Consider the following 144,179-nt stretch of genomic DNA (forward strand, 5'->3'; position numbering starts at 1 on the left):
ATTCTATTTCTAATTTTTTACAAGGAAAGTTACGACTTTGGTGCTTTCCGAAAGAGATCATCATGGCTGTTAAATGAGTGTGAACTTTGTTTACTTCTGTTTGGTTCAATGACCTCTGGAGGCTGCTGATGTTAACTATGGATTGTTTATTGATAAATAATGAAGCACATCTGTACTCAATAACTTTCACTAACATACAATTCTTCATGCTCTGTAGATGCATTTTGCAAAAGGGTTTATTCACAGAAACTGAGAATCTTTGGTGTCACATGGGTCTCCTACAAATCGAGGTCAAACCTGCTAATGTAAAGTTCTGGTTAAATATTGTCTCACAGTTTGCGTTATGCCTTCTGTTGCTTTTACACTAAAGGCTGTGCAATTGTTAAAACCAGTATTTACTCAGCAATTAAACTTTCTTAGCTTCAGGATTTTGCACTCATTACACTTAAAACCATCTGTTCCAGTTTGATGACTGCTATTTTTTTCTGCAATTGGCTGATAAGCAACTGTCCCAGAATACCTTTCCGTCAGTGATTCGGTCAAGGTGATCCTTATTTTCTAAAATTTTACACATTACTGGTTGACAAATATTTTGCTTACAAATGTGAGACTAGTAGTTTAGTTTGTGCAGGATAAGTTGTGAAAAATTCATCCAGCAGCATTTGAAAATTATACTTCCCTTAATAAAAACAACATTCAATTGATTATTTATTAAAACATTTTATTAGGCACGCATTAATGGCTCTTGGACAACTTGGGCTTGGTTAACTCAGTTGATTGGATAGTTGGTTTATAATACAGAGAGATGCTAACAGCACATGTACAATTCCCATTCTGGTTGAGGTTTCCTATGAAGGACCAAATTTCTAATCCTCTCCCTTTGCCTGAAGCACGGTGACCTTCAGGTCAAACCACCACCAGTCATCTCTCTCCAGTGAGATATCAGCCCTCTTAGGATATGGCTACTTTACCATGGATGACTATTTTGAATAGAATTTGAATTAAGTTGCCTGTTCAGCGCACATGCTAGTCAAACAAAAGGCCCCCTTAAATATCGAAGAAATAAATGTTCAAATAAAGAAATATTTAGAAGGGGAAAATCCTCAGATAGTGCCAAGCAGAAGGCAAATTCTTCCTCCACCTCTCGTCTTCAACATTTTTGTAGTGGTGGGATTGGAATAGACCAGACAATGGGAAAGGAGATTATGGCAATTAATTAAATTTATTTGAGTCCTCATTAAGTAGATTTGAAGGATGTGAAGTGGAGTTTTCAAGTGTGTCTCCAGATTCCCACATCAAGCCGAATTTAATTTAGATGCCTGTGCCTGGAGGATTGCATATAGTGCTATTTAGAGGCCCAGTGCTCAAAATAGGCCTAGAGACCTTCCCTGACTGCCTGAGTGAGATGGTAGCCACGGACGGTCCCTGTAGAGAGAGGGAAAGAGAGAGGTCCCCCTCCCCATTCTGCAATGGTATCCTGCTGCTGAAACTCTTTAATGGAGATTGTTAATCAGCCTATTCAGATGTGTTATGACAGACTCTGAAGCAGATGGCACTTGAACCTGGGCCTTCTGGCTCAGAGGTAAAGACACTACCACTGTGCTACATACCCTAAATGCCTCCTGTACCTGGTATTCCCAGGCGGTTTTCCATCCCATGTTACCTAGGCCTGAGTTTGTTTAGTTTCCATAATCAAATTAAAGGATTTTTTAAAAAAATCAGACAGCAAGTGCCTCCCTGCCAAAAACCCTGTCTCCCTTTTTTATCCTTCATTGTGGCTTGCTGCTTCCCTCAGACTGGAAAAGTTTCTGACTCACCCTCCAGTTTTTGAGAGTCTGCCCAGTTCTGTCCCTTAGACAGAGGATCTGCCTCCAACAACTAAGTAGAGCTGACATGAAAATCACAATGTGTGACTGTTTCCTCCTGATGCTATTTGACCCACAGAAACTTGCATCTGCGAAAAGAAAAATGACCAGCCCTTGCACTGAAGATGAAGAGCAATGTGCTACAAAGTAAAGAAAAATTTAAACCACTTGGTCTAACTCTACAGTTTCTGAATGCTACTTCTCCTGAGAAAATCTAGCCCCTTTTCTGCGGATAGCCTTTTGTTCTCCGGTTCTTTAGTTGGAGATGAGGTGAGGTGAATGAATAGACTGAGATGTCTGTGCTCTAATAATTCCTCTTTCCTTCAAAATTAGATATGGCTTATTTTTGTCTGGCCCCAGCAAAGACCTAAAATCTAGCACAATAAAGGATCAACTTCCACATTAATTCTGATTATCTTCAAATTGCTTTCATGTGAACTACCACTAAGTTTTGGATGAGCAGAAAACTGTATCCAGAAAACATTAGCAGCGGTCATTACCATAAACTCCACTCTAACTGCTATTATCTCATGGTAATCTGTGTTAATCAGATTGTTTGAATACAGATCCTGCCCACCTCTACACCTTTGTATCATCTGCTGTTGACATTCATAATTTGTGCCTTTATTATCTCTGGACTTGACTATTTCAATGCATTCATGGTCAGACTCCCATTTTTCATGTTCTACAGGTATCATGCACCAAATGATGCACTGCTCACATTCTAAGCAGTTCAATAAAAGCCAATTACTGCAGATGCAAGAAATCTGGAACAAAGAGACTACTGGAAAATCTCAGCAGATATGACAGTATCTGTGGTTAACAATGTATTTCAGACAAACTCATGGAAGGGTCTAAGGCCTTGAATAATGCCCAATCTACCTGAGGTTTCCCCAGTAGGGTAAGGTGTCTTAAATATTTGAGCCATCATCACACATTGTTATTTTGCAGTAATCAAGAGTGGTGCTCTCCACTAATAGAAAGCTGCCATCAAGCCAAAAAGACTTTCTATCAACCAGACAAATGAATTATACGGTATAATAATATGGATTTCAGCAATGATGTGATTCCATGTGAGTCAGTCATACATTTCAACAGCTAGTGGATTGTATCAAACAATGTGAGGTGATGACCTAGCGGTATTATCACTGAACTGTTAATCCAGAGATCCAGCTAATATTGTGGGGATCTAGGTTTGAATCCCACCAAGGAAGATGGTGTAACTTGAATCTGATTTTTTTTTTAAAGTCTGGAATTAAGAGTCCAATGACCATGAATCCATTGTCGCTTGTTGGAAAAACCCATCTGGTTCACTAATATCCTTTAGGGAAAGAAACTGCCATTCTTATGTGGTCTGGCCTACATGTCATTCCAGACTTACAGCAATGTGGTTGACTCTGGGTAATTAGGGATTGGCTATAAATGCTAACCTGGTCAGTGATGCCCTCATCCAGTGAATGAAATTAAAAAGAAAATTTTCTTTTGACACTCTGCAGCTTAGAAGCTTGGTGGCTATGCTCAACCAGCCCATGCATGCACAATCAGAATAGTGTCCAATATTATGTATGATTCAGCTGGAAGACTTATTAAATTGCCCCGACTGTGCTGAAAATTGAACTAATTTAACATGAAGATTGCATTGTGATTCACTTGTGCAAACTAGAAGCTATATTCACTCTGATCTGCCCTGTCCTTCACAGTGCAAATTTTTCATGAAGAAAAGGGTTGTGGAGACTACTAATCCATACTGTTTTCCTATCATAACATCTTGATCATAGTCATCTTGTCTATATTGAATTTAATTAGCTAACAGTTCCTGTTGTATCAATTTACCAACTGTAGTCCAACCACTTAATTTACTTCTAAAAATTCTTTACTTTCTACAGATGGTTTTCTTGCATATCAGTCCTGATAAAAAAGAATAATTTGATGTCTCTTTATAGAAGTATTGAAGTTCTGTACAACACAGCACTTACTTAAACTTATTGTTCATTTTATTGTGCCTTCTTCCTTCAGCTCACTCTAGGTGATCATGAACTCAGCAACCCAGGCTTCACACTCAGCATTCTAAATGCCAACATCCAATCTTCCTTTAAGACTGCATTTTAAATTCATCTTTTTGATCATACTTACAGTCAGCTCTTAATATTTCCTCCTGTGGTACTGTCTCCATTTTTAAAAAATCTAATTCAGTTTGTGACATATCATGAAACCTTTTGTGTGTTAGCCATTATGTAAACTTAAATTATTGCTGAAATGTCAATAGTAGTGACGCTGTACTCCCTGCTCCAGAGTAACATGTATTTTCTTCCCGGATATGCAAAAGAAATTCTGAAACCAAAAGGTCAATCCAAGTATTAATTAATTTCGGCACAGTTCCTGTCTGAGATTTATGGAACATCTGGTTCTCAGAGTACTAAACACTTCACATCTCTTTGCTTTTGTGACTAGTGGATTGTACATTAACTGTCTATTTATTCAGTGATATCACTCTAACATTGTCCAATACAGAAACCAAATAATTACTATCATAGCACAAAGGAGATAAAACTAGAATATTAGATAAGATGCACAGTTCCGATTTATCAGCAGGTCTTGCTTGTTTCACTTTAATCACATAATGTCATAGACTTTTCATGAGCCTTTGATCCATTACTTCGGTCAATTTGTTCATTTATTAGATATAACTAAAATAATGTCCTTATAATCTTCTAAGTAACAAGTTATCAATGTTAGCAATCAATCACAATTATTTTATGTTTTAAAAATTTAACAAGTAAATTGAGAAATTGAGGTGTCTGGACTCGTTCTCTAGATTTAACAGAAATTACATCTAATCTCATTGAAGCATGCAAAAGTCCTGCAGGGCTTGACAGGACTGATGCAGGAAGGAATTTTCTTGAACCAAGGGACACTGTGTGTGAATAAAAGGTGGGCCATTTAAGACTGAGTTGAAGACAATAGTCTTGATTCAGAGGAATTCTCTCACCTCAGAAGGCTATCGTGGGATATGGGAACAGTATTAGAAAATGACATTTATTTCAAAGCTCAATCAATTTAATGTTGGTGCAGACAAATGGCCCGCTCATGCTCCTAAATTGATGGACTCTTCCATGAGTTTTCTTAGTTGTATGCTGTGATTGCAGAAATAGCTGGCACTAGGGATAATAATAAAATTAAAAATACCTATGTCATATTGTTAATGACACTCAAGGAAGGAAAGCTTGCCAGGATGTTCAAAAACCAAGATAAGTCACTTAGCTGCATCAATCAGAATACAGCTTACATTTATGTACTCACCTTGCAAATGCAACTTATAATGATCAGAGCATATATTCATTTCAGAAGTTGGGATAGCAGGGTGACATATATAGATTGGGCCATCTGCTGCAAGGATAGCAGCAGTACCGCAGCTATGATATGACCCATGGCTGATAAATTCTGCAAACCCTGGTGTGCAACTGCTGTCGGAAATGGAACTCCACTTTCTTGAAAGGCTGCTGGAAAACCTACCCAGGGTCGTGTGGTGTGGAGTAGTAAACCTACCATACTTGTTACCACCCATTTCCACCTTGGCTACATAAAACAGTAGAACCATAGAATCCCTACAGTCTGGAAACAGGCCCTTTGGCCCACCAACCCTCTAAAGAGTAACCCTCCCAGACCCATTCCCCCTACTTAATGCACCTAACCTAGGCATCCCTGAACAATTTAGCATGGCTAATTTACCTAACCTGCACATCATTGGACTATGGGAGGAATCCAGAGTACCCAGTGGAAACCCACAGAGACACAAGCAGAATGTGCAAACTCCATACAGATAGCCACCCAAGGCTGGAATCGAACCCAGGTCCCTGCTACTGTGAGGTAGCAGATCTATCCACTGTGCCAACCACAAAGTAGTCAAGCGCTATCACATCACTCATACTTGATTTTTAGATTTTCTTTTCTGAAATTACATGTGTCTTCTTTATTCTTCAGTTCTTCAGCCATAAAAAAGCTGATTGCACGATTAAATAGCATAAAATCGTAAAATTCCTACATTGCAAATGGAGGCCATTCATAGAGTCATAGAGATGTACAGCACAGAAACAGACCCTTCGGTCCAACTTGTCCATGCCAACCAGATATCCCAACCCAATCTAGTCCCACCTTCCAGCACCCAGTTCATATCTCTCCAAACCCTTCCTATTCATATACCCATCCAAATGCCTTTTACATGTTGCAATTGTACCAGCCTCCACCACTTCCTGTGGCAGCTCATTCTATACACGTACCACCCTCTGAGTGAAAAGGTTGCCCCTTAGATCTCTTGCGTATCTTTCCCGTCTCACCCTAAATCTATGCCCTCTAGTTCTGGACTCCCCCACCCCAGGGAAGAGACTTGGTCTGTTTATTTTATCCATAAACCCCCATGATTTTATAAACTCTATAAGATCACCCCTCAGCCACCGATGTCCCAGGGTAAACAACCTTGGCCTATTCAACCTCTCCCGATAGCTCAAATCCTCCAACCCGCGCAATATCCTTGTAAACCTTTTCTGAACCCTTTCAAGTTTCACAACATCTTTCTGATAGGATGGAGACCAGAATTGCACACAATATTCCAACAGTGGCCTAACCAATGTCCACAACATGATCTCCCAACTGCTGTACTCAATACTCTGACCAATAAAGGAAAGCATACCAAATGCCTTCTTCACTATCCTATCTACCTGCGACTCCACTTTCAAGGAGCTATGAACTTGCACTCCAAGGTCTCTTTGTTCACCAAAACTCCCTAGAACCTTGCCATTAAGTGTATAAGTCCCGCTAAGATTTGCTTTCCCAAAATGCAGCAACTCACATTTATCTAATTTAAACTCCATCTGCCACTCCTCAGCCCATTGGCCCATCTGGTCAAGATCCTGTTGTAATCTGAGGTAACCCTCTTCGCTGTCCACCACACCTCCAATTTTGGTGTCATCAGTAAACTTAATAGCTGTACCTTTTATGCTCACATTCAAATCATTCCCAAACTCAACACACAGATGAGAATGGGGATTAATGTTGTAATCTCACCTAAAGGAATAGCACACTTTATCACCGAGGAATGAAGATCATGAAGGGAAATCATTTTGAACAATCCAGTTTCTAGAATCAGAACAGTAATACCATAAAAGACCAAAGAGCAAAGGTAGGAACTATCTCTGGGTTAAAATTGTGGATCTCTATCCCTAATCGCAAAGTGGGTACACCTACAGCAAATGGACTGCAGCAGTTCAAACCCCACTCACTACCACCTTCTCAAGGGCAGCTAAGGATGGGCAATAAATGCTGGCCCAGCATCAATATCCTGTGAGTGAATGAAAAAAAATTCAGACTGATCTGTACATATTTTTATTTAAAACATTAATCTGTTTGAACTCACCTCTTATCTCAGAATCTGCGAGTTTGTGATAGATAACAATTTCATTTTGTGTTTACTAGTTAATAAACTCACTGCTTTGGTAATTCAAGAAAACCTAGTTAAACTAGCCCCTTTTAAAGCATAATTTCATTTAGATTGCAATAAGGGTATCTACAAGAGAAGGATTCTTTGTAAATTAACTTTGTTGAGACCAACCAAAGGAGTGGGTGAACAAAGAAGGGGAGTCAGTTCATTCTTCCTCAGCTGGGAGCTCAATAGTTTGGGGTACTCTGTCAGAAACCTAACAAATTAGGAAAACTCACCCAGGATCTAGTGATAACACTAATCAAAGTTAAAAGTTTCAACTAACATTTAAAAATCTGATAACCTATAATTGTCAATGACTTCTGTGCAATTCAGCAAGTTATAAATATAAATATCATGCTGAACATTGTTCTAGTACACCTGCTGTATACAAATGACGGAATCCACATGTGTAGTTTCAATCATGGTTTAGAAGGAACTGAGCAGTCAGTGCTCTAGAAAGATCTTGGATTGGGGTGGAATGGTGGCTCAGTGGTTCGCACTGCTACTTCACAGCACCATGGACCTGGGCTCGAATCCAGCCTCAAACGAATGTCTGTGTGGAGTTTGCACATTCTTCCTGTGTCTGTGTGAGTTTCCTTTGGTTTCCTCCCACCATCCAAAGATGTGCACATTAGATGAATTGGTCATGCTAAATTGCCCATAGTGTGTAGGTTAGGTGCATTAGTCAGGGGACTTGTAGGATAAGGGAATTGGTCCAGGTGAGTTACTCCTCAGAGGATTGGTGTGGACTTGTTGGGCCAAGTGGCCTGTTTCCACACTGTTGGGATTGATATCTTAAAATGGGCAGCAGAATTGGCTGGGCATCTAAACAAGGGGTTAAAGTTGATTACAACTACAAAAAGATCCCAAGATAGAAGCTATTATTCAGGTAAACAAAACAGTTAAAAAAGAGAATTCAAATATTTTTAAATTCCTGAGACTCGTGGAAGGTTCTGAAAGATTGGAAAATAATAAATGTGACATTTACATTCAAAGAGTGAGAGAGACAGAAAGTAGGAAAGTTGGATCAGTTAGCCTAACAGCTGTCACAGAGACTATGTTAGAAGCTATTATTGAATGATCCAAGAAAATCAGACACTGTCAACATGGCTTTGTGAAAGGGAAATTATGTTTATCCAATTAATTGTTGTTCTTTGGGGAAAGTAAATTGCTGTGAATAAAGGAGAACTACTGGAAGCACCACTACTTTTACCCATATATCGAGGAAATGCCTGTGTTTCCAAACTCCTCTGGAGATTCATGTTTATTATTGAAGGCAGTGTGTGGTGAAACCAGGTGACCCTACTATCTATGCATGTGCAAGCCTGTGGGATTGCCATGGAGTTTTTTGACTCACTGAAGTGTGCTTTGATACTGAAAAGATTGAGAGCTGCTGGTGTTGGGCCTAACATATTGGCATGGATAGAAGATGGTTTTCTGTTATCTAACAAGACAGTAGGCATGAATGGGTCATTTTATGTTTCAATAAGGTCGTTTCTCATTCTTCTAATCTTCAATACATAAAAGCTCAATTTATGCACATAGATTCCTCAGTCCCTCTATGCTATATCTTTCTGCAGTCTTTCTCCATTTAAATAATATTCAGCACCTTCATTGGTCCTACCATGATGAATAAACATTCCACATTGTATTTTATCTGTCAAGTTTTTGCCCACCTGCTTAATAGTCCTTTGCAGAATCTATGTCATCTTCATCACTTCCTTCACATTTATTTTGTGCCATCTGCAAGCTTGGCAAAACTACATTCACTTCCTCCATCCAAGCCATTAATAAATATTGGAAATAATTATGGTCCCAGCATTGATTCCTGTGGAATTCCACTGATTATAGGTATCCATTAAAATGCTTCCAATCCCCTATCCATGTTTATACACTCCCTCCTACACTATGGGCTCTAAATTATTGAATAGCCTACCTTGTGGTACCTTGTCAAACACCTTCTGGAAATTCAAATATATTATAGCTACTAATTACTATTTATCTATTCTGTTTGTTACCTTCTCAAAGAATTCTAATAACTTTGTCGGGCATGATAGTCCCCGCATGAAATCATGCAGACTCTGCATTTCTAAATGCTGTGCTAATACAGCCATTCTAAAAGATTCTAAAATGTTTCCAGCAACAGAGGATAAGCTTACTAGCCTATGGTTGCATGTCTCAATGTCTTCTTCCTTATTTGAATAAATGTTTGACATTCAGTTTTCAAATCTCTTCAAAAATCTACACCTTCTTGGTAATTACTATCAGTGCACCAATTATCTTATAGCTTTTTAAAAATATCCTAGGATACATTTCATCAGGTCCAGTGGGATTTATCTGTATTTGGACCCATTAGTTTCTCTAGTAATTTTGTTTTAAATGATAGTTGTTGTATGTATTTCCTTCCTATGTTTGCACCAAAGTTAATCAAACATGATCTGGAATACTTGACTTCAACAAAAGATAAGTTTCAATTACCAGCTGGAAATTTCTCTTAAAGGATTGGCCTTCTCCTTCAGAAATTTAAAGGTGCGATTGAAGTGAATTCTGTGATGACATTTGTTACTATAGCTTCTACTTGACTGTGTCTTAGTTGCTTATCAAAGGCTATGATGAACACCGTATGCATGCATATATGCAGACCACTTTACTCTGAGCAAATGGGAAATAGAACTGGAGTGACAGATGCAACCAGCAGGGTACTGACTCCATACTCTCGTCAGCTTCTTACATTTAAAGAATTTTCGGATTGGTATTGATTAAACAAACTTCATAAAATTATAATTGTTTTACGCAAATTTATGTTGTGAATATTTTACATGTTATACTTATATATATTCAAATAACATGAAGAATATTTGCTTTTTCTTTGATTTATAGATAACACAGGGCAAAACTTAGTTACCTTTGTGCTTCTGGCATGGAGTCCAGTACATCAGTTAAATTAAGTATATTGTTGGGATGTGCATTATGAATCACTAGAACAATGGATGGAATTGTGTGCTCACTATGTAACTGAACCATGACAGACACTGCCAATTAACCTTTGCACACTGCAACGCACAAGACACCTAATAACATTCGTCACAGCCTGTGAACTGATCTGAACTGCTACCACCTACTATCGTGACAATTTAAACAAATGTCTTTCCTTTCCTTTTTTGCAAAATGAAATTACATTTACTGGTGAGAGGAAAACCTCTCAAAATGAACAGTCTTTGATGTCAGCCTCATGAATAGGTGAGGCTTTGAGGAAATCATTCTGCAGATGGTTGTGCAGTAGAAGATGAAAGTACAATAGTTTAGGGCTTATTCTGCAGCAAGATATAACTTAAGGGCTATCATGATAGTGCTATTATAATCCTATACTTGTCTTTTCTCATTTTGCCATAGAAAATTGTGAGTGTGGTGAATGGCATAATAGCCTGAGCATCTCACTACGGAAAGTGTCAACCACTGTTAAACATACAATCTCCAACTCAGTTACATTCGAGACAAGGGATGTCAGTTGTGAGGTGGGGAAATTGCACCAGGGGATGAACCTGAGTATAGCTAAGAGTGATTGGTGGTTCAGGACCACCTGCACATCCGTTCTCACCCATGAGACTCAAGAAGGTGGACCTTAAAGGCCTTGCATTATAAAATGTGCTGCAATGATCAGAAGCTACTCTATATATGGATGGCTTCTAATCAATCTATTCAGAGATATTAAACACCCCTCTGGAATAGGTGAGGCTTGAACTTAAGCCTTCTAGCTCAGAGGTAAGAACACTGCCACTACACCCAAGAATGCTTGGCTACGTTGTAGGACTTTCATTCGAGTATTAATACCACTTGTGGCTCTGTTTATAAAATCTTGGATCTGAGTCCTAATGTTCTGGGTTAAACTACCACTTAGACATTGAGGGAATACAGCACTGCTACAACTGTTATCTTTCAGATGGGAGTGCTCATGTGGCACAATAGTATTGTCCCTACCTCTGGCCTGTGGAGGCCTGGATTCAAGTCTCACTTGCTCTAGAGGTACATAATGGAATCTCTGAACAGTCTGATTTGGAAAGAAACTGAAATACCGGTATGGATTTTACATAGGGTGAGGTTTTGAAAGACTTTATATCAATGTAAGTCTCCTTTTTCTTTTAGAAGATTGACCATAAGTAGTTTCAGTCACGTGTGGGTATGACTTATTGTTGCTGAAAACACTTGAAGGGTTAGGGACAGAGCCAAAAAACGTGCACAAGCAAAACAGCCACACTGGCTAATGCCAGCAAACCTAACTGGGACAGAGCTGTATGACTGAACTTAAAAAGAAGGCTCAACTCAGAAGGTCATCTTTTGTGGTTATGATCTTGACCCATGCATATAGGCCTTTGGTGAAAAAGGATATATAGACATTTTCCAAGTTGTGTTAAAAGGTCCGTTACCGAGCTGTTGAATGTTTGTTACTACTTTTATATTTTATTGGTGAACACTGATAGATGTGCAAGAGAGAAATAACATTGTTGTGCCAGTAGTGTTAGACACTATCTGTCACATCATTGCAGATTCCATTAATTTTACAAGAGGTATCTGACTGAGATGCTTGGCCTGCACAACCTACTAGGACCCAACCTTACAATGCTAAATTACACTCACTGGAGCCTGCAGCAGTGAGTGGGCAGTCGCACATATCCTGACAGAACACAGTAAGTCACTTACACTCTTGGTTCTAGGGTCAACTTCTCTGGAACTTCTCATGGGTGCTGACCTCAGCGGCTACCTCTATCCAAGTTGCTTTTGCCATTTGAGTTGGCCTCTTGTTGCCATCCACAGTGAAAAGAATTTAGCTTCACTTCTAGACAGCATGGTCCCAAGTTTTTCAGGTCTCAAACATCTCTAGATGGGATTAATGAACAGAGGTTAAGTGATGTTCCTGGGTTGCAGACAGGCAAATGCTGTATGAATGTCTTTTAAATATGGCATCTGAATGTTGGAGCCAGGAAGATCCCATCAAGATTTGAAACTTCTGCTTCATAGAATTTGTTGTCCTACATGTGTATGCACATGCAATGAGCTGAGAAGAATACAATTGTGAAAGAAAACCCACCTCACATTCAAATGAAAGTCCCTCCTGCTTTCCAATCCAACTGTGACAGTCTCAGAAATGAGGATCCCATCCCACGAATGTGAATTCCAACAATGAGCAGAATTTACTCTCTTCCCAATTTTGAGATGGAGGGTAAAAATTGGGCAGTTCTCTGCTCTGATCTCATCCATCACTAATGAGGATCTCAAATACTGATTATTGTCCACTTAAGGGCTTCATTCCACTGCCACTAGTATTCACCTAGTGGGGGAGCTTATTATACAGGATGCCTGAAAGGAAACGTTTTGAGTTACTTGTGGGATTTTGGAGGGAGGGTGGAGGAAAGGGGTGGCGTTCCCACATTGTTAGATGGTCATTTCCTGATTAATAGACCCAAGATTTGCAGTTGATCACACTCAGGCTCAAGCCCTCCCCACTCCATTCATTGTGTCTCCTATCCCACAATCTGCCATTATCAGCATTAACCCTTGGTCTGGGTTATTTAGTGATTCTGAGCCTTGTTTACATGCTTTACCGGCAGTACCCAATGCCGAGCAATGAAAAGCTGCCAGCCTCTGATTGGCCTGCATATCTCAGTAGGCAGTGCTTCACCCGTGAGGCCATAATCCTGATTGGCAATTAATCTGGTGGATCTTCCTGAAAAGAGATGACCCAAAGTTCTCACTTCCTCTCCAGTAGACAATCAAGACCCAGGTTACTGTTAGTGTCAGCTGCAATTGTTTCAACTTGTGCTTTTTGCCTAGCAGTGCATCAGTGATGTAATCTTTTATTTTGTCTAGAATTGCTTTTGGAAAAGACCATTTCTATAAATCTTTCGCACCTGATCAACTCTGACTCTCTAGCATCTGCAGTCCTCACTTTCTCCTAGTGATGATGAAGGAATAGCAATGTATTTTGAAATTAAGATGGTGGGTCACTTAGAGGGGAACTTGTAGATGGTGAGTTTTTCACCCACCTACTGCCCTCGTTCTTCTAGGAAATACAGGTCACGTGTTTGGGGAGAAGCCTTGATGTGTTGTGACAGTGCATCTTGTAGATAGTACACAATGTAGCAACAATGCACTAGCATTAAATAAAGTGAATGTCAGATGCTGGGTAGAGTGCTGATCAAATCAGCAGAAATATCATAGATGGAGATGGACTTCTGTAGTATTGTCAGGGTGGCACACCTCCAGGCAGGTGGATCACATATCGTGATTGTGCTGAGCTCCTTGGTCATCCTACCCTTGTTGATACTTTGATATCTTTCAATATTTTCTGATTGGAAGACAACCCCCAGAATTTATCTATGTTTCCACATCACGCAAGGGCCTTTGTTAACCTTTGCTTAACAGGTCCTGACATTTCAAAGACAGCCGTACTCCTCTGCCACACTTTCAAACAGTATCTGGACATATTAATATGATTCTTTACAGCTTGTCATCTATGTTTAAACATATTAAAGTTATTTTTGTATTTTCTCTGCTTTCTCTGCTAGCGCAGGACTTTAAATCAAAATGTTAAATGAAAGTCAAACAGCACAGGCACATTAACAAAAACAGAGGTTCCTTTGAACCAAGAAAGACTGCCGCATTAAAACAGATGGTAAATGTTTGTGTGAAGGTGTCCATATGTCTTTGCCTGTATTAAAATTATTTTAATATGTGGCAATATTGTTTATTCACCTCATTACTATCCCAACATGTTTGTTAGAGTTGTTTAATTATTGCCTCCTGAAGAACGGTAAAGCCACCATTCTAGCAAAATGAAATGTATGTTTTTTTCTTGGCCACAAGTGCAAGCTCTGATTATGAAGGTGAAACTGTCATCGTTCAACATTAGTTGGGGTCTTAAGAGTATGTGCCATTATGTAACTTCACTGAATCTGGCAGTTGTTCAAACATTCACTCTGATTTTAGTACTTTCCTAAGGTAAACCCAATCCAGCTGGCGGAGGTTTAAAATTACTCATTTGCAATGTTTGTTTTTCATAAATCTCTGTTTACTTGTAGAGAGTGTCACACGATATTTCAGAAATGCACGTTAATGATCAAGTCGCAGCTTTTTACTTCACAAACTTTCTTAGTCTTTGACCTTGGTAAACTAATGTTAGATAATGCTATGACATATATCCTACAAGAACAAATTAAAACAAAGATTAATGATGGTTAAAAGATAAACAGGATGTCCAACTTCTTTTTTTTATTTTGCTTCTGTGCATTTCAGTTCTGTGACTACTGTAAAAATAGCAGGTTTCAGAAATCAGAATTTATGCTAAACTACCAGGTTGGGAATGCCAATAATGTTGCAGACATCTAGTTTACAATACATACATTTTAGTTTTAAAGAATGTAGGCTTAGAACCCACAATCTAAAAGGTCAGAGTTGAAGAGAGGGAGGGCTGTGAAACAGCAAATGAGACGCTTAGGGTAAAGAGGTACATATATGATGTCTGCTGTACTTGTAATTATGGCATCCCAACGAGATATTTATTTTGATAACTAGGACTAAATTAGTTATTTAAACCCTGAAAAGGTTTTAAAACTCATTTATGCCATAATGAAAAAAACTGAAATGAAGGATAATTACATTTCAGATTAAGGATAACCTAGAACAGGTTACATTATCTTGGAGATGGATGGATCTTAGGAAGGTAAAAACAATGACTGCAGATGCTGGAAATCAGATTCTGGATTAGTGCTCTTCCAGCACCACTAATCCAGGATCTTAGGAAGGTTCTACTGTTTCAATGAAATGGATGATTGCTGGGAAAGCTTTGGGCTTTGTGAGGTTTGTGGCTGAGTGAGAGAAGCTAGCCAAAACAAATGATGTTTAATAGATCTGTTTTGTAACTTGTGTATATATCACTGATTTCAAAACTGACCACTTAATAGATGGGTGAAACGTAATCTCAGTTTTATCCTGTGAAGAACAGAAAAATAATGGTTGGCAAATTTGAAAATATTTGGAGACAAATTTTATTTAAATTTAAATAAGGCAGGTTGTCTCTGGTTGATCAAAATGTGGAGGTGCTGGTGTTGGACTAGAGTAGACAAAGTTAAAAATCACACAACTCCTGGTTATGTTGTAACTATTAGAATCATTACAGTGAGGCAACAGGCTCTTCAGCCCAACAAATCCACGCCAACCCTCCAAAAAGTATCCCACCCAAAACAATTGCTCTACGTTTACCCCTGACTAATGCACTTAAGCACACATCCCTGAACACTATGGGCAATTTAGAATGGCCAATTCACCTAATCTGCACATCTTTGGATTGTGGGAGGAAACCAGAGCACCCGGTGGATACCACTGCAGACACGGAGAGAATGTAAAAACTCCACACAGAAAGTTACCTGAGGCTGGAATTGAATCTGGGTGCCTAGCACTGTGAGGCAACAGTGCCAACCACTGAGCCACCATGCCAGTGAAACTTACCATCAACTACTCTTTAGTATCTGTCTCAATCTTGGACACATGCATCTCCATCAAGGACAGGCACCTCAGTACCTCACAGTACCGCAAACCCACGGATAAGTTCATGATGCTGCACTTCTGTAGCTTCCACCCCAAACATAGTAATACAGCCCTCCCCTATGGACAAGCCCGACACATACACAGGATCTGTTCAGATGAGGAGGAACACGACGGACACCTTAAGGTGCTCGAGGATGCCCTCATAAGAACAGGGTACGATGCTCAACTCATCAATCGCCAGTTCTGACATGCCACAGCGAGAAACCATAATGCCCTCCTCAGGAGACAGACATGGGATGCAACAATAGGGTACTCTTCATTGTCAAGTACTTCCTGGGAGCAGAGAAACTATGCCATGTTCTTCGCAGCCTGCAACACATTATTGATGAAGATAAGCACCTCACCAAAACCTTCCCTAGACCTCCACTTCTCGCCTTTAAACAACCATCAAACCTTAAACAGACCATCATTCACAGCAAGCTTCAGGACAACATCGACCACTATACTGTGCAACCCTGTCATGGCAACCACTGCAAGACGTGTCAGAGTGTGGACATGGATATCACCATTACACATGGGGACACCACCATGTATGTGGCAGGTACTCATGTGACTTGCCCAACATAGTCTATCTCATAAGCTGCAGGCAAGGATGCCCCAAGGCATGGTCCATTGGCGAGACCAAGTAAATATTATGAAAATGGATTAATGGACACTGCAAAACAATCGCCAGACAGGGGTGTTCCTCCCATTCGGCGAAGACTTCAGCGGTCAGGGACACTCTGCCTCGAATCTTCGGGTGACCATCTTCCAAGGTGGACTTCAGGATACGCAATAATGCAGAGTGGCCGAGCTGAGGCTGATAGCCAAGTTTGGAACCCATTAGGATGGCCTCAACTGGGATCTTGGGTTCATGTCACACTACAGGTGACCCGACTACACTATACGCTCTCTCTCTCACACACGCACACACACAAGCACACATGCACACACTCTTACATATTCACAGACTCACGCAGACCCTCTCTTATGCACACCTCACACTCTCACTCATGCACACACCCTCTCACAGGCATATATTCCATCACACTCACACACATTTTACCAAGAATGCATACACACAAACACACAGTCTCACACATGCACTCACACACACACACTCGCATTCTCTCATGGATGCACACACAGGTAAGACTATTGGGTGAATTTGCATTTGAGGAATTAAATTTGCTGATACATTCTATTTTGCTGAAAAAGCACACAATCTGCTGGCAGTCAATGCAGGCAGTCAATGCAGGCAGTCAATCCATGTAATATTTTATAAATTTCTACTTTGGAAATAGAACCAGTCTGACTCAAGACTGGGTTACAGACAGACTCTAACCTTACACTTTTAATGCATTGTTTGAGCTGAGATGTCACCTTTTTTTAAAATAAAATCTTAAGTTATCTTAAGAATGTGATCTAAAAGAAGTTCTGGGATTTACTTTTAATGAACTGAAACCTGCAACCCATTCTAAAAGATGAAAGACTTAACAGCAATCTAGGTTTTTTCAATATATCATTTCAGTTGCATGACATGTAAAATTTTGCTATAAATTCTGTATCTTATGATCCTCTTCCAAAGCTACTTGTTGAAGGAGTAGCACTCTGAAATCTAATGCTTCCAAATAAACGTATTGGACTATAACCTGGTATTGTGTGATTATTTTAACTCTGATTGATCAAGGTATTGCCCTGTGGATTGACCAGAGAATGATTGTTACCTATTTTGTTTTATTGAATGCCTTGCCCAGAATTCCAAAGAAGACATTTTGGACTTAAAATACTATCTCTGTTTCTTTCTCCACAGCTGTTGATAGACCAACTAAGTATCTCCAACATATTCTATTTTCAGTTTAAGTTCCTAGAATCCTAGAATGCCTGCAGTTTGGAAACATGCCATTCGGCCCACAGGTCCACATCGACTCTCCAGAAAGCATCCCAGACTCACCCCCTACCTTACAACTCTACATTTCTCACCTGTTAATCCAACTAACCTACACATCCCTGGGTGCTATGGGAAATTTAGCATGGTCAATCCACCTAACCTGATCATCTTTTTGACTGTGGGAGAAAACCAGAGCACCCGGAGGAAACACATGCAGACACAGGGAGAACGTGCAAACTCCACACAGACAGTAGCCTGAAAATGGAATCTGTGGTGCTGTGAGGCAGCAGTGCTAACATTTTGCTTTTATTTCTGCATATATGTTATTTTCCCTTTACTTTTGCACTTATATAAATTGTCTTGTTTAGTGCAAGATGAAAAGCTTTGACAAAATGTGTAATTTTTCAACAATACTTAGGCAAAATAATGTATGAATTCCCTAGAGGATAGTGTATGTCCGTATTTAATTAGGTATTTGCTTGAAACTCAAAGCTATGTTGAGATCAAAATGCTAAAGATCATATGATTTGAAGTTTAATATCTACTTATGTCCAAATTTGAAAAGCAATGATATACTAAAACATGATAAATGTATTAAGGAATATAGAACAAAGCTGAACGCATTGAGTTATGACAAAAAACATCAGTCATAATCTCATTGAAGGATGGAACAGGTTTAGAGGTTGCTTATTACTAATGTTACTTTGATTCTTTTGGCACAGCCAAAGATTTTCCAAGCAGCTTGACTCTTGCTTCTAATGAATAACAAATGTATCTGTTGTCTAGTGTGCAAGACACTAGTCTGCTTTTCCAGACCAGATAGGGAATCTTATGGAAAACATGTTAAAAGAAAGTAATTATGTGATATTGTAAAAATAGTGTTAATACCAAGTATAGCTTTTCAGTTTTGCTCAGAAATCTTTAAGACTAGAAAATGAAAGGTTATTTGTCAAGTACAATATTAATTTTCCAGCATCTGCTAAGTCCAGGTGAGGCACCGAACTTCCTTGGTGATAAAGTAATTTACATTGTTGCACACTTTGAGCTCATGGGTCTCTATAAGAAAAAGTGTATTCCTTTAAACAGAATTCTGTCAATGAGACTGAATGCACGAACTCCCCTTGGTAATGTTGCATTTGGGTGAAGTAAATTACCTTACAAAAGCACCATCTGTTTGAGCATAGGTAATAAATACTGTAATAACCATTGTCAGAATTAGCTAGAGATAAAGCTGTTACCTCTCACTGTCAATGCATGATAAGAAAGAAGATTTACAATTCATCTGGCTCCAGGCACATGTGGCACACCTGACCCAAAATCTACATGGCAGCCCAAATCAGTTCAGTAAACACTGTTTCACATACTTGAGACAAGGAGAGATGTTTGCAAAGGATTTGATGCAAATACCGAGACTACAATGTATCTTCTTTGCTTGAGAAGAATTAAACACATTCACATAGTTGTGCAGCAAAAAGGATCTCATGATTAATTTAACTAGCTGTTCCAATAGCCATGATTTTCCATGTCTGACTTCTTCATTTTAATTCTGAATTCAAAGTATTCTAATGGTACTTTTACAATTGGACTTTACTTACAATGGATGCAGTTATCCTCAAATCTTTAACAACTGGATCTTTAGCATACATGCAAATAAAGTAATAGAAATTTGCAAATGTCTGCTGATCTCTAAGCTATGAAAATATGAACTTTAGCTATTATATTTCAAATATTAAAGACTAATACATTTCAAATACTTAAATGCAGTAAAGAATATTTACTCAGGTATTTAACTTATGACACACTGAAAAGTGAATGTTTAATTCAGTGATTCTGCACTTTCAGTTGGGAACATTACTTATAAGGAGAGTGGCTCATATTGTGTGTTAAAGTGTTGAAGTGTTATCTCTAATAATCTCATGTTTCATTGACAAAACTCACCTGGGTATACAGAAATAGTCTTGTGAATTTACTCATATTTACTGTCCCTCCACCACACACACATTGGTCATAGGTCGAAACACTGTAATAAACACCACCAACATAAAATGAAGTATAAATTTCCAGACAAAAATGTGTGTCAGTAAAAAGTGACCAATAATTATATACTAGGACATGAAATAAAAGTACTTAAGATTCTGTAATTCCAATTTATTTGATGAATACCATTATGTTTCATAATGTACAATAAATAATATTGTGGTGAACTGAATATTGCAGTCTGACAAGTTACTGTACTTGGAGCAGATGCTGGAATCTGTACTGAAAGCAAGAAATGCTGGAGATCACAGCACGTCAGACAGCATCCATAGAGAGAGAACAAGCAATTGAAGAGTCATCTAGACTCAAAGCGTTAGCTTGCTCTCTCACTGTGGATGCTGATTGACTCGTTGTGTTCTGTAGCATTTGTTGTTTTAAGTACTCTCTTCTTGTTTGTTAGCACAAGATTGTAGTTAGCATTAGTTTCTAATAGCAAGAGTTTAAAAAAAGAAAAACTGAGCAGTTCGTCTCATCTTTCAAGTTCATCCAAAAGAAACTGACAATGTATCTCTTTTTCTCCTTAAGTTACTGGCTGATGTACACATTAACAACAAAAAACACCATTAAACTTGATATTCTTTGGTACTTGGGACTTTTTTTTCTTTATTCGTTCACAGGATGAGGGTGTCATTGGCCAGGTAGCATTCATTGCCCAGAGGCAATGAGTCAAGAGTCAACCACATTACTCTGGGTCTGGAGTCACATGTAGGCCAGACCAGGTAAGGATGGCCGTTTCCTTCCCTAAAAGATATTAGTGAACTAGATGGGTTTTTCCCAACAATTGATTCATGGACATCATTAGATTCTTGAATCCAGATATTTAACTGAATTCAAATTCCATCATCTACCCTGGGGGGATTCAACCCTGGGACCACAGCACATTATCTGGATCAATAATCCACTGATAATTTCATTAGGTCATTGCCTCCCCTCAATTGTCACTTGAGCCAAAACAAATGCAACCCTGTTCTCAGAAAGCATCCACAATTTTGGACAGAGCCTTGTCTTTGAGATTTTTTTTTCTATTAAGATTAGAGTTGTCCACTCTTTGGCCAGATTAATGGTGGTCTGGAACTCCTTTGTGGGCACAATTTAATATTCATCCTTATTCTATCAGTTTGTTATGGTTGCACTTCCTGTAAATCAAATCAGAAAATGCCTGAACTTAAAATGAATGTAAATTAACATAAACAGCTGGGGCTTTAGAAAAGCATTGAATTCACAAAAAGCATAATTTCTCATTTAATATGGACATCATACCAACATCTCTATGGAAGATAAAGGTATCCACCTTAGAGACTTCAGCATCAGGGCTGGAAAGAATGCTCAGCTCTGGAAGAGTAGCATCAGAGAAGAAGGAGTCGAGAGTTGCAACAATACAATTCTCCCGCACAGCAAATGTGCAGAACACCAGCTGGCCATCAACACACACTGTTTCATCAAAAAAAAAGTTCAAGATTTCTTGGAGGCATCCATGATCAAAACACTGGCACATGATTGGCTTTGTCTTCATTTGAACCCCAATTCCAAAGAGGGTCCTCATTACTGAAGCAATCACCAGTACAGAAGACTGCTCGATAGACCACTGGCTCATCTGCTCCTCAATGTCCATCAAACACTACCAGAAGTAGCTGCAGACAAACAAAAAGCCTAGAAAAAGCTCAACATTGAGTTGCTTCAAGTGTCAAGCAGACTGGCAAACTTCCACTAATGTCTTCACCAAAACTTCAAAAAGTTAATTGTAATGGACAGGGAGAAATCTGGAAAGAACTGAAGATAGCCATCACCTCATTCTGTGAAGAAGTTACAAGACCAGGAAACACCAAAACTGTTTTGCAGCGAATTGCCACAACATTCAAGACTTCATCAACAAGAAGAGGAAAAGTATCTGTGCCTGGCAAAACAGCATCATCAGTGAGGCAACAAGGAAACCTTAAGACATAGCAAAGGTGAAGTTACAAAGAAGACCTAAGGAAATCAAGAAGCAATATTGTACTGAGAAAGCTACGGAGCTGCAACTTCTTACTAACAAGCATGACACTCAGGGTTTTGTCAATGCCACCAAGGCAATGTATAGACCCCTCAGCCTCAAGCCAGTGTCGATTCAGGTTGACATCCTTTTAGCAGACTGAGGAAACATCAAATTCCAATGGAGAGAACAGTTCAAAGAACCAAAATGCAATACAAGTGCGACCAAGATATATTTGAGAAAATCCCCCAACTCCCCATCAAAAATGATCTTAGACTCCCCTGTGACTGTTGCAGATGTTGAAGCATCCAATAGACACATGAAGAATGAAGAAGTCCCAGGAATAGAGGGGATTCCAGTGGAGCTTTGCAAACCTGGTGGAACAGAGCTTACTCATCATTTCCATCAACTGTTCCTGAAAACCTGAGACTAAAAGAAATCTCTGATAATCTCAGGGATGCTGCTATCACTATTGTCTTCAAGAAAGGAGACAAAATGGACTGTGGGAGCTACTGAGGTTCTCCCTATTTTCCATCACTGGGAAGATCATCTCCCAAACCCTCACTAAGTGCCTCCTGTTCCCGCCTCAGAGGAACTCCCTCCCAAAAGGTAGTGTGGCTCCTGACCAATTCATGGATCTATGGATATGAGTTGGACTGCTTGGCAACTCCAAGAGAAATGCCAGGAACAATACCAACCATATGGCCCTCATTGATCTGACCAACACCTTTGACTCAGTCACTCAGGAGGTGCTTTGGAAGACACTGCCAAACGGTTGGCTGTTGAGTGCGATTCATCAACATCATCCAATTTCTCCACAAGCTGCTGGCAACAGTCCTCACCAATAGTAATATGACAGAATCCTTTGAGGCCAAGATAGAGGTCAAATGGGGATATGTCATCATCCACCCTTTTCTCCATCTTCATTGCAACCATTCTTCATCTTATCAAGAACATGCTTCCCATTGGAAATTTGTAACAGGGCGTTTTTGCAGGGGTCAGTGCTGAGTCCCATGTCATTTGTAAAATAAATGGAGGAAAATATAGTAGGCCTGATTAGTAGGTTTGTGGATGACACAAAGATTGGGGAGCTATCGATAGTGACGAGGATTGCCAGAGGACACAGCCAGATGGGCTGAAAACTTGGGCAGAAAAATGGCAGATGTAACTTAATCTGGACAATTGCAAGATGATGCAGTGGGCACAACCCTTAGTGGCATCAACTTACAGAGGGATCTAGGCATACAGGTCCACAATGGCAACAATGAAAGTGGCAACACAAGTGGATAAGGTAGTCAAGAAGGCATACAGCATGCTTTCCTTCATCAATCAGAGTATACATTTTGCAGCTTAAAGAACTTTAGTTAGTCCACATTTGGACTATCATGTACAGTTCTGGTCGCCACATTACCAAAAGGCTGACGAGGCTTTGGAAAGGTTACGGAAACAGTTTACCAGGACGTTGCCTGGTTTGGAGGGTATTAGCTGTGAGGAAAAATTGGACAAACCTGGTTTGTTTTCACTTGAATGTCAAAGAGTGAGAGGGGCGACCTGATGGTTTACAAAATTATGAGAGTCATGGATAGAATGGATAGTCTTTTTTTCTCGGATAGAAATATCAATTACTCAGGGACATAGGTTTCATGTAAAAGGGGGCAAGTTTAAAGGAGATGTGAGAGTCAAGTATTTTACACAGATGGTGGTAGGTGCTTGGAATGCGCTGCCAGAGGAGATTGTGGAGCTGAACAAAATAACAATGTTTAAGAGGCATCTTGACAGACATATGAGTAGGCAGGGAATGGAAGAATATGGTCCACATAGAAGCAATAGGTCATACAGTCACAGAGTCCTTGTTTTAAAAAATTCTCAAGGTCAAGGACCAGGCTCGCAGGAAAGTAGTCTGACACAGAACAAACTGCCAAGAGGCGAGTCTGCTAGAATATAAGTGTTTTATTCCCCGCAGCGTCGCCACAACCAGGTCTCGTACTTACAACGGGTCTGGTTTATACTCACTCTACGTGTTACCGGAACTGGGAGCCGTCAGTTCTCGTAGAGCGGTTGCCAACAACCCACGCTCGGCGGTTAAACGCAACCCCGGAGCAGACTCTACCGAACTGGAGACTTTTCCAGCTGATATACTCTTTTCGAGATCTAAACATTCATGTGAACAGCAGAGCAAGGCTGATTAACACATTCCATTCTGGTCACATACAGATAAGAAGATTCACACGGGAAGGTGTGTAATAAGATTCACACGGGACTAAGCGACACCTTCCATTTTCGGTTAGATTCACACATGTATTGGGACACAATTTTAACCCTTTCACCACATTCCACTGCTTGGCCCAATACATGTGTTACATTATGATTCACACATGTATTGGGACATAATTTTACACCACAGTCCTACAGCACAGAAGCAGGCCTTTCAGCCCAACTCATCCATGCTGACCAGATATCCTAAACTGAAGTAGTCCGATTTGCCTTAGTTTGGCCCATGTTGCTCTACACCTTTCCTATCCATGTTCCTATCCAAATGTCTTTTAAATGTGGTAATTGTACAAACCTCTATCACTTCCTGTGAAGCTCATTCCATATATGTATCACCCTCCTAACTTTAAGATAAAGGAAGGTTATTGATGAAACAGATAAAGATGGTTGAGCCAAGGACACTACACTGCATCATTGTGCAGTAATATCCTACGACCTGAGTGATTGGTTCACAAACATCATCCTTTATGCTAGGTGTGACTGCAGGCATGGAAAGTTCTCTCACTGATTCCAATTGATTTTATTTATGTCAGATCTAGTCAAATGCTGCTTTGATGTTTTGGGTATTAACTATCATCTCAATGCACGAATTCAACTATTTGTACAAGTTTGAACCAAGGTTACAATTAGGTCAGGAGCTAACCTCCAAGGCAGAACCCAAATTGAGCATCAAAGGGCAGGTTATTGTTGTTTAAGTGCAGCTTGATAGCACTTTTGATAACACTTTCCACGGCTCCACTCACGATCAAGTGTTGACTGATTATGCCTTAAATTGCCGGATTGGATTTGTCTTGCTTCTTTTGATGTTGGTTCTGATGAGGGGTCCAGATTTGACCCTTAGGAGGACACTAAGTCTGCCACTCCACCCTTTCTGGTAGCAGGGATGTTTTTGGAGTGGACAAAAATTATGCCTGCCTACATATTTTTGCAAAAAGGCTGCAGATAGGAATTGAAGTGATGACTCAGTATTCTTTGTCCGTATTAGAAATCACATCTCTGCTAGTGTTTTTTTGACCACTTGAGGTTAATTACAGCCGTAAGATTTTGGTCCCAGTCAGACTGGTGATGTGAGGTGTCACAGCATGCTGTGACGAATCATCCAAGTTTCAGACTTTGTTATATGTTGATAAATTATTGCTTGTTACTTATTCATGTGCTTTTTGTGTTTAATTAATACTCAAATTACACTAAATACATCAAATATAAACATAAGCATTTAATTTAAAAATTACACATCAATAACATAAACTACCCTTATTACATGTTTTCTTTTGGGTAAGTTATTGTCATTTGGCACACTTTTCTTCAGCACACTTCTTTTTAGGAACACATTAGGCTGAGGGACAGCTGTGAAGCAATTTGGATCTCACAAAAGATGCTAAATAAACACACAATTTTCTTAGCAGCTTTTTTAACCTGCAGAGAAAACACTTGATTGAGTTTTGTCACTCAGCTTAGACAATCTATAACATTTTACACTTCTGATATTTTTGTACATATTGATTCTGTCTTTACTATATTGCTGTGACTATCTGAGGCAGCACTCCTTAACTGCTCAGGTGGCCTTCTGCAGAAATGAAGGATAACAGGGACATTGCATGTATAATGAAATATTGTCAGGCATTTCAATAGCTCTGACAATAAACTAAATAAAGGGACATTGGGTTGAGATGCCATGGGACAACAAATGAATTTGGGCTTAAGGATTTGTGAGAAGTTACTGCAACAATCTCTCATCACAAAAAAATGGACAAGCGCAATCGTGTAACTACTAGGTAATTGTTTGACACTGGCTGGAAGCAAAATCAAACTGAGTGCATTAAAAATTAGTTGTGCCTTGTTTCCTGGCAGAGGATTTTGATGTATGATGACTACATGCTGATTTGGGCTGATGCAGGCAGCCTGTAGACTTCAGATCACTTACTTGTGTGCAGAGAAGTGCTACCAACTGGTTGCACATTCAGAAAGAAGCCCATTGTGTTCATGGCCAGCTCATGTTAGCCAGTACTTCTTAAATGCAGCCCACAGTCCTGGAGAGTAAATGCATTCACTTTGCAGTAGCTGATAGTACTGTAACCGAAGATGTTTGGGACTTGGGATGAGAACATTCAGTAGAGAAGCAGGCCAGAGATCCTAGGTTTTGTGATACAGCACTGGAGCCCCTGATCCAGCATGTAAAAAAGAGATCATGGTGGGAATTTCAAAGCTTCCACATGCCCAGCCAGCATATTTGCTGTCCAGGAAGAGGAAACATGTAAAGTTGAATGCGTATCACCTTCCTGTTCATCTCCAAACTGTCCTCCTTAATACAGTGGTTGGCAAATGCGGCGGTTAGCCCACCTCTAGATTTATTGATGCCCTTAACTGGTCAATTAATGGCCAGTTAAATATTGGTCTGCCCTTCTGCCACAATAATATGTGACTGAAGAAAGCAGAATGAAAGAGGGCAGCCCCCACTTCACCATTGCAGGTGAAAAGGTGAGATGGGTGTTTCTTCGTTGTCAGTACCTTATGTTGATAGGGGGTACTTCCGTCAAGATATTACCCCACCTCCTTTTGCAATTCCATTTTGGCCTCCAAAGTTTGAGTATCCTGCCCAAAGTTTCCCGATTGTTCCTGAACTGAGTAGCCAAGCTTGCCTCTAAGTCTGGTCACTAAGGAGTTTCTCCTCAGCAATGTTTGTAGTCCTAGCCATGACCACTCTTGAATTCTGGTGCTACTTGACAACATAGATACCAGCCAGTCAAATTGGACAGCTGCAGCTCTCAAGAGTGGGACTTTCCTTCCCTGGAAATGTATTAAGGTTTTAAACAGTGTTAAGGCTGCATTGCACCACCCCGAGAATATGCAGTCGAATATTTTAACAGGGAACCATCAGGCTCTCCAAGAACACACAGGAAAAGGAATGAACGCTTGCACTAATCCAGACCAACTAAAGGAATGTAACTTGAAGAATCTGGTTATGGCACTGCTATGCATTTGGTGATGTTACATGCATTGTGAAGATAACTCATCTGCAAAATACAATTTCTTTTCCATTGTACTACCAGTGTATACACTGCTGAATGCATCATAACCCTGTCACTCATGCATAACCAATCTTGAGCAGTCAGGACTCATGGTTAAAATCAGCTGTTTTGCCAAACGTCACACGCTTAGTCAGTGCTCGCTCCAATATCTAGCACTTTCCACATATTTTCAGGAAAACCAGGAAATTTTGGATCTGAACAACAATGAGATTGTAAGTGTTCTTGTTTGACATGACACTATGCATCATTGATACTCCATGTGCAGGTGGTTCTGCCCCAATGAAAATATCCTCAGTGGCAAATTATTTTGTTGAGATTTGCTGTGTACTAATATGCAAAAAGAAGTCAAATCAATGAAACAAAACAGCTAGGCATAAATGAACTTTAGAGAAAAACAATAAATTCCACAAAAAATAAATAGAAAATACACAATAGCAAATGAATCTCAGGTTACAAGTGGCATTGCATCATTAACTGATTATTAAACACAAAAGTATTGTAGCATATTACAGATAATTATAAATAATCATTGTAAACTCCATGTTACAATCTGACTGTCTCAAAATTAATACCTGCTATGTTTTATCTCAGAAGTAAACATTAAGTTATCACTCTGAAGCAACATTCTTCATTTTTGACATTGGTAGACTCTATCATAGGTATTTTCCATGTTTTGGTGCCATTTTCTGTTTGGCAAATGGTAAAGTTTGCAATTAAGACATCCACATGGTTCTTGGATTCACTGACTGCTGCAAAACTCCTGGAATATTGTTCAGATGATCCCATTAATGTGTTTTTGAGATACATTGCATATTTGATAGTGTTTCATTAAAACTTCAAAGCCTATGTTCCTCCTGCTGTGGCCCCCATGAACACCGTGTTGATTGGGGGTAGAGACGATACCATATTTGTCACCTCTCCAGGCTGTCTGTGTACATCAACTGCATCCTGAGAATCATATTGACTTGAGTTGTTGCTGTACATGCATTGGGAAGAAGATGAAGAAATCACACTTTGCATATGTGAAGCTGTGAAAATAAAAGAAAAAGACTATAATTCAAGAGCAAACTGTGGCACAAATCCTAGAAAGTAGTTCCTTTTCAAATGCAATCGTTTTTTTCCTTAAACTGCAAGAATCAGATTGAAAATGTTATGAATTTCTTTGAAAAGTTGTTTACAGAGCACTTTCAATTATGACACTTTTTTTCCTTAAATTTAAGCAACATTCTTGCTTAGTGTCATTATTTACAATATTGAATAATACCATTTTTATTACAGAAAATGACAATTACCAGTTGGAGAACATCAAGCAAGTTTACTGGAAGTACAATAGATTGATTTTTGGTTTTCTTAATATTTCAACTATAAAGATTAATAGCTCTACATCTATTTGATCTTCAGACCTGTAACAAACAATAAAATATGGCACTTAAAGATTCATGTATATATCTTATTAATAACATTCAGCGACAGTAAGTATTTATTTCTATGCATCCTTTCATTTTTATTGGTACAGAAAATCTGAGCTAGGCTTGGAAATGAGTTTATAGTGGAATTTTTCAGAATGATAATTGGCAAGTGAGAGTGAGTCACCAAAACAAAAGAAAGGTAAAATACAAATTATAAGGTTTTTGGTGTTAATAAAACATATCAATGATAATTAGAAACAACTGCTAACTTGTTACAAGTTCATGAGTTGCATACAGGTTGTCTTTAACAAGAAACGACTTAACTAGCATTATTGCTTCCATGAAATACAGCCCTATACGGAGTTTTTTTCCTGTGAAATTAATTGCATGGTATGCTCTCATTGTTTGGCCGTTAATTAAGGTAACTATAAAAGTAAATTATTTCGAGTCAATAGCTAAAATCACATGTATTATCATAAATCATTCATAACACGAGGAAGGCAAAATGAAGAGGAATAGTTTCTAGGTTTACTGGGGCAACTATCTTTTTGTTTAGAGCATTTAACTAAGGAGAAGGGAAGAAGTCAGAGGTTCTGCTTCCTACTGCTATCTTGTAACCACTTCTGGAAAATGTATTTGTGGAGATGGGCCAGAACAAACCATTGTTGTGCTATAATCGGATGATCTCTTTAAAATTCCTGTGTGGATTCATGGAAAATCATCATTTGGGCAACATACCAGAGGATAGTCATGACATGATAGCTAGGAAAAATTATTTGATATTTCCTCTCAAAAATTTCATAAATGAATACTTTGAAAACTCAAGTGTTCATGGACTATTACATAAATTATACTTAGTTGAGTTTACAATGCAAAATAATTACACGAGGAAAATTTTGTGTTTCCTTAAATTAATTTCAGTTAAGATTCAATGACTAATGTTATTCTTCACTGAAGTCAGAGTTTAGGACTGTAATACATATCAAAATGTGGACTGCTCTTACCTATCCAAGGTCCCACAAATTAAAGTATGCTAAAATAATATGATAATTGGGAAGATAATGAAATAGAACAGCAATGACAAACAGAAGTAAAATGTATCTAAGATAACTAACAAAAATGAAAGAATACAGATGCTGTAAATTAGAAACAAAAACAGAAATTGCTGGAAAAGTTCAGCAGAGCTGGCGGCATCTGTGAAATCAAAGTTAGCATTTCGGGTCCATTTCGAGTTCTGAGGAAGGGTCACCAGACCCGAAATGTTCTCTGTTTCACCAATAACTCTGGCAATATAAACTCAATATTCATTTGTTTCAGAGAACTTCATATTACCTAATTTCATTTGAAGCATAACTTTTTTTACACCATTTTTTTTGGCAGAAAACACTTCTTAATCACTAGCTCTGTATGGCTCATTGTGAATGAATTTTATCGGTAAAATTAAAAAATAATACCACAATTCAAGATATCCAATGTCAAAATGTGACATAACTGCTGCATTATGTGGTTCAGAAAATGCCACAAAGTGCACCAAGCTTATCAATGTTGTTTGCATTTAACTAGTGGTCTTTAAATGGAAAATAACTGAAAAAACTGCAGGTATTGGAAATCAAAAACAAAAACAGAAGTTTCTGGAAAAGCTCAGTAGGTCTGACAGCATCTGTGAAGAGACATTAGAGTTAACATTTCAGGTCCAGTGACTCTTCCTCAGTTCTAGGTTTTTGTTTCTGATTTACAGCATTTGTTTTTTTTTCTCATTGGCTCATTATGGAGTTTTGCAAGAATGCCTAGCCATATGGTAATGTTAATGTGAAACAGCATTAACGCAATGTGAATGCAGGGTATTAATTTTAGATCCACATTAATGCAAATTGATGCTGTCTTGAATGACATTAAGTGAAGACTTCCTGTACTTACAAATACATGTAAGTGAAGATGGAGTGCTTATTTCCACCACAATATGTTAATTCAATGTCATTACGGTTAGGCAGCTCTTCCTTAAGGCTTTCCTATGATTGGTTGATGCTTTGCAATCACAAAGCTAAAAATTAAAGTATCTTTGTAATGAACACCCATCTCTCAGTGAAAGTTTGAGGCCAATCCACAGTCAACAAACTGATTTGAAAAATCTTGACTTTCTGACAGCTAACAAGAAAAAAATCAGGATCTGGGTTTGCTTCTTCCTTGAGCTATACCCTACCTGCATATCATTGAAAACTGCCAGTTGTTTTGGATATAACAAAAATAGAAATTGCTGGAAAAACTCAGCAGGTCTGGCAGCATCTGTGGAGAGAAAGCAGAGTTAACGTTTCCGGTCCAATGACCCTTCTTCTGAACTGGAATAATTCTGGAACACTTCAGAATAGTTCGGAAGTAAGATCATTAGACTCAAAATGTTAACTCTGCTTTCTCTGCACAGATGCTGTCAGACCTGCTGAGTTTTTCTCGTAATTTCTGTTTTTGTTTCAGATTTCCAGCATCCACAGTTCTTTGTCTTCTTTTGGATGTATATTGTTTGCAGATAAATAGCTGTACAAACAGGAGAAAACATTGTAACTTTTGCCAGTGAAGGTAAGTGGAGGTAATGATTTATGTTGTCTTTTGTCTATTTAGTAATTCAAATGTGATTTAATAGATTTACTTTTGACCAAAATGAGAGAATCAAGAGAATAGCGTTTGGGTTTATTTATTTCCTAAAGTGAAAACAACAATGCTAAAAATGGTAATTAAAAATAACTGCCTTCACAGTTAGGATAAACACAATCCACCAGCTAACAACCAAATTTTGTTCATGAAGTTCAATAAAATGATGAAATGGAGGGACCAGTAACACAAAGTGATAGTGCCTTAGATATCCACTTGCCATAATACTGAGCATGGAAGCTTGAGGCCATCAATTTTCCTAATGAGGTCAAAATAACATAACTCATTCATCTCAATTAGTGCACGGCTCATTACGATGATATCAAATGTCAAAACTACAAAGCTTTTCCAGATACTATTGAAGTACTATGCCTACACTACACTCATGCTGTGTCCATTTCGAATTGGTGTTTAGCAGAATTACCTAGTAACCAATTAAAATAGTTGTTCTGGATTTCCTTTGGCATCTGCCACCGCTCTGTCCATCAACTTGCTTCCCCCACCCTCCCCATTTTATTCAACCTTTGCCCAATTTTCTTTTACCACATTTCACTGCTTTTTTGTTCGCTCTCCTTCTGCTTCACTACCACTATCCCATAACAACAACTGATAAGACTATTATTTGCAGGATGAATCAAATTCATCTAATTAAAAAAGGTGAAGTAATCAAGCTTTCTCTTTTATTGTTCTTCTCCAAAATATAATAGATCTCATTTTGTTTGACATTAAACATTGATAAATATCTTTATCTTTACATTGATTGTATCTGAATTATAAAATGCCAACTTAATTTCCTGAAACATATTTATTGATTTATAGTCTGTTTTAGAATCTTGTACATTGAGTGTAAAATCAGACAAACATTTGACTTAAAAGCTTAGCATAGTTAGCATGTTAGCTCACTCAGTTAAATAAGCATCATCTTTACAGCACTATTAATATTTTGTAAGGAAGGTGGAAATTCTCGTCTTTTATGGAATGAGGTGGTGAAATATGTCTCAAAGAGGATCTATGAGCATCAAATCAAATCTACCTCTGCCAGTTTTCCACCAGCCTGCCATTCTGGAACTTGGCTAGGGACAGTCCAGGGAATCACAGCAGGTACGCCACTAAACAACTCCAGAAATGCTGATGTCTACAGACAGAAGCGATAAATAACACCTTGATCTGTATTTGGGTTCCCACCAGTCTTAAATCTCCAGTTTTGATTACTGCAATTTAGCCAGGTAAACTGAAAACATCGAAAATTGTGATGTGTTTCACTTTGAAGTCTAGTTATGTAATTTAGGAAGATTTTGATCTTTATTGAGAAACCGCTATCTTTCAGTAGTAACATGTCACTAATCTCTTGCTATAAATTCTGTGTCTTATGATCCTCTTCCAAAGCTACCTGATGAAAGAGCAGAGCTACAAAAGCTAGTGCTTTCAAATAAACCTGTTGGACTAAAACCTGGTGTTGTGTGATTTTAACTTTGTCCACCCCAGCCCAACACCAGCACCTCCACATCTTATCTTCTAGTAGTAATGGGTCTAGGTTTCATTGCTCTACAAGTTTAACAACTGACTGTGGTTTTACTATGTATCTATTAGAGTCATAGAATTATACGGAACAGACCCTTCAGTGTAACTTGTCCATGCTGACCAGATATTCCTGAAGAAGGGCTTATGCCTGATACGTCGATTCTCCTGCTCCTCGGATGCTGCCTGGCCTGCTATGTTTTTCCAGCACCACACTTTTCAACTCTGGTCTCCAGCATCTGCAGTCCTCACTTTCTCCCAGATATTCCATTTGCCAGCATTTGGCCCATATCCCGATAAACTCTTCCAATTCATATACATCCAGATGTTTTTTTAAAATATTGTAATTGTACCAGCCTCTACACTTTCTCTGGCAGCTTTTAGCATACTTCCAACACCTTCTACATGAAGAAGTTGCCCCTCATGTCCCATTTAAATCTTTCTACTCTCACCTTAAACTTATGCCCCTAGTTTTGGACTCCCCTACCCTGGGAAAAAGAGAAGGGCAAAATTTTACCAAATCTTTGAAGTGGCTGGCTAAATGGCACAGGAAGGCATTGGAAGGTGCTAGTTTTCCAGCAGTGAAGGGAGCAGTTCCAATTCCTGCTTGGAGGCCAACTGTGCCACTTAAGCTCCTCCTGCCTCCACATGCATTAAGCCCACATTTACAGAACCCATTGCTTCATGGTAAGACTGCCAGGATTCTCAGGTCAGATAGTCTTTGAGAAAAGAGGAGATTTTGTATTACTTTTTCTAGTGTGCTGACTCAGGCAAGTGTCCAATAAGTACTCACAGTGGAATAATCACTTGCTGCCACAAGAGATCAGGTGAGCCTGCCTAACGGGCAAGCTTTGGAAAGACATTAACATTTTGGACACTTTTGGCCAAGAGAGAAGCCCTTCAACAGCAATGACTGGCACTCATGGCCCTGTCTCACCGGGCACCTCACCCATCTCACTAAGGATCTGCATACCTAGCCTTGACATCTCCACTGCTGAAAATGTGTTGCTGGAACAGCGCAGCAGGTCAGGCAGCATCCAGGGAACAGGAGAATCGACATTTCAGGCATAAGCCCTTCTTCAGGAATCTCCACTCCCATTTAAACTGACTTTGATGGCACACAGTCATCAATGTACCGTCATTCGCTAAATGCTGCCTCAGTAATGGCCACCACTTGTAATAGTACTGTTCAGCTGCTAGCCTCTGGCCTGTTACTCTTGATGGAAGTGGCTGTTGCTAGCTAAATCTGGCCCACCGACCCACCAAATGTTGGAAGCAGTTTTGCCACAAGCTTTCAGACCCAACAGCAGGACTTCTGTTGCCTCTGCGATATTCTGACCGCTATTGGAAATTAAATGTGACACTGCTGGAGCACTAGGTCTCAGACATATGAATCAGGATCATTTGAGTAACATTGTCAGTTCACAAGTGAAGTGTATGATGATGTTCAGCCATCTGATGCCAGTCACCTGGGTAAAGGACATCTATCATATGTTTTTCACCATTCAAACACATGAATGACATTAACTTCACCAGTGGAGACTCAATTATGCTGCTGACCCTAACAAAAAATAATGCTTAGATAGTGTTTGGGGAATGTGCTCAGAAGTTTTAACCTAGTGATTCAAAAAGAAGGTTTCATGTATTACATTTTGTGGGGTGCCTAGTCAGCAAGTATCCAATAAGTACTCATCGTGGAATAAGCACTTGCTGCACAATTTAGATCATGTGACCCTGCCCTGGCACAAGATATTATAACAGGATCTTAAAGGAAGTTAATCAGAGTTTGCACCATTGCACATCTGCAGGCAGTGTGTTTGTTATATTGATGCTCATTAACGTAGGCTAGACATGACCACCTTTATCCATATGGAGAATGGCAGATTGATTAGGAAGAGTGAGCATAGTTTTCTAAAGGGGAAATCATGCTTAAATTGCTGGAGTTAATTGAAGAGGCAATAGAAAGACTTGATGACAGTAATGCTATTGATGTGATGTACATGGACTTCAGAAAAGCATTTGATACAGTGCCACGCAATAGTCTTGTGAAAAAGGTTGTAGGTCATGGTATAAAGAGCCAGTAGCAATATGGAAACAAAAAAAAAATTGGTTGAGTGACAGGAAACAGAGTAATGGTTAATGGGGTATAATGGACTCAGTAGTCAGAGCCTTGCTTTTTTTTTAATGATCTGGAAATTGGTGTGCAGAGGACAATTTAAAGTGTTTGTGGGCGGCACGGTGGCACAGTGGTTAGCACTGCTGCCTCACAGCGCCTGAGACCCGGGTTCAATTCCCGCCTCAGGCGAAAGACTGTGTGGAGTTTGCACGTTCTCCCCGTGTCTGCATGGGTTACCTCCGGGTGCTCCGGTTTCCTCCCACAGTCCAAAAGATGTGCAGGGTCAGGTGAATTGGCCATGCTAAATTGCCCGTAGTGTTAGGTAAGGGGTAAATGTAGGGGTATGGGTGGGTTTCGCTTCGGCGGGTCGGTGTGGACTTGTTGGGCCGAAGGGCCTGTTTCCACATTGTAATGTAATCTAATCTAATGTTGTAGTAAACTTGGAAGAAGTAAACTGTGAGAAGGACAGTGTGAAACTGCAAAAGGGCATTGATAAGTTGGTGGAGTGGGCTGTGGATAGGGGACAGATGAGGTTCAATGCAAAGAAGTATGAGGTGATGTACATTGGTCAAAAGAACATTGAAAGGCAATATAAAACAGAAAGCACAATTCTAAAGGGGGTGCAGGAGCAGAGGGACCCATATGCACAGATCATTGAACATGGCAGAATAAGTGGAAAGAACATGCAAGCAATCAAACAATGTCCTCAGCTTTATTAACAGAGGCATGGCGTAGAAGAGCAGGGAGAAATGTTCAACTTGAAAAAGATACTTGTTAGATTCTTAATTACATTATTATGCACAATTATGAGCGCCACATTACAGGAAAAATGTTTCTAGGAATGAGAAAGCTCAGATATATGGATAGGTTGAAGAAGTTGGGACTGTTCCCCTGAAGAGAAGAAGTCTGGATAGGGTACATAGAACATAGAACATAGAAGAATACAGCGCAGTACAGGCCCTTTGGCCCTCGATGTTGCGCCGATCCAAGCCCACCTAACCTATACTAACCCACTATCCTCCATATACCTATCCAATGCCCGCTTAAATGCCCATAAAGAGGGAGAGTCCACCACTGCTACTGGCAGGGCATTCCATGAACTTACGACTCGCTGAGTGAAGAACCTACCCCTAACTTCAGTCCTATATCTACCCCCCCTTAATTTAAAGCTATGCCCCCTTGTAATACCCGACTCCATACGCGGGAAAAGGTTCACACTGTCAACCCTATCTAACCCCCTAATCATCTTGTACACCTCAATCAAGTCACCCCTAAACCTTCTTTTCTCTAATGAAAACAGCCCCAAGTGTCTCAGTCTATCCTCATACGATCTTCCTTCCATACCAGGCAACATCCTGGTAAACCTCCTCTGCACCCGTTCCAGTGCCTCCACATCCTTCCTATAGTATGGCGACCAAAACTGCACACAATATTCCAGATGCGGTAGATGGATAGAATCTGTTCCTGCTCGTAAAGTAATAAAGAATGAGATGGTTTCGATTTAAAGTGATGTGTAAACAAAACAAAGGCTTTGTGAAAAAATTACTTCTTTGCACAAGCAGTACTTCAGGTCTAGAAAACCTGGAAATGTAGCGGAGGCGGGCTCAACTAATGAAGTCAAGTGGGCATTGGATGTTTATTCAGATTAAAATGGTGTGTAGGAACATGGTGAAAAGGCAGGAGATTGGCACCAGTTACCAGAATCAGTTCAGACAGGATGAGCCGAATTACCTCTTTCTGTGCTGTAACAATTCTGCAATTCTGAAGGAATTCATATGAATCAAAGACAGAGTGGGTCTGGGAAGAGTTGCCCTGTTTAGCTAAGTAGCCTGACCCTCTGAAGAAAAGTATATATTTTAACAAATCACCTGACACAAAGGATTGGTTTGGAGGTCAGAGATTTCAATACATATCTCCTGTGCCCACTGGCGAGCAGGGACTGATTTTCCAGTGAGATCAGCCCAGAGTGCTCTGATGGGTTCAATCTTGCTGTAACAATTAGTTTTGCAATCCATATTGTTTGGGTCAATATGTAGACATAGATAATTATACATGATCACTATGAACTAAAACATAGAAATAGTTTAAGGTGTGATCCTTATTTCATCAACTCACCCACAGGAGCTCGACAAACTAATGATGAAGAATCTGCATAGTATGATCCTGCCTGTTTTCTTCCATTGTCATCCAGAATGTTGAGCGGATCATGGATGTCATTGTAACCAGCTACCGATCGAATGCTGCTTACACTACTAATAACAGATACATGTTGGTCAATCATGGGCCCCAATCTGTGGGATTCTGGGTAGTTGTTGTGACTATAGTAACCTGCAAATGAAAAAGAAAACACATTGAATAAAACTTGACCCTATGGACTTGATTTTCAATTCTGGGTTTTAAATCCCAGAATTTCTAGGCCCAACAGTGCACTTTGCTAATAAGAATATATGAAATAGAAGTAGGAATAGACTAGTTATTCCCTCAAGTCTCCTCTGATATTAAATAAGATCATGACTGATTTAATTTTGGCCTTAACTCCACTCTCCTTTCTGCCCAAATAACAATCAGCTTCCTTGCAGTTCAAACATCTAAGCCATAAAATTTTCATCTCCATTTTAAGTGAAAGACCCTCTACAGGGGAACCTCAATTATCCAAATCTCAATTATCTGAATATCGGATTATCTGAACAAGGTTTCAAGGTCCCGCATCAAAGAGGTAAGTACACTGTATTCGGATTACAAAGAAACACAAGCAGTTCAAGCATCAGCGACTGGATTTTTTTTAGGTAAGGGTTGTTACACAGCCCTTTACAAAAATAAATGTTTTACAGTGTTCCAGTCACTTTACTGGGCTGTTCATTTATAAAAAAGGTTAAGAACATAAACGCATGCGCGAGGTGGGGCTTCTGGCTTTCTATCACGAGACTGAGTTCCCGGAAACTGATGCTGGAAATAGTCTTGCGACTATAGAAACTATTCAGGACCGTGTTTACTGTAGGGATTTCATGGTACGGGTTTAGTTTTTCTCATTTTAACCTATAATTTGCAGACATTAGTTTGTTTAAATGGCAGACTCATTACAATTATAGATTTGAGACAAATTCTCCGGTAGAGCACAGCGTTAGATTAGTATGGCTTCCTCTGTTCAAACTAAAATCGATTATCCAAATAATTAATTATCCGAACAAAATAGTGCCCGCCCATTTCGTTCGGATAATTGAGGTTTCTCTGTATGTTAAAATTGTACCCTATCATATAATATATTCCCTGCTGAGTTCTATAGGGAAGTGGGAGATGCCCAAGTGGAGAAGAGGAGTCAGAGGCAGATAGCAGCCATTATGGGACCTGACATTGCTTGACCAACTAAAGAGTAGGCAGGAATTCAGAGGGCCGGGACCTCCCTGATTACAGAATTTGCCAAACAATACTACTTCCCATCTATGGCTGCAAAACGCTTGGTGGCAAAAGAAAAGTTTCTACTTTTCAATAAAATTGCAACTCTCCACTTTAAACAGATAGTTGCGCATCAACTGACATTACATTATTTGGATTTCAACATGAACAGCTAGTTGGGAGAGGAAGGGGGAGGAGGGGTGGTGAGCAAGATGTAGAAATGTGAACATGAAGATAAGAATTTTAAATGTGAAGTCAGCAAAACGTGGATGACGGGGTGACCAAGACTTGTTATATGACAGGATATGGACCAGTTTTTATTTTATACCCTCCCCCTATTCACAGTAACTATAGCAGAAGATTTGCATGCTCATTTGCTTTGTTTTAATACAGTACATAACTGAATCTCTGGAAGATAAAAGAACAAATAAGTCAAATAACAAATTGACTGGCTGCCCCTGCCTCATCGACAAGCTCCTCAAGGACACTAATGAACTGCTAACTGGAAACAAGATCCTCTGTTCCCTTTGAAGACTGTGTTGTGTTCTGGAAACATTGGGATGCAGTGATAGCTTCCAGAAACAAATTTTCGATGCATGCCTAAACCCCTGTTTGCCCATAACCTTTGAAAATTCAGGCCAAGAGTCCACAATAAATTGGCTGCAGCTCGGGCACTAGGTGAGTGAGGTGAAAATCTGTGCTAAATTCAGTGATACTAAATCTTGGTCATCTTTCAGGGATCAATATTTCTGCCTTTCTTCCACCTGTTTCTTTCAGTATTGTTAACATAATATCATTGACCAAATTTGCCACGAGTCATGGATGAGTTGCTCTTAGGCAATTCAAGCCTGTTTGATTTCCTCTTAATTCCACCCTCAGTTGTCTGGCTGTGTGGAGTTTGCACATTCTCCCCATGTCTGCATGGGTTTCTTCAGGTGCTCCAGTTTCATTGCATAGTCCAAAGATGTGCAGGTTAAGTGGATTGGCCATGATAAATTGCCCATACTGTCAAGGGGTCTGCTGGCTTGGTGGATTAGTCATGAGAAAGGCAGGGTTACCGGGATAGGGTAGGGGGATGGGTCTGGATGGAATGCTCTTCAGAGGGTCAGTGTGGACTCAATGGGCCAAATGACCTGTTCTCACACAGTAGGGATTCTGAGATTCTGTGAATAAAACATCAGGCCACCTATTATTCAGTAGGCAAGCTTGAGCAACCAATTTCTGGTACCAGTCAGGGAACTGTTTTTGAACCTTCTGCTGTCATACCAAGCTCCTAGGGCTATGAAAAAGATCTGCAGCCAGAATTGTCCTTCCTTATCAATAAGTGCAACAAATGAGTGCTGCAAAAGATGCTGCCTCTGTTCCTGCATTAAGTAGCAGCTCAGGGAATGAGATTGCAACAGTGTCCATTTGAGGGTCTAGGTCCGGATAATTAGCTCAGTCCCTGACTGACAGATGACATATTTTTGACTGACAGTTTGTCCTACTTACGAAGGGGATGGAGGAGGATCTGCCCAGACTGGGACAAACGCCCTTCTCCCCACCTCTTCCGATCACTAAACGCCAATAACCAGAATCAGAATCTACAGCTGACTCAATGGATGGTCACCTTGGATGTTCCTGTTAAGGGCATGGGTGTCCAAATTGGTATTCTACTTCCAGCGTTTCCCACAAGGGGCATGAAATCTTCTCCATTTGACCAGGTTGGCTTTTAAAAATGTACAGATCAATTAATGGATTGATCTGAATTCCCTGTTGCCTCTGCATCAGCAAACTTACTAACAGTAATATGTTCCTTTCCTGATGGCATTTTGGATGTACCTACACTAAATGGATTGCAGCATTTCCAAGAAGGCAGCTGACCACCACATTCTCAAGGGCAACTAGGGATGCACTATAAATGCGAGCCTAGCCAATGTCACTTATATCTCAAAATGAAAGAAAAGCTAGGTTCACAATTAAAAATGAGGGAAATTTATCATTTCACTACAAAAATTATGTCATTCCACTTGTTAAGAAGATTGACAGAGAGAAACCAAGGGGAATTACAGAAGAATTAGCCTAACATCTGAGTGAGCAAGATTTTGGCATCTACAATCAAGGATCGAGTAACTGACTACTTCGAAAAAATTCAGTTAAATCAGGGAGAGTCAGCATGGATTCGTGAAGGGTAGGTCATGCCTGACAAACGTCAATTTTCTGAAGAGCTGACAAAGGTGTTGGACAGAGATTAGTCAATGGATGTTGTTTACATGGAATTCCAAAAGCTTTTGATAAAGTCCCACATAAGAGACTTCTAGCTAAGGTGGAAGCCCACAGAATTGAAGGCAAATTACTGACACAGATGGATGGATTTTAAAATATGTTTGAGGTTATCCATTTCGGACAGAAAAAGTGTGAATCTCGGTTTTTTTTGGAAGGCACAAAGTTAAAAGGAATGAATGTTCAGCACAATTTGAGATTCAGGTGCATAGCTCTTTAAAATTCCATGAACAGGTACAGAAAATAGCCAAAAATCGAATCTCGGCCTTCATCACTAAACTGCTGGAGTGTAGGGATGTAGATGCTATGCTGCCATTATACAAAACCCTAACTAGACCCATGTAGAAACTGTGAGCAGATCTGGGCACCATTCCTTAGGAAGAATGTCTGGGCACAGGAGGGAATTCAATATCGATTGATTACCTGGATTTCAAGGGTTAAGTTATGAGGAGAGATTAGACAAATTAGGCCTTTATTCTCTAGGGTTTCTAAGGTCAAGGGATGATTGAATGAAGGTCTTCAGGATATTAACAGTGAAACACAGGGTAGATAAAGATAATTAATTTCCACTGGTTGAAGGTTCTAGAACTAGGCGGAATAGTCTAAGAATTAGGGCCAGGCTACTCAGGAGAGATGTTCGAAAGCATTTCTACATGCAAAGAGTAGTGGAGGTTTGGAACTTTCTTTCTCAAATAGTGGTCAATGCTAATTCAATTGTTAAATTTAAATCTGAAATACACAATTTTTATTGAGCAAGGGTATCAAGGAATATGGAGTTAGGTCATAGATCAGCCATAATCTTATTGAATGGCTGTGTAGACTTGAGGACACAACGGCTTACTTCTGTTCCTGTGTTACTACTTAAATAACCATTTTCTCTGCTCTTGGAGTATTTACAAAATTTGGGACTGTAACAAATTTAAAACTAATACTGTGTTCAATTCTGGTCTCCCTCCTATAGGAAAGATATTGTTAAAATTGAGAGGGTTCAGAAAAGATTTACAAGGATGTTGCCAGGGTTAGAGGGTTTGAGCTCGAGGGAGAGGCTGAGGCTGTTTTCCCTGGAGTGTCGGAGGCTGAAGAGTGACTTTATAGAGGTTTATAAAAACATGAGGGGCATGGATAGGATGAATAGTCAAGGTGTTTTACCCAGGGTAGGAGAATCCAAAAGTAGACAATATAAGTTTAAGGTGAGAGGGGAAAGATTTATAAGGGACCTAAGGAGCAACTTTTTCACACAGAGTGTAGTGCGTGTATGGAATGAACTGCCAGAGGAAGTGATGGAGACTGCTACAATTGCAACATTGGATGGGTATATGAATTGGAAGGATTTAGAGGGATATGAGCCAAATGATGGCAAATGGGACTAGATTAATTTAGGATCAGGTGTCTGTTTCCATGCTGTACATTTCTATGACTCTATGACCAAAATGTGAAATATAAACCTAAGCTTTTAGTTTCTGGTGCCTTAGTTCTTTGTAAAAAGATTGAAAATGGAGAATACCCAGCAATTTGTGCTCCACAGTTGTTAATTTTTCCATTTGGGTATCTGAGCTCAAATTTATTTTTACATGCATTCCCAATCACAGGTTCCCATTGAAAGAAGGAATCTAGCTGTATCCCCAGTGGATGCTATTGATTTAACAGTTAGTAGTTACCATTGGAGCCAGTGGAAGGAAATGATGCTCCTTGACATGCAACTGAATTTCCCAAAAAGTTAAAAGTGCCTCCATTCAGCAACTGCATGTTGTGTGCTTCCTGCGGATTTGAAGATGACCCAAAATTAGATGGAGCTCTGGTGTTATAGGGTGACACAGCACAGCTACTGTTGAAGTAGTCCCTTGAAACTGCTTGCTCATTGAAAGAGGTGAAACGACTGGGATCCGCTCTATGGTGATACACTGCAGGAGAAGCATGTGTCTGATTCCTGAACATGGCTTGATAATTGGAGCTAGTGCCATAGTAGGCTTGATCGGGCTGGGGCAACGTCTGGTAGAGGGAGTCTGAGTACGGGTGACAGTGCGTGTGGACAGGTAATGCAGAGCTGCCATTCTGAGACCTAATAGCCATCGGTCCTTGGTTGATTACACTTCCTCTGTTGCCCAAAGTTGGAGATAGAGGTGGAGTGATCACATGACTGTTACTGTGAGAAAGCTCCATAGAATCTGCAAATGAAAGGACAGAAATATTATTTATACCAAATGTACGTTTTGTGATCCAGCACAGCAAACTGTGTATGCGCGCCTAAAATATTTGACCTTTGAATTTTTCTTTGTCTGACACAACTGGTGCAACCTCAGGGTAATACCTGTTGCTGATAGATTTTCATGCTCATTGTATTTTTTTTCTCATTAGCCAAGCATAAAAAACATTCAGTGGGATGCTAACATTTTAAAAAATGCACATCTCTTCAGTAAACATTCTATTGTGCCAAGTAGGATGCAATAATCCTAGAATCATTTTTTTTTAATTGAATACTACAAAATTGCACATTTGAAATTGCTTTGAAATGATTAATTAAAATTGCCAATGGCTTTTCTCAACAGGAATTATTTTTATGATTTGGTTTTCCATAAGTCTAAAGTATGAATTTGCTGGCTGATTGAAAATGTATTATTTTTGTCAGTTATTTGATTCTTGTGGCCAATTCTGCTGTGAAACATTTCAAATAACTGAAAAATTTTAATTTATTTTGGAAAGAATTTTGCCACAGTCATAAAGCAGATGAAAAACATTCTTATTGTGGGGTTGGTCTAACAACCGTGATCCTCAGACGAAATTGAATGCTGATATTTTCTCAGATTAAACGACATAGTTCTGATGAAACATCAACTCCTTTGTACCTGAGCAGAAATGTATAAGTGTGGTGTGCATATTCCTGCACTTTACCTGAGTCTAGTATCATTTGCTTTAATACACATCGTTTTTTTTTCCCTTGTGATTTGTCATACTTACATTATTTAGTACCTTTCTGTCTTCTCCAGACCTACTCTATCCTTTAGGCACAATGAAACATGCTATTGATTGGAATATGCATTAGCTTGCCACTCTAAATGAAATTAGAGAAAATCTTATCACTCAAAAATGTTAAGAATTTCTATTTCTTTCATTTGACATTGAGTTGCACCTTTGAAAAGGCTATTTTTCTATTCTTTTCAGAACTTATTAATTAACACAATGATAAATAGATCAATGTTAGAAATACAGAGTTACGTGGAGTCAATATGAAGAATCAATGTAAAGAAAAAAAGAAAACATGTAGTTTAAATATCTTATAGAACATTCCGTCCTGTGGACAGCTAGGATGGAAATTAAAGAAATTAAATACAATAAAAGCAAAACACTGCAGATGTTGGAGATCTGAACTGAAAAGAAAATCAGGAGAAACTCAGGAGTTCTGGCACAATCTGTTGAGAGAAAACATCACATTTTGATTACAAAATTATGCAGAATGGACTCAAAATGTTAACCCTTTTTCTCCCCACAGATACTGCCAGGCATACTGAATTTCTCCAGCACTTATTGTTTTGTTTTAAATGGTGGTTCCACTGCATCTTAAACAGAAGAAATGTTTTGCAATCACAAAATTATTTTTGCAAGTGCTAAACCGAGAACCTAATTCACAGGGTATCAAATAGCTACAGTGTCAGTTACCTGAAGCACAGCTTCATGTTGTCACAAGAACTGATAACTGGTGATGACTGTGAAAATAATTGTTTTTGATCCTGAGAAAAAATTTGTAAGTGAGAATAAGAAATTCATTCTAAGGTTATAAATATAATTCTGAGTATAGTTTGTATCATTTCTGTCAAAATAAATCTCCCACTGTTATGTGTACAGTCTGGCAATTTCTACTTCTTAATATGGTAAAATTATGGCTGAAATAAATTTTTAGTCAATGGCTAACAGTTTTATTATATTTAATATATTTGTCAATGCTAACACCCTAAAGAATTGCTATTGTCTTGCTGTTTTTTTAAGATCCAACTAACAGCATGGTTGCTTGAGGCTCAAATATATTCCTGTGACCAACTTGCTTTTCCAGTCACTGATTTGTGTTCACCAATGAGAGCGCAGTACTAGCAGGCAATGCAGCCGCAGTCAATGTTGCAGTACTCTTCATCCCACATCTGCCCTATTTCCCATTTCTTTACTCCCCTTTCCAAGAGCTAATTACCTGCATACTCAATAGTTTATATGTTCTCTGCTTTAATCATTTGTTCTGGAACTATAACCCTTATGTAAAATAAAATTCTGCTGTCCTCCACTTTAACTTTGTTATGCTTGATTTTATGTCAATGACACTTTTTCTAGGCCACTTAAACTCTTAAATTAACTAACGTATCAAATGCTTCCTTTTTAATGTTCCTTATCCTGTTTTTAACCAACTCAATATTTGCAGAAGCAATTTACAAGAATTCATCCTTAAAAGTGAAATTTCAGTTTTGGGGATCCATTGAAGAAATTGGAACTCTTCTGCTTGGGGAGAATCAGGCTGAGAGGAGATTTCATCGAGGTTTTCAAAATCATGAACAGATTAGAGTAGATGGTCAGAAGCTGTTCTTCATTGTAAAAGGAAGAATAAAGACAGGTTTAGAGGGATGTATGAAAGAAACAAGGGTATTGTGAGAAAATATTTTTACTCAGCAAGTAGTTAGGGCATGGAAATGCACTACTTGCCAATGTGGAGGAGGCAGGTTCAACTAAGGCATTCAAGACTGGATGAAGATTTGGATGAAAATAGTGGCAAGTGTGTGGGGAAAAGTCAGGAGATTAGCACTAGGTTATAGAACCAGTGCATGTATGATGAGCCAAATGGCCTCTTTCTGCACCACAACAATCTTATGACCTTCCCCAAAAAGTCAATAACTCCCTTTTTACTGCATCATCTAACTCCCAGCATATTAGCAGGTGTACCATATGGACCTCGGGTTGCCAACTGTGGTTAAGTAGATTCCTGGTGATTTAATCACATGACCTACTCTATGTTCCACCCAGTGGTCAATCAAGACATCACTTGTTGTGTTGCACAGCCTTCCTACCTTTTCCTAAAGGAAGAATATTCACTATCCAGTTGGATATACTTAGGTGCCAGCCTTATTTTGCCATTTTCCATATATTTACATTGGATAAGGCGAAACATTCAAAGAAAATGACAAAACAAAAATTGCACGGCCTAATTTTACCAAAAGCTAAGTGTCATTTTCACAGTGTTTGATGTTTCTCTCCATGAACTCCAGTGAGTTATCTGACACATTACTCTACACTGCTCACCTGAACATGTATGCACCATGCCCCTACGGTGCTGTTCTCATTTTATGGTGTGCTCCCCGGTGGTAGAATTACTCACCATTGCCAGGAATGTCTAGGATTCAAGCCACGCCACTAAATTTAAAGACCAGCCAAGCATCATTCAAGCCCTGACAGAATAGGCCTCACACAGCACACAGAAGCATTTTTACCTGCGTGAGAGCACTAAGTGGTACAGTGACGCCTCAATAGAAATAGAATATCACAACTGTTTTGCCTATTTATCACCTGTCTGATCAACTGTCATAGTAATTAATTGATAAGAATTAAACTGCAGAGGCAACCCACCCTTATCATCATATCATGTTAGAAGCCTGTCTAAATGGAGTGCTAGTCTTTCCCTAACAGAGCATAACAGCCTGTCATCGTTCAATGGTGGAATATTACATGTTGATGAGCCTTCAACTGATTGATAACATTAAATTGTAATTGGACAACAGGCAAAGTGAAGAAAAAACAAAAATAAAAAAGTATCTCCAGTTATTTCTGGGAATAAACAGAGGCCATATATCCATGAAGCAACAAATTTACAGTAACATCACCTGACTTACATCTTTTGGAACTTGGTGTCAATAAGTCCAACAATGTGTGTACACGCACATGGACAAATACACTCCCTCATTTGGGGGAGTTGCAATGACAGAGTCATCAGCCTTGAGGGTAGTTCTTGTCTCACAGCAGCAGCTAGCCTTGTAACGCATTCAGCCCTTGAAATGAAGCAGGAAAATGAGCATTCTCAAGGATGGGGGCATCATGGTGAATCCCAGGGCACACACTGCTAAGATATGCTACTAATGATTACAGATGACTTGCACATTGACTGAATGGAGTCTATTTCACTTGAAGTCTGCTGCATTACAATGTGGCATTCTCAATGCAACCTGAGTACAGTCTATAGAGCCCTGCACGTGGGGGAAGCCAGTTACGTTGCCAAAGTCTACTGCCTGGGCTGCAGTGCCGACCTCGTCATGGGGAAGAGGAATGTGGCATTGAGATCTTGTACAAATGGCTTTGATAACAGCCTTGATACATATATGGGCTGAAGATTGAGAGATCCCACAAAGGTAAATAGTGGATCTTTTGAAGAAGCCAAATTAATGGCCAATACAAGAGGATGGCTACCCATCGCTGCCCTCTCTTCCATCCTAGTTCACAAGTACTGCTCCAGCAGATGATGCCACTCTCTGACAAGGTCCCAGTCTGCAATGGCACTTGTCTGGAGGAAATGGCATTGAGGACAACAGCCTATGGGCCTCCCGTACCTCCTCGTCATCCCAAGTGGGCTTCAGCTGCAGCATCTCCATGTGGAGAGTGTGCAGCAGTTGCAGGAAGTTGTTTTTCGTCCTAGGCTTATTTGCGCATTTGTTCCACCTCGATTTCTCTGCACCTTCAATACACCATGGTGGCAATGCTGACAATCTCTGCTATGGCTGGATCCATTGGTTATACTTTCGATGAAGTGGGACATGGAGGATCGGACAAGGCGGGCCAGGGAATGACTGTTCATGGCCTTTTGACAAAAAGACTTAATTTTGGTGTATTTAGCTCAAGCCAAATTGTACAAATACAAGTGTGGTAGGTTAGAATTAGAATTAGGTTTATTGTCATATGTAATCAAATCAGGGGTACATGAGGACAGTGAAAATTTGCCATTTCCAGCACCACCTTAGGTACAAAAATATCTAGGTACAAAATCTGAGTTTTAAATTAGAAAAACAAAGAAATAAAATCTTTCTAAAGCAGGGAGACATACTGGACTTCATCTCAAGGTCTGGAGTCCCCATTGGCCTTCCACAAGGCTGGTCCCTACTGGGGTACCTCAAGACTGGGAGTGCCTGACTGCTGACACCATCGCCTGGAGTCACATCCCACCCCACCACCCCCTTACCCGCCCAGGAATACCACAACAAGGAATCCCTGGTTTTGCTGCCAAGCTATGCCATCAAAGATTTCATACCAATCAGGAGTATGGCCTGTGCTCTCTGACAAAAAAAAAGTGCTAAGACCACTCTGAGTATGATGCAGCTATTTTTCATTTCAAGGCAGGGATGCAGTGAGTTTCCCGAGTGAGCACAATGAGAGAGAAGCAAGACAGCAAGTCAAGAATTCTGGTATATACCCTGTTCTGATGCCCAAGATGGGTTCCTGGCCCAGTTCAGAAAGTGGCCTGGCAGCAGCGTTGCAATGAAAGATGTTGGTGTGCTCCAAAGGGCAGTATCAAAGTGATAAATATGCTAAAAGTGAGTTGGAGATGTGCCATGAGAATGTGATGAGGTTGATGTGTGCCTGAGGATGAAGGATACAGGCATTCACTGTCCACAGAGTGTAACCTGAGATGTTCAGAACTGCTGGCAAAGATGGAGGGCTGGAGGAACAAATGGCCAGCTGGAGTTGCCAGGTACTTGCTTAATTTTCCTGTTTGGAATTGCCACTCCAGTGCCTGCTAAAATGGCAAACAGTATATGTATGAGATGAGATTAGATAATAAAGGAAGTTAATGCGTATCACTTGCCACTCACCAGCATGGTTCGTCTCACTGTTAAAATCTTGGAAGGAAAATGGACATGGCTTTCTCTCACCCAGCTCACCATTGTCCATGCCTTTTTCAGAGCTGGGAAGATACCACCATAAATTTTTTTGAAGTCCTTATGACTTTTCTCCTGCATTGCTCACAGCAGTGTTCAGCAGATTAATCTTCAAGGAGAATCCTGGAGGGCTCTGTATGAAACTTGGGTTGAGTTTCTTTATGTGAGGTCTGGTAAGTTTCTCACACAATCAATTTGAGCTCACCTTATTCATGTCCTGCCACGTCCCTTACAATGCCCCTTCCATCCAAAGCTGGGCTGATTGTACCACTCGCTACAGCCAGAAGAGAACTCACCTCTATCAAGCATCCCTGGCATTGGTGCCAACTTTCAAACATCATAGTCCACCCAGACCAGCACCATCAGTCTGGAGCTGCCCTGTACGGTACCCTGGGGATGTCTGAAAAAGGTCAGTTGGTGCTCAGCTTTGCAGACAGGGACCTGGAGGTCCAGCTGAACTGGATGACGTAGAGGAGGGATGTAATCTTCCCACAGGACTGAAGGAAGAGGCCATGACACCAGACCTTGCCACCCTGGTCAATCCAGTGTCTAGAGGAATGCCAGCAATTCAGGAGGAAGGTCAATGTGAAAGTGCTCTCCTCTCTGCTATCTCACACTCATTAGTTCTCTACTGCAATTGCACATGCGTCTCACTCAGGTTCATTCTCTACCTCTCTCCTTGTTGCCTGTAATGAGCTCCCTTGCTTGCTTTTACCCACTTAGCTCCCCCCCACCACTAACCCTGCATGTCCTCTGCACTGCCTACTTGCTCACTCCAGACATCTCACCGTCTTTCCCTCACCTGAACCAACATGACTGCTGTACTACCCATTTTCATCTCTCATCATACATCTCTCCCTTTCTTTCATTTCAAAAGAAAATAGCCAATGAAAGGGCAGAAAAAGCCAAGACAAGTAGTGGGATGCTTGATATTCAGCTTCTTACTGGCTCAGAGGAGGGTATCCCGATCGTGACTGTCCCAAATGGTAGATAATCATGCCCAACCTTCTGGTCTGATGTTAGAGGCTGCCTTTATCTTACTGTGCCAGGACCCCCCAAGTAAAGAGTATCTCCTTTAACCTGGACCGAGGACTATACGCCTTCAACTTCGAAGCATGGTCATTTGCTTGAAGCACACACAGTGTTATCTGCACATGCAGGCGTGACACTGATTTAGCATTGTTCCATATAGCAACATGGCCACCCAAACCCCAATCCACCACCATTCTTGACTGGTGACTGCTCACAAAAGTTTCCTGGCTTTGTTGCTCCTGTCACAAAGCTGGCCCCTTTTTTTTCTTTAAAGCTGTTATTTTTCTCACGGATACTGTGTTCTTAGTTTTTTACAGGGGGGGTCATAAACTGCTCTTGGTTCCGATTAGACTGTTTGGTACAGAGATTAAAGGGTATTGAAAGGCCTTTTTGTTTACATGTAAACAGATGAGACTTCAGGCCAAAGTGGTCATGTTTTAGAAGTGACCTGTATAATGAAAGGGGAGTGGTCAGCTCTCTAGCTGAGCAGTTCAGACCAGAACTAGTTAGGAGTTCAGCTGTGTGGAAACAGACTCTCTCTCTCCCTCTGCCCTTCTAACTTCAACCTGTAAGCATCTGTTCCATTTGTACTGTTTAAGGGGCTTTGCTTATTGGGACTGTTGTGCATATTTGGTACAGCATAATTAAGTCTACTTTGAATAGACTGAGTTCTGTAGGTCATCTTTATTCTGTTCTTTGTGTTTCATTGTGTAATTTTGTGAATAAATTTCTGTATGTTTCAAAACCTAGTAGTCAACCTAGCTAACTTACTCCGGGTAATTTTCACTGTACACTTACTGAAACAAATTGCAAAGTTATGGTCTGGGTTGCCTACTCAAGAATGTTTTGAGTGGTCTGGCCTAGTCTATAACACTCCATTAAAAGACAATTCAAGGCAGAAATACTATGTGCTTGTTAGTTCTGACTGAGGCGGAAAAACACTGAAATGATGGAAAGACAGAGACACTGAGAAACCAGGTAGGTGCTGAGTGTACAAGCAGTAAGAGAGCAAGCGAGCAGACATGATCTAAAGCCTGAAGTAATCTATGAGCAGATGTTTGTCTTTCCACAGTAAGTGTCCTTGCAGCTGCATTCCAATGACAGTCGCTAGTGCACTCCAAAGAACAGTATTAGAGTGCAGAAACATATTGTAAATGTGGTTTGGGATTAGGTTCATCATGGACTGGTTAGATCCAAGGATCTGTTTCCGTGCTGTTTGACTCAGATACGTATCATGATGATTTGAAGAGGTTGGCATGTGTGAGATGCCAATATCCATGGCCATGAGGTGCATTTGCCCTTTCCAAAAAATACATTAAGGGAACAAGCAAAACTGGCAAATAGGTTTCAAGGTTGAAATGTGGGTCCATCTATTTTGAACCTATAATAATAGAACAGCTTTAAATTATGGAAAACTAGAAACAGTGCGATATCACACCTTAGGATTGTAATGTTAGGAATGCACTTTGGATTTACCAGAATGAAAGCTGGATTATATATTATGAGGAGAGATTTCCAAGAATTTAGAAGGTTAATGTATGATTTTAGTCAAAATATTAAGAAGGGGCAGGGTTTATATTATTTACATATAATCACACTTTTCTTTATAATAAATGAGGTTCACTTCCAGAAGATAAACAAAATGCCTAATAATGCTTAAAATAGCATTACTATATTTAGCTACCTGAAAAGGATAGTAGCCCCTCTTGACCTCTTATAGATTTCCTTCCAAACAAATCTATTTTATATGTTCTGAAGACATTAAATTTGATGTCACATTGGCTCCATCCTCTGTTGATGCTACGCACAGTCTGAGAGTGGGGAAAACAATTTCTACTCTTATGTTCAGAGGTAGAAGATGTATCTGTTCCAGCACCCTGAGGCCCAAATAGTATGCCTAATCAGATGTCATTGCATTTATTACTTTCATGCTATCTAACAAGTGTCTCTTCCACTAATACTCTACAAGGATGAATTTTCCCCCACAAATTACTAGATAGATCCTACGAGTTGGTTAGCTCTATTGGCTAGAAGGCTGGTTTGCAATGCAGAGCCATGTCAACAGTGCTGGTTCGATTTCCACGTTGACTGAGGTTGCTATGAAGGTACCACCTTTCAATTTCTCCCCTTGCTTGAGATGTGGTCACGTCCAGTCATCTCCCTCTAATGAGAAAGCCTCCTATAGTCCTCTCAGACTGTGGTGACTTTACTAGCCAGGTTCAAGACAAAGGAGATTTTGTGTGGTAGCAAACAGCCTCAAATCAACCTTTATCCTGTTCAACACACTGGGAGAGGTGGCAAGTAGCAGGAATAGTCATTTGGAACAATACCACAAAATCTAGATGAATCCATTAAACAGTTTAGCCAAGAGTTGAGTTAAGACCAGTTGAAGAGATTGTCATCATCCTAATCTCTCCAACTTCCATTCACTCATGATGAAACTGCTCTCTGACATACGTTAGCATCTATTTATACATTGTTTTGATTTTCTATCCTTGTTTTTAAAGCCCTCCATAGACTTTCTGCAAATTTGCAATCCTCAGGTATATCTGTTATCCACTAATTTTAATTTCTCCTCCATTGGTAACCCTACTTTGAATTGCCTCAGCTCTGAACTTGCCTCTCTAATTCTCTCTGCATCTCTTTCTTCTTTTCAGATATTCCTTAAAACCAATGTCTTTGACCAAGGTTCTGAACATCTGATGCCTTATCTGGCTGAGTGTCAAAATGTGCTTTTCTATTAAGGCATCTTGCAGCATTTTATTGTATTAAAAGCTTTATAGATAGTTGTTGATAAAATAGTTACTAGTTAATAGGCTGATCAACACTTACTGATCCAGATTTTGATACAGAATTTTCTTTGTTCAACATTTTCTAAATGTATAAAAGATACAAAAGAATTTCGACAATAGAACATCTTTCATTGATAATTCTTTTGTTCAGATTCATCAACATGTATTTTCAAAGAACGTGAACAGAAATTGCTAGACATGTATCAGGAGTCTATGTGCATCTTTAATGATTTTTTTTCAAATTTCTACCATTGGGCAAGTTTAGTTTGTATTTGGTTTGGTGCGTGTATTTTTTGTGGATTATTTAGAAAGAACAAAAAAAACCTGGTTCAAAGCAGAATGCTGTATATCATTTATAACAAAAGCTGATCTAAATCACACAGCAGCACTGATAAAATAGCAGGGCTACTTTCTTACCTGCCATTTGAAGAGGGTCATTTTCAGCATTTGGGAATGGAGTCACACTAGTAGCTAAGTTGTGTTGGCTTGCTGCTAGAGATGGATATGTCTGTGATGCCAAAGATTCATTTTTTACCATAGCATCGTTAGAAAGCAATGTGTTTTTGTTACGATTTGCAAGAAAACATGAGCTTGGTGATGCTGTGAATGTTGCTTTACTAGCATCTGTAAAAGACAAACAGAAAAACAGTTAATAATTGGCTTCTTGTGCCTTAAAACATCACCATCAGAAACCTTGTTCTCAACTTCAAGTTATTCTGCAGTGCTTCTCTTTTCTGCTGTAATAGGCTTTGTTGTACTAACTTTATAATCTGCACAATTGATAACTACTTTTTCTGTTTCTCTTTTTTTGAGTTCTACTTTAGTACCCTTCTGCTGGACTTCAGAACCACATTGCCCTCCTTCTCCCCCTCTTCCTTCATATGGAGTTATCCTACACAATTCAATGCACTTTGTGCCATTTTCCTGTAGAAGGAAAAAGAGAGAAAATGTAAGTTTTGCGGGACATCAAAACACCTCATATACTGCCACACAGTCCTACGCACATCAACACTTCAATAACTAAATACTGTAAGTTGTTAAAATGAAAATGGAGCTTATAAATTCCTCCTCAAACAGTAATATGAAGTTCAAAGTTTGTGCGAAGATTTGTAGCTCGGGTGCTCGTTGTTGTGGTTCTGTTCGCCGAGCTGGAAGTTCTTGTTGCAAATGTTTCGTCCCCTGGCTAGGCGACATCATCAGTGCTTGGGAGCCTCCTGCGAAGCGCTTCTTTGATGTTTCCTCCGGTGTTTATAGTGGTCTGTCCCTGCCGCTTCCAGTTGTAGTGGTTGGTATAATGGTTTGGTGCGTGCATTTGGGGCATGGCATGGTATGCCTCTAGAGGCATGGCATTCATCCACAAACTCCATCAACAAACACATCGACCTGGACCCAATATACCAACCACTACAGCGGACAGCTGAAACTGACAACCGGAAGCGGCAGGGACAGACCACTATAAACACCGGAGGAAACATCAAAGAAGCGCTTCGCAGGAGGCTCCCAAGCACTGATGATGTCGCCTAGCCAGGGGACGAAACGTTTGCAACAAAAACTTCCAGCTCGGCGAACAGAACCACAACACTAATATGAAGTTGGAAATTTATATTTCTTAATCAATTGGCATTCACAAGTGACTATTAAGCTAGATTTTTTGTGTCATTTCTTTCCAGTTACATCATTTAAAAGACATTTGGATAAGTACATGAATAGGAAAGGTGTGGAGGGATATGGGTCAAATGTAGCAAGTGGGACTAGTTCGGTTTGGGAACATGGTTGGTGTGGATGTGTTGGATTGGAGGGTCTGCTTCTGTGCTACATGACTCTATGATTCCATGACTTTAAGGCATGAGAGAGCAGGAACAACTTAATCGCATTGCAAAGTGGTGGTCTTCCCAGGTATCTGCTGCTCCTTTCTTCACAATGGAAGTGCTCATGGGTTCAGAAAGAATAAACAAAACTATCATGAACTAGCACAAATATATTGGAGATCAGCTAGTGTATGGGAAAAGGACTCACATTTTGGGATCATTGGAATCTCTTTTGGGGTAGAAGTGACCTGTACAAGAAGGATGGATTGCATCTGAATTGCAAAAGGACTAACATACTGGCAGGGAGGTTTGCTAAAGCTGCTCAGGAAGATTTAAACTATTAAGGAGGGGGGGATGGTACCCAGGGAGATATTGAGGAAAGAGATCAATCACAGACTGGTACAGTTGAGAAAATAAGTGAGTCAAACAGTCAGGGCAAGCAGGGACAAAGCAGAGAACAAGATAGGACTGATAAATTAACTGCATTTATTTCAATGCAAGGGGCCTAACAGGGAAGGCAGATGAACTCAGGGCATGGTTAGGAACATGGGAATGGGATATCATAGCAATTACAGAAACGTGGCTCAGGGATGGACAGGACTGGCAGCTTAACGTTCCCGGATACAAATGCTACAGGAAGGACAGCAAGGGAGGCAAGAGAGGAGGGGGAGTGGCAATTTTGATAAGGGATAGCGTTACAGCTGTACTGAGGGAGGATATTCCTGGAAATACATCCAGGGAAGTTATTTGGGTGGAACTGAGAAATAAGAAAGGGATGATCACCTTATTGGGATTGTATTATAGAACCCCTAATAGTCAGAGAAAATTGAGAAACAGATTTGTAAGGAGATCTCAATTATCTATAAGAATAATAGGGTGGTTATGGTAGGGGTTTTTAACTTTCCAAACATAGACTGGGACTGCCATAGTGTCAAGGGTTAGATGGAGAGGAATTTCTTAAGTGTGTACAAGAAAAATTTCTGATTCAATATGTGGATGGGAAGCCTTCAGAAATGAGATAACAAGAGTCCAGAGACAGTACATGTCTGTTAGGGTGAAAGGAAAGGCTGGTAGGTGTAGGGAATGCTGGATGACTGAAGAGGTATTTGAGGGTTTGGTCAAGAAAAAGAAGGAAGCATGTATCAGGTATCGACAAGAGAGATCGAGTGAATCCTTAGAAGAGTATAGTCAGTAGGAGTATCCTTAAGAGGGAAATCAGGAGGGCAAAAGGGGACATGAGATAACTTTGGCAAATAGAATTAAGGAGAATCCAAAAGGTTTTTACAAATGCATTAAGGATAAAAGGGTAACTCGGAAGAGAATAGGGCCCCTCCAAGATCAGCAGCGCGGCCTTTGAGTGGAGGCGCAGGAGATATACTAAACAAGTATATTGCATCAGTATTTACTGTGGACAAGGATGTGGAAGATATAGAATGTAGGGAAATAGATGGTGACATCTTGAAAAATGTCCATATTACAGAGGAGGAAGTGCTAGATGTCTTGAAACACATAAAAATGGATAAATCTCCAGGACATGATCAGGTGGATCCTAGTTAGTAAGTTTGCAGATGACACCAAAATTGGAGGTGTGGTGGACAGCGAAGAAGGTTACCTCAGATTACAACAGGATCTGGACCAGATGGGCCAATGGGCTGAGAAGTAGCAGATGGAGTTTAATTTAGATAAATGTGAGGTGCTGCATTTTGGGAAGTAAATCTTAGCAGGACTTATACACTTAATAGTAAGGTCCTTGGGACTGTTGCTGAACAAAGAGACCTTGAAGGTGCAAGTTCATAGCTCCTTGAAAGTGAAGTCACAGGTAGATAGGATAGCGAAGAAGGCGTTTGGTATACTTTCCTTTATTGGTCAGAGTATTGAGTACAGCAGTTAGGAGGTCATGTTGCGGCTGTGCTGGACATTGGTTAGACCTTTTTTGGAATATTGCGTGCAATTCTGGTCTCTGTCCTATCGAAACTTGAAAGGGTTCAGAAAAGATTTACAAGGATGTTGCCAGGTTTGGAAGATTTGAGCTATAGGGAGAGGTTGAATAGGCTGTGTCTGTTTTCCCTGGAGCGTCAGAGGCTGAGGGCTGACCTTATAGAGATTTATAAAATCACGAGGGGCATGGATAGGATAAATAGACAAGATCATTTTGCTGAGGTGGGGAGTCCAGAATGAGAAGGCATAGGTTTAGGGTGAGTGGGGAAACTTTTTCACTCAGAGGGTGGTCCATATATGGAATGAGCTGCCAGAGGAAGTGCTGGAGGCTAGTACGATTGCAACGTTTAAAAGGCATCTGGGTGGGTATATGAATAGAAAGGGTTTGGAGGGATATGGGCCAGGTGCTGGCAGGTCAGACTAGATTAGGTTGGGATGTCTGGTCAGCGTAGACAAGTTGGACCAAAGGGTCTGTTTAAGTGCTGTACATCTCTACGACACCAACTCTGTGACGCTTAGTGTTCTCGAAATTCAGATAAAAGTTTGAATGTAGGCTGATTGGAAAAGAAAGCAACATCAATGTGAAGAAAATCATTTTTTCTATACAAGGTGATGAGGCCCTATATGAAAGGTATGGCGGATGCTAATTCAACTGACGTCTTCAAAACAAAATTGAATAATTATTTGACATGCACTTCTCATGGCTGCTTGCTTGTGATGGCCCTGACTGCGACTGACAGGACTGACTGTTGTCTACTCCCTGAACTGTAGTCAGATATATCCTCTGACTGTGATGTGCCCAAATGGGGTGACTGACAAAAGCTAAGACCTGGCCTCTGTGCAAAGTGTGTCCGCAACTGACAGTACCAGGATCCCTTGTCCGACAGTGGCAACCCTCGACTTGAAGATTACTCTAATTACTTTCTGACAAGCCCACTTTGTTGAATAAAGTTGCAGTGTGTTTGTCACACAGGTAGCTGGCACGTGCTGTAACTGTTTGATTGACATCTTGGTGTGCTGAATAGAAAACTGCATCCCCCTCCCCACCGCACCGCCCCCATCCCACCAGCCCCAGATAAAGCCCTATTCAGAATCAAGACAACCAGCCGGTCTGTTAACCTATGCAAAACAGCATGTCAATACAGCACTTCTGATAGGCTTTTTCTCTGTCTGTAGCACCAACACAGTGATAGGCATGGCACAGCAAGACATGGCATGGGTATTGTGAGCATGTGGGTAGGTCCTGAGTTCACAAACACTAAGAGAGCAAGTGAGCTGTCATGAGATACAGCCTGGTCCAATCTATGTACTGAGTGCCTGTCTTTAGTAAACCAAGTGTCCTTGCAGTAACCTTTCAATGCTTGTTGCAGACATGCCCTCAAATGTTGGTCTAAGCATCCTGAAAGTGGATTGAACTTCAAGATGAGTCTCCAGTGACCTCTCACATGATTCCACCAAGGTTTTGTGCCAAACCTCATTGTTCTTGTCTCTACAAGTTTCAATATACAGCCCAGTATATCTGCTATGTCAATTGCATACATGATAATTTGACTAGACTTGTATTTCAGACAATAATCTGACTGCTTTAGAGTTGCCCATTATCAAAGCACTGCATATTCATCCTACACTGAAAATGGCATTAATTATACATCTAGTGTGGATATTCTGAGAATGAAGAAAATAATTTCTGAACGGCATTACAGTTGGTTCTGATATGACATGATATTTCCATTCTTGTGCAATCTTACATTTTAAGAAAATCACGCAATAGCCACATCATTTAAACTAATGGGGCCAGAATCGCATTACAGCCAATACAAGCAAGGAAATACAAATAACAATCTAAGTTCTTCAATCATATCGAAACCAATTTGCATTGAAGAAACATGCATTACAGGAGAACCAACTGTACTTAGATGTCATGAATGGGGTCTCCTCAAGATTTACTTCGAGCAGTGATCCATCAAAGGTCTGCATCATAAACTAGTGCATGATATCCCTAATGACAGGTTGTAAAGTCAGGGCATGAAAGGTGTTGGGAAATATTATTATTCATCCATAGGTTGGGAGTGTTGCTAGCTATGCCAGCATTTATTGGTGCCTTTAGGAGTCAACTTTATTGCTGTGGGTCTGGAGTCACACACAGGTCAGTATGGCAGATTTCTTTCCCTAAAGGACACTCATGAACCAGTTGGGCTTTTTACCTCAGTAATTGGCAATGGTTTCAATGTCATCATCAGACTTTTTCTTCCAGATTTATTTGAATTCAAGTTCCACCATCTGGCATGGTGGGTTTCAAACCTAGGTCCCAAGAACATTAACATGAGTCTCTGGATAAAGAATCTAGCAATAAAAACACCAGGCCATCAACTCTTCCTGGTAAAAACAATGACTGCAGATGCTGGAAACCAGATGTCTGGATTAGTGGTGCTGGAAGAGCACAGCAGTTCAGGCAGCATCCAAGGTGCAGCGAAATCGACGTTTCGGGCAAAAGCTCTTCATCAGGAATAAAGGCAGTGAGCTTGAAGCATGGAGAGATAAGCTAGAGGAGGGTGGGGGGTGGGGAGAAAGTAGCATAGAGTACAATGGGTGAGTGGGGGAGGGGATGAAGGTGATAGGTCAGAGAGGAGAGGGTGGAGTGGATAGGTGGAAAAGGAGATAGGCAGGTAGGACAAGTCCGGACAAGTCATGGGGACAGTGCTGAGCTGGAAGTTTGGAACTAGGGTGAGGTGGGGGAAGGGGAAATGAGGAAACTGTTGAAGTCCACATTGATGCCCTGGGTTGAAGTGTTCCGAGACGGAAGATGAGCCGTTCTTCCTCCAGGCGTCTGGTGGTGAGGGAGCGGCGGTGAAGGAGGCCCAGGATCTCCATGTCCTCGGCAGAGTGGGAGGGGAGTTGAAATATTGGGCCATGGGGTGGTGTGGTTGATTGGTGCAGGTGTCCCGGAGATGTTCCCTAAAGCAGTCTGCTAGGAGGCGCCCAGTCTCCCCAATGTAGAGGAGACCGCATCGGGAGCAACGGATACAATAAATGATATCAGTGGATGTGCAAGTAAAACTTTGATGGATGTGGAAGGCTCATTTAGGGCCTTGGATAGAGATGAGGGAGGAGATTTTACAGTTCCTGCGGTGGCAGGGGAAGATGCCAGGATGAGTTGTAGTGGGGCGTGGACCTGACCAGGTAGTCACAGAGGGAACGGTCTTTGCGGAAGGCGGAAAGGGGTGGGGAGGGAAATATATCCCTGGTGGTGGGGTCTGTTTGGAGGTGGCGAAATGTCGGCGGATGATTTGGTTTATGCGAAGGTTGGTAGGGTGGAAGGTGAGCACCAGGGGCGTTCTGTCCTTGTTAGGGTTGGAGGGGTGGGGTCTGAGGGCGGAGGTGCGGGATGTGGACGAGATGTGTTGGAAGGCATCTTTAACCATGTGGGAAAGGAAATTGCAGTCTCTAAAGAAGGAGGCCATCTGGTGTGTTCTGTGGTGGAACTGGTCCTCCTGGGAGCAGATATGGTGGAGGTGGAGGAATTGGGAATATGGGATGGCATTTTTGCAAGAGGTAGGGTGGGAAGAGGTGTAATTCAGGTAGCTGTGGGAGTCGGTGGGTTTGTAAAAAATGTCAGTGTCAAGTCGGTCGTCATTAATGGAGCTGGAGAGGTCCAGGAAGGGGAGGGAGGTGTCAGAGATGGTCCAGGTAAATTTAAGGTCAGGGTGGACTGTGTTGGTAAAGTTGATGAATTGCTCAACCTCCTCGCAGGAGCACGAGGTGGCGCCAATGCAGTCATCAATGTAGCGGAGGAAGAGGTGGTGAGTGGTGCCGGTATAATTACGGAAGATCAACTGCTCTACGTAGCCAACAAAGAGACAGGCATAGCTGGGGCCCATACGTGTGCCCATGGCTACCCCTTTGGTCTGGAGGAAGTGGGAGGATTCAAAGGAGAAATTGTTAAGGTGAGGACCAGTTCGGCCAAATGAATGAGAGTGTCGGTGGAAGGTTACTGTTGGGGACGTCTGGAGAGGAAAAAAACGGAGGGCTTGGAGGCCCAGATCATGGCGGATGGAGGTGTAGATGGATTGGATATCCATGGTGAAGATGAGGCATTGGGGGCCGGGGAAACGGAAGTTTTGGAGGAGGTGGAGAGCGTGGGTGGTGTCTCGAATGTATGTGGGGAGTTCCTGGACTAGGGGGGGATAGGACAGTGTCGAGGTAGGTAGAGATGAGTTCAGTGGGGCAGGAACATGCTGAGACAATGGGTCGGCCAGGTGGTCAGGCTTGTGGATCTTGGGAAGGAGGTTGAACCGGGCAGTGCGGGGTTCCCGGACTATGAGGTTGGAAGCTGTGGGTGGGAGATCTCCTGAGGTGATGAGGTTCTGTATGGTCTGGGAAATGATGGTTTGGTGATGGGGGTTGGAGTCATGGTCGAGGGGGCAGTAGGAAGAGGTGTCCTCGAGTTGGCGTTTGGCTTCAGCGATGTAGAGGTCAGTGCGGCAGACTACCACTGCGTTCCCTTTATCCACTGGCTTGATGGTGAGGTCAGGATTGGAGCAGAGGGATTGGAGGGCTACGCATTGTGAGGGTGAGAGGTTGGAGTGGGGGAGGGGGGTAGACAGGTTGAGGCGGTTAATGTCCCGGCGGCAGTTGGAAATGAAGAGGTCGAAGGCAGGTAATAGGCCAGTACGGGCTGTCCAGGTGGATGCAGTGTGTTGGAGTTGGGCGAAGGGGTCCTCGGAAGGTGGGCGGGAGTCCTGATTGTAAAAGTAAACTCGGAAGCGGAGGCGACGGAAAAATTGTTCAGCGTCACGGCGTGTATTAAATTCATTGATGCGTGGACGGAGGGGGATGAAGGTGAGTCCTTTGCTGAGGACTGATCGTTCATCCTCAGTGAAGGGGAGGTCTGGAGGGATGGTGAAAACTCGGCAGGGCTGGGAGCTGGGATCTGGTGTGGGTGTAGAGCTGGGAGTGGGGGCGGAACCTGTAACTGGAATAGATGTGATAGTGGGGGGAATGGGGGTGGAGTCATGAGCAGGGGTAGTGTTCCCCTCGGAGTTCTGGGGGGTGGAGATAGTGACGGTGGGGTCTGTGAGGGGCATGTCAGCAAAATGCAGGTGAGTGGCGCTGGTGGGGGTGAAAGTGGTGGTGACCACGGCAGTAGGTGTGGCGGAAGTCACTGATCATGTGGCATCAGCGATGATGTGAGGGGCGGAAGTGATGTCACGTGTGATGCATGAGGAATTGTGAGGGGTGGAAGTGGTTGTGGGTGCGGCCATGATGGGGACTGTTCCCTCCGTGACTACCTGGTCAGGTCCACGCCCCCCCTACAACCCACCCTCCCATCCTGGCACCTTCCCCTGCCACCGCAGGAACTGTAAAACCTGCGCCCACACCTTCTCCCTCACCTCTATCCAAGGCCCTAAAGGAGCCTTCCACATCCATCAAACTTTTACTTGCACATATCATTTATTGTATCCATTGCTCCCGATGCGGTTTCCTCTGCATTGGGGAGACTGGGCGCCTCCTAGCAGAGCGCTTTAGGGAACATCTCCAGGACACCTGCACCAATCAACCACACCGCCCCGTGGCCCAACATTTCAACTCCCCCTCCCACTCTGCCGAGGACATGGAGGTCCCTGGCCTCCTTCACCGCCGCTCCCTCACCACCAGATGCCTGGAGGAAGAACGCCTCATCTTCCACCTCGGAACACTTCAACCCAGGGCATCAATGTGGACTTCAACAGTTTCCTCATTTCCCCTTCCCCCACCTCACCCTAGTTCCAAACTTCCAGCTCAGCACTGTCCCCATGACTTGTCTGGACTTGTCCTATCTGCCTATCTCCTTTTTTACCTATCCACTCCACCCTCTTCTCCCTGACCTATCACCTTCATCCCCTCCCCCACTCACCCATTGTACTCTATGCTACTTTCTCCCCACCCCACCCTCCTCTAGCTTATTTCTCCACGCTTCAGGCTCACTGCCTTTATTCCTGATGAAGAGCTTTTGCCCGAAACATTGATTTTGCTGCTCCTTGGATGCTGCCTGAGTTGCTGTGCTCTTCCAGCACCACTAATCCATCAACTCTTCCTGGCCACTCTTTGATCAGAGACTCTTAAATGGCTAGTTAAAGAGTACTTAATGACTACTCTAACATGACCTCCCCACTAAAATCATGTTGACTATTTTTGATTAATCCTTGCCTCTCTAAGTGCAGATTATTTCTGTCGCTCAGAATTGCTTCCAATAGTTTCCCCACCACTGAGCATTATACTGTTTGGCTTGTCATTTCCTGGTTTACTCCTTCTTCCATTCTTGAATGACAGCACCACATTGGCTGACCTCCAATCCTCTGGCACCTTTCCTGTGAGAGGTATTAAAAATTAATGCCAGCACACCCGTTATTTACTTCCTTGTCTCACTCCCTGGAATTTATTCAATCCACTACCATTAGAGTTCAGCCAATGCAAGCAGAAGCCCTTACCAAGTATGTAACCTAGTAAATTTTACTGCACATAATGATGAACAAAGGACACAGAGTTGTACCGCCTTCACGAGACCTCTTCATGCCAACTGGAGCTTCGGTACCATCTCTCCCCACCCCTTCTCACATCCACCCCACTATGGTCCTTCACATCTTCTTATCCATCACTGCAATGACCTGCCAGTCTGGTCCTGTTGAGAACTAAGATTTATCTTAAGGTTGGGGCTCCACTGCTGAACACCATATTTGGACGTAGCAGTATGTTCCAGCAGTGGTCACCATTCTCAGTGTGCTGCTGGAACCTGAGAACTGCTGGCCTTTGGACTGGCTACACATGATAGGCTGCTCCGGATTGTTAGACCACATGGAATCCAGGGTGAGCTGGAAAACTGGATACACAATTGGCTTGATGGTAGGAAGCAGAAAGTAACAGTGGAAGGATGCTTGTTGGACTGGAGGCCTGTAACTAATGGAGTACCTCAGGGGTTGGTGCTGGGCCCATTACTGTTTGTTATCTGTATCAATGATTTGGATGAGAATGTACAAAGCATGATTAGTAAGTTTGCTAATGACACTAAAATAGGCGGTATCGTGGACAGTGAGGTACGTTCTCAGAAATTACAACAGGACCTTAATCAGCTGGATAAGTGTGCTGAGAAATGGCAAATGGAGTTTAAAAGAGATAAATGTGAGGTCTTGCATTTTGGAAAGTCACATCAAGGTAGGAGTTTCATGGTGAATGGTAGGGCCTTAAGGAGTGTAGTGGAACAGAGAGATCATGGAGTTCAAGTGCATGGTTCTCTGAAAGTGGAGTCACAGGCAGCCACGGCAGTGAAGAAGGCTTTTGGCACACCGGCCTTCGTCAGTCAGGGCACTGAGTATAGAAGTTGGGAAGTGATGTTGCAATTATACAGGACATTGGTGAGGCTGCATTTGGAATACTGTGTTCAGTTTTGGTCACCTTGTTATAGGAAGGATGTTACTAAACTGGAAAGAGTGCAGAAGAAATTTACAAGGATGTTGCCTGGACTCAATGGTCTGAGTTATAGGGAGATGTTTGAAAAGGCTAGGACTTCTTTCTTTAGAATATAGGAGACTGAGGGGTGAATGTTATAGAGGTGTATAAGATCATGAGAGACATGGATAGACATGGACTGAGTGAATGCACTCAGTCTTTTTCAAAAAGGTTGGGGAATTGAGGAGTAGAGGACATCAGTTTCAGGTTAGAGGGGAAAGAATAAAAGGGAACCTGAAGGGCAGCATTTTTTACACAGTGAGTGCTACGCATATGGAATGAGCTGCCAGCAGAAGTGGTTGAGGTGGGTACATTAACAACATTTAAAAGGCATTTGGACAATTATATCTATAGGAAAGGATTAGAAGGCTATGGGCCAATTGCAGGGAGATGAGGTTAGCGTGGACAGAAACTGGTCCAAAGGGCCTGTCTCCATGCTGTTGGACCCTATGACTTTCGGGCTACAAGTTCTCGAAGGTGTGTCTTCCTGCCAAGATCGAGACAGAGGACCAGGCCTCAAAACAATTAACAGCTTGCCAGCTGCTAAATGCCTGGAGCTTCGCTGGAAAAATGGAAGCTTGTCCTTGACTTTAACATCGGGAAGCAGCAGTGGAGAACACTACAAACATCCCCTATTTCAGTGATGTTTATAGTGTCCTCCACTATGAAGATTAATGTTAAACAAGGGTTTACATTATCTGCTATTTCCTTCTTCCCTGTTATTAATTGTATTATTGCAACCTCCAAGGGTCCCAAATTTAGTTTAGCTACTTCCTTTCATTTTATATATTTGTAGAAGATCCTGCTTTTTTTAAATTTCTGACCAATTTACTTTCATAATCAATTTTCTCTCTCCTTAGTATCTTTCTGGTCATCAGCTATTGGTTTCTAGCTGCTCACAGAGTTTGGATGCAATGCAGACAATCAATAGTGAGCAGGATTCATTAGTGAAATGAATAGTTCAGTGCTTTTGCAGCTACCGATGTAATTCCAGAATGGTATGTTGGCCCCTAGTTGCCAGAGTCAAGAATGCCACATAATGCAGGCCATTCTATAGTGGCAAGGTAAATAGCTACAGGTTGAGGTCCATGCTGGTACCATTAGGAGGAAAGAGAAATGAGATCCTGCAAGCAGCCTTTAAGGAATTATGTAGGAAATTGAAAAACAGAACTTCAAAGGTAGTTATTTCGATGGTAGTTAGCATAGGAATAGTAGGATAGATGCATGGCTGGAGACATGTTGCAGGAGGGAGGGCCTGAGATCCATAAAGCATTAGAATCATTCTTGAAAGAGATGGGAACTGTACAAGTTGGACAGGATCAACATCCTTGTGGGAAGGTTTACTAAAGCTATTGGACTGAACTTAAAACTGGATTAGCAGGGAGCCAGGATCCTGACAAGTAGTTGAGAGGAAAGAGAGGCTAGGAAGGGACTTTTTTTGACCATTGTGTATACAAGGAATACCTGCTTCCATTGTAACAACATCACTTTATTAGACAAACTCATCAAAGGTAACAAGGAGCCTGGAAAAACTAAAATCAGTGAGAATTGGATGGAAAGCTCTCCACTGTTTGGGATGATATCTAGCGTAAAGGAAGCTGGCTGTGTTCGTTGAAATTCAATCATCTCAGCTTCAGGGCATTTCTGCAAGATTTGGTCAGGGGAGTATTCTAGGACAAACTGACAAAAAGGTCAGTTGCGTTAATGACCTTTCCTCCACCAGGAGATCTGAGGTGAGGATATTCCCTCATGATTGCATAATATTCAGCAGCATTTATGACTCCTCAGGTAGATATCTACATGCAGCAACACCTTGATAATATTCAAGTTTGGCATACAAGCCTAAAAAGTGGCACGCAACGTTCAAGCCACACAAGTACAAAGCACTGATTATCTCCAACAAGGAAGAATCCAACCACCTCTTCTTGACATTTAATGGTATCCCAGTTGCTGAATCAGCTCCCTGTGGACATGTCTTGAACTCCTGCCCTCTTCACCATAGAGCCCTTACACACTTGCATCCAAATATAAAAGATAGGTAAAACGTATATTTGTGGAATGAAAATCTGAGGCTGACTACTAATGTAAATATAGCTTGGCATGGCTGAAAAGTGGAGTCAAATTATAGGCTAAGTGTAAGCAAAAAGAAGTATTTGAGACAAGAAAAATTAGGTCATCTTATATGGTGAGTCGACATACACAAACCTACGTTACATGACCATGGACATAATAGGCCCAAATTCTCACAAAAGGCGACCAGCCACCATTATTATTGGCTGAGACCAGTTCTAATAAGCACCTAAATGACAGAATCAGAATTGCAAAGCAGTCTCTAATAACACATCTGGGATTCCATTCAACATAGGCTTCTTTAAAAGGGTCATTGGGGTTATTATAAACTTATTCAAGGGGAACTGGAAACTCATCCAGCCAAATAATACATTACACCACAGACTGCAGCTTCTGACGGAACATAGGCATCCATGATATGTCCTATGGCCACAGAAACAGAACAGGCGATTACTTCAATTTATGAGTCAGCTATCTGGAAGGATGACTGCAATCAAAGTCTTCAGTTTATATAGAGAATTTCCCCTACAGTTATTTACGAACATTATAATGTGGGGACATTAGTTTATAAAATGTCTAATTAATACTACATTCAACAATTAGACTTCACAATTCTAGCTATGATGGCACCTGGTCTTGCCCCAGCCTGTCAATTTGCAAAAGACATGATAGGTGCGAGACAACACTTGATCTACTCATTGGTAACAGAAAAGCTTTCAGGTTCTCATAAAACTGGAACTATTTGGCTTCTCTATTTAAAATACCTGCATTTTTCATATATTTGTCCAGGAGATTCTGTAGCTCCTGCTCCTTGTCATTGTTAAACTGAGTCTCCATGGCCAACAGAATATATTCATCCAGCAGCATTCGAATCAGATGAAAGGAACCTAGAGAGAGGTGGAGTGAAGCAAAATTATCTCAGTTACCATCTGCTCACATTGCAGAAAAGAAGGAAACTAAAAAAAATTATTGTTTAACTGCAAATAACCTCCTTCATTCTCAAACAATGCAGTATTTTTCTAAAATTATGTCTGTAATCTGTTGTAAGGTTCACCTACCTCTTATTTTGTTTACTGTACACTTCAGACTGTTTAACAACTAATTACATGAAAAGAGAACACTGGTGGAAGTAGGGCAAATCTCAATGACAAAGACGGTACATATTTATACTTTGCATTTTCGTTTGTGTGGCACTCTGTTCTGAATTATTTTTGAAACCAATGTTAGATGCCTGTTCTAACAAGGAGTCTCTGCCTCTCATTTACATCTGACAAATTACAAACAACGCTTTGTAGTGAGATGTACACTGAATAATATTTTTGAAAGTGCAGTAATTGATCGATCCAACATTAGTTCACCATTCAGGAAATAGAACAGCGCTGAATCATCTTGGAAAATATTTATCTTATTCTTCAGTGGTAGTTGTTCTTCATGTTCTGCCAAGTGGCCACCATTTGGACATGAAACCATTACCTACCCTGAGTGGCTCAGTGTGCAGACCAACAAATCCTCTCAGGGCAGAACATTCCTGTGCAGGGCAAAGATGGGGACGTAACAGTTTCCAGGGGCTGAACCAGTGCCCAGGGAGAAGGTGTACTCATCAATGGAGCTCCCTTTCATTGAGCTGGAGACAGGTTTACCATCTGATTAAATATGCTGGACAGGTTCTCAAAGCTAGAAATTCAATCAGAGCCTTTCCAGCCTCAAAGGGGTAGTAGGGTGAGCAAGGGAGTGAGCTGTTTAGGATGGAGGTATTCTCTCCAACTATGGAAAATCTTACATTTTTAAGAAATGTGGGCGGCACGGTGGCACAGTGGTTAGCACTGCAGCCTCACAGCGCCAGAGACCCGGGTTCAATTCCCGCCTCAGGCGACTGACTGTGTGGAGTTTGCATGTTCTCCCCGTGTCTGCGTGGGTTTCCTCCGGGTGCTCCGGTTTCCTCCCACAGTCCAAAGATGTGCAGGGCCAGGTGAATTGGCCATGCTAATTGCCCGTAGTGTTAGGTAAGGGGTAAATGTAGGGGTATGGGTGGGTTTCGCTTCGGCGGGTTGGTGTGGGCTTGTTGGGCCGAAGGGCCTGTTTCCACACTGTAATGTAATCTAATCTAATCTAAAATGTATCTTGAACCCAACAGGACTCCACAGGGTTGGCTTCTACCTGCTCTTGCACCCAGACAGTGGTGGCTTCTCAGACTGCTTGGAATGCTAGCAATTCATCTGCTACTGTGAGGTCACCTTAAAGAACATGAACTGGACCCTTTTCCCTGTGCAAACTCAGAAACCAATTCAGTCTCTTAATGCGCCTCAAAAGGCTCTAATTGAGTTGACTCAGGCACCCAATGTGAGTGGGTGGAATTTCCATACTCTCCCAGCCCCAAATCTGATCTCAGCAAAAAAACACAGAATTGAGGTTGACAGGGTTATATTTAACTCCTGCCCACCTCTATTCCCAGTCAAAACTTAAATTCCTGCCTCTGTTTTGATCTACAGTTAGAATCAGCTTACTCCAACCACACCAACAGATGGTGTCTGTATGTGGAAGTTAGCATGTCTGTCAGGATTCTTGGTCTTATGTAATATTCGTTGACCCCTTCAGATGAAAACGGCACATACATATATAATGACACCCATTATTAAATCATTCAGCAGATACATACAAATTTTGATTATTTCACAATTCAACAGTTACAACATATATCATAAAAATATATTTTGAACAATAGTAAAATACACATCATGGTAGCCAATAAAAGATGTATAATTTTTAAAAAATGTTCATAGCACAGATCTCAAACATTGCTAAGAGGAGACACAGGGTCAGTACATTTTGTCTTGCACTCATCAGAAGTACGGAGCAAGAGACTGACATGGGAAAAGGACACCATTTTATATAGTATGAGAAGAGAGTGCTGATTGGTTGGAGAATCATTGGCATAAGACTGCTGCAAGAACAGCTAGCTGTCAAATCTTAATTCTCAATATGAGTGCAATCAAAAAGCTTCAACTTCTTGTCTTGGTTTAGAAATGTGTAGTTTTACTCTGTACAGCTCAATGCTACAAACACTGGATTTCACTAAGGTAGAGCAAAATTAAAGCATCTTAAGCAGCAGAGGTGTAGATAAGGGATGCACACACAAGTTCATCCCAAATTGTCAAACCAAGTGTCAGCCTGACAGGATATTTTATGTCACAGTCTAGCCATTGTCAAAGCATCAGGTACACATCCTGCCCTACTGCACCACTTACCCCCACCTCCACTACCACTCCAACCCCAAACTGCTCATGCCCTCACAAGGTTTAGCACAGGATAGAGATAGCAACAGAAGTGACCAGAAGGTATGAGTCCGACATTTTGATGTTTCCTTAGCAGCAGCTTCAATGGTGCTACAAAGTAGCACTTCACAGCATCTTAAACCTGTTCTTCTCTTCACCTGACTGTCTCTGACCCATTGAGTATTTTCACCATTTGCTGTGTTTAGTCAGTAACACATTTCACTGTCATCAAATCAGGTGTATTCTAACAACACCAAAAAAGAAAAATTACATACACTAAAGTACTGAAAATCTTTGTATTAATACAATAATAAAATTGCATAAGTATACAGTAGTAATCTCATGTTGTGCTTCTACTCAATCAAGAATTGATATTATCAACCGGGAGAATTTTGCATGCCAGACTTTTATTTCCTTATAAATTTTCTAATCCTAATAGGATTGGCTCTCAATCCATTGGGGTACCTCTTCAGTACCAGTTGTAATGATTATTAAATTCTGGAGTTATGTTCATCAAACAGTTACTATAGCTCCAAGATTTATTTGTCATCATTCCTGAAAGTTGTAGGAAAGACAAGGCATTAACAAATTTGGGTGAGGAAAATCAAAAGATCTAACTGTGTGAGAAGATATTTGTGATTTGGAGGTGCCAGCGTTGGACTGGGGTATACAAAGTTAAAATTCACACAACACCAGGTTATAGTCCAACAGGTTTATTTGAAAGCACTAATCTTTTGGAGCACTGTTCCTTCAGGTGGTTGAAAGAGCAGCATTCTGAAGGCTAATGCTTCCAAATAAACCTGTTGGACTATAACCTGATGTTGTGTGAATTTAAAGATGATATTTGGTGTGATTCATTAAACTGGTAATCGACAAGCAGCAACAATTCTACACTCGCAGCTTGAGATGTTTGATCTTTCTATGCTTCGCTTTCTGATTGCAGTCTTCCTGTCTCAGAGTAGAATCATACCTCAGTTAAAAAGTTTGAAATATTCACTGCTGTGCAGTTCAGCCTAATTTCAAATATAAGTAAATATAATATTGAACTGTGTAAAAGATGAAAATATTAATGTTTACCAAAGCTTGAAGCATTGTTAAGAGTGAGATTATGCATCACTCGGGCTCCGAAAAAGCTCCATCTCAAAAGAAAATCTTGAGCTCTCTTCTTAAGGGATCTTCCATTTTGTTTACTTGGCTTAAAAAAAAAATTAATGAATAGTCACAACATTAGACAAAAATATCCATAATTAAAAAGTTTTGCTTTTAAGTTTTGTACAAATATTGCATTTCAAAAAGATACCTTGATGACTCTTTGCTCGACTATTATATCCAACCATTCAATGAATGATTCCACTGTAGCATTTTTCTTCAACAGGTCTTTTAATTCTTGAAACACTGTAATAGAGTCATCTAGCATGTAAAAAAGGAAAATGTGAGATTGCTCTAACTATTTGAAAACTTAGACCATTCAATTTCAAATGGCAGCAGAAGATTAAAAGCTTAAGTTGATTTTTGATTAACTATAAGCTGACGAGTATTAAACACAACGGGTTAAAATTTCCTCCCCAGGAGATGGTGAAGGAGATGGCAAGAGGGAAGAGAAATGAGCAAGTTTGTCCTGGAGAAATATTTACTCCCTTCCCATCACCCTATCAATTAAGTCCTGGTCAAGAAAGGTTTTTTGGACCTTTCCTTTAACTGGTTAACTAACAGCCAGTTAAAGGCCTCAACTCACCAGCAGCCTGATTTCCTGCAAAGACTGATTTCCAGACTGGAAAAACAGGGTGACTTGCCAAGGGTTAGGCTTCCATTTGTCCCAATCTGGCTTCTGAAAGACACCCTTTGTACTTACCTCTGATTGTCCTCTCCCAATGACACCCCACATCCCACAACAGGCAAAAGAAAACTACTTACCCTCTCACCAGTGGATCGCCTGAAGACTGAGCAGTAATCATTGGTCCTTCGAAGGCAGAAGTTGTCACCCACTGATTGGCTGAAAGCTTCTCAAAAGGCAAAACTCCACTAGCAATAGGTCAAGAAGCTCACAGGCTGGCTCTTTCCAAACTGCTTGGACTTCCATTTAACAAGCTTTCAACATCAGGTTTAATTTATCGGCCAGATGTTAATGAATTGGGCCTAGATCATTGATACAACTTCCAACTCAAAATGTATTCAAGGGGTAACATTCTGGAAGAGTGAAATGATAACTATGTGGTAGGAGGAATGGGTCATCAGGAAGATTTAGAATTCGGGATTGACAGACCAGGATGAATTATAGTGGGTGATTTAGAATCAAATCATAAAGGTAAAGATAAAAATTTGATTAAGAGCGAAAACAGAAAGGAAAAGACAAAACAAAGTACTAAATTCTCTAACTACAATTTATTACAGAAGGAATGAGAGAGAAGAATTTAAAGTGTCCCTTTCTGGGATGAGCACATTGGTATGACTTTAACAATTGACTTCTCATGAAAATAAAATCCTCATTAAAAATTTCCAGACCTAACTTCCTGCAGTCAGTTTGATGTGGAAATTCAGTACTTAAAAATAACAGGTGACATACTGTTTATATGATGCAAAGGTTATAAATTTACCTTCTAATTATGCAGCCAAAGCTAAATACTGTGGACACTCAGCTCCATCTTAGGCCAAACATTTGCTTGCTTCGCACCCCATGCACGACTTCAACATTCACTCTCTCTCTCACCAATACATAGTGAAAGCAGTCTGCTGGACTGCAATCACTTACCAGTTTGACAGCATCTCCCAAACTCATGATCTCTACCTTCTAGAAGGACAAGTGCAGCAGATCCACATGAATACCACAACCTACAAGTTTCTCTCTAAGTTATACATCATCCGGAGTTGGAATTCTGTTGCCATTCCTTCAATGCCGCTGAGTCAGAATTTTGCATTTCCCTTCCTAACAGTGCCATGGGTGTACCTGCACCACATTAAAGCAGTTAAAGAAGGCAGCTCACCACCAACCTTCCAAACAAATGGGAATAAATGCAGGTCTCACCATCAATAGCCAAATCCCACAAATGAACCTTTTTTAAAAAAATGCTGGTAATCCAAATAAATCAGAAATACTGGAAATATTTGGCATTTTTCAAGATCTATCTTATCTATCATATAAATATATCAAGATCGGTAGAATTGAGCTCAAGGCTCATCTCTTAACCTCCTGCATTTCCTTGCCAACTTGTGCATTAATAATGGAATGTGGAACCAACTTGCAAGACTTTGTCTAATTTGGGACCGTATTGTTGAAGAGGAGAGTGTGAAACGGACTGGTAAGTTAGAGGAGATACTTGTTAGGAAGGAAGATGTGTTGGACATTTTGAACAACTTGAGGACAGACAAGTCCCCCGGGCCTGACCGGATATATCCTAGGATTATGTGGGAAGCAAGAGAGGAAATTGCAGCACCGTTGGCAATGATCTTTTCATCTTCACTGTCAACGGGGGTGGTACCAGGGGACTGGAGAGTGGCGAATGTTGTGCCCCTGTTCAAAAAAGGGAATAGGGATAACCCCGGGAATTACAGGCCAGTTAGTCTTACTTCGGTGGTAGGCAACGTAATGGAAAGGGTACTGAGGGATAGGATTTATGAATATCTGGAAAGACACTGCTTGATTAGGGACAGCCAGCACGGATTTGTGAAGGGTAGGTCTTGCCTTACAAGTCTTATTGAATTCTTTGAGTAGGTGACCAAGCATGTGGATGAGGGTAGAGCAGTGGGTGTAGTATACATGGATTTTAGTAAGGCATTTGATAAGGTTCCCCATGGTAGGCTTATGCGGAAAGTCAGGAGGCATGGGATAGAGGGATATTTGGCCAATTGGATAGAAAACTGGCTAGCCGGTCGAAGTCAGAGAGTGGTGGTAGATGGCAAATATTCAGCCTGGAGCCCAGTTACAAGTGGAGTTCCGCAGGGATCAGTTCTGGGTCCTCTGCTGTTTGTAATTTTTATTAATGACTTGGATGAGGGAGTCGAAGGGTGGGTCAGTAAATTTGCAGATGATACGAAGATTGGTGGAGTTGTGGATAGTGAGGAGGGCTGTTGTCGGCTGCAAAGAGACTTAGATATGATGCAGAGCTGGGCTGAGGAGTGGCAGATGGAGTTCAACCCTGCCAAGTGTGAGGTTGTCCATTTTGGAAAGACAAATAAGAATGCGGAATACAGGGTTAACGGTAGGGTTCTTAGTGAGGTGGAGGAACAGAGGGATCTTGGGGTCTATGTTCATAGATCTTTGAAAGTTGCCACTCAGGTGGATAGAGCTTGTATTAGCGTTCATTAGCAGAGCGATTAAATTCAAGAGTCATGAAGTGATGTTGCAACTGTACAGGACTTTGGTTAGGCCACATTTGGAGTACTGTGTGCAGTTCTGGTCGCCTCACTTTAGGAAAGATGTGGAAGCTTTGGAGAGGGTGCAGAGAAGATTTACCAGGATGTTGCCTGGAATGGAGAATAGGTCGTACGAGGATAGGTTGAGAGTGCTAGGCCTTTTCTCGTTGGAACGGCGAAGGATGAGGGGTGACTTGATAGAGGTTTATAAGATGATCAGAGGTATAGATAGAGTAGACAGTCAGAAACTTTTTCCCCGTGTGCAACAGAGTGTTACAAGGGGACATAAATTTAAGGTGAAGGGTGGAAGGTATAGGGGAGATGTCAGGGGTGGGTTCTTTACCCAGAGAGTGGTGGGGGCATGAAATGCGCTGCCTGTGGGAGTGGTAGAGTCAGAATCTTTGGTGACCTTTAAGCGGCAATTGGATAGGTACATGGATGGGTGCTTAAGCTAGGACAAATGTTCGGCACAACATCGTGGGCCGAAGGACCTGTTCTGTGCTGTATTGTTCTATGTTCTATGTATAATGCCTCTAAAATATGGTGATACCAAATGTGATTACAGATGTTCCTTTGGAACACTTTTTACAATCTCCCATGTTACCAATTTTCTATCATTTTCCTCCAGAATCAAACTTTGTTTCAAAGCATCAATTAATCTACAAAAACTGACTATGCTGATACAGAAACATGGAACTAGACATTACCTCTAACGACTTTTAAGAAGTGATTTTAATTGTCCTCAAGCAGCAAATTAAGTACTAGAGCAGAATGTAAAATAGAACAGCTCCATTTTCTGCTCTATTCTTTCGATCTGTGATTTCAATGCCTCTCGCTTATGCAGCATATTTGATTGTAGTCATGTTGATAAAATGCAATTTGTACATTGAACGCCTGGAATCAGCAGGATGTACCTAAATGATAGTACCCCCAACCACCATCAACCACCACATTACCTCATCCCCCAATAACCCCTTTTAATGTTCCTCAAAAAAAGTCTTTAGCTTGACTCTCCATGAGCTGCACACCCTAGCTAGTCACAAGATTAATGCTATTCCATCATTACCACCTCTGAAATAACTTGCTTCAGTTTTGATGTTGACAGCTGACTTCTGTGCCAGCTTGCTCTTTCTTTATATCACGAGGTGCATAAATTGTACCCCGAAATTGAACCTTTTGCATCTTCTTTCCGCCCGGATGATAGGAGCAATGAGGTCCATTCTGAATTCCTTACTGTCTGGAAATCACTACGTATTTCATTCCCTATTGCCATCTGCCTTCATTTCACAAAAAAAACCTTGCCTTCAGCAGTACCTTTGATCCCCATTGCAACCTTCTCCAATTTAGCATTTTTCCCAAAGATTTTGGAATTCAATGTTTCTTTTCTTCTTTAAAATGAAGTATTTTGACCCATATTACTAAACATGAGGAATGATAAAGAAACACAGTTTTTTTTTAACCAGTATTAGATTTGTGTAAGTTATAAATAAAATGTGGAAAAGCTGACTCTTATAACTCAATCCGGTAAAACAGGAATCAAGCTAGTACTTCACTATTCCTCTTCTTAAAGGTGCTTAAGTTCAGTGTCTGTTCTTCCCATCAGACCTGCTCAGCCTTTTATGCTTCAGCATAATGCTGGGAGATGAATAGGCATCAGTAGACTGTGTACTGTCATTGCTGAGGCAGTGGAGCTAAGACTGAACACTTGGGAAAATATGATTGAGTCTAAATCTTACCAGGCTCTCATATGTTTCACTAATACATCACTATATATTACCCACTTGTGGGAGTACTTATCTATATAAAGGAGGGCTCCTTTGGGACAATGATCTCAGGGTTAGATCGATGCTACATCATTGGGAGGTCTGTCCATTGAAAGACAGCAATATCAGAAGTGCAAACTGTGTTTATGAAATGAATAATTGTTTCAAAGCCTGCGTGAATAATTATCAATTGATTGTAGGTAATGCTTTCATATATTTGTCGTAAATTATAGCTTCTGTAATGTGCATACTTATCTCTTTTGTTACATTATCTGTGACAGCCTATAGGTGTTAATTAAAATGGCATGACCAGTATCATGTACTTACAATCCGAATACAGTTCAAAGTCCTGTTCTGTTCCACCCGATACTGTGAGTAGGGCCTGTGAACTAATGCTGTTTAGATCCACCTTTTCAATGTCAGCCACCATGGAGTTCACAACAGTCTGGTCAAATAAAGCAGGCCTGGCAATCTGAGCAGGACAATACATTAGACTGGCTTAACAATAAGTACAACATGGAAAACATTCAAGTATTTGATTTTGCTCAACACATGCCTGTGCAAGATGTAAAAATGAAGTTTGCCGTTTTAGAGAAGAAACAAATCTCTGTGCAATGGGCAGTTTCTTTTCAGAAAGGTTATCTGGGAGATTTTCCAGTGATGAAGACATCCAGTGCTCCCAATGCTTAGCAAAATTTCTGATGTCTGCTAGCAAACTGAAAAATAAAAATAGATTGAATTAGATAATGTCCTAAACCCTTTGGAGAAAGTTTCTTTTGGATTTTACAAAATCAAACAATTTAGAGAACTGCCTGTTTCCCTTCGTCCCTTTGCGGTATTGAACACTAATTTAAAAGGATAACTGATATTATTCAAAACAACAAACATTACATCTTCGCATAAAATCCTTTATGCTTACTATGATTGTCTATGAAAGCAGGGTGAGAGGTTGGCACAGTAGTAATGTCACTTAGATAATAATCCAAAGACTCAAGCTTACAGGCTGGGTCCACAACTTCAGGTCCCAGTGGAGTAGCTGGCAAAATTTATTTTCTATCAATGTGGGCAGCACGGTGGCACAGTGGGTGGGTGGCACGGTGGCACAGTGGGTGGGCAGCACAGTGGCATAATGGGTGGGCGGCACGATGGCACACTGGTTAGCACAGCTGCCTCACAGCGCCAAAGACCCAAGTTCAATTCCTGCCTCAGGCGACTGACTGTGTGGAGTTTGCACATTCTCCCCGTGTCTGCGTGGGTTTTCTCCGGGTGCTCCGGTTTCCTCCCACAGTCCAAAGATGTGCAGGTCAGGTGAATTGGCCAAGCTAAATTGCCTGTAGTGTTAGGTGCAGGGGTAAATGTAGGGGTATGGGTGGGTTGCGCTTCGGCGGATCGGTATGGACTTGTTGGGCTGAAGGGCCTGTTTCCACACTGTAAGTAATCTAATCTAATCTAATCTAATAAATATGGAATTGGCAGCTAGTTTTGATAACAGTAACCTTTGAGCTTTTTATTAAAAACTCTCTAATCTGGAATCCTTACCTGGTCTGCCTTACTAATAACTCTCGAACCATAACAATGAGATTGACTCTTAGCTCTTTCTGAATTGGGCAAGCAAGCTATTTGGTTCAAGGGCATTAGGGTTGGGTACAAATGCTGGCCTTGCTAATGACTGCCATATCCTATGAAAGAATAAAAGGAGGGGGGGAGGGGTAAAAAAAGAACCAAGCAACCTAAATGAAGCAATCATTTTATCATGCTGTATATCAAAAACAGCAGCATGCAGGAAACATTTGAGATGTTTTATACACTTCCTTGCTGACGAATGACACCATGCTGTGCCAGACATAATTTTAAATAGGTCGTGGTTTAACTCAGTTAAAAATCACACAACACCAGGTTATGGTCCAACAGATTTATTTGAAAGTACAAACTTTCGGAGCGCTGCTCTTTCATCAGCTACCTGACGAAGTAGCAGCACTCTAAAAGCTTGTACTTCTAAACAAACCTGTTGGACTATAACCTGGTGTAGTGTGATTTTTAACTTTGTCCACCCCAGTCCAAGACCGACACCTCCACATCATGAATTAACAAGCAAGTATCTATTGTTATGCAAATAAGGTACAAATGCTAAATCAATTTATTTAAGTGTCTGTCCAAAACAGCACTAATAAGATTAACTCACCCTCAGTTCATTATCTACCTAAATCACAATTGACAAACTGCAGTCTAATCACACTTCGGGTAACAGCAGCTTGTCAACTTCACTGTGTTTGGGTCTGTAAAATGCAGAAGAGTGTGCCTGTTTATATTGGCCTCACTACATCACCACAATGGATCTGTGCACCTACAAAGTGAAGTTTGTTTGTTAATTTGGTTTGTTTGGATAGAGTCAAACTCCAATGATTGTTTATTTCCTCGATATCCTACTGTACTGAATTGAACTGCGTTTGACTATGTGTACAAATATATTTTTTATGAATAAAGTATATATTTGAAATAAAGAAAAACAAATCTGTTTGTTAATGATGGGTTAATGACAGCAAAAACTGTTGAGTGAGAAATACCACCATCCAGGCCAAAAGTCTAGCTCCTCTATTTTACAAATTTATGTGCATGACTTGTGAAACCGGGAAGTGGCTATGTTTCTTTGAAGTATCAGTTTTGACCCTGGTGATTAGAAACGTAATTTGTTTTAACCAAGAAACATTTCAGAGAGTTGTATTTCAGGAAACTCATGCAACCAGACTTGTGTTCTGCAGCCTTTACCATCTGGTAAGTTAGAGCTATTCTCATTTACGACCATATGATAGAAGCACAAAAAACATGAGGAAAATGGAATGAGAAAGATACCAAGGTTAAACTATATGTGAGGGCAATAAGGTAAACTAAGAGAGTACCTTTCCCTAGAGTTTAAAATCTACATTACTTCTGAGTATTATATCAGAACCTGACAATAATTAATTAAAGAGTAACAAACAGTGCTGTGTCCCATTGCAACTTGATTTTCAATATATTCGTAAATAAAAGCGAACATAAAAAAATCCATTATACTTCAAGAAATAGTATCTATCATTAAGTAGTTTACTGCGTACACATACATTTGCAGAAAATACTTATTAGTATTCGGTCTACCTGCGGTGCATTTGTGTGTGATTCTTGTGCATTCCCAAAGGGCTGAGCATGTTAGATTTGATTTATTATTGCCACATGTACCTAGGTACAGCGAAAAGTTTTATTTGTATGTAATACAGGCAGATCTTACCATACAAAGTTCATAAGATATAGCAGAATAAGGCCATTCGGCCCATAGAATCTGCTCCGCCATTCCATCACGGCTCATGCTCTCCTCACTCCCATGTTCCTGCCATCTCTCCATATCCCTTCAACCCAATACCAATTAAAAATCTGTCCACCTCCTGCTTAAATTTATTCACTGTCCCAGCATCCACTGTAATTTGGGGTAGCAAATTCCACAGATTCACAATCCTTTTGAGAGTAGTTGTTTAAAGTGCATTAGGATAATAGAACAGAATGAAGAATACAACATTATGGCTGCAGAGAAGGTGTACAATGTAACAGCATTGGAGAAATCCTTGATTATGTTGGCTGCCTTCCTGAGGCAGTGAAAAATATACAGTAGCGCCTCGACTTACGAACTTAATCCGTTCCAAGACCCGGTTAGTGAACCGAAAAGTTCGCGAACTGAATCAATTTTCCCATTGTTCGGATATTTCCGGAGTCTTTTCTCTTTTTTGTCTCTTGGAGGTTGGTGATGCCACAAGAAAATGATCCAGAGAAACTTGTTCTTTTCTTTGTTGCAGAATTTTCCGAAAATGGGACATCACATTGTCATTTAAAATGTTCACCTTCGTTTTTACCTTGTTTGTACGTATGTTGAAGCAAGATTTTACGTACAATTCTGTTCGTAAACCGATTTGTTCGTGAACGGGGTCGTTCGTATGTCGAGGCGCTACTGTAGATGTATAATGTGTCTGCAAGACTTCAGAAATAACCGTGCATGTTTAGCGACTAGACAACAATGCTAGAACATTGAAGCAACAAATTCTGGAACATCTAATCCTTTATCCTTTATGAATTTAAGACCTTTAAGGTTTTTTAAAATATGTATTTGCATCAAACAGCGGTGCAATTAATGGTTTTCAGTTATTGTTGTAGTGAAGTTCACAAATGACATTATTAATGAAGAAATGATTTTTCGCAGACTGATAATAATTATGTCCTTTGGAGTAGCTATTACAAAGTTAGATAATAATAATAATAAAGTATCATTTCTACACATTTTCCCATCAAGGACATGCTCTTACCTTTCTGGCATCTCTTGCATTGTTGCTGGAATCAACACATCTGTCAGAACCTTGGGAGAAATATGAAGGAATATGACATTTTCATTTCACTCGAAATTGGTGAATTTAAAAGATGGTCTGTAAATCTGGAATAAATGTCTTCCAATTCTATGAGTGCAAAGTCAACAAGTGATCAGTTCAAAATTACAAATTTTATATCTAAATTCTGAATGCTATCTTTCTATTTCACACCAAATGTGCGATGGATCAGTCCTCCTTGATATGCTGGTTTAATTATTAATGCACGATTGCGTGCCTTTTTATTTTATTTTTAAATTGAGTAGTCACCCATTTGTTACAGTTTAAGGAACTCCTCACTTTAACTTTTGTCTTTTTTGTTAAGTAGAAAGGCATATTATACAATTGTTAAATAGTAAAATAATTGTATTTACTCAAGAAGTGACTAGCTAACACCAATGAAATCAATAAGTATTTCTGTACTTTTGTTTTTGACATAATTATTAATAGTCATTTGGTAGTAGAAACATTGAGTATTGCTAATGCATAGAAAACCCTTTTGAAACTTGTCAATTTACACTCATCAGGGCAATTCACAAAAATGCCAACGTGAAGGAAAAACAACATTTACACTGTATGGGCGGTTAATTACTTGGTAAATGGAGTATGATTGGTTGAGGCATTGCCAAGGGTAATACACAAATAAATAATGACTGACAATTAAGTACTCAGGTTGTTTTTTTTTTAATTAAGACGTTGAATCTGATTAGTCAGGCACTGTCCTCAGCAATGAACCAGAGAATGGCCGTCGCCTACTTTATTAAGTTTCTGAACTGTAGATGATGCATTTGCTACATTTCCTATGTTAGAATCTGCAGCTGAACATAAGAATTTCTATGAGGAGAAAGTGAGGTCTGCAGATGCTGGAGATCAGAGCTGAAAATGTGTTGCTGGAAAAGCGCAGCAGGTCAGGCAGCATCCAGGGAACAGGAGAATCGACGTTTCGGGCATAAGCCCTTCTTCAGGAATGAGGAAAGTTTGTCCAGCAGGTTAAGATAAAAGGTAGGGAGGAGGGACTTGGGGGAGGGACGTCGGAAATGTGATAGGTGGAAAGAGGTCAAGGTGAGGGTGATAGGTCAGTCTGACATTTCCGACGCCCCTCCCCCAAATCCCTCCTCCCTACCTTTTATCTTAACCTGCTGGACAAACTTTCCTCATTCCTGAAGAAGGGCTTATGCCCGAAACGTCGATTCTCCTGTTCCCTGGATGCTGCCTGACCTGCTGCGCTTTTTCAGCAACACATTTTCAGCTCAGATAAGAAATTCTATACATTTCTTCATGGGCTCATTCCTGTGCTCAAATTCACCTTTCATAAGACCTTCCAATTAGCTCCCTTTACTTGACATCTCCATTGATAAAACAGTAAGGGCGTTTTCCACTGCTGACAAACACAAATCTATCTTCACTGACCTTCATAACAGGCAAGGTACTGTCAATACCTGACCAGCCAGTGTTGCAAAATTCATAATAAAGTATCCAGCATTAGTGATTCTACAATTGGACAACATTTGCTAAATAATCATGACTGCGCAAATAATTAGGCTGACAATTAATTTGGGACTGTCAACTGGGCTTGCAGAGTAGCAGTTTTGTACATACTAGAAGCTACAGATCTTGATATACAAGGATGTGTTCTTTGCAGGGAGAAAACATGTGTATACTATACCTATCTGAACTCAACAACATGAACAGCATCCATTATCTGGCTCATTTCTTGCTGCATTGTCTGTACCAATTATAGCGAACTAACCTGGTTTAAAATTTAGACAAAACTTGGCAGGTAATTGTCAGTCACTGCTAACTGGTGCATTCTCCAGAGCAATGCTTCTCTCAAACAGAGACAATTTGTCAACCCTAAGCGGCACTCTCCTCCCATACAGTATAAATGGTGTTTTCCATTTACTTTTGTATTTCTTAAGAATTGTCCTGATGAGTACGAGATGAAAAGTTTTGATAAACATTTGCCTTAGTGATCAGTGATTTAAAATTAGATGTTCATAGATGATGGACTAAACACCGTTATTAATCTGCTTCTATTTTTGACAACTGTGATAAATAAAGTTCACAGGTTACCAATCAGAAGTCCATCAGTTTTTTTTATGCAAGCAAGCTCGTAATGTCATTTTGCCAAATGTTCTGATATCTGGATCATTGGAGATTAGACAAAAGTTACGAGATGTACATCAGGACTCTATGGACATCCTCATGCAGAATGTTGAGTGATAATTGCCCAGAAAGTTTAACTGATTTGGACTGTCTGGAACCCTCCAAAAATGTTTCCAACACTGAGCTTAGTATTAAATTCTTGGCCAAAAAGGCAGGAGTCCCCTGTGCATTCACCCTGGAAATGCTGACACTTGTCAATACCCAGTCAATGATTCGGTAATTGACCAGCCTTACTGAACTGAGCATTATCACTTGTCAGTCTTCTCTTGCACGTAAGGGCCTTGCTCCTGAATGACTGCAATGATTTTTCGATCCTACAACTGAGATTGAAATCCCTGGCTGAAGAATTGCAGAAGAGAGAGTCACAGAAATCTTCACTGGCAGCATCAATGAGCACAGCATCAATGCTGAACGGAAGATCAGGACCTTTGTTTCACTGGTAGATTGTTCTGGTTCACAGAGATTTTTACGTTATAATTATACAGGTTAATTTAGACAGGTATTTGTATCATCACATGACACCACAATTTGCACTCAGGTTGGGGGCTGCACTCAAATGGAAATTCTATCCCCAGGATGGACAGACAGAGATCCAGACTCAACTTATGTCTTAATGGCATTTGTTGTGCCACATTTCACGCATGTTGCTCCTTTTATTTATTTCTGATTTATTTATTTGGTACTCACTTTGTAGAGGATAGAATCACATACACAAAATATATCAATGATGACAGGATTCTCCAGCAATGGAAGAAGATGGTCAGGCATTCCTTGCCAAAAATGTAATAAAAAGTTCTGAATCTGAAAACCAAGTCCAAAAACAATACATTTATTCACAAACAAAAGCAGAAATTGCTGAAAAATCTCAACAGGTGGGGCAACATCTGTAGAGAGAAAACAGAGTGAATGTTTCAGGTCCAGTGACCTTTCTTCAGAACAGACGGTAGCTAGAAAAAGGTTGGCATTTGTGGACACAATGGAATAGCAGAGATGGAAGAGTAAATGATTGGTGGAGATAGAGTCCAAAGAGAGAGAAAAATAGTTGGACAGACAAAGGAATGGGTCAATGTCAGCTTGGGTGAATAAATAGCTGTTAATGGGGACTATGTATTTAATAAATAGACTATAATAAATAAATGTATTGCACCTTTTCGATTCAAGCTGTTTCAAGCATGTAAACCAAAGGCGGTCAACAAAATGTTTCTGCAATCTTACCTCTTCAAAGTTTCCATTGATTGCATTATCCAGAATGCATTGGCAATGGGTTTTGTACATCATAATAAGTGTATCTACCTGTGTTAGAACAAAGTACAGTAAATTACATTAGGATATCAGTGAATCCTTGTTGTAACAATTTGCACTTATTCAATGCTTAAACTCTCTTCTAAAGGTCTGATGGGGCAAAGCACACGTTTAACAATCAATCAGTGACTATGATCAGCCATTTGCAGAACTTTGACATTTCAGATGAGCTTCCAAGCACCCCTACAAATTCAATGTTGTCAGAGGCACAAGTAGAGACGACTCATACCCTGGTCTATAGAGATGTCCCTTCAATGTCTGACATTTATCAAATTCATGGAAAAATCATGGTGAACTCACGGCTTCTGTTAATCTTGGACTGAAGGATCAAAATTTATAATCCGTCTGGGTGACTCTAAGAAGCATTGAGGGTTAGTAAACATTACTGGGACTTGTTTACAAGTCACCAAATCAGATAGTGACATTATCCATCTTGCACTGCAGTAAATTAGAGATGCATGTAATAGGGGTAAATAATTGCAAATCCATTATGGACATAGATTGGGTCAACCAAGTCAGTACTACTGCTGTCGAAGATAAATTCCTGGGATGTGCACAAGATGGTTATCTGAAACAATACGTTGAGAAACCAAATAAGAATTTGGCTATGTTGGATTTGCTGTTTTTAATGAGAAAAGGCTAATTCATAACTTTGCTTTAGAGGAGTCTTTTGGAAATGGTGGTCATGATATCATAAAATTTTGCATTATATTTGTATGTAATTTACACTTCATTCTTGTTATCTGCTGATTCACTATTTGCCAATTCACATACTCATGAGCTCAGCTCCACATCCCATCTTTTACTTTCTCATTGACTCAAGGTCTGACCATAAAGCCATTAGAAACAGGGACAGAAGTAGGCCATTCAGCTCCTCGAACCTGCTCTGTTATTCAATAGGATCATGACTGATCCAACATTCCTCATGTTCACTCTCCCACCGATGAGGAATCTATCTATCTCAGCCTTACATATACATAAGGACACCACCCTACAGCTGTCTTGTCACAAAAGTTCCAAAGACTCACAATGTTCTGAGTGAAGAAATTCCTCGTCAACTCAGTCTTAAATTGGCACCCTTCACTCCGAGAATAGGCCCTCTGGTCTTGGACTCTCCCGTGAAAGGAAGTACCTTCTCAACAATTACCCTGTTAAGCCCTTTAAGAATTCTATATGTTACAATGAGCTCACTTTTCATTCTTCTAAATTTATCTGATCATGTGGTCCTTTGTGGTTTTTGTAGCAGTATCTGCATCTTTAGTTACCTGTGGAGAGTCTGTGCTCCCATGCACCAACGATAATAAAAGATGAGATGTAGCTTATTTTGAATCTAGGGTCTTGAAGCTGGAGCATGGAAATTATGAAAGTATGAGGGGCAATTGATTATGAGCGATTGGAAAAATACACTTTAAATTTAGACTGTAGACAGACAATACTACACAGTTCATAGTTTTTCTACTTCTCTACATAAGAAACAAGGAAAGGTAAACTTACTGTAAAAAGTTAAAGGCTGCATTTGATCAAAGGAAGTGGATTATAAAGATGTCAGAAAAAAATAGTAAGCTTGAGAATGGACAGCAACCTGAAACCCAGCAAATATAAGGGCCATAAACTGATTAGGAAAGAGAAAAGAGAGTATAAAATCAAATTAGCAAAGAACATAAAGGTGAAGGATGGGTAGAGAGAGCAGTTAACGAAGCATAGTTTTCTAGGCTTTAATAACAAGAGCATAGAGTACAAAAGCAGGGAAGTGATGTTGAACTTGTACAAGAAACATGTTAGATCTCAGCTGGAGTATTGCAGAGAAGATGTGAAAGCACTGAAAAGAGAACAGAAGCAATTTACAAGAATGTTTCCAGAAGTAAGAAACTTCAATTATGAGGAGAGATAGGAGTTGAGTATGTTCTCCATCGGGAGAAGGTGGTTGATAGGAAATTTGGTAAGAGCTTTCAAAATCATGGGTGGGCTGGATGGATAGAAAATGAGAAGGTATTCCTGCTTGTAAGAGAAAAAAGAATGACAGAGAATAGATTTAAAGAAATGTGTATATGAAACATGTATTATGTAAGAAAAAACGTTTTCACATAATGGGTAGTTCGGGTATGGGATGAACTGTCTGGAAATAGGGTGGAGGCAGGTTGATTGGAGGCTTTCAAGAGGGGCATTTGATGAATATTTAGATAGAAATCGTGTTCAGGGATACAGGGAAAAGGTAGGAGACTGATACAGGAAAACAGAATTGGTGTAGAACTGATTTGCAGAATGGCCTCCTCTAGCACTGTGACAAATTTGTGATTAAAGGCAGATTGTAAAAGATCCCTAGGTATTAGATTAGCCAGGATAAATATGGACCCGTAAAGTTTGAAAATAGATACTTCCCCTGGAAGTTGAGTCTAAAACCAGAGCATGCAATCTAAGCATAAGTGGTAGGCCATTTCAGATTGAGATGACCAGAACCTGTTCACTGAGATGGTGGTGAATCTTCAGAGTTCTCTACTCCAGAAGATTGTGGAAACTCAATCATTGAACATGTTCAAGACATAAACGGATAAATTACTGAAGTCTAATGACATCAAGGGATATGCAGAGAGTGACATGGAGGTACATGATTTGTTGTGGCCTAATTGAATAGTAGTGTAGGCTCGATGGGCTGAATGGTCTGCTCCTGTTATTACGTGACCAGTGCATTAAGAAAACAAACTTTGTGGTGAAGAGAGGATGCCTGCTGTCTTTCTTAAGCTATTGCCCAAGATGTTTGGAATGCTGGTGTAAACACAATAATACATTATCTAATGTCATTTTCAAACCACAGCCACCTATCTGTGATTGGTGGAGGCAATTAAAATTGCTGCTATTAAATGAGCAAACAATGAGACTCTTCTCTACTTTAATTTAATAGCTTTCCAGCTATTATCTATCACCATTTACCATAATCCCAAGTTTGAAAGCCCAAGTGAAGAGTAAACCTTCCTATTTGTGCAAGATAAAATGGATTAGATTTCCAACTGACTGATAATTTAGCTGATGTTGTGGAGTTTGCATCATAGAAACTGTTAGAATTTAATTTCTATTGACAAAATTTTAAATGTTACCTGGTTTTTTTCAGGATTGAGTACCTGGAATTTATTTTCTGGATCCTCAATCATGACAAGGGGCCTGGTTTACTATCAAAGTGCAGGGGATACACTCTGCCTTTCCACTAGCTGCTCAGATATTCACAGCAGGCTGAATACTCTATCACATTCAGACCAATTTACCTTTCCAACTGTCCTCAGATGAATCCTACTTCTGTTGGAGCAACAAGGCAAGCAAATCAACCTGATAAGATTATTGAGTATACTACAGTTCAAATTAGAACTAGGTTCCACAATAAGTGAATAAGAACTGAGAGGAAAGCAAATAAAGACTGCAATCAATATTTGATTCAGTCTATTTGCCTGCGATCACCCACTTCCATACCAATTCACTTTTATCACACAAAGATATAAGTAAACTCAGGCATCCCAGTGAATCACGTACATTCAATAAACTCTCAGCGTGGCAAGGTATGAGTTTTTAATGTTTTATGGTTATTACCAGGATAGACCCATTAACACACAAATGAAAACCAAAATCTACAAAAGTTTAAAATAGACATGAAGTAACTAGCAGGTCAGCACCTGGAAAGAACAGACAGATCAATGATTTTGACCCAGGCCTTTCTCATTATTCAGAAATAAGAGATAAAGAAATGTCTTAAATGAATTGGGGTAAAAAAGGTGAAGAAGAAGCAAGAAAATATTTCAAGAAAATATTTCAAGAAATACGTTGTCACTTGAATAATGTGCAACCTCGTAATCGATAAAGGAACAGATTCTTCGATGGAGTGAAGGGTCTTAGACAATTGAAAGATATTTTTAAAAGACATTAAAGATCTCAAAGTATGAATAATTAAGGCGATAAAAAATCCATTGGAAATGGAAATCCGTAAGAAAAGGGCAGAATTGTAGATGGTACAAACCTCCAGATTATATATGAGAGTGGAATCAGAAATTAAAGAATGTGTGGTGTGTATGTGTATGCAGTGCATATTTGAGTAAGTGTGCGGCTCGTGTGTGTGTGCATATACATGAGTGTGCATACATGTGTGTGCATACAGTGTGGTGGGTGTGAACAGTATCCCAACAAAGACCTTGGCTAGATTGCCCAGTGACCAAAGGATGTGTCCACAATCCATTTAAGGACAGCAAGCAGGTTCTTGGAGTTGGAAGGCAAATAAGGAGGCATTTTAGCGATGAAGGAATGTCAAATGCCTATTCAGTGCTTTTAAAATATTTGAAATGAACAACAGCTTTCGCTGTTAGACTGACATGATGGAGAAGATACCACTCTGCAATATAGGCAGTGGCTGTGGCTGTATCCAGGTAGGTATATGGTGGCTCCAGGTGGGGAGGAAGTGGGTGTCAAAGTAGTCTTGGACATTAGCCCCTGATCAATGCACAAAATACTCAAGGAAGTTGTGAGTGGTGCATTATGAGATTTATTTTTAAAGAGAATTGGAAACATGCTGTTGGATAGTTTTGATTTATTTGACATATTGTGTATTTCCAGTATGCAAGCTTATTACATTTCCAACATTCAAATCAAAAGAAAATTCCCCTCGAGGTATTACAGGTATGTAAAAGGTAGTTGGGCTGGAACTAGTACTTTTTACACAAAGTGTGAAGGTGGCTGTCCTCAGTAGTAACTGACCCTCTGCCCTCACCACTGAGAAAGCCCTGATCAAGTACCAGTTAGGCATTCAGGAACTTGCACACTAGTGAAGTCCCACCAGACATGAAGCTGCCTGTCAATCAGAGCCCAGCAACCATTGGCACCTGGACAGCATTGCTGCTGACCCACACATTGCAGTAGCACAAAGGTGACTGGATTATTTGAAAGAGGATCATGGAGTTATGTCATCATAGAGGCCTACAGCACAGAAAAAGGCTCTTCAGCAGTCAGGAAGGGTGGCACTAGCACAAAGGTGACTGGATTATTTGGGAGATGATCAGAGTCAAAAGCAAGCACCTAACTATTTGAATCCCATTTTCCAGCACTTGGTCCACAGACTTGTATGCTTTGGCATCACAAGTGCACATCTAAATATTTGGTGAATATTATGAAGTTGGTTGAAGATGGGTGCCTCTACCACCCTTTCAGGCAGTGAGTTCCAAATTCCTACCAAGCTATGAGTGTACTTTTACTTCTTCACATCCCCTCTAAGCCACTTAACCCCTTCTCTTAAACCTTTGCTCCCTGGTCATTGATCCCTTCACCAAGGGGAGCATTTCCTTCCTTTCTACCTTATTTTTTCCCTCATAAATTTTATGCAGCTTAATCATGTCTCTCCACTGCTCCAAGGAAAACCAGACCAGTCTATCTATCCTCTCTTCATAACTAAAACCCTCCATAATTAAAACCAGGTGACCTCCTGGTAAATCTCCTCTGCACCCTCTCCAGTGAAATCCCATCTTTCCTATAATGTGGTTTCCAGAACTACACACAATATTCTAGTTTTGACCTAACCAACATTTTGTACAGTTCCAGCATCACTTCCCTGCCCTTAAACTCTAAGCCTCGACTAATAAATATCCCATATGCCTTGTTAACTACTGATCTACCTGTTGCAGTACCTTAAGCAACCAATGGAAATCCACACCAAGGGTCCTCTGATCCTCAGTGCTTCCTAGGGTCCTACCATTCATCATGTATTCCCTTGCATTGTTTGTCCTGCCCAAGTACAACACCTCACACCCATCTGGTTGAATTCCATTTGCCATTGATCAGTCTGTCTATATCATCCTGTAATCTAAAGCTGTCCTTCTCACTATTTACCACCATACCAATTGTTGTATCATCTGTAAACATCACCATGGTACTGGGTTTGCAAGGAGAGAAGGGTCAGGGTGTTGCAGGCAAATGCCTATTGTAGCTTTCACAAGTCAACCCCTGTTCCTCAACAAAGCCCCTAATTGCCCCCAGATTGGAGCAAATGGAGGTCCCACAACAAACTGACAGGCAGACCACCCCTTCATCACTGTCATGCAAGTAGCCACTTTTCCCACCTGCTGTAAAGACAGATATTCTGGCCAGTGATGCATTTTACCATTAAGTGGCTGTCAATTGACAATGTAAGGGCCTTGATTGGTGGCGAAGTTGTGCCACTATTTGTCCTTCCTACTACCTGCTCCATCATGTCTAGGTAGGGAAAAGTCCCAATTAAGTCAATAAAAAACAGAGTATATTACTGTCCTTTAAAATAACTGAAGAATCAATGCTAGCACTGCCAATGGAGCCTAAATCCCAAGAATTATAACAAAATAACAATAATGTTGTTAGTATTAATAATCTGAATATGTCAGGTAATCATTGACTATTCATCAATAATAAGATCTTAGAGGGTGATAGCACAGAAAAAGACTCCTCAACCCATCGACCACCTAACTATTTTCATCCTGTTTTCCAGCACTAGGCCTGTATGTCTGGGCATGGCAAGTATACATCTAAATATGTCTTAAATATTATGAGGGTTTCTGCTTCTATCACCCTTGCAGGTAGTGAGTTCCAAAGTTTTACCATTCTCTGGATGAAACGATGTTTCCTCACATCTGCTCTAAACCTTCTTCTCCTTATCCTAAATCTATTATCACAAAGAATAATTTATTATCCGTTTTGTTTTTGACTTAGACTAAGAGATTATTAATTTCCATTGAATAATCAATGTTCATATTTTCCCCTGGACATTGATGAATCAACTCTCCAATAGAGGAGCTAGGGATGCAGAAAATAACTGGGTACACACGAAAGGACATCAGCAGCCTACACGGTGCACCACAACAGTACACTGCACAAGTTCCTAAATATGGAACTCTCAATTAAATTTGTTTACATTAAGTACAGCTCAAGTTCTACTTTTCTTCATCTCCAAATGCACTAGTGAAGGGAGGGAAATGTTCATTAAGGGCAATTAATTCACTCAGACTAGAAAACATTGTCTTTGTTTCAGAAAGCAGCTGATATTAGCTTGAAGATACTAAGTCTTCTAATTAAAATATGTCTTTAGGAATATTAAACATTTCAGGATGTAGGTTTGCTCACTAAGCTGGAAGGTTCATTTTTAGACGTTTAATCACCATACTAGGTAACATCTTCAACGAGCCTCCGGACGAAGTACTGGTGGTGTAGCCCGCTTTCTATTTACGAATTTGTGTTTCCTTGGGTTGGTGATGTCATTTCCTGTGGTGATGCCATTTCCTGTCATGATGTCATTTCCTGTTCTTTTTTCAGGGGTGGTAAATTGGATCTAAGTCAAAGTGTTTGTTGATAGCTGTGTGTTTGCACAAGCAGACAAAACATGTCCAGAAACCCTAGCCACTCTCCCCTACATCAAAGACATCTCAGAAATGACTGCCAGATTACTCAGACCCCTTGGCATCAATGATAGCCCACAAATCCACCAACACACTAAAACAGCAACTAATGAACTTGAAAGACCTTATACAGACAATAAACTAAACTAATGTCATTTACAAAAGACCTTGCAAGAACTGTAACAAACACTACATTGGACAAACAGGCAGAAAGCTAGACACTAGGATACATGAACATCAACTAGCCACAAAAAGACGTGACCCACTCTCACTAGTATCCTTACATACAGATGAGGAAAGACAACACTTTGACTGGGACAACACATCCATCCTAGGACAAGCCAAACAGAAACATGCACAAGAATTTTTAGAAGCATGGCATTCCAACCAGAACTCTATCAACAAACAAATTGACTTGGATCCCATTTACCACCTCTGAGAAAAAGAACAGGAAATGACATCACCAAAGGAAACAATGTCACCACAGAAAATGACATCACCAACCCAAGGAAACCCAAACACAAATAGAAAGTGGGCTATTACCACCAGTGCTTCATCCGGAGGCTCTCTGAAGATGTATGGTGATGAAATGTCTAAAAACAAACTTTCCAGCTCAGTGAGCAAACCTACATCCTGAACCTTAACCTGTGCTATAAATCTTCTCAAAAATCGCTAAATTAGACATGTGTAAACATTGTATATAGCAGCTTATGGTTGAGTGCAACTTCTTTTGGGATCAGCACTGAATATAATCTCATATAATTTTCTCAGTTTGTGTGCAGTTAACAGATGGAAGAAAAGCTGAACCAGGCTTGTGTGACTTCCCTTCACTACAAATTATCATTGTAGGTTGTCAGTGTGAGCAATGACGAAACATAGCTGAGTTTTCTAATGACCTACTGCGGGAGTGGTTTCTGGCACAAATTCATTCTCCTCCCTCTTTACCGACTGACTGATTCTCTCTGGTATGTTCTTTCTGTCCTTCTTTCACCTGCCCCGAAGGTAGATCTATTAATCCATGCAAGAGTGGAATAAGCTGTTTACAAAGTACACAAAAACAGCACAAAGCTGTACACATGAATCAGAATTAACTGGCAAAAAAAAAGAAAACAGATTGGTTGAGAAAGAAATCCCAAATTATCACCAACAATCCAGAAGGAAAGAAACAGCAATTAAATGGAATGGAGGGGACAAGACCTTTAAACATTGCTTCTGCAGAGGCCTTGCTCATGATTGATACTGTAAGCTTCAGATCATGTTTATCAGATGACAGTCAGATGAAGCGCTTTTTATTCGGCAGCCAGTACCATATTTAAATACTACACTAAGATTGCTGAATCATTTTGGATGTAAGAAAAACCAGTAAAACATGTGAATCATGCATATTGGTGCCCACTGGTCTTGTACCTCTCCAAATGGAGTCCTAACTAACACATTCATTTACAATTATTTCTGGATTTGTAAAATGGAATTAATTTCTAGGTATATCAGTGCTCATTTTATAATGTGGAGAAGCATTTATTTTCATCCAAGGTCACAAAACTAAAGCCACCCTGATGTGATATTCAATGCTGACTTTCCCTAAACTTACATATTTTTTACATGATCGATACATATTTTAATCTCAAGGCTGCTCATGATAATAACTCGTTACTGACCAGCATTTATTTGAGAGATCAGTTTAATTAATAAAAAAAAGAGTATTACCTTCTCCTTAGAGATGGGCCCTTGAAGAAGAAGATGCTGTGCATTAGGGAACTCTGGGAGCAATGTTCCAGTTTTTGAACTGAGCGAATATTTCCGTGTAAATCCTCCCTATAACAGAACAAAATGTTACATTAGTTATGTGGCAACACTAAGATTCCTAAATATGCAGTCCCTTATAAAGTGTTTATTATTACTACCAGTTAGAGATCAATGTTTGGCTATTCAAAAATAGAGGTAACATTATTGAAAACATACATTTATAGTGTTTTTATTGCATTGATTCAGCTAATGATTTGCTACACAATTGAATTAGCCTTGAAGTTTTAGATTGTAATCTATAATTGTTATTGCATTAATCATATTTGTTTACCAACTTCTTATTTTATGTCATGCAAATATCATGGTCAGATTGAAATATACAACTCATCCAGATTTTAATGTGTTTCTGCTCTGGTTACTACGGACAACATATTGTGAGAGTGTAACTGTATTTAAAGCTTGATAAAGTGAGTTGCACTAAGTCAGTTTGTTGGTGAAAAGCTAATATTAATAAAATTTGGATCAAATTACAGGATGTGCAAAATGAACATTTATTGTCACTTTCCTGATCTATATATTTATTTAAATATTTTAAAATCCCTTTAACATGTGGAAATGCCTATTTCTAAATACCATTTAATGTTATTGAAGCCTTTAATAATGAACAAATTTGTTCAGAAAATAAAATTAATGACATTCTAATGTAGGTTATTTTCACCAAGAGATCAGATTCTGGAAAGGCAATTATGTTGTATTATGTGTCAAAATCTTTTTTTTCTCTGTTCAATGCTGTGAAGAGATTCTATTGTTTGAATATCAAAAAAAAAAGTTGATTCTGTGCAGTGTGTATTCAGATCGCATGAGGTTTTTGTTAGATTTTAGTTTCAAATTGTTTGGCAATGTATGAATACACTCAAATAATTCATTTGAGAATTCATTAAGGTGCATAATGAAGAAGGAACCGAGCGAGAGATTTTAAAATCGATGGGTAAACTGATTGCCAGCTTCAATAGACAGAAAAGATCATGTAACATTGTTTAAAGATGACTAGTAAGTGGCAAATGGAATATAATGTGGGAAAGTGTGATGTTCTGCACTTCAGTAGAAAGAACACAGACATAAACTATTTTCTAAATGGGCAAAGGCTTTGGAAATCTGATGCACAAAAGAACTTTGGAGTCAAAGTTCAGGATTCTCTTAAGGTTAACATGCAGGTTCAGTTGCAATTAGAAAGGCAAATGCAATTTTAGCATTCATTTCAAGAGGGGTAGAATACAAGAACAGAAATGTACTGCTGAGGCTATATAAGGCTTTGGTCCCAACATATTTGGAATATTGAGAACAGTTTTGGCCCCATATCTAAGGAAGGATATGTTGGCATTGGAAGGTGTGCAGAGGAGGCTTACAAGAATGATCCTAGGGCTGAAGGGCTTGTCAGAGTTAGTTTCTTTCCACAGAGAGTAGTGGCTGTGCGGAAGGCACTGCTAGCAGTGGTAGTAGAGTCACTTACATTAGGGACATTTAAGCTACTCTTTGATAGGCACATGGATGTTAGTAAAATGTAGGGTAAGTAGGTTAGTTTGATCTTACAGTAGGATAAAAGGCCAGCACAACATTGAGGGCTGAAGGGCCCTTACTGTGTAAAACTATTCAAAGAAACCCAAACATATAAATAGAAAGCAGGAATTTTCAGCATTGCTTCGCATGAGGTCCACTGAAGATGTTACCCAGTAAGGTAATGGAACGTCTGGAAATTAGCCTTTCAGCTCAGCGAGCAAACCTACATCCAAAGTTCTACGTTCATATGAGGAGTGAATCTGCACTCGGTGGAGTTTAGAAGGATGAGAAGTCTGGAGAGAGTGGACACGGAGAAGATGTTTTCATTAGCAGGACAGACTATGACCCAAGGACACTGCCTCAGAGTGAAGGGATGACTCTTTAGAACTGACATGAGGAGGAATTTCTTCAGCCAGAGAGTGGTGAATCTATGGAACTCATTGCCACTGCAGGCCTTGGAGGCCATGTCACTGAGTGTCTTTAAGACAGAGATAGAGAAATTCTTGATTGGCAAGGGGATCAAGGCTTACATGGAGAAGGCAGTAAAATGGGGTTGAAAATGTATTTGCTGTGATTGAACGGTGGAGCAGATGTGGGGCCTAGAATGGTTTAATTCTGCTCCTATGTCTTATGGTCTTAGGGACCAGGAGTACTGGCAAACATTATTCCCTCAACTAATATGAATAATTTAACTAACCTTTCATCTCACAAGAGTTTCGGGAATCTGCCAACAATGTGAAGTGCTTTGGAGTACCATTGAGAGATGTGGTTGGGCACAATAAAAATATAATTGTCCTCATCAAAACTGTCATCTCTTTTTAAAAATATTTTCCTATTGTTGCTAGAAAGAAAAACACTGCAAACCTTAGCACTGTATTTACAATCTAACACAGGACAAATCATAAACTTCATCCCAAAGATACGTAAGAAACATTCCCAAATTATTAATGGGAGGATAAAGGAATGGGCAACAGAAGAAGCATGGTTCCTCTCGAGTAAAAGTATCAGTAAGAACAGATAATTTAGGATGTACGAATAGTGACATTACCAACCAAAATACTAGTAAGCTAAGAGTAAAAAAAAATCAGATAAAGGAAATGCTGAAAGCTTTGTGCAATCAAAATAAAATTAGCAGTGTACATAAATCTTGTCAATTTGTATTTCCATATATAGTACAGATAACATATAAAAGCTATTAAATCAATGTACTTTTCTTGTAAAACAACCTTTTTGTCTAAATATTCCTATTTGGAAGTAATCCTAATAGAATATTTGGGGGTTTTATCTGTTTCTGGCCCCAGTCACTATCCAGGTGAATTTACCTGGATCATCGATTTGGAATGGTGTACATGGAAATTTGAAGAATATTGTTGCTAAATTTCTTGACAATCTGCCTCCAAAGCAGATAGAACAAGTGTTCACCTCATTCTTGAATAGTTTAAATTTGTCATGTTGCCAGAGAACAATCCATTAATCGGCAACTAATGGCAGTTTTTTTTCTCTCTGTTTTAATTCCTATAGAAAGTGTTCTGACACAGAACTGATTTTCTTTCCTTCACCAAATCACCTGTGGTTTTCTTTTCCATCTGTTCACCATCACCAGTAAATCACCTACGTTTTACAGTTGATTAATTTATGTGCAAAGCCTGTTAAGTGTGAGGGAGTGGGACGGAGAGGGGAAGGGGACTATTGCATTCAGTTTGTAGATGATTTAAAATTTAAACTTCTCTCCACCTACTTAGCAATTCTCTACTGAGGGAAGTGATAATTTTCCAAATGTTGAGCGTAATTAAGGTGATGGTCATAAGATCAGAAGAATAGGTGCAGGAAAGGGCTGTTTTGTCCCTGATCTTGGAATTAACTTCCATTCTTGCCTGCCCCCAATAACCCTTAACTTCCCTCCAGATCAAAACACTGTCTAACTCAGCCTTGGATAAATTCAATGACCCGTCCTTCACTGCTATCAGGAGAAGATGATTAAATGCCTGTCATAGGAAGGAATTCCTTTGCATCTCCACTGAAGGTTGTACTGGTTTCAGATTCCCTCACAAGAGGAAACATACTCACAACCTCTACCTTAGCAAACTCTCTTGGAATTTTATGTGTACTTAAATAAGATCACCTCTTCTTCTAAACTTCAATAAGTACAGATCCAACCTACTATAACATTCTTTATATAAGAAAACCTTCATTCCAGGAATCAGCTTAGTGATCCTTGCAGCCTCCAGTGCATATATATCTCTCACTAAGTCCAATATTGCACACAGAACTCTAGGTGCAGTCACACCAATGCCCTGCAGTAGCAACACTTCACTATTTCGAACTCCACCTCCCTTGTGGTAGAGGACAGCATTCTATTTGCCTTCCTACTTACTTGTTGTACATGCATATTAACCTTTTGGTGATTCTTGTACAAGGAAAGCCAGATCTCTCCGTACTACAGCATTCTGTAGTCCCTTTTTAAATTCATTCACAGGATGTGGGTGTCACCAGTCAGGACAGCATTTATTCCCTATCCCTAATTTAAATAGTATATTGCTTTTCTATTCTTCCCACCATGATGGAGAACCTCATATATTCCAAATTATACCCCTCTACCAAATTTCCGCCCCTCACTTATCTGTCAAACCATAAGACATCAAAGCAGAAATGATCCATTAATCCATAATATTGATCCATCAATCCCAACTCTATTTCTTGTTAGTTAGCCAATTCTGTGTAACTCTAATAGGTTCCCTCCAACACAATGAGTTCTTCTTTTATGTGGTACACCTTTTATATGGCACCTTATCAAATGCATTTTGGAAATAAAAATATACCATATCTACTGGTTTCTCTTTATTCACCTTATTTCCAACATTCTCAAAGAACTTTACAAGTGTCAAATATGATTTTCTTTTCATAAATTCATGTTGATTCTGCCTAATTATATCATGATCATCTAAATGTCCAGCTACTACTTTTTTCAAATGGACGCTATCATTTTCTCAATGACAGATGTCAAGCTAACAAAGCTGTAGTTTACCGTTTACCATTCCCCTTCTTGAATAGAGGTGTTATATTTAGTGTTCCCCAATCTGAAGGGACATTTCCAGAATCTACGGAATTTTGGAAGACTACAACTGAGCCATTCTCTATCGCAATGGTTTTCGCACTGGTATGTCAAGACAAGATGACAAGTGTGCTGCTCGGTTGTTGGGAAACAGCGTTGTTTAATCTGCCGTCACCAGACTCCCCTGTCATGGGGGTGGGGCAAACAGCTCCCAGGATTTGATTGGTGTGTAGTGGTGTCATTCAATGCGTAGGGCCAGAGACTTGCTCAACTTTGACCTTTGCCCCTTGCTGGGCTGAATTGGTCAGATTGTGTTCCATGGTTCCTGTGGATGGTCAGGGCTGGGCAATGGGGAGTGCAGGAGATACAGCACACAGTCCGTGAGGTGGGGGTGGAGGTGGGAGGAATGGAGCTCATTGCCTCATCCAAGCCCCATGCACTTTTGAGGGGGCAGGGTGGGGGGTTGCAGCAGCTGCTGCCATGGACCAGGCACCCTCGCTGCAACTAGGCATCATGGCAACCCTCCAAGATGGTAGTTGGATGATGGCTGGATAGGGGAAAGTAGGCTGGGAGTGAAGAGGTTGCAGGGGAGCCTCACTGACCACTTCTTGCCTCCATTCCTGCAACGGCATAGGAAATGTACATAAATGTGATGTTTATCAGCAATCATTTCAGCAGAAAAAAAAGTGGATATGCTGTGAAATTGTTTGTCTCATTGAAGTGCCCCTTTCATAACGAAAAGATGGGAAACTACTGCACTGTTAATGCACCCAACTCTTTTAAGACCCAAGGATGCAGGGCGTTAGATTGCAGAAAATTAACATCCTTATTTTCTATTTCAACAGGTTTAATTGGAAGCACTAGCTTTCGGAGCACCACTCCTTCATCAGGTGGTTGGTGTTATGTGATTTTTAACTTTGTACACCCCAGTCCAACACTGGCATCTCCGAATCTTGATTATTTTCTATTAGTATTCCCATTACATTTTCTCTGATTAGGTGATTTTTCCTATCTGCATATTGCCTTCTATTGTGAGGACAGATATAAAATATTTCTTCTGATTGCCATATAATTGTAGTTATAAAATTTTATACTTTGTGAAGAAGGATAATCTGTCTTTAAAATGGACACAAGGAGTCATCCAAAATAATCCCAAACGTCACATGGCTTCATTTGAGGATATAACCACAGTCAACAGTAGACAATCTGACTGCATTACCTTAAATGTCTATCATAAAGGGTCATTAAATAATTCAAGGATATCAGGACTGTTCACTGAATCCTCAAAATGTGTGAAGGTTCAAACCATTGTGAAAGGTTGAACAGGAGACATGAAGAAAAACATCGCAAGAAGTTCCAACATAACTGACTTTGCTTCACAGAGCAATTATTCATCAAAATGATAGTTTTCAGCCATTTTGTTTGATTGTGAAGAAAGCTGGCTGAGGACAGCCATTCAGAGGAGAACAATTTGAACACCATGAGAGAAATGTAATATCTTGAAACAACAACTGTTTCTGGGAGACAGAAGAAGGCATCCAAAACAAAAAGATGGCTAAGGGGGCTGCTGTACTGAAACAGGCTACCAAGAGCCACAATTTGCAGTGCCATAAAAGTGAAACTAAGGTGCCTTCACTCACTCCCAGGACCTGTTCGGCGTACTGAGTCCACCTGTGGGAGCAACCTCCAACTATTCGACTACAGAAGCCATCGTAGTTGCTGAATGTGACTTCAACTTTCAACCCATTCATTTCAGAAAGAGAATCTTCAAGCAAGCCAGGCCTGCAACGATAGAGACTGATCTCATTTTCATCTTCATACATAACTTATATCTTTACTTTAAATCATTGTAATTGTATTTTAGCTAATAACTTTACCACATTTTACTTAAGCAACTTTCAGCAATAGTTGTGTAATAAACTAACCTTTTGTCTTGTTTGAAGCATTAAGCTGTGCTGTTAGATCTAGTTTTAAATTGAAACATTCAATATTGAACAGGGGGCTACATACAAACTTAAACAAATTCTTACTTCACAAACCACTCTGAGGAAATACCTGCTCTGTGGTTGTGACATGAAAATGAAGGAAAGAATGTCAAAAGATGTGTTTCCTTTATATCCATCTTGAAAACACCCAGCCAAATATAGGCAGGTGCAGTCAGCATGACAAGAAAATCTTGGAAACATCAGGAATCTGCAGGTTGTGAGAAATAGAAGGAATTCTATTGCTTGTTGCAAAGTGACTTTCAAACATCTTCTCAAAAACAATTAAAGCAATAAATTTATTTTGGAACACTTGGCCTGCATAGCAGAAATTGGTTTTATCATGTAAAATATTACAGGATTACTTCATGTTACCATTATTCTAATTTCAGGTCCTCTGACTAACAGTACAAATAGAAATAAATGAATATGATTGATATCTAATATAGACACATGGTTGCAGAGTGACCAAGACTAGGGACTCAATATTCAAGAGTATTCAACATTCCAGAAGAATAGGCAAAATGGAAAAAGAGGTAGCTTTGTTAATAATGTGCAGAGATGAGTCATGATATAGGTGCAATACATCATGATATGAAATTGTTTCGGTGGAAATAAGGAATAACAAAGGAAATTAAGTTATTGTTGGGAGTTGTCCATAATCCCTCGAAGAGTTGTCTCACTGCTGGATAAATTGGGATATATTACAGACAGGCAAGAAGCGTCTACAATTATGCGTGATTTTAATTAGCATATTGAGTGGAGGAATTAGATGGGAAGGGTGACTTGAATTTATACAGTGTGTCAGGAATTGCTCCTTGAAGCAATATGTTGTAAAACCTATCTCGGAACAAGTCATTTAAGATCTAGTAAGATGTAATTAGGTAGCATTAATATGAGATCTCATGATTAAGGATCGCCTCGGAGGTAGCCATCCTAATATGGTAGAATTTAAAACTCATTTTGAAGGAGAGGAACTCAGATCCAAAACTGTTGCCCTCGACTTAAGTAAGGGCTATTACAGAGGAATGACAAAAGGCTTGTTTAAAACAAGCTAGTAAAATAGACTAAAGGGAACAATACTGTATGAATAATGGCAGATAGTAAGCAGATAGTTCATAATTCTTAGCAAAGAAAATGATCCCAGTCAAAAGGAAGACCTCACGGAGAAGGATAACCACCCATGGTTAACAAAAGCAGTCCAATTAAAAACTAAGACATTCAAAGCAGTGAGAAATAGTCATTGATTGGGAATTTTTCAAGCACCAACAATCCCAAGATAAACCAACAATCACACTGCACAAGCTCACCTTCAATTTTATAAAGCTGATGTTTGTAAATTAAAGTCTCCTTTGTTGCGTTCTCTTCACCTATATAATTTTTAATTTTTTTTTCATTTCTAAGCCCGTGTTAGACTTTTATTATTTTTTATTTCAATTTTTGTCAGGAATTATGTTACAACTACTCATGTTCCTGGGTGTCAGCAAATACAGCCTTTTTAGGAAGCAGCAATGGATGACTAAGAATCACATTAAGGTGAGGAAAATTGATCATGAAAGTAACTGGCAAGATACAAAAACTAACAAGAGCTTCTACAGGAATGCAAGAAGAAAGAAAACAGATGATGTTGTCATGGGAAGCTTTTCTCAAGGTTCTACTATTTTGTAATAATGAAATCTACCATTTTCCCAATGACAGACGTTAAGCTACCTAACCAATAGTTTCCTGCTTTCTGTCTTGCACCTTCCTTTAATAGGGCCATCACTTTGGACACTGCAACTGTGGAATTGATAATGGAGAACAGGAAAACGACAGGTAATTTAAACTAATATTTAGCATTAGTCTTAATGGCAGAGGACATTATAAACATTGCCAAAATAACAGATAAACAAGGTACTAATGGAAACCAAAAAAAAAACTGCAGATGCTGTAAATCCAAAGCAAAAATAGAAATTACTGGAAAAGCTCAGCAGGTCTGGCAGGATCTGCAAAGAGAAATCAGAGTTAACATTTTGGGTCTTCCTCAGAACTGATGGTAGCTAGGAATATGTTGGTTTATATGCAGAAGATAAGGCAGGGGGAGGGGGAGGGTGTAAACAATAAGTGTGGGTAGAGCCCCAAGAGAGAGAAGGGCAGTTGGATAGACAAAGAAGTAGATAATGATCTGGCTAGGAGGGTGAATACCTGCTAATGGCGATTGTTAGTGGCTAACAATGGGTCTTGTGTAATGGCAGACTACAAGGTTTGGTGTGTGGGGTAAGGAGTTAGGACATGGGAGAGTGAACAGCATGGTGGCTAGGTGGTTAGCACCATTGTCTCACAGCACCAGGGACCCACGTTCGATTCCAGCCTTGCGAAACTGCCTGTGTGGAGTTTGCACCTTCTCCTCATGTCTGCATGGGTTTCCTCCGGGTGCTCTGATTTTCTCCCACAGTCCAAAGACGTGTAGGTTAGGTGAATTGGCCATGCTAAATTGTCTATACAGTTCAGGGATGAGTCGTTTAGGTGCATTAGTTAGGGGTAAATGTAGAGTATTAGAGTACGGGAATGGGTCTGGTGGGGTACTCTTCGGAGGGTTGGTGTAGGTGTGTTGGACCGAATGCCCTGTTTCCACACTGTAAGGATTCTATGACTCTATGTGTTCAGGTCATTAAATTATTGAATTTGATATCGTGTCTGGAGGACTGCAGGGTCCCCAAGCAGAAAATTAGGTGTTGTTCTTCCAGCTTGCATTGAGCATTGCTTCAGCAAGCCTGAGACAGAGACGTTGGCCAGACAACATGGTGGTTTGTTAAAGTGGCAGGTAATTAGAAGCTCAGGGTCTTTTTTGCAGACAGAACAGATATTCTACAAAGCAGTCACTCAGTCTATGCTTCATTTCCCCAATGTGGAGAAGGTTCTAATGGAAGTAGAGATCTTGTAACAGTTGGTGTCATGATGGACAAATAATTGGACAGCCTAATGGGACTAAAAGCAAATAAGACACTAAGGCCAGATGGCCTCCACCCAACAGTTTTGAAGGAAGTTACTGCAGAGGTAGTGCAGACATTGGTCAGAACATTCCAGAACTCACTGGATTTGAAGAGGGTTCTAGAGACTGGAAAATTGCTAATGTTAAAGGAAGGAGTGAGACTGAAGGCAGGAAACTATTGGCCAGTTAGCCTAACAGCTCTCATTTCATTATTAAGGAATAGCAGACTATTCAGAAAAGCATAAAACAATCAAATAGAATCAACATGGCTTTGTGAAAGGGAAATCACAAATTAAGCAAATTTTCTATAGTTCTTTGAGGATATAACAAGTAACATTTATAGAGAGGAACCGATAGATGTGATGTATGTTCATAAGGAATTCAATAAAGTGTGACATAAAGGCTATTATATAAGAAATGAGCTCATGGTATTGAGGTAGTGTATTAGCATAGACTGAGGATTGGTTAATACACAGAGTCGGGATTAATGGTCTTTTTCAGGTTAGAAACACATAACCAGTGGAGTAGTACAAAGATCAGTCCTGGACCCTTAATTATTATGTTAATGCACTTGGGGAGAAGGCAGAGTGTATGTATTTAAATTAGTGGATGATGCAAAGGATGCAAACAAGTTTCTTCTCCCAGAAAGTAGACACTATGTGGAGGTCTATACCCCAGAGATTTGTGGAGGCTAAATCGCTGAAAGTAAAGAGGAGGGAGATGAAATATTGGGGAGTTGAGGGCTTTGCTGAACTGACATAAAAGAGGTTTTGAGGCCTGGGGCAAATCAGCCAGGATCTTTTTGGATGGCCATGCAGGCTTGAGGGGCTGAATGGCCTAATTCTGCTCTTACGTTTTTATTTCTGTTCTTACATTTGCACTATCATTGGATCATGGGCCACAAACACTGGTCAGCTCTGTTGACTTATCATCATTCTTATAGTCCAGATTGGATCATCAGACTTCCAAGTCCCCGTAGATCTCATTAGCAATTGTGTTACCACAGGTAGCTGTGTAGACTGATCACCTACCTGAGGAGGCCTTCTGGAATGCTCGTATGACTTGATTGTGATGTTTGTTATCTATTTCTACATCTCTAAGATCATCCTCAGCAGTACCTCCATGTAAATGTGATGTTCATTCAGCATGCTTTATTTTTAAAAGGTAATACTCCTGAGATCAACTTCATAGGCATGAGACTGAGGAGATATTTTCAACTTACCCTTAGAAAGTTTGTACCATTTTCAAATTTTACTCCTCATGCATCATGGTGAAATTAATTGAAAGAGTGACACAATAAAAGAAATTCAAGAAAAGGTGAGCATTGTTCAACACATTTATGATAAAAGGGAATAAATGAGCTGTAATGCAATGTCACAGCTCCCTCCCTCCACAAAGCATGCAATGTGTAGTGATGGCTCCTATCTTCAGCCAGTCTATCCCTCTGCTTCATATCTCTTTTATATAAATACACAGAATCAGCTCCCACTATGTTCTGCTCATTTCATTGATTGAGCTACCATTCTTCTCACCTACATAGTTTCTACTGTTCATCTTTTTTGGGGACATTTGAGCAGGAGCAGGTTTAATATCAGTGTTTCTCATTGGAGTTTTTTTTCAAACTTTGACACTTTTTCTCTCTTGTTCTTAGCTCTCAATACACTTTCATCTGATGCAACATATCTCATTAGATTCTCTATCCATTCTTCAATATTAATATCTTTCTAGCCTTCCTTCTTTAGAGATCAGTTAGAGCTCACCTTCAATCCCTGCACTATTTATTTTTAGCTTCTCCTTGTACATATAGGGCATGGTAGACTCATTTTACACAGATTTCATGGATCACTCTACTAAACTTTAGCTGACTAAAGTGGTCATGTCCCAATCACTACACCAGATTGTTGAGGTTCAAGTCCCACCTACCCCAGATATGTATTAGATTAGATTCCCTACAGTATGGAAACAGGCCCTTCAGCCTAAACTGACCCTCTAAAGAGTAATCCACCCAGACCCATTTCCCTCTGACTAATGCACCTAACACTATGGGCAATTTAGAATGGCCAATTCACCTGACCTGCACATCTTTGGACAGTGGGAGGAAAGCCATGCAGACACGGGGAGAATGTGCAAACTCCATACAGACAGTCGCCTGAGGCTGGAATCAAGCCTGGGACCCTGGTGCTGGGAGGCAGCAGTGCTAACCACTGAGCCACCATGAATTGTAACATGCCTGATCAAGTTGGTTTGAATTATCTCGCTGACCACTGTATGGACATCCACCTGAATGTCATAGTGACCTGAATGAACAGATATCACAGATGAATTCCCATTCTATCATTTGTGTTCATTGATTTTCTTGAACATATAATATGCCTGCTTATACAATCTAGCTAAACTCTGATTTAAGATGAACAATCCAAGGAGGATTTGCAAATTTATATAAGTGGCCACTTTAGTGCCAGTAAAGAGAGCAAGAAAATATGTGAATTGTTCCTACTTTTAAGTTTCAATTACCTGTTGATAAATGTAGGTCAAACCTCAAGCTGCCATTCTCCTGCTCCTGAATCTCATTCACTTACTGATTTTTATTTGGGAGTTAATGGTTCTGTTTGAAGTTTAACAGTTACTCCCCTATAGTAAAAATCATCAGGGGCTGGAAGTTGAAAAGGATGAGTTTTGACACCTACCACCTTTAAAGGAGAGAAAGAAATTTGGGTATATAAGACAAATATGAAAAACAAATTGGGACAGAGAGATAATAGATAGGCAGAGACAGAAGGAAAGGGCCATTAACTTCCTTATACAAGGATTACTGGTTATTTAACACACTTAGATTAATCATATTCGGTGTTTTATCTGTCTGGGTCGATCTTCATCCTATGCTGTCACCATTGAAATGTCACCCCTGTCTCCCTTTAATTGATGCACAATTCTTGTAAGGGTACATCATCAATGGTTGAGTACAATTATTGTGGAACAAATTTTTTATAGAATCTATTGTTAACCAATTGCACTTTAGGAAGCTGGTTAAAATTAAATCAATTTTCCAAAAATCGATAAAACATCTGAATAAAAATCATATGGATGGTGAAAGCAGAAGCACTAAAATATTGGAAAATGCAATACAATCTTCTTCAGGTTCTTGATGCACCTAATTTCTAATTATGTTTGGGCCAGCATTTAATGTAGATGTCAGGTCCCACCCCTGACCAGAAAGTTGAGAGCTGCCCACCTCCGTGAAATCGTAACCAGATCTTATGGTTGAATGACAATTAGCTGCCTGAAGTCATGTTGTCCACCCTTCTTGTGAGTGGATGCTCCACCTCTAAGAGCTGACAATCAGGGCAGTCCTTCAAGCCCAGCAGTACCCAGTGGGAACAATGGCCGCAGCCCAGATTATAGTCATCAACCAGGACCATCACTGGCTGCCACAGGAGTAGTAAATTAGAGCTGGCATTCCCAGGATAGCCAGACAGGCCCTGGTGATAGGAAAGTAGGGAGAGAAGGGAAGTGAACAGGAGGCTAGAAGGTTGATCAAGCAGGTAGCACTTCCCACTGGGTATATCCTCCATGCTGTACAGGATAACAAAGTAGGAGGCCAACCCTCATGCTCCCAGTCAGGTTATACTCTGATGGCATATACATGTGGAATGGCAACACTACTGTTGGTAAAATGCCAGTGGGGTTGGGATGACCATTAACATGACCTTAATTCATCAATAATTTATTTTCCTGTGTTTCTGAAAAATTTATCTTCTACATTCTTGATTTTTCTGATATCAACGCTACCATACATGAATGCCTATGTAATATAAAACACACATGATAATTTACTCCTTACATAATTAATTCATCTCAAATTCATTGGACAATTTTCAGCATAAATGAAAATAATAATCTCTTGTATGCATTACAATATCTCTCTATATGTTATGCAGATCGATCTAGATTCCTCCTTTGTTCTCAGGTTTTTTCATGTACCCATACTAATGGCAATAGAACATACTCATGGATCACCATATGTGCCTATAAAGCACAATTTCCCACTCCCTCACCCAACCTCCAGCCATCTGTTGTTCTACATATAAAACATATAACGACAGAGCGTGGCAATCATTTATTTTTGATGAAAAATTGTTTACCTTTAAAGTCTTCATTGCACATTAACTTTGCGTAATATTGACATAAGCACTACCACACATGTTTTAAATCCATTATTTACAGTCTTTACCTTTTGGCAGTTTGTCAAGTTCAACAATTACTGCACGGTGAAATCAATAACTTTAAGTATCTCGTCATGGACTATGGCTCAGAATAAAAGTGTTAAAGAAAGATTTACTCTGTAGAAAGTCTTACATTGTCAATGTTGTCTTTTATTTTCTTAATAATAGTATAGCAACCCATATATAGGTGGCTTAGAATAATGAGAGTCAAAGGTTCTTAATATAGTTTTATATGTACTTCAATTCTACATACCTCACTTTTCAGTTTGCTTCCTGAAAACCTATGAATAATGAGAAATATTATTAACACAATTATATTATTATATCTATTAAGTTGGTCTTATAAATTTGATATTTTAAATGGTGCTCACTGAACCCTTCTAAAGACGTTTGGTGCATTTCCCAAGAAGGATGAATGGATCATTCTCACTGTCACATTGAAAATTAACCAAGCCTCATTCTTTTCTTCCATAACACAAAATCATTTTCCGGATTGTGTCACGCTCTGTAATTGATCTACATTCAGCACATTAAAAAATGCCTCCATGGAAACTGACCAACAAAACCTTTTGGACACTATTATTAATTCCTGAATACAAATCTGTTGGTTAATGAGATTCAGGAACCAGAAAAAAGATGGTATTGAGGTCTGACTAACAGGTCATTGAAACTTAAAGGCATCGGCATTTTTTAAACACATAAATAAAACATTTTCAGTTAAGATACACTTTTTAAAATTCTGTGGAATACCAAATGGCATTTTTTTTACATTGAATGTACATTACAAATATGAGTTTTTGTTGCTGTTGCTATTGTTGGAAATATTGCAGCCCGATGAATCCATTGTAGAAGTCCTCATGCAGAATCTGATTGTTGATTGCAGTCATTTGAGTAAGGGCACATATAGAGTGTGAGGGACATTTTGCTTGAGTTAGACCAAAGCTGAGTGTCTGGGAGAATTTTGTTCAAATTGGAAATTTGTTGCAGGTAAGTTTGGTAAAGGGCAAGGAGAAGGTGATTTTTTTTTGTTCTTCTACTCTTTCTCTGTAAATTCATTCATCGGTAAGAAATTGCTATTAAATGCTATTGGACTGTCTTAATGTTGCTGTAAAGTAGAAAACTACATTATGTTAAAGATGTAGTTTTATTTGGATTTGACTGAGAAACACCAGGAATGAGGAAAATTCAGGGCCAACGTAATATAATTAATCCAAACCAAAATAACATTAGCAAAAGAAAGTTAAGATTACCAATTCAGCTCACTTGAGGGGATTGCATGACTAATGATATGTGGAAAATCATGACCCTACTGATGTCCTAGATGACCACATAAGCAGTAAGTGCTGCAAGCTACAGAAATTTAACATTGAATTCAACAACTTCAGATAATTTTATTTTATTTATTTTATTTATCTTTTTAAATTTTTTTTTCACATTTCTGTACCTCTTATTTCTTGATTGTCTCTCTTTCTCTCGCTCCCCACTCTCTCATCACCTTTTTCCTCTCCTCTTCCCCCTTTGCTACCCTTCTCCCCTGGTTTCCATTTTGCCTCTGCTTCATCCCTTTCCCCCCCATCCCCCACATATTTTGCCACATAGCACTGGCTTCAGCCTTGGTCATTCACAGCTCCTAATCTCCCCATAATCTCTCTAAGCACTGTCATTATCATCTCTGTATTGCTACCTTTGCTTCTGGAGCCATGACTCACCCTCCCTCAGCCTCGTATAAATATCTCCCTATTTTTCCCCTTTTTTTAGCTTTGACAAAGGGTCAGTTAGACTCGAAATGTCAGCTCTTTTCTCTCCTTACAGATGCTGTCAGATCTGCTGAGATTTTCCAGCATTTTCTCTTCTGGTTACAGAAATTTAAGCTCCAACTGGACTCAATGTGGTTCATTCACGAGGCCGAGTGTTACATGGGATAGGGTTTAAATCAGAGTGGTGCTGGAAAAGCACAGCAGGTCAGGCAGCATCCAAGGAGCAGGAAAATCGATGTTTCGGCCAAAAGCCCTTCATCAGGAATGGAATAGCACATTCAGTGAGGTGGTCATATACAGCATAAGGGCTTGGAGACAGAAAGGTAACCGTAAAGCAGTCCAAGAAAAATTAGTGGGTGGAGCAGGAATTCCTGGAGTATGGCTCACAAACCAGTTTTCCATTTTGGAAGCTCTTGGGGGGGTACTGACTCCTCAAGGGAGTGCAATATAGGTTTGTGGCACAATGAGCAGCTCGGCTGTACAGGAGAACAGACAGGAAAAGCAATAGTTGGGGAAATAACAAGTGTTTCTGTGGCTAGATGTGACTCCAGAATAATATACTACCACCCTAGTGCCAGGGTCAAGGATGTCACAGAGCGGCTGCTCCTTCTGGGGATGGTTGAACAGGCAGTTGTTGTCCATGTTGCAACCAATGATTCAAGTAGGAAGTGGTGTTGCAAACAGAATATAGGGAGGCAGTAGAAAGTTAGCAGGCAGGACCTCAAATGTAATAATCTCCAGGTTACTCCCAATGCTATATACAATTGAGTCTGTAATCAGAATGGTAAGGCAGATGAATATGTGGCTGGAAAGATGGTGCAGGAGGAAGGAGTTTAGATTACTGGGATACTGGAACTGGCTCAGAGGAAGATGACACTAGTACATCTGGATGAGTTGCAGCTTACCAATGTTCTTTCTCAGCTGCATGGCTGTGCTCATGCACAGCAACTCTAATGCTCCATGCAGGCACACCGATCACAGCACCCAGTTCCGGAAGACCTCCAAGGTCCATGCGATCGATAAGAAAATTTGAGGGAATGCTGCACTTGAATACAGTTAGGACTAAGTTTCTTTCAGGCCAGTGCTGTTGGGACATCTTTAAACTAACTTAACAGGGGTGTGGGAAGCAGGACAGCATATAAGACAAGAATGCCAAGGTACACAAAATACTCGGAGAGAAAAATATCACTAGCATAGAGAATAGAAAACTAATAGTTGAAATCAGAGTAATGGAGACAATAAAGAAGTCTAAACCAGATCACTGTGCATATATGTAAATGCATGGAGGATAGTGAACAAGAAAGAGGAATTACAGGCACTGATCACTATGTGGAAAATGTTAAATTTTGGCAATAACAGAGACCTGACTCAAGGAAAGGCAGGTCTGGATATAAGGTATTCAGAAAATATAGAAAGGAAAGGAAAGGGCATGGGATGGCAATATTGATTAAGGAGGGCAGTGCATTGCTGGTAAAGGAGCTGTCTCAAAGGGTTCAGAGGATGAATAAAATTGGTTAAAGCTAAGGAACAAAAAAAGGATTCAATCGCAGTATATTCTATAGATGACCAACTAGTGGAAAGGATGTAGAGGAACGGATCTACAGGGAAATTACAGAAAAATGCCAACATTATAGCATGGGTTATAGTGGGGTACCTTAGTTACCTAAATATAGTCTGCATTAAAAGTAGCATACGGGACAGCAAGAGACAGCAAGATTCATCCAGAGGCTACACATCACTGAAGATATCACCCAACTGGGAGTCAAAACGTTTGCAGAAAAATCAACCAGCTCAATGAACTGACTACTTCAGCCATTACCTGAGCTACAGATCTTCATAGAAACCTTAAGAGAGTGTTCCTAGATTGCATTCAGGATAATTCCTTACAGCAGTATGTGTCCAGCAACAAGAAAGGATACATTGTTGGATCTGATCCTTGGAAATGAGGTGGTCCAAGTGGATCAAATATCAGTGAGGAACATTCATTGAACACTGATTGTTGTTATTTAACACTTAGAAGTGGTGTAATAGCAGTCAATCCAGAATAAGTAGAATCAATTGCCGTAGAGCCTAATTCACTGGGGCAAGAACATAGCTGGGCAGAATGAAAGATTAATGGGAAAATCCATAACTAATCCATAGCAATGGGCTCTCTTCAAAGAGGAGATGGTTCAGATACAGTCAATGTATATTCCCTCAAAAGGGAAAGGCAAGACAAACAATTCCAAAGCTCCTTTCATGACAAATAAGCTAGAATTAAGATATGGGAAATAAATTGTGCTTATGACAAATGTCAGGTAGAAAATGCATTTGAGAACCTAGAGGAATACAGGATTGATGAGAGCAGAGTGGTAGACGTGATCTATATGGACTTCAGTAAGGCATTTATTAAGGTTCCCCATGGGAGACTGGTTAGCAAGGTTAGATCTCATGGAATACGGAGAACTAACCATTTGGATACAGAACTGGCTCAAAGTTGGAGGCAGAGTGATGGTGGATGGTTGTTTTTCAGAATGGAGTGCCACAAGGATCAGTGCTAGTCCACTACTTTTCATCATTTATATAAATGATTTGGATGTGAGCATAAGAGGTATAGTCAGTAAGTTTGCAGATGACACCAAAATTGGAGGTGTAGTGGACAGCGAAGAAGGTTACCTCAGATTACAACAGGATCTTGGTCAGATGGGCCAATTGGCTGAGAAGTGGCAGATGGAGTTTAGTTCAGATAAATGCGAGGTGCTACATTTTGGGAAAGCAAATCTTAGCAGGACTTATACGCTTAATGGTAAGGTGCTAGGGAGTGTTGCTGAACAAAGGGACCTTGGATTGCAGGTTCATAGCTCCTTGAAAGTGGAGTCGCAGGTAGATAGGATAGTGAAGAAGGTGTTTGGTATGCTTTCCTTTATTAGTAGGAGTATTGAGTACAGGAGTTGGGAGGTCATGTTGCGGCTGTACAGGGCATCGGTTAGGCCACTGTTGGAATATTGCATGCAATTCTGGTCTCCTTCCTATCGGAAAGATGTTGTGAAACTTGAAAGGGTTCAGGAAAGATTTACAAGGATGTTGCCAGGGTTGGAGGATTTGAGCTATAGGAAGAGGCTGAACGGGCTGGGGCTATTATCTCTGGAGCGTCGGAGGCTGAGGGGTGACCTTGTAGAGGTTTATAAAATCATGAGGGGCATGGATAGGATAAATAGACAAAGTCTTTTTCCTGGGGTGGGGGAGTCCAGAACAAGAGGGCATAGGTTTGGGTGAGAGGGAAAAGATATAAAAGAGACCTAAGGGGCAACTTTTTCATGCAGAGGATGTGTATGGAATGAGCTGCAAGAGGAAGTGGTGGAGGCTGGTACAATTGCAACATTTAAATGGCATCTGGATGAATATATGAATAGGAAGGGTTTGAAGGGTTATGGGCCGGGTGCTGGCAGATGGGACCAGATTGGTTGGGATATCTGGTCGGCATGGATGAGTTGAACCAAAGGGTCTGTTTCCATGCTGTACATCTCTATGTCTCTATGACTCTAAGTGTTCAAAATTGATAAGGGAGAATGATTAGATTAACTGTACTTCAAGTGGTGGTGAGAAGTGTTGATGAGGGTAATGCTGTAGATATGGTGTACATGGATTTCCAGAACGTGTTCAATACAGTGGCACTCAATGGAGTTGTGGAAAAACTTAGAGCTCATGGAATAAAAAGGGAAAATAGTAACATGAAAATAATATTTCATGGGATGTAAGAAGCAGAAAGAAAATGTCAAAGGATATTTTCAAACTGGAGGAATGTTTGTAGTGGAATTCTGATTCCCATGAATCAGAATTAGAGCCATTGTTTCTCCTGATGTATATTAATGATCTAGATATGGTGTATCAGGGATAATTTTAAAGTTTAGAGATGATACAATGCGTGGAAGAATTGTAAACTGTGAAACATACAATGTAGAACTTCTTAGAGACATAGAGAAGTTGGTGGAGTGGGCAGTTAGATGGCAGATGAAGTTCAATGCAGAGAAGTATGATATGATGAACTTTGGTAGGAAGAACATGGATAGAAAATATAAATAAGAGTAAAAATATAAGAACTTTGCAGGAGCAAAGTGACCTGGATGGACAGATCGCTGGAATAGTAGTACAGAACAGTTAATAAAGTCTACAGTATTCTGGGCTTTATTATTAGTGGTATTTAGTACAAGAGCAAGGAGGTGATGCTGAACCTATATTAGACAATAGACAATAGACAATAGGTGCAGGAGTAGGCCATTCTGCCCTTCGAGCCTGCACTACCATTCAATATGATAATGCCTGATAATCCTTAATCAGTATCCTGTTCCTGCCTTATCTCCATAACCCTTGATTCCACTATCCTTGAGAGCTCTATCCAACTCTTTCTTAAATAAATCCAGAGACTAGGCCTCCACTGCCCTCTGGGGCAGAGCATTCCACACAGCCACCACTCTCTGGGTGAAGAAGTTTCTCCTCATCTCTGTCCTAAATGGTCTACCCCGTATTTTTAAGCTATGTCCTCTAGTTCGGCACTCACCCATCAGAGGAAACATGTTTCCTGCCTCCAGAGTGACCAATCCTTTAATAATCTTATATGTCTCAATCAGGTTCCCTCTCAGTCTTCTAAACTCAAGGGTATACATCAAGGGTATACAAGTCCAGTCGCTCCAGTCTTTCAGTATAAGGTAGTCCCACCATTCCAGGAATTGACCTCGTGAACCTACGCTGCACTCCCTCAATAGCCAGAATGTCTTTCCTCAAATTTGGAGACCAAAACTGCACACAGTACTCCAGGTGTGGTCTCACCAGGGCCCTGTACAGCTGCAGAAGAACCTCTTTGCTTCTACATTAGACATGGTTAGGCCTCAACTGGAGTATTGGGTATAGTCTGGGTGACACACTATAGGTAGAAAATCAATGTATTGGAGAGAGAACAGAGACATTTACAAGAATAGTTCTCACAATTGAGAAACTTCCATGATGAGGATAAAATGGAAAAGCTGTATCTGTTCTCCTTGGACAGAAGGAGCCTAAGATCTCTGACAGAAATTTTCAAAATCATGTAAGGATAGATTAGGAAGTGAGACACTGTTCGTAGTCATGAAAGGATCAAGAACAAGAGTGCACACATGTAAAGTGATCTGCACAAAAGGCAAGGTAAGAAAAACACAACTGGTTTGTGTCTGGAATGCACAGCATGGAAGTATGTTGGAGGAAAGTTCAGTTTAGACATTTAAGAGGGCATGATTATTTAAGTTGAAAGAATGTAGAGGGTATAGAGATAAGCCATAAAATTGGTACTAGTTTCTGAGGCTCATTTGAGAACTGGTGCAGATGCGATGGGCTGAATGGTCTCTTGTGCTTTAAAACTTCTTTAATTCTTTGAAATCACTAATATTAGGGTACTTCAATTTTTTTACAAGCGATTCAATTTCACAAAAGGAAGTATTTTACCTTGCTTGATTTTCACAAACTGTAATAAACCTTTTCATTCAAATGTTTCTCTCCTCACTGGTTAAGTTGGTAAAGTTGAATAGAACAGGAAGTCTCACAGTCAGTTCTCAGACTATGCTAGGTAGTTGATCTCATGCAAAGCTATAATAGGAATGCTACAATGGTCTCAGACTTTTGGACCAAGGAGAGAGAAATCAGATAGACTTGTTGTAAACTTTAGACTTTGGTAGAAAGCTTGCATTTGTAAAATGTCTCATAAGAACACAAACACTCACAAACTCACATGGAAAAATAGGCTGGCAACATTCTAAACTCTCACAATTACCACTTCAGTGAGATTGCAGATGGCAAATTGTACTTGTGAAACTATATCCCAAAAAAAGAGCAAACATTGTGGGTGGCACGGTGGCTCAGTGGTTAGCGCTACTGCCTCTTAGCACCAGGGATCTGGGTTTGATTCCATCCTTGGGTGACTCTCTGAGTAGGGTTTGTACATTCTCCCTGTGTCTGCGTGGCTTTCCATTGGGTGCTCCGGTTTCCTCCCACAGTCCAAACCTGCGCAGGTTAGGTGGATTGGTCATGCAAAATTGCCCATAGTGTTCAGGGATGTGTAGATTAAGTGTGTTAACCACAGGAAATGCAGGGTTATAGGTGCAGGGTAGGGGGATGGATCTGGGTGGGATGCTCTTTGGAAGGTCAGTGTGGACTCATTGGACCAAATAGCCCAATTCCACACTGTAGAAATTCTATGGAGCTTCTTGAGAGTAAGAGATAAAATGGGAAAGAATTGGAATGTTAAATGTACAAATTTAAATTTTAAAATGATGCTAACGGATCTGCTAGCCTTTATATTTTAATATTAGCAGAGCACAGTCTAGGCTGTCAGTTATTCAATAACATTTAAAAATTCAGCAAGTGAATCAGAGTACAGCATTTAAACACATGTTGGTCCAGAACTTCAGAATCCGAGTGGTAGGCCAGAGAGAGTCAAGCACATAGGCATTTAAAATGTGATTTTACACAGGTTAGAATTAAACTCAAAATGCTATAGACCTGATGAAAGAATGATTATTTACTATAAATTAATTCATACCTTTTGGTTCGATAAATTTACCAGTTAGATGGTGAATCTGCCTTTTAATTTACACGTATTTTTCTGTCCATTTACTTGACTACAGGAATCATTCAGAGTACTGACACTAATATACTTACAAGGAAGCTAGACAAATACAGAAGAGAAAAAAAATAAAATTCTTAAAGGACAAGATGAAGTAAAGTGGGTAACTTTTATGCAGCATTAACACCAACACAGATCATTAGCCACAATGGACTATTGCTGTGCTCTCTGTATCTTATTTACAGCAGGTTAATTGTTCTCTAATTGCTGTTTATTGGTGCCACAAGCACCAAACAGCAACCAAGATTCACATTTGGTAATTGCAGATTTCTAAAGCAATCTATTAGATCTTCTGTGTTATTCGTGTATACAATGTTCCACCAATAACTGGGAATAGGTTTATTGCAGCTCAGAAATATATTGCACTTTGTTTGATGTCACAGATATTGCATTAATCCTGTTAGCTTTCTCTTCAGCAAATATAATTTAAGTTAGGGCACAGCTGACTAATAAAGCCAGCTCCTGATTACACTAATAATCATTTTCAGCCAAAAAGGAAAAAGGATGTTAATATGACATATATAGAATAAATGTACCTTGTCAAGCCTTTGCCCGAGTAGACCGAATGGTAATATGCACTGCTCTCTTTGATGCCAATTCCATAATAGTGATATCTGCAAGACAGTGCCATGATTTTGAAGTTAATTTTGCTTTAACCCAATAAGGAAACAAGCTACTACAATGTCCATCAAAATCAAGTGCTTGCATGAAATCCTTTTCACCTGCGTGAATGCACACATTTTCACAACATGTTAGATTAGCATACAAAGAGATGCGAGAGGGAACAACAGGCTTGTGGCACAAAGGTCAGGATTTAAAGGAAGTAAGTTCATTTTGACAGAAGCTGGTAACAACATTAACAGACAGATGTCATCTGAGTTAAAATAAACTTTAGAAAATTGCTGCTAATAAATCCAATGATACCTTTCCAGACGGTTTCCAAGTTTGACAAATCCAAAGTCTATACAATAAAGCAGCTTAATCACTAATGACAACTACAGCTCACAAAACAATGACATCTGACTGGCTTACTTTGAATGTCCTCTTGTCCCAAGTCTTCTGGTGGTGAGAAGAGGAAACTTCTGGCGTATTGTCTGAAAAAAAGAATAATCTTACAGGTTATTTTTGAACAAATATATCGTACACATTAGAAAGTCTGTGTATCTTTGTATGATGTCCATTCAAATACTTGGAAACATTGCTGGCTTATCTCCCTTATACAAAGCATTTTCAAAAGTAGTGAGTGGGTATAATTTGAATGATGTTATGGCTCTATGATATTTTAAACAGATTAAAATTTTTAATATATTAATTCAAATTATCCATTAAGGGATCAAACTGGAAGATGAGGTGAGTATTGTCATGTAGGTTGGATTTAGTTATGGATAAGGCTGGTATCAAAAATGTCCTTTGAAAAGGTAATACTGACTTTAACCTGTGCTGAGGGAGGGATCTGGGTGACTAAGCACGTCTTACCTTTCCAAAGGTGGCAGCGCAGGCTGGTTCCAGCTTCTCCTTCCTACAAAAATCTAAATAGTGGGCATAGAGAATACACCGGGGCAGACAGACCCCGTCACACACGATGTAGTTTTCTTCCAACCTGACAAAGGAGGTGAGCAAAATGTGAAAGCGTTCATTAGGAACATTAACTGCACATCGGGACAAATCTGACCCTTGTCCAAACCGTCAACCGAAATCCTCTTTGCTCCACTTGTTTTAGCAAATTCTTCGACAATCTATCAGATTAAAGATTCATTGCCGAAAATCTATCGCGATTTCGTGCACACGGGATGTTTATAAAGCAGCAGACCTAAAGGGGAGCTCACCACAATAATGTTGTGATGTTCGACTCAGATCAGTTCCATGCAGTGTCCTTACCATTGCAGTGTGAGCTGTGTCTGCTTCTTCTTGTCCTTGATGATCTGAGTTATAGTCTTTTTCTGACATTGTTGTTCCTCGCTTAGGAATGATTTTCTTTCAGGAACATGGCTTTCTTCTTCTTCAGAGGATCCGACTTCGTTGCAATTTTCTGATTCTGAGGGAAACAGTGAGATTTTGAGGCCGAGTCTATTTACATTTATTTCTTTAATCGTTTATTTAACGGAAAACATCGAGTCCCTGCGTCCATCGGCGTTTCAGACTTTAACTCTACAATGTTCTAAAGAACAACAGTTTTCATTATTTGGTATTGTGCAGCTCCTCTTCAACAGCAGGGCATCTATTTGCCTGTTACATCAGCATTCCAATTCTTTTCAATTAAACAAAACTCTAAAAGGTCAGTAGACATTGGTTCTACTCAAACAGAGCAAGTTGGGGTCACAAACTAAGATTCTGCTATGATGTACAATTATTCAAATTGTAAACCTTAAGGTAAAAACTTAGCACCTGTTTTGATTCTTTTATCAGAACTGCACAGAATTGTTTCATTATGATTGTTCAATTCCAGTGAATTGTTACTTTTAAAAGAATCCATCTAATTGTTCCGATAATATTTTGATTATTCTAAAAATGAACATAATTACATATTGAGGCTTTAGTCTTCCTCCCGTTGTCTGTTGCTCTGCTAAATTTAATAATGATCGTGTGATGGAAACTCAATTAAAAGGGATAGCGACTTTAGACCCTGCACACTTGACCTCTGGTGTTAATAATGGCTGAATAATCCTGCTCCCAACAGGTTTCTCAAGTGTGTACCCAACAGCACAAATCTTTGTCGCAACTGACAGAATCCCACCTGATTTAATGCCAAGATCTGTCCCTATCTCCCCTTCTTCACAACCGGGCAATGAGTTCTTCTCTAGTTCGTCACAGCCGCCGCAATTTTCCGCAAACGAAGCCAAGTGTTTGCCGATCAGACTCATGTAGGGCTCGTCCTGGATGCCAGCCACCAGTTTGCGCGGGGTCTGCAGGTGAACCACGGCTGAACCCTGGGACTCAGGGACCCTCTTCAGGGGCATCTTCATGGTGGACGCCAGAGCGAGTGAGGGCTGTCAGAGTGCCTTTCGCTTTCCCCAGCCCTCTTCAAACTGGAACCACTGGGATCAAATCAAAAGCGCATGATTCTCTTCGAAAAGGTGGTGAAAGATCAGTCTGCGGGTAAACAGATTCTCACACAATAGCCGATGACAAACTCCTCAATCTGATTCTCAGTATTTCCAATTGGCCAGACACTTTGGGCTGGAAATCCTACTCAACAGTTTGACATCATTGCAGTCAATGGATGTACGAAAGCTCTTCTGGTGTCGTAAAGCATTCCAGATTTTTTTTTAGATCCGACGTTAACAAATCTATAACCCAGGCTACACGCTTCCAACAGCTATTTAAACTCTGCCGAGCCCGCCTGTTTGTTTGCACACCGCAGATATCAAAAACGAAGTCAGCTGTCACCAGCAGATGGGTGAATTTGGTCCGAAGAGCTCTTACTGTGAAGGTACCCTTGTTAATTCAGCCCACAGTTACGTCCTAGCAATGAATCACGCTTGTTTATCATTTAAAGGAAATGTGGAGAGCAGATTCCAGCCAACCACCAACCCCCCACCCCACCCTCCAAAATTAATGATTAACTGAAGGGAACAATCATTTCTGATAGTGCCTTTCAGATTTGTGTTTATCATACGGTTTTATATTTGGCTGTAGATAGCTGAGCCCTTAGTACAAGGATAGAGAGTGGCTTAGAAAGAGTCAACAAATTACTGACTTTTAAAACTTCCACAGAAACATTATTAAAGGGGAAAATAATGTTGTCTTTCATAGGAACAGTGTTCTGACACAAGATTATCACAGATGGTAAATTAAAGAGCAAGCAACATACTTAGAATTCATTTCCTATCTTGCTAATCGATTTTGTATCTACTTTTCTTCTTGTTTATTCCAGGTACTCCTATCCATCTGCTCTATGGTGAATCATTGCATTTTCCCTAAATACAACTTGGATGTCTAAAACCTGCTTTTCCCCCATCTATTATTTTTATTTACTCCTCTAACTTTTTACTCTCTCCATCTTAAGTCTTAATTTTTGTTCTGTTACCAGATTATTTTGTCATCTCTTGGATCGTTACCTATTATAATTATTGGGGCCATTCATGAGCGGAATCTCATGAACTTAATCCTTATTTGGATATGTTTCAAGTCAAGAATGTAAGTAAATGAATCCTGCATGATTCCTGTTGTTAACAGGAGCTCGGCAACCACTTGGTCTGCAACTTAGGCATAGGAGTAGGCTATTCTGCCATGGTGTCTGGTCTGCCCTCCTAAATCATGGCAGATCATCTCCTCAAAGCCATTTTCCTGCATTATTTATTTATCCCTTGATGTAATTTGTGTCCAGAAACCTTCCAAATTCTGTGTTGAACTTTCTCAATGTTTGGGCAAACAAAATCCTGAACCTCTCTTTCTAACAGCACTGGGGTGGTGTAAATACCTCACCATGGACTACAGTGGTTCAAGAAGGTGGCTCACCACGACTTTCTGCAGGGCAGTTAGGAATAAGCAATAACCGCTGGTCTAGCCAGCAATGCCCACAACACGTAAAAAAAAAGAGAATGATAAACATTGCTATTTGACACTTAGTGATATTTCATGTTGAATCAATGTTAACTACCGTGTTCTACACCATATTATGGATTTGGAGGCAGGTAACGAGAATGTAGACTAGTGGGTAAGGTTTATTTCACCTTCACTACTTATTCTGTCTTTGATTGGGGTTGAAAATCCAAACAGTGGCATTTCTACTGTGGGTGCAATGAATAGGTGCTTTTGAACCTATGGTTCCCTAAAATGTCACATTTGGAAATTTCTTTCTTTGCCTCATGTTTCACTTTGTTCTAGACTAACTGATAGAAACTGATGATGGTGATTAATCAGCAAAGTAATGATTGCCATTGATAAGGTGGCAGAAGCGTATCAATGGGCTGAAGGATGGTGAAAAGGCGTGATGGCAAGCAGGAATATCAAGGAAGGAAGCAGTGAATGGGAGAGAGGATGCAGTGGCAATGGGGGAATTGAGAAAAGAATATTTCTTTCCAATCTGTAAGCTGCATAGATTGCATAAACAAAAAAGAAAAGGATTTAAACAAAGAAAAAAAACTATACTCAACCAGCATTCATCAATGTGATCAGTGAAGCTGCTGAGTCCACAGTTGTTCTGTTTTAACTTGTTAAGTGAACTACTATTTGTTTGTCTTCTCTGAGGCTGCCAACCTGAAGTAAACTTTGTAGCTATTATAGGGAAGGGTGGGATTAGATTCCCTAGAGTATGGAAGCAGGCTATTTGGCCCAATAAGTCCACACTGACTCTCCAAGGAGTAGCCCACCCAGACCCATTCCTCTACCCTATATTTACCCCTGACTAATGCACCTAACAGTATGGGCAATTTAGCATGGCCAATTCATCTAACCTGCACATCTTTGGACTGTGGGAGGAAACCCACACAGACTGTCACCCAAAGCAGGGATTGAACCCAGGTCTCTGGCACTGTGAGGCAGCAGTGCTAACACTGAGCCACCATGCTGCCCATACTTTGGTGAAAAATATCATTGGCAGTGAGGTGTAAAGCATGGAGGAAGTCAGTGCATTAATTTTGCCTGAGATTAGTAGGCACACTGATCTATGTCCTGGATAGTGCATGAGTCTGTGTATGATCTTCTTGCCATTTCTTGCCACCCTCCCCTCACAGTTTGAGACACTTACCCTGGCTACTCTGGGTACAATCACAGCCATTTTCTTTCATATTATATCACTTTGATTCACTGCGAGGTGAAAGGTGACAGTGTACACTCTTCAGCCAGTGGCTTTTAACCTTCACTTGTGTGGGTCAGTGAGGTCCTATTCCTGAAAGCCCTTCCCATGAACTCCTTAAGCTATGCACCTTCTCAGGTCCCAGCAAACCCCTCTACATGAACTTGTACCTACCCGGTTTACACCATCCCCTTCCCAATGCAGCCCTTGACCATGGGGACACCACCGCAGGTGTGGTCATACACTATCTCCTGCTTGATGCTAGGGTGCTCCTGACCATTGATGGATATTTCTCCTGCAGTATTTCATTCCAATTCATGCTTTATCATATTCGCCCTTTTGTATATTCAGTTTCTCCTTTCCACCCAGCCCTCAGCTTCCAATCCCCATGAATAGGTTTTTGACTCTCCTGCTAGCAGCAGTGACCACTCATATCCCTGGCCCTTTTTCCCCTAGTTTCTGTGGATGGACACAACAGCCTGACCATAGCCCATCCCCAGAGTGACCAAATGAGACAGCCCCAACAAGAAGTGACCAGACCCCTGTCTGACGCCTGTACAACTGTACAAATACCCAACTGCATTAGCTTTACTCTCCCCCTTATCCCTCATGCAAACCTACTGCTATAGACTACAGAATCCAAGCATGACCTACTCCTCGGATTCCACAGGCATAAAGCCCCTGACCGAGAACATTCCTGACTGAGCACCACTGTTCCATGGTGAACCACATGGAGGCTCTTTGAAACCAATGTTGAGCTGAAGGCACCATGTTCCAGACAGAAATTCTCAATGCATAGTTTGCTCATGACAGGTTGTAGGACAGAGAGTTGCAAATTAATGAAGCAAAAAGTGCAGTTAATAAAGTTAACAAGCAATAATTCCCCCATAATAGGCAACGCTTGAGAAGAATCTTGCCTTGACATCTGTAACTTAGTTAAAAGATGCATCAAGTTGTTCCTGACATTAGGAAAGGCCTTGCCAGACCTCTCGTATGATTCTGCCACATTTCTTGCCATACTCCACCTCGTTCTGGCTCGTATAAATTCTGCTCTACGTTTCTTTTAGCTCAAATTTTGTGTAGATTTGTTTTATTTGTTTTGTGCACAGTGCATCAATTAGTGCAGAAAGAAAAGGTAGGCTTCACAGAGATTGCGCAGAGTTAGTGGTGTGGAAGGCTGGGAGATCAAGAGAGAGTGAGGGGAGATGTTGCAGGCATTGGCACGAGCTTTGGTGGAAAGTGGATGCAGTAGCTGTGGTAGAATGAGAGGTAACAAAAACAAAATTTGCTGGAAAAGGTCAGCAGGTCTGGCAGCATCCGTGGAGAGAAATCCAAGTTAACGTTTCAGGTTGAGAAGGATTCTGAGGGAGAGTCACTAAATCCAAAACTATAACTCTGATTTCACTTCACAGATGCTGCCAGAACTGCTGAGCTTTTCCAGCAATTTCTGGTTTTGTTTCTGATTTTGGTTTTCATACAGGATGTGAGGTAACACAGAAAAGACTGTTGCAATTGCCCTGGCACAGCAGAGAAACTCATTAACTTTCTTGTAGCACTATGTCAGTTCCACCAGACTGTGAAGATTGCGCTGACCTTGGAGGCAGGGGGGGGATGAGGTGACCTCAGATCAGGCTGCCAGCATCTGCTGGTCTGGTCTCTTCTGCGGGTCCTCCAGGAAAAGGATGTCCGTCTTCTTCCTCCATCAGAATCCTGACAAATATCTTACAATTCGATGACATCTTCTGAATATCTGTCTATCGCTTAGCAGGGTAGCCCTCCACCTGCTCCATGATTATCGCTTTCCCGGTCCCCAATGCCTTATTTTCACCATGGACATCCAGTCCCTGTACCCTCCACCTGCTCCATGATTTTCACTTCCCCGGTCCCCAACGCCTTATTTTCACCATGGACATCCAGTCCCTGTACCCTCCACCTGCTCCATGATTTTCGCTTCTCCGGTCCCCAATGCCTTATTTTCACCATGGACATCCAGTCCCTGTACACCACCATCCCCCATCACGAAGGACTCAAAGCCCTCCGCTTCTTTCTTTCCCGCCGTACCGACCAGTACCCTTCCACAGACACCCTCCTTCGACTGACTGAACTGGTCCTCACCCTGAACAACTTCTCTTTCCAATCCTCCCACTTCCTCCAAACGAAAGGAGTAGCCATGGGCACCCGCATGGGCCCCAGCTATGCCTGCCTCTTCGTAGGGTATGTGGAACAATCCATCTTCCGCAACTACACTGGCCCCACCCCCCACCTTTTCCTCCGCTACATCGATGACTGTATCGGCGCCGCCTCGTGCTCCCACGCGGAGGTTGAACAGTTCATCCACTTCACCAACACCTTCCACCCTGACCTCAAATTCACCTGGACAGTCTCAGATTCCTCCCTCCCCTTCCTCGACCTTTCTATTTCTATCTCAGGCGACCGAATCAACACGGACATCTACTACAAACCAACCGACTCCCACAGCTACCTGGACTACACCTCCTCCCATCCTGCCCCCTGTAAAAACGCCATCCCATTCTCCCAATTCTTTCGACTCCGCCGCATCTGCTCCCAGGAGGACCAGTTCCAAAAACGCACATCCCAGATGGCCTCCTTCTTCAAGGACCGCAATTTCCCCCCCGACGTGGTCGACGATGCCCTCCACCGCATCTCTTCCACTTCCCGATCCTCCGCCCTTGAACCCCGCCCCTCCAACCGCCACCAGGACAGAACCCCACTGGTCCTCACCTACCACCCCACTAACCTCCATGTACAGCGCATCATCCGCCGCCATTTCCGCCACCTCCAAACGGACCCCACCACCAAGGATATATTTCCCTCCCCTCCCCTATTAGCAATCCGTAAAGACCACTCCCTCCGTGACTCCCTCGTCAGATCCACACCCCCCACCAACCCAACCTCCACTCCCGGCACCTTCCCCTGCAACCGCAGGAGGTGCAAGACTTGCGCCCACACCTCCCCCCTCACCTCCCTCCAAGGCCCCAAAGGAAACTTCCATATCCGCCACAGATTCACCTGTACCTCCACACATATCATCTATTGCATCCTTTGCACCCGATATGGCCTCCTCTATATTGGGGAGACAGGCCGCCTACTTGCGGAGCGTTTCAGAGAACACCTCTGGGACACCCGGACCAACCAACCCAACCACCCTGTAGCTCAACATTTCAATTCCCCCTCCCACTTCACCACGGATATGCAGGTCTTTGGACTCCTCCATCGTCAGACCACAGCGAAACGACGGTTGGAGGAAGAACGCCTCATCTTCCGGCTAGGAACCCTTAAGAAGGGCTTATGCCCGAAACGTCGATTCTCCTGTTCCCTGGATGCTGCCTGACCTGCTGCGCTTTTCCAGCAATACATTTTCAGATAATGCGATGAGTTTAGTAAGATACGGCAAAAGATCTCACTAGAGACAAAAAAATTGAAAAAGGTTTACAGCCAAAATGTGGACTTCTCTCCCTCCTGATACTGCCTGACTTGCTGTGTTCTTCCAGCCTACTGTCTGTCTACTATGAATGATCTCACTAGGCTTCCTTGCAACAAACCTTCCATGAATCCCTGTGTTACTCCTACTTAACCAAAACAAAGCAAAAGCTTCAGCTCATAACCCTATTGTACATGTGCCATGTGCCCTTCCACACTTTTTCAAGACAGATTGAAGAAAAAGTTTGTCAAGTTGAAATTAGATACAGATTGCTTGATTCAAAACATAATGTGAACATCCAGATTAGTTTCATTTAGCTTAAGCACAACATGTCTTTGCAGTTTGAAACAAACCAATAAAATGCTACAACAGGTAATATTTCTCTTCACAGGTCATTATCAAAATTTAGCACAGAATCATATAAGGAGATATTGGTGTAGAATTTGACGTCAGAGGCAAAATAATGGTGCTCATCACAGACATTGAAGAAAGCTGTCTGAGAGGATTTAGTGATCTCCCCTTTCCCCATGTTAGTTTCGTTAAGGTGTCAATTATAAAGGGATGACCCTGCATAGTATTTTTGGAGCAGCAACCCAACAGATGTTTTTGCAGAATTGGCCAATTGAGATCCAGAGTACACTCTCTTTGCAACTTTGGGGGGGTGGGGTGGGTCAATGTGGTTGCCTCATTGTGATCCTTCCACCATTTCTTCCACAGGACTACCTCCAGGATCTGCCACACTCCCAATTTTACAGAAGGAGTGCAGGCGAACTGAAAACCTTTGATTGCCTTCTGTTTGATGGCCTTAACTGACCTCTTTATTGACTGAGATGTGGGTAGCAATTCTACAGCTGATCTGGGAAATTGACTGGTTGCTAGAACTTTCACAGGAAACTATTGTGCAATTAGTGCTGGGAATTCTGATGATGAGTCACTCAAATTGAAGGTTCATTCCACTTTCATCCCAAAGATGCTGCTTAACTTGCTGTGTTACTCGAGTAATTTCTGTCTTTATTTCAGACTTCCAGCATCCACAGTTATTTGTTTCTCTGGCAGATTATTTGCTTCTCATCCCCCCTCTGAATTAACAACAAAATCCCGTCTCACATATCTAGTAATGTCATCAGTGGGTAAACAGCCCATCACACTGAAATATTTTCAGTCAGAAAATAAGTGAAAGGAGCTGAGTTGTTTAATATAAGTTAAAATTTTACAGGCTTTTATATAGCTTTATTGAAGTGATTTGTGATTCAAAAAAGCAATTCAAAATCTTAGAGGGCAAAGTGAGATGACTAAACATAGAACCTATTGACTTTACTTGAAAAGAATGAAATAAAGTACAATCCTTTTAATAGTTGCTGGTAGGTGGGCATTGTTGCCTGGTCCACCATTCATTGCCTATCCTTAGTTGCCTTGAGATGGTGGTAGTGAGCTGACTTCTTGAACTGCTACAGTCACTACAATGTCATTGGGGAGGGAGTTTCAAGATTTTGACCCAGTTGTATTGAGGCAATGGCTATATATTCAAGTATGGACTGTGTGTAGCTTGGAACAGAACTTACAGGTGGTGGTGTTCTGAGTGGACACAAGAAAAAGTGAGTGATTCTAAAATCTACATGATCAGACCAAAAACCTTCTTGCTGAAAAATACACAGCACCTGAATGATATGCTTGTAAAGGCAGAAAGACTTTGATGAAGTGGGAATGAGTTACAGACCTGGAGAAAGGTCATTGCTAACTTGCTATCTTAAAGAGAGAATTTATAGTTTTTAAACCTGGGAAAGAAAGAATAAATGTTTCCAGGTAAAGAAATATTGGTTGATTCACCTGGCACATTGTTTACAGAGATTAGTGATCAAAAGGCTGCAAATGGAGAATCCAAAGAGGTCCAAAGGCTAGAATCAGTGCAATTTATTGAAAAATCACTCCCTTATCTGGGAGTGATTCAGAAAAAAAAATCCCCAGATAAGGCTGAACTAGAATATCTCAGAAGCTGTTTTGCCTTCACTACTTTTATGTATATAAAAGAAAATTGTGCATATTTCTCTACATTTTGTTTCTACAATGTAATTTTGTAAAAAAAAAGCACAAATTTCCATATTATCCAACGAGATGGGTGGTATGCCGAAGCTATATGGGTATGGTCCAGTTATGATCAGAAAAGCTTTCCTAAGGTTACTTTTCAAAAGAAACCCTTGGAAAAGACTTTTTCAAAAAAAGCTCCAGGCCCTGATGGAATTCTGGATTTCAAACGGGGTTGTCACTTCAGTGGGAATAAAAGTCAATTCTCAGTTTAGCTTTCTTTCACTGTAGTCTCATCCAGGAGATTAATAAGTTCCTTGACAACATTGGGTGTTGACCAGAACAAAAACTAAGAACCATGTAGTGGAAAGGCTATTTTTGAAATGCGAATATCTGAAAGGGAATATCCATAAGGCACTGTGGGTCATCAGCAGAAGCAGAATTGTACTCCAGCACAATCTGCAACATCATAGCCTGGCATACCCCCCCCCCCCCCCCCCCCACCCCCCGCCTTTAACATCAAGACAGAGGATCAACACTGGTCCAACGGTGAGTGCATGCCAGGAGCAGTACCAGGCAACCTAAAAGTGAGGCTGATGAAGATACTAAACAGAACTACTTGCATACCAAACAGCATAAGCAGCCAGTGATAGGCAGATCTAAGCAAACCCGCAGCCAATGGATCAGATTTAAACTGTGCTACATCCAATCATAAATAGTGGAGGACAATTAAATAACTCACTGGAAGAAGAGAAGGCTTCACACAAATATTCGTATCCTCAGTGATGGAACATCCCAGCATATCACTACAAAAAATAAGGCTGAAGCGTTTGCAGCAATCTTCAGCCAGAAGTGCCAAGTGGATGATCTATCTTGGCCTCCTTTACTTGTCCCCAGCATCACAGATGCCAGAGTTCAGCCACTTAAGTTTACTCCATGTGATGCCAAGAAACTGGACTGGAGGCACTGGATACTGCAAATGCAATGGGACCTGACAACATTCCAGCAATAGGTCTTGTGTTCCAGAACTTGCCACTCTCCTAGCCAAGCTGTCTCAGCACAGTTACAACATTGTCAGATAGATGCCAATGTGGAAAATTGCCCAGGTATGTCATATACACAAAAAGCAATACAAATTCAACCTGGCCAATTATTGCCCTATCAGTTTGCTCTTGCCCGTCAGTAAAGTAATGGAAGGTGTCATCAACAGTGCTATCAAGCCACACCTGGTCAGAAATAATCTGCTCAGTGATGCCCAGTTTGGGTTCTGTCAGGGCCATTTAGCTCCTGACCACATTACAACCTTGATTCAACATGGACAGAAGAGATGAGGTGAGAGTTTTTGCACTTGACATTGAGGCCGATTTGACCAAGCGTGGCATCAAGGAGTCCGAGCAAAACTGGACACAATGGGAATTAGGGGTAAAGCTTTCTGTGATAGGAGTCATACCTGGTAGAAAGGAAGATGGATGCGGTGTTTGGAGGTCCGTAATCTTAACTCCAGGAAATCTCTGCAGGAGCTCCTCAGGGTAGTGTCCAAGGCTCAACCAACTTCAGCTGCTTCATCAATGACCTTCCCTCCATCATTAGGTCAGAAATGGGGATGTTCGCTGATGAATGCACAATGTTCAGCACCATTCATGATTTCCCAGGCACTGAATCTGTCCATGTTCAAATGGATCAAGACCTGGACAATATCCAGGCTTGGACTGACAAAGTGGCAAATAAGTTTTCTGTCACACAAATTCCATCTCCAATAAGCAATACTCTAGCGACTGTTCCCCAAGATTCAATGGCATTTCCATCACTGAATCCCCCACTATCATCATTCTAGAGGTTATCATTGACCAGAATCTCGACTGGACTAGCCATATAAACACAATGGTTACAATAGCAGGTCAGAGGCTAGGAATACTGCAGCGAGTAACTCACCTCCTGAATCCCTAGAGCTCGTCCACCATCTACAAGGCACAAGTAAGGAGTGTGATAGAGTACGTCTCACTTGCCTGGATGAGTGCAGCTCCAATAACACTCAAGGAATTTGACACTGTCCTGCTCAAATCAGCCGCTGGATTGGCATCACATCCACAAACATCCACTCCCTCCACCACTGACACTCAGTAGCAGCAGTACGCATGAACTACAAGATGTACTGCAGAAAGTCACCCAAGATCCTTATATAACACTTTCCAAACCCATGACCAGTTCCACCTAGGAGGACAAGGACAGCAGATACAGAGGAGCACCAACACCTTCAAATTTCCCCTCCAAGCCACTCACCATCCTGACTTGGAAATACATCACTGTTCCTTCACTCTCACCAGGCCAAAATTCTGAAATTCCCTCTCTAATGCTATCGAGGATCAACTTACAGAACATGGACAGGTTCGGTTCAAGTACACAGCTCAGCACCACCTTCTCTATGGTGACTAGGAACAGGCAATAAATATTGGTCAGCCAGCAATGCCCACATCCTACAAGAGAATTTTTAAAATTATGTCACGTGATAATAGCAGCTTGTGAGCTATCAATGATATAAAAAGGCAATCAAGGTGCCTAAACAGAAAGAGAGTCCATCTTGAATCCTGTGAAGAAAACTTCTCTCCAAAGGAAGAGAGAGAGAGAAAGAAACATCTCTAAACAATCAATGGTCTGCTGTAGAGTAACTGGACATCTAAAATGTATGCCAACAAGATTAGAAACCAGGAACGTTTTCTCTTTCCTAAAATTGTCTATCCTGCTGGTTCCACTTATGGAAGAAGTCTCCAGCTACTCAACTACTGAATCAGCACAGCTGGTGAATTCTGATATCAACTTTATAACTCCCTCACTTGAAACAAAATCCCACTTTGCTTCAAGCAAGCAGAGTTCCAGTGATTAGGGACTGATCTAGCTTGCACCTTTGTCAGTATTTGTTATTTATACCTAATTCTAATCTTTGTCTCTGCACTTTAATAACCGTGTCATGCTTTTTTACTTCAGTAACTTTCAACAATAGTCATATAATAAACTAACATTTGATCTTGTTGGAAAATTAAAGTTTTGACATTCGTTATTTTAACATTGGAACACTAAAAGAACTGACAACTAAGTTATATCAATTGATATAGTCACGAGAAACCCATTGAACAATGTGCAAGTGTTTAAAGTGTTTTAGGGTGAAACAAGTAGCACAAACACTGAGATCAAGTGAACCTCTTGAAGAGTAAAAGGTGTGAAGGGGATTCTTTAGCCAGGAGGGCTAAAAGGGGACATGAGATAACATTGGCAGATAAGATTAAGGATAATCCAAAGAGATCAAAAATTCATGAAAAGGAAAAGAAAAATTAGAGAATAGGGCACTTAAAGATCAATGGGGTCATCTATACATGGAACCACAGGAGTTCGGAGAGACATTAAACAAATATATTACATCTGTGTTTACTGTAGAGAAAGACTGGGGAACTCAGAAAAATAAATGTTGATGTCTTGAAAACAGTCCACAATATAGAAGGTGAAGAACTGGAGGTCCGAAAGACATAAAGATGGATAAAATCTCCAGGACCTGATCAACTGTGCCCCAGGACATTGTGGGAAGCTACAGAAGAAATTGTGGAGCTGTTAACAGAGATATTTGTATCATTTACAGCCACAGATGAGATGCTAGAGGACTAGAGGGTGGCTAATGTTTTGCCTGTATTTAAGAAAGACTGTAAGAAGAAGCCTGGGAACTATTAACCTGTGAGTCTGACATCAGTGGTAAGTAAGTTGTTAGAGGGGAGTCTGAGAGATAGGATTTACATGCATTTGGAGAGGAAAGGAATGATTAGGGCTAGTGAGCAGAACTTTGTGTGTGGAAAATCGTGTCTCACAAACTTGATTGAGTTTTTTGAGGTCATATCCAAAAAGATATATGAGGGGAAAGTGGTAGACATTGTTTACATGGACTTTAGTAAAACACTTGACAAGGTTCTGCATGGTACACTGATGAGTAATGTTATATCACATGGTATTCTTGGAGAGCTTGCCAATTGGATGTAAAATTGAGATTGAAACTCATTTCAAGATTAGCTCCACCACTAATGCTATAGACACGAGTGCATCTTCAGATAGTAACCTCACGAATATCAGTGCTTAATCTTGCCTTACTTAAATAAAGAAACCCCTTAAAGTAACCTACTTCTGCTCTTCTGTCACCATCTTTAAATCATAATAACTGCTTTTGAATACATCCATTTGTAGATAAAGCTGTATATTTGCTTCACCAACACATTCTACCCTGACCTTAAATTTACCTGGACCATCTCTGACACCTCCCTCCCCTTCCTGGACCTCTCCATCTCCATTAATGACAACCGACTTGACACCGACATTTTTTACAAACCCACCGACTCCCACAGCTACCTGGATTACACTTCTTCCCACCCTACCTCCTGCAAAAATGCCATCCCAATTCCTCCGCCTCCACCACAGAACACACCAGATGGCCTCCTTCTTTAGAGACCGCAATTTCCCTTCCCATATGGTTAAAGATGCCCTCCAATGCATCTCGTCCACATCCCGCACCTCCGCCTTTAGACCCCACCCCTCCAACTGTAACAAGGGCAGAACCCCCCGGTGCACACCTTCCACCCTACCAACCTTCGCATAAACCAAATCATCCGCCGACATTTTCGCCACCTCCAAACAGACCCCACCACCAGGGATATATTTCACTCCCCACCCCTTTCCGCCTTCCGCAAAGACCGTTCCCTCCGTGACTACTTAGTCAGGTCCATGCCCTCCAACAACCCACCCTCCCGTCCTGGCACCTTCCCCTGCCACCACAGGAATTGCAAAACCTGCGCCCACACCTCCCCCCTCACCTCCATCCAAGGCCCTAAAGGAGCCTTCCACATCCATCAAAGTTTTACCTGCACATTCACCAATATCATTTATTGTATCCGTTGCTCCCGATGCGGTCTCCTCCACACTGGGGAGACTGGACGCCTCCTAGCAGAGCGCTTTAGGGAACATTTCTGGGACATTCGCACCAATCAACCACACCGCCCTGTGGCCCAACATTTCAACTCCGCCTCCCACTCTGCCGAGGACAAGGAGGTCCTGGGGCTCCTTCACCGCCGCTCCCTCACCACCTGACGCCTGGAGGAAGAACGCCTCATCTTCCGCCTCGGAACACTTCAACCCCAGGGCATCAATGTGGACTTCACCAGTTTCCTCATTTCCCCTTCCCCCATCTCACCCCTGTTCCAAACTTCCAGCTCAGCACTGTCCCCATGACTTGTCCTACCTGCCTATCTTCTTTTCCATCTATCCACTCCACCCGCCTCTCTGACCTATATCCTTCATCCCATTCCCATCCACCCATTTTATTCTTTGCTACCTTCCCCCACCCTCCTCCCTGACCTATCACCTTCATCCCCACCCCCACTCACCTATTGAACTCTATGCTACTTTCTCCCCACCCCACCCTCCTCTCATTTATCTCTCCACCCTTCAGGCACCCTGCCTCTATTCCTGATGAAGGGCTTTTGCCCGAAACGTCGATTTTCCTGCTCCTCGGATGCCTGAACTGCTGTGCTTTTCCAGCACCACTAATCCAGAATCTGGTTTCCAGCATCTGCAGTCATTGTTTTTACCTATTTAGCTTTGAAGCCCATCTTTTCAAATCTAAAAGTCACTGATAAGTTTGGTGTGAACTGTTGAGGTGGGCTAAGATTGATTCATTCACATTTTAACCAGCCATAATCTGAATGTATTCTTAGTCATTAAAATCTCTGCTCAATATAACTGGATTGCTGGGTATATTAAAACAGAACTGTATTTTAACGAATAGCTTTATAATCTCTAAAACTAACCTCCCTTGGAACACTGTGGATACTGCATTGTATGCATTTCGAACTCATTGCAGACAGTTTGCAAATCTTTCAAATCATTCTCAAGTAAATGCATGAAAACCCAATTCATGTTTCTAACTGCAAGTTCTAAATGGTTAGAAGAGAAAACTGAGAGACTGCAACACATCTTGTGATTTCTCTTAATGAATGTTCAAGATTATACAGAAATTTTGAATTGTGCTCTCTAAAATATTTCATTATATTCACCAACTCACAGTCAAAATAAAGGGGCCTGGAATCATTCATTTTCAAATACAATCATTCTGAACACAGTAGCATACCTTTAAAGAGTTTATATTCCAATTTTATATTTTGGCAGGGAGCCTTGCCCACCAGTCGAGCATATTTGAGATTCCAGTGTGCACTGCACATAATTCTTTGACCAACTTCCTGATCCTGGCAGGAAACCTCATCTGCCAACAGCACATATCAGAAATTCTAGTATATCCAGAAATTCTACATGATTTACATTTACAGTTTGTGGCTAAATTTTCAACATAGACTATGGACATATGAGCCAGAAGCACAAACTATGAACTTGTAAATGATTTTTATTGTACACTCTTTAAAGTTCTTTCACTGAGAATTTCCTTGAGCTTTTAAGCAAGGCAATTGCTATCCAATGTAAACATGATTTCTAATTATTTCCCACCCACAGTGGTTGTTCAGGAAAATCTGGCAGGTAATTCTAAGTTTCCTTCTTAAGGGATGAGTCTATGTGGACAGAGACTGAGTGGGCATTATGGTGGGTAGTAGCTGATTGAGGTTCACAATTATAATGTGGAGCCATGAAAAACTCCCACGCTGTCCCTCCACACTTTTACCTTCAGTTTAAGTACTGTTGTGTCGACAGCCATCTATTCCTGCCAGTCAGTAAACATTGCACATCTAAATTCAGGAGATTCAACACCTGATGCATTCAAGTTTAAACAATGTCCTTGGTGGGCATTAGTGCTGTATCAACACATTTAATGTGCCTAGTGCCTGTATGAAGCAGCTGTCTGGCCTGTCATTGCAGTCCTGGAACCAACATGAAGTTGCATGCTTTACCAACCCGAGCTGAACATGGGAGGTCAGCATTCTAAATTTGATCCCTATGCACCTTTTATTGTGCCTGATAAACAGGTGCAATACTATCGAATTTCAAACTTTATCCATCATATGTAATAAGGCTTTTTCTTTCTAGGTATTATGTGATCATAGTTCAATTTTGAAAGTATGAAAGCTGTTTGAGCTTTAATTAGTACAGATTTTGTATGACTTCCATTTCTAACAGTTTTTTTTCCAACAATGAATTTCCAATATAAACCACTGTCACTGTTATGTGGTATTTAAATAATAATATGCTTACTTTAAGCAATTAAGCACTTTTTAAACAATTTACGTATTTAGGTTGTCCCAAAAGAAAATTAACATGCCACTGCAATCTGTTAAATGTAATGAGGCAAGAATCCAGTATTTAGCTTTTCTATAAATATTCTGCTCGTTATGTAAAAATATGCCCAAATTATGCCCTATATAGGAGCATGATCTTGTAAAGCTATCCCCAACAAGTGTGCAGTACAGGGACAATACTTTGATTGCCAATATTTTTTCTTGCATTGTTTAGATTTAATGCAACTCCTTCATGGGAGATTAATGAACAGTTTGAGGACTGTACCAGGCATGGTTTGTACTTAACCTATATATTTAGTCTATTCCTGACCAGAACATTTCTGGTGTTCTTTTCTGAAGTTTATTAACAGTGTCTTAATGACCAAAGAAAATTTCCATACCAAATCTTTGCACAGACAACAAATATTAGTAAATCATTTCAAGGTACCAAGGGAAGAAAAATTAACACACTAGTATGGTAATGCAATATTAATAATCTACAATGCTTACTTGGCAGGTGCACTATTTCTACACACAGAAATATTATTCCATGATTCTAACAATATAAGTACAACTAGTAGCAATGATATTGTACCTCTAAAACTTACAGAAACATAATCGCACAGTCTATAAAATATTATTGGGGTTGCAGTTGTATACTGCTAATTGAGAGATACAGGCCAGTATTCTGTGGATACAGGTTTGAACTCTATCAGGGCAGATGGTGAAATTTGAATTCAATTAATATATGTGGAATTAAAACCTGGAATTAAATAAAGGTGACCATTATTGACTGTTGTAACAACCCATCTAGTGTACTGATGTCCTTTAGGGAAGGGAAATCTGCCTGGTCTAGTCTACATGTTGCATACTCCAGATCTACAGCAATGTAATTGACTCTTAACTGCCATTTGAAATGGCCTAGCCAGCCACTCAGTTATATCAAACTGCTTCAAAGTCTGATAATAGTAAAGAAACCAGACAGACCAACCCATTGACTCTTGACCAAAATACCTGAAATGACACCAGCACACAAAGCCCTGTCGAACTTGCAAAGTCATCCTTACTAATATCATGGGGCTTATGCCAAAATTGGGAGAGTTGTCCCACCAACTAGTTAAGAACAGCCTGACAAAGTCATACTCATAGAATCATACCTTGCATACAATGTCCCAGACACCATTCCTATTCTTCGGCATGTCCTGTCCACAGACAGGGCACACACACCAGAAAAATTGCCACAGTAGTATACAGTTTCATGTATCAGGTCAAGCATGGGTAAAGAGATCGCCTACTGATTACTATCTACTAGTCCTTTCAGCTGACTAATCAGCTCTGCTCCACATTCAGCATTATTAGGAACGAAAATGTGATGTGTTAAATTTAGATAATATAAAATTGTGGTCTTGATTTACTTGTCAACCCTTACCACTGGCAGAATGGCAAATCCAATAGAATAATGCTCACAATAAGTTCGAGTTTCATGCTCGAATTTATTCAAGTTTGCCATAAGACAATGTCAACCGTTTTGAGTGGAGTTAGGTCAAGATAGAGTGCAACATTACAGAGTTCTGAAGAAGCCAACATTTGACACCAAGATGTCTCTGTAAAAAGATGTCAGACCTGTGAGTATAGCTAAACATATGAGAAAGCTAAAATAGTCCTAGATTGGAGAGAAAGTGAAGTTGTTACAGCAAGTGGAAAACTATGGCATGAAGTGCAAAGCAGACATCACTAAGAAATAGGAATTTCCACTATTGAGTTTGTCAACTATTCTGAAACAGAAGATCAACATCTTAAAACAGTTCATTAACAGGCTGTCTGCCTGACCTGCTGTGCTTTTCCAGCACCACTCTAATCTAGCTGCTGTCTGTCTACCAAGGCGGAAGAGGAGAATAACTGCATATCCTGATGTTGAAGACCTGCTAAAATGGTTCAAAGTAGCTCAAACAAAGAATGTTCCTACCTCTGGTCTAATCATACAGGAAAAAAGGAGTCATCCTAGCAAAAGGCTGTGCCATAAGAACTTCACCTGCAGAGTTAGATAGCTGGACCAATTCAAGATAAGGCACAGGGTTGTAATTTATGTGAGGGTAAATCAACTATAGCAGCAAGTAATATTCAGGTGATGGATTTGGACTGTTTTACCATCTGTTTACAGATTACTCTTGACGTCTGAAGATTAAGCAAGTAATGATGGTAGTGGAACAAGGCGTGGGTCATTGCTTTAGTCTGGAACAATATGGATGGCACTAATAAGCTGCCACTCCATTTCACAGAAAAGTACAAGATGCCACATTGCTTTGTGAATGACCCCAAGACACTACCCATACAGTATGAGTGTAAGATAACTTCCAGGATGACTTCAAGCATTTTGAAGTCTATATCAGAAAAGTGCACAAAGCAGTATCAGGTTAAGGAAAGCCAGATGATCATCAATGTATACAACTGCCCCAAGGCTCCTGACATCGCTAGCTTCAAATATGAGAAGCTGCCATTCTTGTCTCCCAAAACCACGGCTAGGTTCCAATCAATGGATCCTGGGCGATTAGAAACTTGAAAACCCAGAATCCCTGATAGGTGATCTCTCAAGTTACCGGGGCCATTGATAAGAAGCAGGTCAACAATCCAAATGTTCTGGCGGTGATGTTCGTGATGGAGAAGGTGTAGGAGATGATAACAGGAATCACAATTGACAGTACTTCCACTATGCTGGGTTCAAGGCGGATACGGCCGTGCAAGACGGCGAGAATGTGGAGGAGCCGGGTGAGGATAACCAAGAACAAGGTTCATTTCATTTGCCTGTGGGATTTGGCATGGAAATTCCAGCAAGAAATGCACAGAAACAAATGTTGAGGCGGACAACGCTGTATGTTGCAAAACTGAACTGGAATACAAGGGTCCTTGTCATAAGGGGTCGATGAATCGGAACAGTGGGATGGACGCACGCCCACTCACCGACCTGTTTCCTTAACAGAAGCCTCAAACATGTAGAGATGTTCTAAGATTTCACACTGCGGCACAAAAAGAGGGAAAACATGTTTGACTGTATTGGCAACATAGTGAACTGTGTTACACTTCTCTGAAGACAGCCTACCGAGTGGAAAGAAAGACCGGATCTGAATCCCAACATTTTTCCAATGCCCTTTACTCTACTTTTCAATGTCATTGGCAAATTGAACAGAGTTTAACTTCTTTTTCACAGATTTACTGTTTTACCCTGTTCCCGTTTGGGATTTATTTTTAAATAAAGTATGTTTGTAGGTAAATCCGGGCTTATACAGGGACTTTCTCTTAAAGCTGTGCGTGACACAAACTTGGTCACCCCCCCCCCCCCCCTCCACCACCTTTTGAATCGCCTGGTTGTGATTTCACTACAATAGGTACAATATATGAAACAGCAACAAGACACTGTCCTGAAGACTGTAAACTGTTTCACTGTACACTGATTCACAACTCCGCCTCACTCATCTATCATACACATTTCCGCTATAATTAGACTGCTTTGTCGCACCAGGCCTGGAAAAGTCAAAATATTCCTTAATTAGATATTGGGAATACCGAAGCTTCGGATTTTTTTTGCATTCCCCCACACGAGTTCAATTGCTGAGTTACCGGTTCCTTTCCCCTTCCCGACCAGTGTCTCAGTCCCTCTGTTGGTATATCTCCCATCCAAGCTTTTGTTATCCTCAGGATGAGCTGGCCCAAAGCTCTCTTGACCCGACTTCTATACTCCATCAAGCTCTGCTCAGCCTAATCTGTTGCCTGCATGCTGTCTCTTATCAAGTTCCCTACAACCAAATTATTGCAAGCAACACTGACACCTCGTCGTTAAAAGAACTGAGCCTCGCGGTATCTTCATATTGTCAGGTTCCCATATTTCTGTAAACTTTAATCCTATGGCAATCCAAAACGCTATTACCCCTGGAGCCATGTGCACCCACGCTTTCAACTTCTGGGCCGTAAACTCCGATGAAGTCCCTCTCTAAACTTTGCCAATTCTCTCGCTCTGTCTTTCTTTACGGCCAAGCGTTTTGGACAAGCCTCTTTTTTTTGGTTATTCAGCTTAATATTTTCTCCTTTGGCTCAGAGCCATATTTTGTCTGATCTCGAAATGTTAAAGGCGGTATATAAATGGAAAATTAAGTAGTTATATATGCTATCTTAATTAAGTAATGGCGTTAACATTGATCTGCAAGCTTCAGAATTAAATTATAAAGACATTCCGAAAAGGAAAATGTGTACCCAAAGTATGCCCGTTGGCAGGACAGATGTTTTGAATGCGGAATGCTCCAGGAAGGTCATAGGGAAGTACTAGGAATGGGTGGAAATATGAAAGCTAACAGCGGTCCTTGTGGGTTTAAGGACAGAGGTCTCCCTTTGTGCACAGTTTATTCCCAGCTCTAGCCAAGTCGTGTTCTGATTCCACACCATGCACGCGCTCTTCTCCTCCATCCTGCTTTTCACTTATACCAACCAGGTAAGTTTATCGTTTTTAAACACTTTCACCAACGTTCATTTCTTTCCATTTTTCAGCTGTCTTTTCCTATAATTGGAAAATAACTTTCCATTTATATAAATAAACGTGTTCTTAACTGTGTCCGTCACCACATAGATTGCTAAAATGCATATGAAAAGTTTGCATGCTTGAAAACTATGGCGCTAGTCTATTATGAAGAGTACTTTCAAAATTATTTTGTCTCATTTGGTTGTTTCAATTATGCCCGTTCAATTGGATTTGTTAATTGGAAACTATCCTCTGTATGGTCGCAGAAGTTTATAGTACTTAAATAATTTTTTAGAAATATACTACAAGGTCGCTTCGTTCACGAATCAGTTAAATCAGTAAGCATTCAGGTGACGAATGCCAATGAGGATATTCACATTTTTACTTTAGAGATCTAAATTTCATATTCTTCATGCAGTCAAATGGGGAGATGGGAGAGAAAAGAAAAGGCAATGAGAGCGAGCCAACAGCGCAAAAACGCTTGACAGGTTTCCTGGTATTTTCAGAATGGAAGTCTTTAACCTCGTAGCAATATGTGAGGTAGAGCATACAGTAGCACTGCTTAGAGCGAGTGAAAGTAAATGTTGTATTTTGCCGGAAGTTGTGTATTGGAAAGCAGCCAAATTTTAAAATATATATACATAATTTAATTTAAAATTGCACATATATTGGAGCCCAGCCCTTTAATTTACAAACGAACTTTTAAAACCAAATATGCACGTATTTGCTTCAGGGCATGATCCCACAACTTAATTGGGAAAAGCTTTTAGTCAAATAGCTGGAGGCAGTTAGTAATTCCACATTTTAATGCCTAGAGTCAGCCTTTTGCAGTAATGACATATTGGTGCAGAAGCATATTTTCGAGACTCGATTCTGGCAGCATGCAACTTATTCATTCCGTTTTCGTCTCTAAAATGCGATGATTTGGAGATGCCGGTGTTGGACTGGGGTGTACAAAGTTAAAAATCACACGACACCAGGTTATAGTCCAACAGGTTTAATCGGAAGCACTAGTTTTCGGAGCGCGCAGCTCCTTTATCAGGTGGTTGTCTATGACCTGGTGTTGTGTGATTTTTTAACTAATATGCAATCGCTTTCTCAACTTTTGGTTCAAACCAACATTTTTTTTCGGTGACAACGCTTCCATTTGGAGCTAGCCGTTTGTCAAATATCAGGCCCTGAGTGAAATTACTGCTGTCTTACAAATCCATTTCAGTACAACCCTATCCCTCATATTGAGTGACATCTGGTGGATTTCCAGAACAGCAAAAGGTCTCCAGCGTGAGTTGATCGTAACCGCTAAGCAAGGACAAATGGGCTTACAATTGTAAGAGTGTAAAAGCAAGCTATTGAAAAACAAGAGTTAGCTAGATTCGGTTTAGGGGAGAGTGCAGTGTCACTTTCCCAGTCAATCGTTTTCTTGTATTCAGAAGATTTGGGTTTCACTGGATCATCACTAACGTCCATCGCTAGTTCCCCTTACGAAGGTGGTGGTGAACTCTCTTCTTGAACCAGTACAGCTCATGTGTTAAATTCCAGGATTATGACCCAGTCACAGTAAAGGAATGAATATATTTCTAAGTCAGGATGGTGGGTATGTTGGAGGAGGTGGTGTTCCCATGTATTTCCCACTCTTGGAAGTGATTGTGAGTTTGGAAGGTGCTGAGTGAAGTTCTGCAGTGCATCTTGGAGATAGTACACACTGCTGCTACTGAGTGGGCAGTGGTGGAGGCAGTGAAGTTTTGAGGATGTGGTGGCAATCAATTGGGCTGCTTTGTTCTAGATGGTCCAAAGCTTCTTGAATGCTGTTGGAATCACACTCATTCAGGCAAGTGGAGAGTATTCTATCACATTCCTATGTCATCCACGGAAGGTTGGAAATTAGTATTTTTTTTTGTTACTCAGCAATTTCCGGTGCAATATTTAATCAATATTTATAATGGATAAAAGCAAAACCACATGGATGCTGGAAATCTTAAAGAAAAACATGAAAATGCTAGAAAATTTCAGCCTTTGTGGAGAGAGAAACAGAGTTACTGTTTCTAGTCCACTATATCTCTTTTCTGGAAGTGAATAATACTGGTTAATTTTCCTATAATTTTAAAAGATTTGAAAAAACTTGAAAATTGGCACTCGGGCTGATTTAAAAAATCAAGTTAATATCCCACTGCTATTGCAAGTGTACAAAAATGCATTTTAATATTCAACCTTTTTGTTAAAATCATATACAGGCATAAACCATTCATCATGGTTCATTGTTGGAAATGATGGCCTGAGCTTTCCATTTGCTTCTTAGTAGCCCAAACTTTCCTCCACATTAATTTCAATGAAAAGAAGAGTCTGACAACAGGAAAGTGGAAAATTCTGTCTGATGTATTTTTGTCATGCTGGCTACTGTGAATAAAAGAAATGTAACTTTTTACTCAAGTACAGTTACTGAGCCGGTGCATAAGAACCTATGCCATATTGATATCAGATCACATAGATTAGGAGCCAGGGTCTGTAGGGCTCCAAGTAGGACATCCTTTCTTACCAATCTCTGCTTATAGTTGTGTTCAATATAATGTGTAACTGTTCACTCCCAGCAGTGTAGATTTCAAACTACTGCATGCTGACAATGGTGACCAGACTGTCAGAACTAGACATGGACAGTGGAGCCTGAAGAAAAGTCCAGTGATGGTCGACCACAAGGCTAGACCAGTGATCTAAACACAGAGTTGGGAAATTCTAACAGGACTAGACAGCCTAAACCCAGGAAGCACATTTCTGATGACTGAGGTCACAGTCTAAGGATATGGGATAGGCTATTTAGTACTGAGATGAGGAGAAATTTCTTCACCCAGAGAGTGGTAAACCTGTGGTATTTTCTGCCACTGAAAGTGGTTGATACCAAATCATTGAATGCTTTCAAGGGGTTTGATATTCCTAGGGCTAAAAGGGTCAAAAGATATGGGGAGAAAGCGGAACAGATTACTGAGTTGAATGTTCAGCCATGATGATATTGAATGGTGGAGCAGGCTTGAAGGGCTGAATGGCCTACTCCTGCTCCTATTTCTATTTGCATTTGCCTGTAGGCGTCAGCGTAACTATTAAATGTAATGCTTCAATTTGAACCTTTCAACAACATCTCAACTGCAACTATTTACCTGCAACAGACCTGTATGTGGTTATTATTTACATAACCTTGAGCAGTGTTTTGAAATAAACTAATTTTTATCTGCAAGGTTTGTGAAGGTTTGTAGCTTAAGTTGAGGTTTAAGGTGTAGGTTTGCTCGCTGAGCTGTAGGTTTGATATCCAGACGTTTCATTAGGTAACATCATCAGTGGCGACCTCAAAGTGAAGCAAAGCTGTTGTCTCCTGCTTTCTATTTATATGTTTGTCCTGGATGGGATTCCTGGGGTTTGTGATGTCATTTCCTGTTCATTTTCTGAGGGGTTGATTGATGGTATCTAGATCGATGTCACAAAATGAAACAAGATAGAAAAGACATTTAACATCATCAACAACACCCTCACAGGCATAAAGTTCACCAAGGAGGAAGAAACCGACAACAAACTCGCATTCCTGGATGTCACAGTCGAAAGAAAGGACAACGGAGAACTACAAACCTGCTTATACAGAAAACCGACAAACACTGACCAAATACTTAACTACACCAGCAACCACCCGAACACACACAAACAAAGCTGTATCAGAACACTATTCCAACGAGCCACCACACACTGCAGCACAGACGAACTTCGGAAAACAGAGGAAAACCACCTATACAATGTATTCAAGAAGAATGGATGCTCAAAAAATACAGTCCGCAGATTCCTCAAGAACAAACCACGACAAGCAGACCAAACACAGCCAGAAACCCTAACCACCTTACCATACATCAAAGAAGTTTCAAAAATGACCCCTTGGAATCCTAGTAGCACACAAACCCACCAACACTCTCAAACAAAAACTAACAAACTTAAAAGATCCAGTACAACCCATGGACAAACCAACGTCATCTACAAAATTCCATGCAAAGACTGCCACAAACACTACATAGGACAAACAGGAAGAAAGTTAGCCACCAGGATACACGAACACCAGCTAGCCACAAAAAGACACGACCCTCTCTCCCTCGTAGCCCTACACACGGCTGAAAAAAAACCCACCATTTCGACTGGGACAACACATCTATCCTGGGACAGGCTAAGCAAAGACATGCCAGAGAATTCCTAGAGGCCTGGCACTCCAACCATAACGCCATAAACAAACACATAGATCTAGATACCATCTATCAACCCCTCAGAAAACGAACACAAAATAACATCACAAACCCCAGGAACCCCATCCAGGACAAACATATAAATAGAAAGCAGGAGACAACAGCTTGGCTTCACTTGGAGGTCGCCACTGATGATGTTACCTAGCCAGGTAATGGCACGTCTGGATATCAAACCTACAGCTCAGCGAGCAAACCTACACCCTAATTTTTATCTTGTTTAATCCTAAAATATTGCTTGCTATTTTTCAAATGAACTACTCCTAAATTGAAAAGGGGTTATGCATACATGCACACAAATTCTTAGCTCATGGACCACTCTGAGGAAATGCATTGTGTGTGGCTGGGGCAATATGTTTGTAGTGCTATTGAGGCTCAAATCCTTCTTGTCTACAATTTAATACCGGAATACAAAGATGGTGTGATTAATTGAATTGCATTTTGAGGTTATTCACAAATGAGTTGTGCTGAACAATATTAGATATCTTAAAAGAAAAATTGCATTTATAAAACATTTATAATAACTTGTTTCAGCTGATAACAGTGTTTGCATGAAATATTTAAGTTTTTGGGCAGTGGTAATTCAGTTACATCAATTGAATGTATTTGCTGGTTGATCAATAAAGTAATTTAACATTTTTTTTTGTTTTTAATCATCATTGCTACCACTTCACTCTGTCAAATATCGAGGTAATTTCAGTGTCTCTTTTATGATTTCACCTTTCCTTACCCCTTTGTTTCGAGTTTCCATTTATATTAGTGCTCTTTGTCTAGACAACCCTTGATGTGAAATTGAAGGGGGCACCCTTTTCACCAGGTAAAGTTACTCAAGTCCTATCTCTCTACTTCCTCTTCTTTATATGGGGATTTACTTTCTTAACCTGCCTTCTAAAGACCTTTGACTTGAATGTGTAGGTTAGTGTTTTTGTTATTATGTCATTCTAGTTCAGTAAGCTGCATGGCTGGTTGCAATGTAGAGTGATGCCAACAGCATGGGTTCAATTCATGCAACAGCTGCATGTACTATGAAGGTCCCACCTACTGGACCACCCCCCCTCACCTGAGGCATGGTGATCCTCTAGTTAAACTTACCACCAATCAACTCTCTCTAATGAGAGAGTAGCCCTGTGGTCCTGTCGGACTATGGCAATTTTACTTGCTAGCGTTATTGTTTTAATTTTTATTGGCATGTTGACTTCTTTACAGTTTTTAAAAATAATCTTATTTAGTTCCAACCAGTTTCCGCAAACTACACCTAACTGGAATTTGTTTTGCTATTGCCTTTGATGAATGCCCTAGCAATGTTACTTCTGCTCAGTTAAAACAAACACTGGCCTGTTTCACAAGTTTTGTTGCTGTTCCTTAATGCAGGATCTGTTTAACAATTATAAGAACTGCATGATGAGTTGATAAAATGTAATCCATTTCATTATGTCCTTGAGCTTCACTTTATATCTATTTCCACCTCCCATAAAGCTGCATCCCATTTTCATCTAGTTTATATTTCAAAAGTTTAGATTATTAAATATTTAACTAACTCCTGAGTAACTATTAAACTGATTCCGTATACATCTCACATACCCCCAAAAACACTTGCCCTAGCCTCTTGCAGCCTAATTCAATCCAACCTCCCCCTCTCCTATCCCGACCCTCCACCCCCTGATCTGAACCCCTCACCTGCCAACTGGACTTGATCCAGCCAAACTGTGCCCTGGCATTTTAACCTTTACCTGGTTTGCACCTGCTTCCTGATATCCCAATACACTACCCAGCTAAGACCCTATTTAGTTGGCAATCTACTCCCTATTCATCTGACAACCTATCCCCTACCCAGTTGTCATCCTCCGTACTTGACATCTTACCCACTTGGCAACCTACCTTCTATCCATTCTATCTCTGGGATTCTGCCCAGCTTGTGCTCTACCAACCTGGCATCCTACACCCCCCTCCCTCCAACCAGCCCAGACATCCCAGCACCTTTACATCACACTTACCTTTTGCACTCACTGTTCGACTGTCAAAGTTGCTGTCGGGATGTTTATATTTCAGACCACGGCAGCTGACTGCATGTGAAAAGAGGGAGTGGTTTGCCCTCCTCATACATTTCCACTTTATGAAAGAACTGTCAGAATAGATGTGCGGCTGCAAATCTGTGAGGGAACTCTGAGTGAATCTCTTCTCAGAAAGCTCCCTGATTCTGTAAAAAAAAAGGCTAGAGTGACAACCTCTGTGAGAATGTCATTTCACAGAAAAGCCAGTCGAAATGTAACCAACTTTATGAAGTGACATGATTACATTGACTCCCTGCACATAAGATATACAAGACTTGAGATTAAGAAATCCTTCACTTACAAACTTCTTGGAAGGTTGGACCTTGATCTGTCAGTTAAAATTGCTGTCAAAGAATACAGGGACCAAATTCATCCTGAACAGCTCATGGCAGAAATGGATGCATTAAAAGGCTTTTCTTTCATATTGGTTTGCAACTCAATCAGCAACAAATATAATGCAAAAATACTTCAATATGTATTTACTTTCTAGTTTTTCAGGGCAAGAAGTGTATTACCGTCACACCAATTACTGCCTTCTATCCACCACACATTCTTAAAAACTTTGAATTTCTCAAGTTCATCCTATAATGCTGATTGTTGACGCCATTTGGAGAATTAGGGACTGTTAATTATTTCAGACTTTTCAGTGTTTCCAACTTCTCAAGAAGAACTCATTAAGAATGGGAATTTTGGATATTACACAGCCATTATACATGATAGGATGTACAATATCTTGTAAGTTTGACCATAATATTTTGTGCTCTATCATTATTTAGGGGAATTTCCACTGATATGATGTGCCATGTTTTACTGATGATCTACAACTATCATGCTGTGATAGTTATGTCAGCTCCCATAACATAAGGGTGAGGTGTGAGTTATGTAGC

The 144,179-nt window shown here is 40.5% G+C and overlaps 1 protein-coding gene across 4 annotated transcripts; it reads right to left on the reverse strand.

Moving 5' to 3' along the window:
* Nucleotides 1-25,292: 25,292 nt before the first annotated feature.
* On the reverse strand, nucleotides 25,293-117,301 carry rfx6 (regulatory factor X, 6). Of its 4 annotated transcripts, none has more exons than XM_043684550.2 (19): nucleotides 116,756-117,301; nucleotides 115,900-116,056; nucleotides 115,498-115,621; nucleotides 115,054-115,115; nucleotides 114,558-114,635; nucleotides 105,887-105,914; nucleotides 91,810-91,917; nucleotides 82,625-82,702; nucleotides 82,097-82,210; nucleotides 79,187-79,236; nucleotides 75,418-75,577; nucleotides 75,189-75,333; nucleotides 70,049-70,143; nucleotides 69,826-69,943; nucleotides 66,241-66,363; nucleotides 52,596-52,802; nucleotides 42,118-42,624; nucleotides 36,920-37,132; nucleotides 25,293-28,146 (listed from the first exon to the last, which is right to left on the reverse strand). In XM_043684550.2, the coding sequence occupies exons 1-19, from the start codon at nucleotides 116,982-116,984 to the stop codon at nucleotides 27,962-27,964; spliced, it is 2,781 nt and encodes a 926-aa protein (XP_043540485.2). In that variant the 5' UTR covers nucleotides 116,985-117,301; the 3' UTR covers nucleotides 25,293-27,961. The 4 variants fall into 4 exon arrangements, with proteins under 4 accessions (XP_043540485.2, XP_043540480.2, XP_087837239.1 ...); XM_043684545.2 differs by having other exon boundaries at nucleotides 70,049-70,158; XM_087981113.1 differs by lacking the exon at nucleotides 115,498-115,621 and having other exon boundaries at nucleotides 70,049-70,158; nucleotides 116,756-116,892.
* Between the last annotated feature and the right edge of the window lie 26,878 nt (nucleotides 117,302-144,179).

This window comes from Chiloscyllium plagiosum, unplaced genomic scaffold (genome assembly GCF_037043375.1).
Source record: "Chiloscyllium plagiosum isolate Xiang-an unplaced genomic scaffold, Cpla_swu_hap1 HiC_scaffold_3, whole genome shotgun sequence".
In the NCBI taxonomy this organism is placed as follows: Eukaryota; Metazoa; Chordata; class Chondrichthyes; order Orectolobiformes; family Hemiscylliidae; genus Chiloscyllium; species Chiloscyllium plagiosum.

Bases quoted from the DNA above. Each gene is read 5' to 3' on its own strand.
- rfx6 (XM_043684545.2), bottom strand. From the start codon at position 116,984: ATGAAGATGCCCCTGAAGAGGGTCCCTGAGTCCCAGGGTTCAGCCGTG. The intron at 70,159-75,188 runs GTAAGTACATGA...TTTACATGCTAG, and splicing joins CTTTGAACTGTATTCGGATT to ATGACTCTATTACAGTGTTT. The intron at 28,147-36,919 runs GTGAGTTGATGA...TTATTTTCACAG, and splicing joins AGTTTGTCGAGCTCCTGTGG to CTTCACATATGCAAAGTGTG.